Here is a 134,152-nt window from a genome sequence, read left to right as displayed (position 1 = left end):
AAGAACTAGGTTAACACATATAAATCATATCATTGACAAGTGCGGAAAATAAAGAACATAACGATATGATAACTTAGGAAAACCAAACAGGTAAAAAACCTAAGGAGAATTTAACCTAGCTATCCTCAAGGTAAACAAATCCACTATAGAGAATTGAAGTTTACACAATAGCGACTTAGACCACTAACATCTTATTACTACCTCAAGTAGGAAACCTACTACCACGACCACGTGACAACTCCGAGTTCACGGACTACTTCTCTCTTGGATTCACAGCAAGTACAAGCACTCCCGCTTGTATATCTTTAAGCTCTTGAATAAGTAACTGAATTGATCACCAAGCTCTCGACATCAATTTTGAGATTGGAAACCCTAAGTGTGTATGAAGGCAAACACCTTTAAATCTCACAAGAGATTCACACACATAGCATAAAGAGTAACCTTAAAACGTGGCTAGGGTTTTCCCTTTTATATTTAAGGCAAAACATAAAACCCTACACGACAAACGGGCTGGGATTAAGTTGGAAAATTTTGCAGAAAAAACAATCTACATGAGCTTCGATCAATTGAGTCTAATTCTCGATTGATCGAGCTAGGCAGATTTACATAGTAAATCCTATAGTACACTCGATTCCAACTTTACAATAAACATATTCTTTGAGCAAGTCTAAAACAAGACTAAACATTTTGATCATGGTTTGCCAACATTACAAATTGAAGTTCTAATACATTTAAACTTAAAGTCTTAGAAACCAACACAATTCAATTTGGTTGATGCAATGGGCTATTGCGGGATCCGGTAAGCTAGAAAAGATAGGGTATGGCGTAACCCTGTTGGAGCAAGAAACTTGGAGGGCTTAGATGCACTGGAAAGATTAGGCTTGGAGGGTCTTTTGCTATTCATGTATCCCAACTTCATTCTCTAGTGGATTATTGACCGTTTGGAGGGTGGCAGAGAGGTTTTTTCGTCGAGTACTTCGATTTCCTCTTCGATAACATATCGCTGTGTTATCTTTGTGTTTGCATCTTTCTTCCCTTTCTCTTTACCTTTTAATTACTGCTGTGACTGTGATTGTGTTACCAATTTGGTTATAGCTTATATTTCATATTCCGCATATATATTGTTTGTTTATAAGCTAGTGTTGGTAATTTTTAATTTGGGGGTCTAAACGTTCATAGGTGTTTTACACACTATTTGAACTTTCAAACTTATTAGGTTTAATCACTTGTATTTGAATCATATGTATCTGAAAACTAATCTAAATTCTTAGTTTAGAGTTGTTGTCATATGTGGCGTAACTGAAACCTCTTATTCCAGGTTGGAGATGATTGTTGACAGGATGTTCTTACTCTTCAAGTGATAGCACTACTTAGAGACATATTTGAAGCAGTTGGAATTAACCTGTATCTGTTCCCTTATGGTGTTCTCCCAACTGGCCCGGAGAGAGGCATAATTGAGGTGACCTCCTTTTTTACAATCTCTTACTATCTATTTTGAAGGGTTGTGCCTTGAGTGCATGCATATTGTGCATGTGGTACACTGTACACATTTGGCGCTTGTAGTTTTTGTGCTGGAATGTTACATGCACAATTGCCAAATTAAAACTTTGGATACTGAATTTTGCAATTTCATGCACTCTTTAAGTGTTTCCTTAATAATTTACACATGAATTAAAAAGTGGCAGATTACCTCATTCTTTATTATAATTTTTTTGAATTGTTAGGCTCAGATGTATGAAAATGAAGAGAATAGGGAAGAAGATTTGGATATCATGGTGCTTTTTATTTATTTATAATTTTTAAAGGTCTTTTTTAGGATTTACTAGTTGAATGAACATGGCTGAAATTGAATGTAAGAATTGCCAGATCTTCATTTGAGTTTTTAATTTCTTGTACAAAGTTAAAGCAAAACAGGCAAAAATCCTCTTTACCTGATTTTTATTTATTTATTTTTTTTTTATGACCAATATATATATATATATATATATATATAGAAACAACAAAATAGAAGCTTAAAATTATAAATAAAATTGACTTTTAGTTGAGGCTGCCAGTTAGATTAGCCACTGTGTTTGTATCGTGGGCTTCCCGTGGGGGATTCAGGTTTACTATGTGGTCCTACTACTCATTCTGCATTTTGTATGGAGCAATTGGCCTTTCTAGTGGCACAAAATTTCACTTAGGTTGCATTTGGATTTGAGGACTTAAAATCAAGGGATTTGAAGACAATTTCTAGCATTGAAGATTTTGCTCTAATGAAAAAACTTGTTATTTCAAATTTACACATTAATAAAGCTTAAATATTGGAATATTTCAAATTTACATATTAATAAAGCTTAAATATTTCAAATTTACAATGTCTGTCATATTTTATCAAAAATATTGGAATATTGTGGGCTGTATTATTACTAATATGGTTTTTAAATGTTCTCAATAACAATATGTCCATGGCAGAGCTGAATAAAACAAACATAGCCCTCATCCCAAAAACAAATAATCCCAAGAGAATGTCTGAGTTCCGCCCCATCAGTCTCTGTGATGTAGTGTTTAAACTCATTTCTAAAACCCTTGCTAACAGACTTAAAACCCTCCTCCCTCACATTATAACGGAAAACCAAAGCGCCTTCACCTCGGACTGACTCATTATTGACAATGTGCTTGTGGCCTTTGAATTAATGCATTTCTTAAATCACAAAAATGCAGGTAATGACGGTTTCATCGCAGCCAAGCTCGACATGAGCAAGGCCTTTGATAGAGTTGAATGGTGCTTCATCCAAAGGGTTATGGAAAGAATGGGTTTCAACACTAGATTGATAAATTGGGTAATGCAATGCATCACCAGTCTTCTACTTAGTTCTTATAAATGGGGTAGCTTGGGGAAATATCACCCCAACTAGAGGACTTTGCCAAGGAGACCCCCTCTCCCCAAGCCTCTTCCTTCTTTGTGCCAATGGCCTCTCTGCTCTCATACATGAAGCTACATGAAACCAGTAATGGATGGGCATTTCAATTTGTAGAGGCTGTCCAAGAATCACCCACCTCTTCTTTGCGGAAGACTCTTTAGCAAGGCAAACACCAAAGAGAGTCAAGAATTAAAAAAAATCCTTCAAAAATATGAAGAAGCATTTGGCCAAAAAATTAACACAGACAAATCCTCGGTGTTCTTTAGCCCAAACACACCTCAAGCAGTCAAAGAAGAGATTTTTGCCATCCTTGGCCCCATGCAAGACTCAAGACATTCCAAATACTTAGGTCTCCCATCGTTTATTGGAAGATCCAAGAAACAGGTATTTGCTACCTTGAAGGAGAGGGTGGGGCAGAAACTTGCTAGTTGGAAGGGTAAACTACTCTTTATGGGAGTCAAGGAAATCCTCATTAAGGCAGTTGCTCAAGCAATCCCAACCTACACCATGAGTTGCTTCCAACTACCTCAAAGTTTATGTGAAGATTTGGAAAGTATGATGAGAAATTTCTGGTGGATCGCTGGAAAAGGATGTGCAATTTGAAAGCTAGAGGAGAATGGGGTTCAGAAACTTGCAAGCTTTCAACCTAGCCATGTTAGCCAAGCAAGCATGGTGTATCCTCTCAAATCCAAGTTCCCTTGTTGCCCGTGTTCTTAGGGCCAAGTACTTCCCCACAGGCGATGTTCTCAATGCCAAGCTTGGCAATTTCCCATCATTCTCTTCGAGAAGCATTTACAACAGCCTTAAAGTCTTAAGGGAAGGAACTCAATGGAGGGTAGGCAATGGAAAAAGGATCCATATATGGGATGACAGATGGATGCCAAATCCATCCACTTATAAAGTCATTGGCCCTCCACACAGCAATCCAGAATTCCCAATGGTTTCCTCGCTCATAGACCCTATCATAAAATGGTGGAAAGCTGATTTGGTTCCAGTGACATTCCTCCCTTTCGAAGCTGAAACAATTTTCAGAATCCCTTTGAGCCACAATCTGCCTGAAGATAAAATAATATGGTTGGGGAATAGCCGTGGTAAGTTTACAATCAAAAGCGCATACCATATTGCCCACAAGTTAATGGACGTAAGGGAAAAGGAGGAAAGCTCCTCAAGGGATCCCTATAGGCTGCTATGGAAGAAGCTTTGGCACCTAAACCTCCCAGTAAAGATGAACATTTTTGCTTGGAGAGCTTGTATTAATGGGCTACCCACAATGGAAAATATGAATATCAGAGGCATTACTAATAGCAGAACATGCCCAATTTGTGGTTTTGAACACGAAAATATCACCCATGCCATCCTAAGATGTGATTTCACCACTCAGGTTTGGAATTTATGGGCTGAAAATCCATTAAGAGTCGGTCAAAATAGCTTGAATTTCCAGGACTCAGCCATGCTTATCCTCACTCAAAAGTCTACCCAAGACCTAGAAACCTTTTTTGCTGTAGCTTGGGCCATTTGGTATAACAGAAATAAGGTTGTCCACAATGAAAGCAACCTTTCCCCACAACAGACTTGGCATATGGCAAAAAGCTCAATGGAAGACTATTTAAGTGCTGCTGATTCGGACCTTTCCTATATCAGATTCTCCCCCACCAGATGGGAACCCCCTCTACCAAGAGTTTACAAAATAAATGTTGATGGAGCTTTAGACCAAAATAGGTACTCTAGCGTTGGGGTCATTGTAAGAGACAGCAAGGGTCAACCAATTGCTAGTCTCTGCAAGTTTCTACAATCCAGTTATTCTGCAGAACTCGTGGAGATAATGGCTTTGGAGCAAGGAATCCTGCTAACTAAGGAATTGCAACTGCCCAGAGTTATTTTTGAATCAGACGCACTCAATGTCATCCAAGCCATTAATGACAGAGCTATAGGGAGCAGTTTCGGCCACTTCATTCAGGATTTTATCCAAGCTCGGGATATGTTTGAACCATGCTCTTTCAAGCATCTAAACTGTGACTTTAACAAGGTTGCCCATGAGTTGGCCCAATATGCTTGGAGGAGTGCAAGTTCGCATATCTGGACAGGAGTTGCCCCCCTCAATGGTTGCTTATTTAATTCAATCTGAGATGTGTTCTGTTTAGCTATGTTGTCTGGCTTGTATCTGAACTCTCTTTGATGTACTCTTTGTTTAGTTATTAATGCCATCTTATTTCCCTATAAAAAAAAAAAATATATATATATATATATATATCCATCCATAACTAAATTTTGTCCATAGGAAATATTTTTTTTTGTCCTTCCATACTTTGTTTAAATCTTTTAAACTAAAAATTCAAATTCAAGTCCTCTTCAAATACTCCCATCCATATGAATCAATTGTCATTTGATATTGCATTCACTGATTTTGTGGGGCTACTTAGGGGCTATTTGGTAGGGTATTTTAAATAACAGTTTTTAGTGTTTAAACAACATTACACGTATTTCCACATACTTTTTCACTCACATGTATTTTCAAAAAATACAAACAACGTTACTAGAACAATATTATCAAACGACTTCTTCGGATTTAAAAACATAGTTTAATTGTGTCTGCTTGCTGCCAGGTTTCATACTTCATTTGGGTTTCAATATCCGGGTTTGCGTGTCATTATTAATCACAAATCTAGACTTGAAGCCTGAAATATGATTCAATCTGTCTGTTGTGCCAGTTGTCAATTCTCGTGTCTCTAGGTAGCATATGTTCCAGGAAGTAAATTAATATTTGAATTAAATTGGAAAGAAATAATATTGATGTAAATACCTTGCAGTTTGCATTTTGCATTGCATTTTATATTTGGGAAATGTTCTAACCTTGGCAATTTGCATTTTATAAACATGAAACGTTTCACCAATTCCAAAAGACTTTTACAATACTGCACTTTGCTCTTATGTGTTTTTTTTTTGAATCTTCTCTTTCAGCTTAAAGAGACTGACTATAATGGTAGTTGTAGACTTCATTCTTTAAATATTATCTTCTTATCTTGCAGGTTGTGCCTAATACACGGAGCAGAAGTCAGATGGGTGAAACCACCGATGGTGGTTTGTATGAGATTTTTCAACAAGACTATGGGCCTGTTGGCTCTTCTAGTTTTGAAGCTGCCCGTGAGAACTTTATCATTAGCAGCGCTGGTTATGCAGTTACGGGCCTTTTACTTCAACCAAAGGATAGGCACAATGGGAATCTTCTTTTTGACAAGTATGCCTAATCTTTTGACCTGATTTTTTTAGTGTAAATTGTGATTTGTGATAATAACGTAATTTAGTTTGATTTATCTCTCTGTGCAACATGACAAACCTAAACTCGGTATTTTCTTTCTTGATCTCGTTACGTATATAGTTTTCTTGAAAACCGTATGAAGGTCTTTCCAAAATAATGAGGTATATAGTGTAGAAATACAACCAATGCTGATGTACATGTCAATGCAGGTTGGGGAGGCTTGTTCATATCGATTTTGGTTTCATATTGGAAACTTCGCCGGGTGGAAATATGCGTTTTGAAAGTGCACACTTTAAGCTGAGCCATGAGATGACGCAATTACTAGAACCATCCGGGACTATGAAGAGTGAAACTTGGAACCTATTTGTAAGGTAGTGAAGACGTGTTTGTTTACTCTCTCTCTGTCTCTCTCATATCACTGTTCATGAATGAACTTATTTTCTAGATCGAACATAAGCAATTTGTTGTTGTTTTGATCCAAACTATGCATTGTGCTTTCCATCATATGCCCACAGTTTATGCGTGAAGGGGTACCTGTAGGGAATTTAACCAAAAATTCCTAACCTGTGAGAAACAAAACAAATAGAGAAAACACACGTCAAAGAAAATAATCACACGCACAAGACAATATTTACGTGGTTCGGCAATTTGCCTACGTCCACGGAGTTGCAGGGATTTCACTATTATCAGGGAAAATACAATAGTGCACAAGAACACTCTCAAGAAACCCAAATCCCAATTACACCTTAGTACTCTCCCACAGAAAAAAATAAAAATAGAAACTGACTGCCTCTCTTTTCTCTATTTTCTCTCATGCGGCTTGCACACTAGGTTAATTGGAATTTTTTCTATATGCTCACACAGCTTCACTTTTACTCTCAAACCTAATATATATATATTTATGTATATATATCAAAGTCGGTTACACTAGGAACTAAACTCCTAGTTGAATTCGGTCAACTTGGGCTTGTAGAAATTCAAGCCACATGAGCCCACTTCAACAAATCTCCACCTTGGCTTGAATTGACCAAGCTACACAAGCAAACTCCTCCATCAGCTCCACCTTAGCCCTTAAGGGCTCACAAGCTACAAACATCAGCCACAATCCTCCATAACACAGTTCCTCATCCCTGCAACTCATCCTCCTGTCCTCAAGCTAGAAGACCAATTGAAGCTGCGCACAGCTTCAACTTCTCAATAGTGACACCCTTAGTCAACATGTCTGCTGGGTTCTTAGATCCACAAATCTTCTCAAGCATTACCAGCTTATCTTCAACAAGGTAACGGATAAAGTGGTATTTTGTCTGTATGTGCTTCGATTTTGAATGAAAAGCCGAATTCTTGGCAAGAAAGATTGCACTCTGACTGTCACTGTGTAGAATACCCATCTCCTGCTTCTTACCCAATTCATCTAAGAAACCATGTAGCCAAATCATCTCCTTTCCAGCTTCAGTTGCTGCAACATACTCAGCTTCTGTACTAGACAAAGTAACAATCTTCTGTAGATTTGAAGCCCATGATATAGCTGTACCACCCAGAGTAAAAACAAACCCAGTAGTACTCTTTCTACTATCAATATCACCAGCAAAATCAGCATCTACATAACCCTGCAGTTTCAAACTTGCACCTGTGAAGCAAAGATATGTATCTGATGAACCCTTCAGATACCTCAGAATTCACTTGACTGCCTCCCAATGCTGCTTTCCAGGCCTACTCATGAATCTGCTCACAACTCCCACTGCATGTGCAATGTCTGGCCTTGTACACATCATAGCATACATCAAGCTGCCAATAGCTGAGGCATAGGGCACCTTGCTCATGTGGTCCCTTTCTTCTTCTGTCTTCGGTGATTGTTCTTTACTTAGTTTGAAATGACTACCCAAGGGTGTGCTCACTGGTTTTGCTTCATTTATGTTGAACCTGCTGAGAACTTTCTTCACATACTCTGACTGTGAAAGTTTCAATGTACCATTAGCCTTGTCTCTAATGATTCTCATACCAAGGATTTGCTTTGCAGCTCCCAAATCCTTCATTGCAAACTGTTTGGACAATTGCTTCTTCAGATTATTAATCTCCTCAATGCTAGACCCTGCAATAAGCATATCATCCACATACAACAGTAATATGATGTAAGAATTGTCAAAAGACTTAACATAGCAACAGTGATCAGCTTCACATCTCTTGAACCCAATTCTATGCATAAAACTATCAAATTTCTTGTACCACTGTCTTGGAGCTTGTTTTAGGCCATACAAGCTCTTTTTCAGTTTGCATACTAAATTCTCTTGTCCTTGAGCAATGAACCCTTCTGGCTGAATCATGTAAAGATCTTCCTCCAAGTCACCATGAAGGAATGCTGTCTTCACATCTAACTGCTCAAGGTGTAAGTTTTCTGCAGCCACCATTCCTAGTCTGATTGTTGACATCTTCACAACTGGAGAAAATATCTCTGTGTAGTCAATGCCTTCCTTCTGCTGGAACCCTTTAACAACTAATCTGGCCTTATAACATTTACTACCATCATGCTCATTCTTTATTCTGTATACCCACTTGTTGTGCAAAGCTTTCTTTCCTACTGGCAATTCAGTCAGTTCCCATGTCTGATTCCCCAACAAGGAATCCATCTCATCCTTCATGGCTAACTCCCACTTGCTTGAATTCTCATCTTGCAAGGCTTCTTCATAACACTCTGGCTCACCACCATCAGTCAACAGGAGATAATTTAGAGTGGGTGAATAATGCTGTGGAGGTCTAATGTTCCTGGAAGATCTACGGACTTCAGCTACAGGTGTACTCAGATCTACCTGTGAATTTACATTCTCCTTATCTTCTTCACCCCTTTTTTGGACAGTACCTTCAGTCAATTCATCTAAGTTGACAAACTCAGATTTCTTTTGATCTATCCCTGTAATATTTGACACTACAGTTGACCTGTCCTTATACATAACCTGTTCATTAAATAACACATTTCTACTTCTGATGATTTTCCTGTTTTGTTCATCCCAAAACCTATAGCCAAATTTCTCATCACCATAGCCAATGAAAAAACATATTTTAGACTTTGCATCAAGTTTACTACGAGCATCAGAATCAATATGAACATAAGAAACACAACCAAAAACTTTTAAGTGTGAAAACTTTACCTCTTTACCGCTCCAAACCTCCTCAGGAAGTCTGAACTCCATGGGAACTGAAGGTCCTCGGTTTATCAGGTAAGCTGCAGTGCTAACAGCATCAGTCCAAAAAGTTTTTGGTAGTCCTGCATGCAACCTCATACTCCTAGCACGCTCATTGAGAGTTCTATTCATGCGCTCAGCCACACCATTCTGCTGTGGTGTCCCAGGAATGGTCTTCTCCATCCTAATTCCCTGTGCAGCACAATACTCACTGAACCCTCCATCTATGTACTCTCCTCCATTATCTGACCTCAAACATTTTACTTTCAAACCTGTTTCTGTCTCAACCATGGCCTTCCACTTCTTAAAGGTTTCAAATACATCTGATTTATTTTTCAGAAAATAAACCCATACCTTTCTACTTGAGTCATCAATGAAAGTGATGTAGTACCTTGAACCTCCAAGGGATGCAACCGGAGAAGGCCCCCACAAATCAGTGTGTACTAACTCCAATTTTTCAGCCTTCGGTGTCCTGCCAGTTTTCAAGAAGCTCACATTTTTCTGCTTTCCTAAGATGTAACTTTCACACATGTCAAAATCAATGGACTTCAATTCTAGTAGTTTTCCTTTTGACAGTAGCATCTTCATCCCTTTCTCACTCATGTGACCAAGTCTTCGGTGCCATAGGCTTGTATCAGTACTTGCATCAGCAACTGCAATTGTGTCTCTTGGACTTGAGGTCATGTACAGAGTACCAGTTTTCTTTCCACGAGCCAATACCCTAACTCCCTTTGTAACCTTCCAAATACCACCAACAAATAGTATTGCATGCCCTTCATCATCAAGTTGTCCAACAGAAATCAGATTCCTCCTTAGGTCAGGAATATGTCGAACCTTCTCCAGTAACCAAACAGACCCATTGGGCAACAATATCCGAACATCTCCCATACCCACAACATCCAAGGCTGAACCATCAGCCAAATACACCTTACCAAAATCACCTGCAACATAATTTTGTATGATTTCTCGGTGTGGAGTGGTATGAAACGAAGCTCCTGAATCCAAAACCCAATCATCAAGTGGATTGTCTACTGCAAGAAGTAATGCATCCTGTACCTCTTCCGTTACAGCATTAGCAGAATCATCTTCATTCTTCTTCTTAGGACTTTTGCATTGATTCCTAAAGTGACCTGTTTTCCCACAATTCCAGCATTGTACTTGTTGGCCTGATCTAGATTTACTTCTATTTCGATTAGAATTTCTGGATTTTGATTTGCCCCGATATGAATTTCTATTATTACCTCTGCCTCTTGTCTCAAGGTTTAGGGCAGAACTAGATCCTGAGGATTCGCCTGCATCTCTTCTGCGAATCTCCTCAGCCAGAATTAAATCTCGTATATCATTGTACTTGAGTTTTTCCTTTCCTGTAGAATTGCTTACTGCCATCCTCATTGCCTCCCAACTGTTTGGCAAAGAAGCCAAGACGATCAGAGCACGAATCTCATCATCAAAATCAATTTTTACAGACGACAATTGATTTGTGATAGTATTAAATTCATTCAAATGTTGTGCTACTGATGCATTCTCTGCCATCTTCAGATTGAACAGTTTCTTCATCAAGTGCACTTTATTGTTTGCTGACGGCTTTTCATACATACCAGACAAAGCCTTCATCAGATCTGCTATGGTCTTCTCCTTTACAACATTGTGTGCAACAGACCTAGACAGAGTTAACCTGATAACTCCTAGTACCTGTCTGTCAAGAAGAGCCCATTCCTCAGCCTTCATAGCCTCAGGTTTTGTCCCCAAAAGAGGCAGATGCAATTTCCTCCCATAGAGATAATCTTCAATCTGCATCCTCCAATACGCGAAGTCTGTGCCATCAAACTTTTCTATTCCAGACGCCTTTCCTGCTTCCTCTGCCATTGCTCCCACTCAAACCTAACCCTAGGCTCTGATACCAGTTGTAGGGAATTTAACCAAAAATTCCTAACCTGTGAGAAACAAAACAAATAGAGAAAACACACGTCAAAGAAAATAATCACACGCACAAGACAATATTTACGTGGTTCGACAATTTGCCTACGTCCACGGAGTTGCAGGGATTTCACTATTATCAGGGAAAATACAATAGTGCACAAGAACACTCTCAAGAAATCCAAATCCCAATTACACCCTAGTACTCTCCCACAGAAAAAAATAAAAATCGAAACTGACTGCCTCTCTTTTCTCTATTTTCTCTCATGCGGCTTGCACACTAGGTTAATTGGAATTTTTTCTATATGCTCACACAGCTTCACTTTTACTCTCAAACCTAATATATATATATTTATGTATATATATCAAAGTCGGCTACACTAGGAACTAAACTCCTAGTTGAATTCGGTCAACTTGGGCTTGTAGAAATTCAAGCCACATGAGCCCACTTCAACAGTACCTTGCTGCCTGCCGATATATGGATGGGATTATAAACATAGTGATGTTAATACTAGATAGCGGATTATCTTGTTTTAGAGTATCTGCAGCAGTGGAGCTAAATAGCTATTTTAGCTCCACCAAAACACAAAAAACTACCATCTAGCAGTGGAGCTATAGCTGTTTTTTTTTAGCTTCATTGCTACAGTGCACATCTATAGATAGATGTGCACTATAGCTGAAAGCTAAAAATATATATATATATATATATTATTAAATTTCTCTCTTCTTTCATTTAAAAAATATTTTCTCTTTCTTTCTTTTTCTCTCTCCGGCTTCTCTTCTTTCTTCCTTTTTCCTTCTCATTTTTTTTCTCTCCCTCATCTACTCTCTGCTTCGCTGATCTGTTCTGGATCTTCATCTTCATCGTCGATTTGTTCTGGGTTCATCTTCATTGCCGATCTTCATCGTCATCGTTGTCCTACGCCGTCGACCCATCTCGCTCAGTCCTCCATCTCACCGTCAATCCAAGCTCCATTGCCAACCTAAGCTTCATCGTCAATCCAAGCTCCACCAGCACTGCCTTCATTGAACTCAAGAGCACCGTGGATTTCATGGTTGGATTTCGTGGCTGTGGCTGGATTTCGTGAGTTTCTTTGGGTTTCGTGATGGCAGTTTGGTTGGGTTTCATGGTGGCTGAGTTTCATAGGTAAATGGTGGTGTGACTGTGTTGGTGGTGATTTGTGTGGTGGTTTTTGGCTAATTTGGATTTTTGGCAGTGGTTGTGGGTGGTTGTTCTTGGCTTGCTAGTTGTTGTTGGGTGGTTGTTCTTGGTTGGCCGTGGTGGTGGATCGGTTTGTGGTGTTTTTATTGTAGTGAGATGAATTATTTTATTGTAGTAGATATATTATTTTATTGTGATGTTTATATTATTTTATTGTGTTGAAAGCTAAAATAGATCCACTGCTGCAGCATGTGTGTAGGTAAAATAGATAAAGTAACTTTTGATAGAGTTAAATAACTAAATTTTTTGCTTTATTGTTATGAATGCTCTAAGAGGGGTGATCCCATTGGAAACCTTTGTAAGAGATTTCATCCTGAGATGAGTGAGCGCGAGGCAGCCAACTTCATGATTCGCGTGTGTACAGATGCTTACAACCTGTGAAGCACGGACGCGGCACCAGAGGTGTCGCACCCGCGTCTAACGCGACGACTTGCGAGGGACGCCGTTGCCCGTGCATCTAGCTGTATTGGGCTGCGTCATGCCACGTGGCTTTTTTTTAGCCGACTCGCGCCGACGCAGCTCCAACTCGGGCCGTATCGGCCGAAACCGCCTAAACGGCCGATTCAAGCCGAAATGGCCGATATAGGCCGAAATTCAAAAAAAAAATTAAAATAAAGGTGCAAAACGCACCGTTTGAGCCAAATATTAAACCCTACTGAAGGCTCACTTCACACAAACACACCAAACTTCAGCTTTCTGCCTCTCTCTCACTCCGTCACTCGTCTCTCACTCTCCCTGTGCTCTCTGCCTCTGTCTCTGCTCGCTGTGAGACACTCAGCCAGTGCTGAGTCAGTCACTTGACTCACTTCAGCTCATTCTTTCTTCAGCTCTCTCTCACGCATTCTTAACTCAGGTACCTTTCAATCTTAGTTTGATCTTTGATTTCAATGATTTGTGATTTGTGAATTTGTGATACTGATTTGTGAATCTTAGTTTTATTTAGTTAATAGTTATTACTTATTACTCATTGTGAATCTGTTTTGTGAATCTGTGAACTTGGGTTTGATTTATTATTAATTTATTTAGTTAATACTTAATAGTTATTATTTGTTGGTTAAATTGAATCTATTGAATTTGTAATGGATGAAGTTACTAGCATATAAACTTCATCTCAAGAAGTGTCAAATGTTGAATGTCCTCTTTGGCAGTATGTGACTAAAGTAGAAAAACCACCTGGTGCTACTGTTAAAAAAGGTGGAAACACATACTTTAAGTGCAACTATTGTGGTGTAGTTTATTTGGGATCCTATTCTAGGGTTAAGGCTCATTTGTTAAAAATTCTTAATAAAGGTATTAAAGCATGCCCTAATGTGACACCGAGCCATAGGCTGGAAATGCAGTGAATGCATGATCAAGTTGAGAATGATAAGTTAGAGAGAGAATAGAGAAGTCGAATTCCCTTACCCTTACCTCTCCCAGGCCATAGGCCTATACCTATTTCCCCATTTCGGAGACAGGAAGGGAGTGATAGTACAAATCCGGTTGATGGTAAGAGGAGGAAGGTGACTGGGATTTCTCCTATTGAGAAAGCATTCCAGAATACTGCTAGACATGAATTGGATAGTAGAATTGCTAGGATGTTTTACACTGGTGGGCTTCCATTTAACTTTGCAAGGAACCCATATTATCGTAATTCCTATGCATATGCTGCTACCCATAGCATCCCAAGTTATGTTCCTCCTAGATACAATGCCTTAAGAACAACACTTTTGCAAAAAGAAAGAGCTCATGTTGAAAGACTCTTGAAACCAATTAAAGACTTTTGGCTTGAAAATGGTGTAAGCATAGTTTCTGATGGATGGTCAGATCCACAAAGGAGGCCTTTTATTAATATTATGGCTGTATCAGATGGGGGTCCAGTGTTTATAAAGGCAATTGATGGGTCAGGTGAGTTCAAAGACAAACATTATATTGCTGGGCTGTTGAAGGATGCTATAAAAGAGATTGGACATGAAAAAGTTGTCCAAGTCATCACTGATAATGCCAATGTGATGAAGTCTGCTGGAGCTCTTATTGAAGGTGAGTATCCTAAAATATTTTGGACACCTTGTGTTGTCCACACTCTTAATCTAGTTTTGAAGAATATTTGTGCAACAAAAAACACTGAAAAGAATGAAGTTACATATGAAGAATGTAGTTAGATTACATGTATTGCTGATGATGCATCCTTCATACGTGTTTTTATTATGAACCATTCAATGAGGTTGGCAATGTTTGATGAATTTAGTCCATTAAAATTGCTCCAAGTTGTTGATACTAGATTTGCTTTGATTGTTGTAATGCTGAAAATGTTGAAGCTGATAAAAAGATGCCTTCAAGCCATGGCTATTAGTGAGCAATGGGTTTCTTATAGGGAGGATGATGTTGGAAAAGCTCTAAAGGTGAAAGATATGATTCTAAGTGATCTTTGGTGGGATAACGTTGATTATATCCTTGAATTCACAACACCTATTTATGATATGCTATGAGTAGTCGACACAGATAAGCCTTGTCTTCATCTTGTGTATGAGATGTGGGATTCAATGATAGAGAAGGTGAGGGCAGCAATTATCGGCACGAAGGCTTGGAAGATGATGAGTATAGCTCATTTTGGAGTGTGGTGTATGATATACTCATTGATCGATGAACTAAAAATTGTACACCACTACATTGCTTGGCTCATTCCTTAAATCCTAAGTAAGTACATTTATTTTCTATTTCCCTTAGTTCCCTCTTCTAGTAAAACATACGTTTCATTTATATTTGTTTTTTAATATTTAACTAGGTATTACTCCATTGAATGGCTTTTGGAGAATCCAAAACGCATCTCTCTACATCGGGATCATGAAATTTCTATGGAAAGGAGCAAGTATTTGGATCGATGCTTTGAAGATGAGAGTGAATTAAAGGTGGTGAAGTTTGAGTTTGCTGCATTTTCAGGAGGGAGGTTTCCTTCACCAGATGCCTTGACAGATAGGTGGGACTTACTCCCTTTGGTTTGGTGGCAATACCATGGCTCCGCATTTCCAACTCTTCAATCCCTTGCCTTTAAACTTCTTGGACAACCTTGTTCATCCTCATGTGTTGAGAGGAATTGGAACACATACAAATTCATTTATTCCTTAAAAAGAAACAAAATGGCTCCTGCACGTGCTGAAGATTTGGTATATGTGCATTCTAATCTTCGACTCTTGTCAAGGCACAATGAGGAGTACGTAAATGTAGCAACAAAGATGTGGGATATTGCAGGAGACTCTTGCTTCATAGGTTTCAACAAGTGGACAACTGCAGGCTATGACTTGATACAATATCTGCAACAGGGTATCGAGAAGTAGATTTCTAGAGTTTGACTCACTTGTACATGTTTGCTTGTAATTCTATCATATTTATTGTCATATAGTAGTGATTTTTCCTGGGGGATGCCCACTTTCGTAGTGTTGAGGTGAGTAAAAAAAAAAAAAAAAAAAAAAAAAAAAAAAAAAAAAAAAAAAAGGCAGACGCTGAATTGAGTTCTTTGTAACCTAGAGGTGGAATTCCTCCCAAGGTTTGTAAAAATATAGTTTGTAGTTGATATTTATTAATGAAATTAGCAAAATTTATTCTGTTGATTGGCAAACAAACATGTTTGAAGCAGATGGACAACAGGATGGGCTTTGTTCAAACATCTGTGCTGCTTGTTTTCTTGTAATGTAATTTTTATTTTTTGGTTTGTACTTTGTAGAGACATTGAGCAGGAACTTTTTATTTTCTTCGTGTTTTTAGTCTATACTGTTAATTAGAAAAAATGATTCTTTGGTGCCTACTTTTCACTGTCTCCATAGCCTCTTTTAAGATTTAAGTGAAATATATTGGTTTTTGTTTTGTTTTGTTTTTCTTTCAAATTACATTCAGTCTATGTATATGTAACTTTTTGGGTTCTGTTAACATAAAATGAAATCGACTACCCTGTCCAGCTGTCCTTGTCCATTTTTACATAAAATAAAAGTTTTTTTTTTTTTTTGAGAGAGTTTCAACCTATGGCGTCCGCTCCTGATAATAGCTCTTTGTCATCAGACCAAGACACCAATCAGTTTTTGGTGTAGGCGGGGATTGAACCCTAGATCTCTTATTCAACCATCAGAGACTTTACATAAAATAAAAGTTATAGCGTCATTTTGTGAGGGGGAAAAATGTGCATAAAGGATCAACTGTACAAGTTTGATAAAGTTGCAGGTATTTAGGAATTTGAAACTATATATATTTTTTTTTATTTAAAGAAAATTATGTAAATATAGTAAGGGAAAAATTTAGGTACATGGTACATTATATTTATACCTAAGTTCTGTTTTTTTTTTTTAAAAAAAAGAAGAAGTTCTGTTCTTAAATTTAATATGTTTATAACGTGCCACATGGTGAGAGCATACAGTGCGTTGTGTAATAGATGACATAGTTATGATAGAAATGTTCTAATTAAATACAGAGAACTATAATTAAGTAATTAAGTAATCATTAATAGATAAATTCATTAAAATATCAATGATTAACAATCAATCATGATAAGTTTATTAATTCTAGTTACAAGCAGACAAGTATCATGGAAAAAATTGGCTTTTGCCCCTTTCAAAAAAACAATCTAGTATTTTGCCCTTTTTCCCAAATTAATTAGGGAAATGCTCCTCTTTTGAAACTCAATTTTCTCAAAATCAAGTTAAGCCCTATAGTGGCGTTTTAAGGAGCCTATAGTGACGTTTTAAGGACCTATAGTAGCGTTTTGTAATCTGATTTCCATGAAGTCGAGTTATAGGTAAAAAAAGAAAAAAAATTGCATGTAACTCGACTTCATAGAGATCGGATTACAAAACGCCACTATAGGTCCTTAAAACGTCACTATAAGCTCCTTACAACGTCACTATAGGGCTTCGGATTTTTTTTTTTTTTTTAATTTTTATAACTTGATTTTGAGAAAATTGAGTTTCAAAAGAGGGACATTTTCCTAATTAGTTTGGAAAATGGGGCAAAATGCTAGATTTTTTTTTTGAAAGGGCATTTGCCCATTTTCTCCCAAGTATCATAAACAAATAATTTGACAATGAGAGCTATTTATAATGAATTAGTTAACAACTATATAAATAATGTGTTTTTTTTAATAATCATAATGTGCTAATTGAACATTGATAAAAAGTGGAAATAGTATATAAAATCAATGATGTACAAGGATGTTTTACACAATCTAAAACAATAATTCACGATAAGTTTATTAATATTGATAATAATAAATAATGTTGATTAAACTATTTGCAAGAATCATTAACAAATACTTCAAAAACGAGAGCCATTTAAAATGTATATAAAAAACATATATAATGTGGTGATTAGAAATTTGTTAAAGGAGGAATTATTCTATATATAATCTTCTCGAAACTTTTAACATGCAGTGAAAATTAATAATCTAATACTTACCCAACTCGAGTTTAGTCTATAGAATTAGTACATTTTCTTTCAATCACTTTTTAAGTTGGATCCACCACACCAGTGTGAGGTATAAGTCTTATTTTTATGGCTTTAAACTTAGATCGGATGTGCCAAAAAGGATCTAATATCCTTGGCTCTCTTTGGTTCTGAACTCGTACGTTTGCAGATAGAGACATGTCAACTTTTGATCTCCAAACATGCAAGACATCCTTTCTGATCTCTGATCTGCACTCAAATGGTGGTTGCTTTCATGCATTGAAATGTGGGATCCTTGAGTGACCCCATCATCATGTGATGTGAGTTGAGTGGAGCCTGGACTTTTTCTTTAGTGTGTGTGTTTCACAATGGGGTTACATGGTCAACTCTCTCCCTCACATTTTCTTCTCAATCTTTTATTTTTTTGAATTCGAATACAAACCTTTAGACATCTTCTTAAACTAGATAAGAGGGAGGATGCCATTGAATTAACTCAAAATTGAGGTGATCAATTCAAAAAACTTGTAATTAAGTGATTCTATTTTTTCTCGTATGAACATAATATATGTTTCAAAATAATGTTAGGGACACAACAGTTTTTACAATTATTAATATAATTTATTGTGATTAGAGTAACATCACTTTAAGATCAACTCACTGTTAACATCACTTTTATCATGCACAAATCAAAGGCTCACGACAACCTATCTCAACAGTTGTGTAAAATATTGTATGATTGTATCTCTAAACTTACTGTATTGCATGTTTCAATCCTCTTATTTGAAAGCAACTAAAAAAAAAAAAAAAACCTTCATGATTGGGATGAGGATGCTTTCAACTTATGTCAATGCCAGCTTTTTTCTTAGTGTTAATGTAAGCTCAATTTTTAAAATTCAGGAATTAATAATTACCTAATTGGGGTTATGTTAAATGTTTGATCAAAGGCTGAGACTGGATCAGTGCCAACTTGATCAAAGGTTGAATTGTTTTCCCAATTTGTATCAATGTGCAGGGTTTGGCAACTCTAAGTCTACTTCTTTCTCTCCAGTTCGTCCCTTCAATTGCACCACGTAGTTTTGAAAGCAACTAAAAAATAAGTCACATATTTGTTTATAATATGATTTTTTTAGTCTATACGAGTGAAAAGTTTCCATGCACTCATGTCACATATACTATACTTCCACATGCTTCTGTAAAATTGAGCATCAATATTGGTGGAGCTAAAATTTTTAGCAACTTAAAAAACTACTTTATTTATTTCAATACCTCACTATACAATTCACCTAACACTGGTTCTATTTTTTTACCGCTTCATTTAAATATTCTTTCTTTATATATTTTTTTACTCTCTCTCTCTCTATTAATGTGGCCTATCTTTTTTTCTTTCTTGTTCGTGCAGTATCTTGGTCACACTTGTCTGAGTTGAAAAAGAAATAAAATATTGTTTGTTTGTTTTATTTTATTTTTTATAACTTGCAGTTACAGTGAGCTGCCAAAGATGGAAGCTCAGTATAGCTCATTGGCAAATTTTTTTACTTATAACAACATCAATGTGACCTACCTTTTAGTGTTTTCGGAGGTATAATAGCAATTTAGTTATTATACCACCGTCAATGCTAATGCAGGGCCGGCTCAAGGCCTAGGCAAGTTAGGCCTAGGCCTAAGGCCCCACTAAAAAATAAAATTTTTCTTGAAAAAAAATGCCCTATTTTTTATAGTTAAAGACCCAAATTTTTATAAAATTATATATATTTTCTAAAGGTTGTACATTTTTTTTATTAGTGATATACAAATTTTACTATTAGCTTACAAATTACCATGTTATTAATCACAAAAAATGTGATATAAACATTCATTAGTTAAATTGATGAAATTCATCAATGAGAAACAATATCACATTATATTTTGAACATTTTATAGTACTTTTAATTAGCACATTTTTCTTTTTCATTTTTATTAAGACTCTCAAAGTACGAGACAACTTTAACTCAATTGAAACCCTAAAATATTTCAAAAAGATGTTGCAAATGTGTTAAATCATCAATTATAGATTAATCTCCCCTAATAGGTTGAGACTTTGATTTTTGTAAACTAATATCCTACAAAACCATACACCAAATAATATCTCTCTCTCTCTCTCTCTCTCTCTTAAAATCAAAATATAAAATTAAAAATTAGATTACAACTTTATTTAACTATGCATCGTCTTATATCCAAAATAAAGTATCTTTTCCAATCGCAATATATTTGTATTTCTTTTTATTAATATTTATAATTCAACTATGATATTCAATTCCCTATATGAAATTAAGATTAGTCTAGTTGGTATTATTTATGTATTTAATGTATCAAATTAACCTTAATTTGATTAATATTAAATAATTTTGTTTAATTAATATTTATCTATTAAAGGCCCCGCATAAATTTTTCGCCTTAGGCCCCAAATTATGTTGGGCCGCCCCTGTGCTAATGCTCAAATGTATTTCATCTATTGGCTTCATGAACGTGAGAGTTCCAAAATCAAAAGTCGTGTAGAATTGGGAACTTCCATTATAATCTAAGAATAGAAAACAGCCTAGCAATTCAGAATGTTATATTGTTAGAACCATATTAGGTTGGTAATTGGACTAGTAGTCAGTGTCACTTTGGTATCTTACTAAAACAAAAATGGTCATATTGTTCAATAGTTGATGGTTGTTATTAAACAAACATGGATATTGTTCCTTGGTTGATTAAGAATTTCAATTTTTGAGAAGTGTCATGGTTATTTAATAAGAATGGTTTCATTTTTTTTCAAATGAACGACATGAAGAACTATTAACTCTAACAACTTACTGCAGAGTTGATTATTTGGACCTTTTAGTTCATAAAAGTGGATCTTTGAACCTTGAAAGAAATATAGGAGTTTTCCACTAGCTATTAGACCAAATAGGATTGTCCAGTTCCTATAGAGCCTACCACTAAAAAAATCATATTATAACTTGTATATATCCTAAAAAACTTTCTATATGAGTGGAAAGTTTTTATAGGAACTAGATTTAGGTAGCAAGCTCTTCTTGTTTTTACTGATGGAGATGATTAGACTATAATTATTCTCTTATATAAAGAATATAACAATTTATTGTAACGTCTATCACGTAAAAAAAGGGACAGAGGAGGTGGAATTTGAACCCTAGGAACTAGCACTATAGGAAAAATTATTATGTGCATTCATTGTACTATATTTTCTTCTCATATAAATGTGAGCTTCATATGCAGAATCCACATGTGAGGAATACTTTTTGTGAGAAAAAATGTGTAATAAATCTGATATTATCAAATAATTTCATGCACTATAGAGGGTGTTGGTACTTGGTACCACTAGACTGTCACTCAAACCCACCTATTTCCTATTTTGTTTTTAGTAATTAGGCAAGAAAAAAGAGTGAAAGACTGCAAACTTACAAATAAAAATGGGACCCATAAACTGTGATAATGCAGAACTTATAGGAACTTTCAGATTCCCAGACAAAATTTTATTAAGCGTGAACTTCCTGCCACTGCATCTAAAAACAAATATCACACGCTTGGCGACTGTCCAACCCTGCTTGTCTATGTGTTTAATAGAGTACTAAAACTAAGAAACTTTGGTCAACAAGGTGATTATGATATTGTAATTGTAATAGTATATACCAAATTGTTTGTCTGATATTTGAATGATGAGGCAGGTATTTGATAATGTTGCCTACCAATTTGCATTTAAGAAATCCTATTGTGTGTGATAACAGAGTACTACATTAGAAACACTTTGGTCCAACATAGTGATTATGATATTGGAGGTCATAATACTAAACCCAACAATTTGTATGGTACAAGAATGATGAGGTAGGTATGACTAATATTGCCTACTGATTTGCATCCAAGAATCCCCATCGAAATAAGAAACCATAGAGCATTTTAAAACCCCAAGAATCCCATCAATGTTTTTGTTTTTGCCTTTTGTTAATAATAATAATAATAATAATAATAATAATAATTATTATTATTATTATTACTGCATTAGAAACACTTTGGTCCAACATAGAGATTATGATATTGGAGGTCATAAATATAATACTAAACCCAACAATTTGTATGCTACAAGAATGATGAGGTAGGTATGACTAATATTGCCTACTGATTTGCATCCAAGAATCCCCATCGAAATAAGAAACCATAGAGCATTTTAAAACCCCAAGAATCCCATCAATGTTTTTGTTTTTGCCTTTTGTAATAATAATAATAATAATAATAAATTATTATTATTATTATTGTTGTTGTTGTTGTTGTTGTTGATGTTATTATTGTCATCATCATTTGAAATAAGAAACCTTAAAGTGATTTAGAACCCCAAGAATTCAATAATTTTTTTTCTTTCCATTTTTCTTTATTTATTTATTTTCTTGGATTTTAGCAAATTATGTATATTCTTTATGTATATCCCTTATGCTCTCGTATGCGAGCATCTCCAATAGAATAAGCAAACCCAAAACTCTCTTTAGTTTAGAGAGTAAAATTTTAAAATGCAAGTTCAACTATCGTTCTAAAAATAGAAAAAGTTTTTTCCTCATGAACATTGACTCTTTTTGTCAGAAGAGTCATTATTTATTACCAAAAGATTTATTTATTTATTTATTTTTTACTTTAAGAAATGAAAAAAGTAAAGAAAGAACAAAAAAATGTATTTGAAAGAATGAGTTAAATTTTTTTAAAGAAACAATGAAGAAATAATATTTAAATAGGATGGAAAAAGATTTAAGAGTCTGTTAAAAATTGTATTTGAAAAAAATTGGTCGGTTGATAAAAAGAAAAATAAATTTTACTCAATAATTTAGTTGAGAAAATACCTACACTACTAGAGATGCTTAAGATCAAACTCTAGTTTTGAGATATTTATTTATTTATTAATTTTTATGTATTTCGTGGTGAAAAAGCAATAGAATCCTACTTTATGATATGTTAGTAAAGTTTATGATTATCAGTAAAAACCAATTACCTATAGCTTTTTTTTTTGGTGGAAAGGGAAAGAGTATTGTTGATGAAAATTGTTAACAATAATTGTTAGATTATGTTTAACAAACGTTGCCAAATTATGTTTAACAAACGTTGTCAAATTATGTTTAACAAATACTGTCAAATTACATAATTTTTGGGACGCCTGGTGGGACCCATTCTCTTTTTCATCTCCAACTGTGTTACTAATACATTTGATTTAATACGTTTTACTTTTGCATTGCAAATAGGTCTACTGATGGCTCCCCAAGTGACTATTTACTTCCATAAGCTTCTTGCAACCGCACGAGGGGCAAGTGGTTGTCACATGACATGTGCCCTTGGTCGCCCTTCCGTCAAGCTTGAGGTATCAAATGATGATCACATCACCAACATCTAAGTTTCATCAACTTCAAAGACTTCAAAGAAGAGGAAGGCAAGGAAAATTGCTAAAGCTAAGAAATCCCAAACCAAGGGTTCAAATGTGAATGACTCTAACACTATTGGTAAGGTCCCAAGGCTTCTCCCTACCCAAATCATGATTGGCTGCATCCTAATTACATTGGGAACAATCGAGTCAGTAATGGTGACTTCAACTGAAGAAAGGGAAGCTAGTCCTCTTGAAACCCCAATGCTTAAGGTCACTAAGAAATCTACCAAGGCTTTGAAGAAGGCATCACTAAAGCAAAAGGTGACTCCTCAACCAAAAACAATGCAACCTTGCATTCTTGAATCAGCTTCGCCTAAGAGCGATTCTGTTGTCAAAGGGAAAGAAGTAGCCACGAACATTGATGCCTCCTTTGGAACATCACCACCAACCAAGCCAGGCCCTAGAAAAAACGCAAGGAGAGAACAAAACCAAGTTGCTGAATTATTTGATCACTATCCATTGACGGCTCTTTGTGCTGAACAATCAAAAAGGGCAGAACCTCAATCAAAATGTCATTAAAATTCCTACAAAGAAGCAAATGAATTGCTTGGACATTTAACTTCTCAAAGATAGAATCTTTGGTTCAATTTCCATAAAAACATGGTCCATGACTTATCCTTGAGATTAAAATTAATTCTCACCCAAAGTAAAATTAAGTTGATACAAAGTATGGAACACGGTTTGATGAAAGTAGGCCTGAAAAGTTGAAAAGTGGGGATGTCACAAGCTAAAAAGAGGGAGTTTAAAAAGCAACAGAACAAATAAAAAGAGCAAAACACTAAATAGTGGGTCACGGTTGAACATGAAATTAGGAGTTGTGGAGAAAAAACTGACGCAAACTGCTCCATGAGTTGATCAGTTGAGAGGAAAATAAGGGAATAGTTTCTTTGGAATTTCTCTATAAATGGAGAGAATCATGCAAAAGAAAAAGATGAGGAAAGGCACAAACACAAAAAATACAGCAAGCACACACACAGCAAAAACACAGAGAGAAGAAAAAGAGAAAGGCACCGACAGAGAGAGCAAGTTCAAGCAGAGGAGGAATACGCAGCATAGGTTTGTATATGATATTTCATCAGTCCCTTTCTTCTCTAAATCTCTTTCTGCCTCATTCTCAAATCTGAATTTTTGTTTGGTAAAGCAAATAGGGTCGAGTTTCATGGGGAGTTCCTAACTCCATACATGAAGCTTTAGATACAAGTCCCTGACTCGTAGATCCTATTTAAGAATTACCAAATACAAATTCTCTCACTACCAAAATCTCTCTCTCACCCTTCAAATAATTTTTGTTTGGTAAAACAAATAGGGTTAGGTTTCGTGAGGAGTTCCTAACTCCACACATGAAGCTTTAGATACGAGTCCTTGACTCGTAAATCCTATTTGAAAATTACCAAATAAAAATTCTCTCAAGTTGTGGTGCAATGTCATTTTAATGGAGTCCTTGACTCTACCACATCAATGGAGTCCTTGACTCTACCAAATTTATGGAGTCCTTGACTCTACCATATTAATGGAGTCCTTGACTCTACCAAATTAATGGAGTCCTTGAATCCCTTGAATGAAATGAGAATTATAATTCCTTCAAATTTCAACATGACTAATTCTTTGGGATTTTTAATCCCTTAATCAAGATTGGAATTAATAATTCTCAAAATAAAATGACCATAAAAATTGATTTAAGGAAATTTTCTAATTCCCAATTTTCATAAAAAATAAAATTGCTTCAAAGGAGTCTTCCTTCCCTTAATTAAATTTGGGAACCTCAATTAAAATGTCATTAAAATTCTTACAAAGAAGCTAATGAAAGAAAGGGAAAATCGCTTGGACATTTAACTTCTCAAAGATAGAATCCTTGGTTCAATTTCCATAAAAACATGGTCCATGACATATCCTTGAGATTAAAATTAATTATCTCACCCAAAGTAAAATTAAGTTGATACAAAGTATTTGACTTAAATATCCATCATTTAAATTGGGCAAGCTAAAAAGAGGGAGTTTAAAAAGCAACGGAACAAATAAAAAGAGCAAAACACTGAATAGTGGGTCACGGTTGAACATGAAATAGTTAATGTATCTTTTAATTACAACCCCTTGTTTCAAGGGAAAACCCTTTGATTCCAACCACGTTGTCTTTGTACATGAGTTTATTTATTTTCATGTTTAAGGGGATATGTGTTTTTATTTATTTGTGGCTGCACCTAATAATTTATTTAGGTTGCCTACGTACCCTTGGTAGGGATCAAGCCAATTTGTAGTTCGTTCCCCTCAAGAACACTTGGCACATTTCTATTTGGCGTGTGGAGAATTTGCTTTGTCAGATGCCTTGTTAATAAGACAATTCGTCCAATCTCTTAAGGGTTCTGCATTTACTTGGTACACCTAATTACAACTAGGGTCAATCCATATGTGGGATGATTTACAAAGGGCTTTTCTTGCCTAATTTGTGAGTTGAAAGAAGAAAGTTTCAATCATTGATTTAGCCGATGCTTGGAAAAAATCAAATGAAAGTGTCAATGACTTCATTACGGAAGATATTCAACTAGAGTTATTGGCATTCTCTCAGATTGAATATATTCTTCTTCCTCTAAACTCAAGCTTTTCTTCTGAGTGCTCTTCTTTTTCTTCTTGTTTTTCTTGGAATCCTTCCTTCCATGGATTTTGACTCTTGGCTTCTCAAATGGCAACAATGATTGGTAATGGTCTTTTAGCCATTTTCTTAGATCTCTTACCAATATATATTTGCCACTCTTCTTCATTTCTATCGGAATTGTCTAGCTGATTGTAGAAATGAGTTCTCCCAACTCCGTGTCATGTGAGTTAAAATGATCTGACTCATTCTTGCTCGTTGCAATCATTTGTTGACAAAGTTCCTTGTCCAAATCGGCTTGAACTGATAATAATGATTGGACTTTTTCAAATTCACCTCCCAGCTCTTTCTGCTTGATCTCCAACTCAGCCCTTTTTGCCCGAATCTTGGCTTCGGCTTCTAGAAGCTCTGATTCTCTACTTTTTAGTTCCCTAGATTTTTCATTAAGTTGACTCTTCTCCCTTTTTTTCTTCCTTTGATGTTGAGGCACCAGTGTCTTCTTTCATTGCCTCTGCCTCCTTTGGAACACCACCACCAACCAAGGCAGGCCCTAGAAAAAACGCAAGGAGAGAAGAAAACCAAGTTGCTGAATTATTTGATCACTATCTGATGATGTTGAAAATTTGTCACCAATGGGTCACACCGTGCTCACGACTCAAAATCGAACCTGCACGACAAAAGCGATCGAGAGAAAACCTTTAGAGAGCACCGGTATGGGGCCGGCCTAACACTCTCCGAAGGTCAAGTCAGAATTCGTCCTTCCACTTTCTAAAGCGTTAGGGAGGGGTCAATTCATCTTACCTCGATTTGTGAGAATGTCGGCCCTTTTATAGTGGTGGAGAGGTGGCTCTTTACCTCCAGATCTTTCCAATGTGGGACTATAGTGGTGGAGAGTAGGCTTTTCTTCTAGAACTCCATATCTTTCCAATGTGGGACTCTGATACCAATCTTTTCAGGGCTTTACTTGGTCATTTCGGATTATGGGCCCTCAGCGATGGGCCTCCAAGGCGCGCAGGTTCACCTCTACATAGGCCCAACAGTTTATATCCGTCAGGCCCATTAAGGTAGGCCCGTCAGGACTCATATTTCATCATCTTCAGTTGCCCCCTTCACCCCAATGATCCGTCCGCTTCTAGGTCAGAGGATCAATGGGGTGACGATCACAAAGTACGTGCATGACGGGTATTTTAATGACGGAATGAGATCCGTGAGGCTAAGAAAGTTTACACTAATTGTCGGATTCATGAAAGATAAGATGACGGTTCCAGACGGATCAACCCGTCAGGAGAAGACTCATCAAGTTGATGGTTACATGAAGGGTTCAATTTGTTGAAGTGTACTGACAGGTTGTCAGCATTTATTGAGCATGACACGTGTCAATCTCCAAGTGGCCGTTGTATAGGATCGAAGCGTCGCTTCGTCTTCCGTGCATCTCCTATATATACATAAGGCGCCTTACTCCCATTTTCACAATTTTTACCCTGAAAACGACTGTCAGAGCGAAACTGTCAACCTTGTCAGAGCACCCCGTCGTGGTCGAGAATCTACCGATTACAACAACCGTCACCCCTAATCCGCCAAGTGTGGTAAGTACTTCAATACATTATCAAGTACATTTCCGTCCATGCATTGTTGTTAGGCTTACTATACCCGTCAGTGATTTCAAACCCGTCAGTCTTAGGTTTTATCGTCAATTGTAGGAAATGTCTAGTGCGTCAAGTAACCAGTCGGTGGTTCGTGACGGGACGGAATACGAGAGTGTATACCCGTCTGGTCATAAGGACCAAGAGAGCCCCGGCGAAGATAGGAGTCCGTCCGCCTCCTCTTCGTCCTCTACAGATGAGGATGTGGAGATAGTTGAAATGGATGGTTCTGATGACGACGGGAATCAGGCACTGGAGTCCGTTGTAGGTGCTGATGGACTGAGGAAGTTCATCATGTTGCCAGAGTGGACAGTGCATAAGTTCACATCCGTCATCAGGGAGAAACATTTCAGCACTTTTAGAATTAACTTCCAAATACCGGACTACGTTTCCATCCGTCTGCCCCATGTGTCGGAGAAGTGTTACTATGAAGGGGTAGAGGGTGTCGGGATATACGAGCAGGCGTTGAAGGCAGGACTCCGGTTCCCGCTCTCTACACTTCATAGGGAACTTTTGCATTACCTAGGGCTGTCCGTCACACAGATATCCCCTAACGCCTGGAGAGTCTTCATAGCCATGGAGATTCTCTATGGTGCATGGTCGAACGGAGAGAGGAGACTGACGGTACGTGAATTTCTTCACAGCTACCGTCCAGATGAGATCTCTGTGTCAAGGGGGATGTATAGCTTTGCTAGTCGGAGCCCCTTGTTGAAGGTGATCTTTGAGACCCCAGACTCAAATAGAGACTGGAAGAGTCGTTACTTCTTCCTGGAGGGTAGCAGATGGATGAACCATCCAGGGGAGACGGAGTACCTGCCCGTTGACACAACCTGGGCAGTGATAAACCAATTGCGTATGCACCCGTCTTAGTTTTGTTCTGCTTTTTATATCCGTCCATTTTTATGTGTATATTCTGATCGTCTTTCTCTGTAGGTAGACGGCGCCCGCAAGTTAGCCTTGAGGAGTTCAGTTTCCTTGAAGAGATTTGCAGAAAAACTAAGCCGGAAGAAAGGACCTGGGCCAAGTTAGTGAATCCAAAAACAATACATTGGTATTGTGACGGTCCAGAACCTACTCGCGAGGCCATTGCATACGACGAAAGAATACACAAACGTGAGTCCGTCAACTTTCACTCTTGAACTTAGCTTTTAATGAGTAAAAATCTTAATCCGTCCTGTATTTGCAGAAATGGATGACGCCAAGAGAAGGGCGATGATAAAATCACTAGCCGTCGAGCAAAAGAAGACGGGTGAAGTTGTTGTTCCTAAGATGCCGGGGTCGTCGGCTAAGAGGAAGCAGCCGCCAAAGTCTGACCGTCCATACAAGCAGCCAAAGGTTTCCTTGGAACCTGTTGTGGGCTTGATGGCTGAAGGTGTTAAGACCGTCACCCAAGCCAAACATGGAACCGGTAAGGGCTTAATGCATGCCCCACCCGTCAACGAGGAGAAGCCCCCTTCCCTTCTCCGTGACGACTCGAAATATGCCTTGGAGAAACTTTCGTCGATAATTTCCGCAGAGGATTATGAGGATCTGGGGAATCATTCGACGGAGGCAATGGGGGAGACGGGTTTATTCGCTGTTGGACAGGTAACTGTTTTTTCTTACCAGTTTACATCCGTCATTGTATGCCCGTCCACTCTTTGCTCTCAATCTAACACTTTGACTTTGCCTATTTCAGTCCTTAGTTATGATGAAGGGTTTGATGGATCGCTGCCTCAACCGTGAAGCGGCTCTGGAGCGTGTACGGACAAAGGCTGGGCAGACGGAGGAGGAGCTTAGCCAACTGTACAAGTGGAAGTCCAAAATGGAGCAGAAGTTTGAACTGTCTGAGAAGACCAGGCAAGAGTTCGAACAGAGGACGGAAGAAGCTGAGAAGGCCTTGAGGGGAAAGGAAGATGAAGTGAAGGACCTGAAGAAGAAGCTCTGTCAGGCCAAGGAAGATGCCGTCAACGAGTATCGCGACTCAGAGGCATTGTTGAAGGAGCTCGGAGGATCATTCCTTCAAGGCTTCGACGATGCACTCCGTCAGATAAAGAAGGCCTACCCAGAGCTGGACGTCTCCATGATATCCGTCAGCGACCAAGATCAGACATCTGCTTTGCCCGTCGCTTCAGACAACACGGAGGATCTCTTTGGAGACGAAGCAGCTCAGGGTGACGGAGAGTCCGCTATGCCGAAGGAGGTTCCTGTTGCCGACGCCAAGAAAGTTGATTAAACCCTTGTAACTGTTGAGGAGGATCCGTCCCCTTTTTAAATATTTTTAGTACTTTGTAAACGGTTTGTTTTAAGTTTGCTATTGTATTGAACAATGTTTTTCTTTCATAATATGCTTCTTCATTATTTGTATCCGTTTAGGGATTTTCTCTCCGTCTCCTTGCATATTAAGGGTTAATTTGGACAAACTGTTCTGTTTATCCGTCCACTCAAAAAGTTTTCCTCAACTTTAATCGGACCCGTCTATGACGTATACGATATACTATCCGTCCATTTTTATGGATAGTTTTTTATCAAGTCGATGGTCCGTTCACCTTGTGGTGGTTATACCGTCCACTTTATGGACTTATTAAATTATTCACCGTTTAGGTGATCCGTCCACTTTGTGGAGGCTATACCGTCCACCTTATGGACTTGTATAATTCTCTCCGTTTTGGTGATCCGTCCACTTTGTGGAGGCAATACCGTCCACATTATGAACTTGTAGAATTACTCACCGTTTTGGTGATCCGTCCACTTTGTGGAGGCTATACCGTCCACTTTATGAACTTGTAGAATTACTCACCGTTTTGGTGATCCGTACACTTTGTGGAGGCTATACCTTCCACTTTATGGACTTGTATAATTCTCACCGTTTTGGTGATCCGTCCACTTTGTGGAGGCTATACCGTCCACTTTATGAACTTGTAGAATTACTCACCGTTTTGGTGATCCGTCCACTTTGTGGAGGCTATACCGTCCACTTTATGAACTTGTAGAATTACTCACCGTTTTGGTGATCCGTTCACTTTGTGGAGGCTATACCGTCCACTTTATGGACTTGTATAATTCTCACCGTTTTGGTGATCCGTCCACTTTGTGGAGGCTATACCGTCCACTTTATGAACTTGTAGAATTACTCACCGTTTTGGTGATCCGTCCACTTTGTGGAGGCAATACCGTCCACTTTATGGACTTGTATAATTCTCACCGTTTTGGTGATCCGTCCACTTTGTGGAGGCTATACCGTCCACTTTATGGACTTTTAACTAGCATTCGTTAACTTTGAGGACAATTGTAATGACATCCAAATAGAAGAAGATCATAATTATATCTAATTATAGGGATGCGTAAAGGAAAAGTGCCTGCCCCCTTGGGCTTAAAAAAGGCACGACAAGATTGTAGCAAGAGAAGCACAGTTTAAAGAAAAAAAAACTTATAAATAGTTAATAAAGGCCAAATGGAAAATTGGTTGTCGTTCGCCGTGTTACTGTCACTGGTAGTATCTCCTCAAATGCTCAGCATTCCATGGATGCGGTAGCTTCTCCCCCTCTGTAGTCTCCAGGTGGTATGTTCCTTTCCTTTTCTATGCCGTGACTCTGTAAGGTCCTTCCCAGTTGGGGCCGAGTTTTCCCTGTACAGGGTCTCTAGCTGCACCCATGACCCTCCTGAGTACCAGGTCTCCTACTTGGAAGTCTCTGTGTCGGACCCGGGAGTTGTAATGTCTGGCCATGCGATCCTGGTATCTTGCGATCCTTTGCTCCGCCGCCGACCTTACCTCATCTATCAGGTCCAGCTGTAGCCTCATAGATTTGTCGTTCCTGCCTTCGTCATGGTTGTGAACCCTGTAACTTGTGAGGCCAACCTCTGCGGGGATGACCGCCTCACTCCCGTATGTCAGTCTGAATGGCGTCTCTCCTGTCGGAGTCCTCGCCGTTGTCCTGTATGCCCATAGTATGCTCGGTAATTCTTCGGGCCATATTCCTTTTGCCCCCTCGAGCCGAGTCTTGATAATCTTTAGTAAGGATCGGTTCGTGACTTCAACCTGGCCATTGGCCTGAGGATGGGCGGGCGATGAGTAGTGGTTTTTTATTCCTAGTTGTGTGCAGAAATCCTGGAAGTGGCCGTTGTCAAACTGCCTCCCGTTATCCGAGACAAGGACTCTAGGAATACCAAACCTGCATACGATGCACCGCCAAACAAAACTTCTAATGTTCTTTTCTGTAATGGTGGCCAAGGCTTCCGCTTCTACCCATTTTGTGAAGTAGTCAATACCCACTACCAAAAACTTTAGCTGCCTTACCGCCGTTGGGAAAGGTCCCATGATATCCAGTCCCCACTGAGCGAACGGCCATGGAGCCGTCATAGGGGTCAGCTCCTCGGCTGGCTGTCCGATAAAATTGCTGAACCTCTGGTTCTCGCATATTCCCGCATAGGGGTCAGAGTGGTTCCCGCATATTCCTTCGTGTACTTCCCTCATTACGTAGTCTGCCTCCTCAACCCCGAGGCACCTTAGGTAAGGGCGGGAGAAACCTCTCTTGTAAAGAATGTCTTTTATCAGGACGAATCTTGCCGCTTGGACTTTCAGCTTCCTCGCTGCCTCCTTCTCTTGTGGCAGTAACCCGTCCCTCAAGTATGAAGTTATCTGGGTGGCCCAGTTTCTTTCAAAGCGAATCTCCTGCACATCGTCGGGGTCTATTAGTGGAGAGAGTTGAGCAAAAGAAAGTACATTACCCGGTGTCGTCACATGTTCTGCTGAGGCGGCTTTGGCTAGCCGGTCGGCGAGCTCATTTTCTCCCCTGGGGATTTGGACGACCGTCGCTTTTAGCCCGTTGACTCTTGTCCTCACTTGATCAAGATATCTCTTCAACCTTTCCCCCTTGCATTCGTAGTCTCCGTTTACTTGATTGGTCACGACCTGAGAGTCGCAATGGACGGCCACACTTTCCGCTCCGGCAGCCTTGGCTAGGTCTAGTCCTGCCGCCACTGCTTCGTATTCTGCTTCATTGTTGGTGATGGGGAAGTCTAGACGGACCATACATTCGATCTTGTCTCCTTCGGGTGACTGCAACACTATGCCGGCCCCTCCAATTCGCCGATTGGATGACCCGTCGGTGTAGATGCTCCACTTGGGGGGTTCCTCTACCCCATTGTTCTCGTCACGCGTAAACTCTGCTATGAAGTCGGCTACAGCTTGTCCTTTAATGGCCACACGCGGACGGTACTTGATATCAAACTCACTCAATTCTATTGCCCACAGCGTCAGTCGACCTGCGGCTTCAGGATTACTCAGTGCCCTTCGCAAGGGCTTGTCGGTCATTACGTTCACGGTATGGGCTTGAAAGTAAGGTTTGAGCTTGCGAGCCGCCGTGACCAATGCGAAAGCGAGTTTCTCCATAGGTTGGTATCTTTCTTCGGCACCGCGGAGTGCCCGGCTGGTATAGTATACAGGCTTCTGTGCATTACCCTATTCTCTAATCAAGGCCGCGCTGACGGCGACAGGGGAGACAGCCAAGTAGAGGAAAAGTTCTTCACCGGGTTGCGAGGGGCTCAATAGTGGTTGTGAAGATAGGTATGTCTTTAATTCCTCGAACGCTCGCTGACACTCCTCCGTCCACTCGAAGGATTTCTTTAATGTGCGAAAGAATGGCAAGCACTTGTCCGTGGCTCTCGACACGAATCTATTTAACGCCGCTATCTTGCCGTTAAGGCTTTGTATCTCCTTCACATTTCTCGGGGGGGCCATCTCTACTATGGCTCGGATTTTGTCCGGATTAGCCTCAATCCCCCTTTGGGATACCATGTACCCTAGGAATTTACCTGCCGTTACGCCGAATGCGCACTTTCCCGGATTGAGTTTCATGTTGTAGGATCGAAGCGTACCGAATGTTTCCTTTAGATCTTCCAGGTGGTCTTCCTCCTTTCGGCTCTTTACCAGCATATCGTCGACATAGACTTGAACATTCCTCCCGATTTGCTGCGCGAACATCTTGTTCATTAGCCTTTGGTATGTTGCCCCTGCATTCTTCAGGCCGAATGGCATTACTTTGTAACAGAATAGTCCTTGGCTGGTCACAAACGAAGTCTTTTCCTGATCGGCCTCGTGCATGCGGATCTGGTTATAACCCGAGTAAGCGTCCATGAAGCTTAATAATTGGTGTTGAGCCGTCGAGTCTACCAGGACGTTGACTCTTGGAAGGGGATAGCTGTCTTTAGGGCACGCTTTGTTGAGATCGGTGAAATCCACGCACATCCGCCACTTGCCGCTCGCTTTCTTCACCATTACCACATTTGCCAGCCAATCGGGATAGTAGACTTCCCTGATGAAGCTTGCCTCTTGGAGTTTGCGGACCTCTTCCGCTATTGCTTGGTCCCGTTCCGGTGCGAACACTCTCTTCTTTTGTCGGACGGGTGGAAATGTGGGCAATACATTCAATTTGTGTACCATGACCGAGGGATCGATTCCTGGCATATCGTCATGGCTCCAGGCGAACACATCCTTATTGCTCCTCAAGAAAGCTACGAGTTCTTGATGGATTGCGGGTTTGGCATGCGTTCCGATCTTGGTTGTTCTGTCCGGATTGGAACTGTCAAGAGTTATCTCCTCCAGCTTCTCTGTGGGTTCCGCCACCGTTCGGTGCTCTTCTATGTTCAAAGCCTGGATTTGGTCTTGCATCTCCATCATAGCTACGTAGCATTCTCGTGCGGCAACTTGACTTCCGCGTAGCTCTCCTACCCCATATTCCGTTGGGAACCTGATCATTAGGTGGTAAGTTGACGTTGCCGCCTTCCACGAGTTGAGCGTAGGCCGTCCAAGAATAGCATTGTAAGCGAACGAGCAATCGACCACCAAGAATGTCACGTTCCTAGTTATCTGTTGGGGGTAATCTCCTACTGTCACCGGTAATGTTACCGAGCCCAAAGGGAATACCCTACTCCCTCCAAAACCAACGAGCGGGGCGTCTGTCGGTATTAGCAGCTCCCTGTCAATCTTCATTTGCTGGAATGCTGGATAGTACAAGATGTCGGCCGAGCTTCCGTTGTCGATCAGCACTCGGTGCACGTTGTAGTCTCCTGTCCGCATGCTGACGACGAGGGCATCGTCGTGTGGATGATGTAGGCGCTGTGCATCATCTTCCGTGAACCCGACAATAGGGACTTCTCTGTCTACTATCCTTGGCACTCTGCCCGTCAACTGGACATTCTGTACCATCCGAAGGTATGTTTTGCGAGCCTTCTTTGACGATCCGGTCGCAGTAGTCCCTCCGATTATCATTCTTATGTCTCCTATTGGGGGTCTTGGTCGCTCGTTTTCTCGGCGGAGTTGTTGCTCCTGCGGGGGTTGATCCGTTCTCCCCTTGTTGACGAACTTCTGTAGCTTTCCTTGTCGGATAAGGGCCTCGATTTGCTGCTTCAAGTCGTAGCAATCGGCCGTGTCGTGGCCGTGGTCACGATGAAAGCGGCAATATTTGTCTCTGGACCTTTTGCTGGGGTCACTCTTCAGCTTTCCTGGGAACGTCAGGGACCCTTCATCCTTAATCTGCATTAGGACTTGGTCAATCGGCGCGTTTAGCGGGGTGAAACTTGCGAACCTTCCGCCCATGGGTTTTGGACGTCTGTCCTCCCTTCGGTCTCCCATCCTTCCTTTCTTCCGCCCCTGGTCCTGTTGAGAATCCTCCTGTCTGTCTCTTTTCTTGGGTCTATCTTCTCGCGATAATAGTGCGTCCTCAGCGTTCATATATTTGGTGGCCCGGTAAAGCACCTCCGACATGGTCTTGGGGTCGTTTTTGTATAGGGAGAACAAAAACTTACCCCCCTTCAGCCCATTCGTGAATGCTGCTACCAATATCTTGTCGTCGGCTTCGTCGATCGAGAGCGCTTCCTTATTGAAGCGTGATATGTAGGCCCGCAGCGTCTCCTCCTCTCGCTGCTTGATGTTCATTAAACAAGCCGTGGATTTTCTATACCGATGTCCTCCGATGAAGTGCGTAGTAAATTGAGCACTTAGTTCCTTGAAGGTGTTGATGGTGTTGGGTGCTAGTCGGCTGAACCAAATCCTTGCTGCGCCCTTTAGGGTTGTAGGGAAGGCCCTGCACATAATCGCGTCTGCCACTCCCTGAAGGTGCATCAGGGTCTTGAAGGTCTCTAGGTGATCTAGGGGGTCCTTGACTCCGTCATAACTGTCCATACTCGGCATGCGGAACTTATTCGGCAGGGGGAAGGAGTTGACGGCTATTGTGAAGGGCGAGTCAGTCCTGTTGACAAGGTCGTCAAGATCACTTGACACTCGACCCTTGAGAGCGTTCATCATTACATCCATCTGTTCCTTAATCGCCTGCATCTCCACGATGATGGATTGGGGAGTCGTATCCGTCGGGGTAGGGATGTTAACGTCCCGTCGCACTGGTCTGCTCGGGGCGTTACTCTCCTATTGTCCATCCTGATCTCTCCTTTCAGCGCTGGTCCCCTCCTGATCCGCTCCTTGGTTATTGACCGTCGCAGTCTTTTGGTTCAGTTGCTCTTCTAGGTCGTGGTTTTGTTTGGTTAGGCGCTCCACTGCTGCGGCGAGCGTCCTGACTTGTTTCTCAAGGGCAGTCGTAGGGGTTTCTTCTTGGACGTCATGCGTGGTTGCCATTGAGCGCGTGAGTACCATGTAACTCTTTTGTCTAGGAAGCGATGAAGTGCCACACCGATTTCCCACAGACGGCGCCAACTGATGATGTTGAAAATTTGTCACCAATGGGTCACACCGTGCTCGCGACTCAAAATCGAACCTGCACGACAAAAGCGATCGAGAGAAAACCTTTAGAGAGCACCGGTATGGGGCCGGCCTAACACTCTCCGAAGGTCAAGTCAGAATTCGTCCTTCCACTTTCTAAAGCGTTAGGGAGGGGTCAATTCATCTTACCTCGATTTGTGAGAATGTCGGCCCTTTTATAGTGGTGGAGAGGTGGCTCTTTACCTCCAGATCTTTCCAATGTGGGACTATAGTGGTGGAGAGTAGGCTTTTCTTCTAGAACTCCATATCTTTCCAATGTGGGACTCTGATACCAATCTTTTCAGGGCTTTACTTGGTCATTTCGGATTATGGGCCCTCAGCGATGGGCCTCCAAGGCGCGCAGGATCACCTCTACATAGGCCCAACAGTTTATATCCGTCAGGCCCATTAAGGTAGGCCCGTCAGGACTCATATTTCATCATCTTCACTATCCATTGACGGCTCTTTGTGCTGAACAATAAAAAAGGGCTAAATCAAACTTGGAGATTAAAAAATGGGCATTCTTCTCAGGCTATTTGTTGGCAAAAGAAGAAAATTTTGGATTAGGGACGAGTTCAAAACACAAAAATGTAACATAGATTTGTGAGGAGGGTAACAAGCCACCAAGGCCTTACTCAAGTCCTATCACACACTCTAGGGCTTGCCTCATGTCCCAATCCATCATCGATGATTCATCAATCTCTAGCACTTCTTCTGATACTTTGAAAATAAAGAGTAATTTGTCTTTCAACATTGCTCGCTTTAGAGACCAATGCATCAAAACTCTGAGGTTCTGAGGTCCTTATGAAAGTGGCAATCTCTGGCAAGAGATTGTTTGAACACATTTGTATTGCAAATTGTTTAGTCAACTTTTCAGAACATTGGAGATTTAGGCTTCTCCATCTTGTAATGAAGGGCTATTCGTGATGGGCTGCCGTGGTGACATCAATTGTCAGTGGATGTTTGATGCTGACAAAAACGAACTTAGAGAAGGGCCGTATTACAGGAGATCGTTTCCTCTTAGCCAGGTTAATGCTACATATACTGCCGAGGACCCCATTTTTTGGTAAAAAGGAATAATGTACCAAAAGGGTGGCTTACATTTGATTTTAAGGAGGAAGGGGTGATTTCTCCATGTACTAATCATGGTTAACAGCTTGATGTCATCACTCTTGAAGTAGTAAAAAAAAAAAAAACTAAACTAAAAGCATACTACAAAACAAAGAAAAAAGAAAACGAAAAAGAAAACTAAGCTTTATAGAAAGAGTTGATTGTAGAAATGAGTTCTCCCAACTCCGTGCCATGTGAGTTAAAGTGATCTAACTCATTCTTGCCTGTTGCAATCATTTGTTGACAAAGTTCCTTGTCCAAATCGGCTTGAGCTGATAATAATGATTGGACTTTTTCAACTTCACCTCCACTCAGGTCCTATCACACGCTCTAGGGCTTGCCTCATGTCCCAATCCATCATCGATGATTCATCAATCTCTAGCACTTCTTTTGATACTGAGAAAATACAAAGTAGTATTCACAATCAAGGTTTTCAAACCCGGACTGGACCGTACGGTCCGACTAGAAAAACCATGAACCTCTCTGTTTTACGGTTTTTTTAGCTTCAAGAACTGTTCTATGGAAAAAAAACAGGGACCCGTGGGAACCGTGGTCGGATCGTACGGTTCTGAGAACCGCAGTCTGACCGGTTTTTGAGGTTCCGATGGTTTTTTTTGTTTAAGCTTTTCCGGTGAATTTTGGCCAACACATCGGAATGAAGTTATGATTAGATCTAGAAGAAATGAAAAAGAAATGAAAGAACATGAAGAAGAACAAAGATCGGAAGGATTTCAGGTAATTAGATACCAGACCAGAACAAAAACCAAGCTTTCTTTATCAAATATAAGAAAAATGAGAATTGTTTTGCAATTTTTCTCACCCTAAACTTAGATCTAACGCTTGTAGTAACCCATCAGCCTCAGATCTGTTCATCTTGGCCTTACTTTGGCGGCAATGACGATGGTGACTAGCAGTGAACATCAGTACCAATGTTCATTGAGTCAGCAAAATGAAGCTGAATGCCTCACCTGAGAGATCACCTGAGAGATATTTGAAAATAAGTGGTTACTAATGGAAAGAGAGATAGATAGTACTGATGGGAAGAGAGTTGAAATTTTATAAAATTTTGAAGTGAAAAGTTAACTCAGGTTACTGTGTGTGGTGCAAAAAAACTGACAAAAACTACTTGGAACATGTGAAAATTTTAGAAAGACACACTACTATTTAATTCTGATTCCTTTGGTTTTATCAACCATTACTTTTTATACTTTTTAAATATTTTTCTACCAAACACTGAACAGTGAACGCATACGCCAATGTATTATCATTTAGGACTTCTATGTATTATATATATACTTTTTTTTTTTTTTTTCATTTTCTCTTCAATTTATGAGCTTAGCAATTAAATTAGTTTTCAGTTTTTTTTTTACCAAATATAATTATTTATATTTTAAATAATTATTAAATTAATTATGAAGTCATCACGGTTGGACCCCGGTTCAACCTCGATTCGACCTTAAAAATTTTGAACCTCTCCTTTTTACGGTTCAATGAACGGTTCGGGTTTCAAAACCTTGTTCACAATCCCCTATATGAAGATTTGAAGTCTATATTTCAAGAAGAAGATTTTCCCGAAACTGTGATGGATCAATTCGACAAAGTGCTAAAGATCACAGATGAAAGTGACTCTGAAGATATGCCTGTTTAACACTTGGCACATTTCTATTTGGCATGTGGAGAATCTGCTTTGTCAGATACCTTGTTAATAAGACAATTTGTCCAATCTCTTAAGGGTTTCGCATTTACTTGGTACACCGAATTACAACTAGACTCCTAAGGCCGAGCCAAGTAATCTCCTAAGTCTTTATGAACTTATGACTGAAGCAAAATTAGATTGTTTGGAAAATTCCAATAGAAATGAAGAAGAGTGGCAAATATATATTGGTAAGAGATCTAAGAAAATGGCTAAAAGGCCGTTACCAATCATTATGCCATTTGAGAAGCCAGGAGTCAAAATCCGTTGAAGGAATGATTCCAAGAAAAACAAGAAGAAAAAGAAGAACACTCAGAAGAAAAGCTTGAGTTTAGAGGAAGAAGAATATATTCAATCTAAGAGAATGCCAATAACTCTAGTTGAATATCTTCCTAAGAAATTCCTTCAAAATCATTCCGAGAATGAGATGAAAGAGGAAGTTGTGCAATGCTACATGGTTTCAGTTGATGACAATGAACAAGAGGTAAATGAAGTAACATTGCGTTCAGGCCGACATTTTACCACAAAAGGAAAAACTAAATCAAAATGCAAAACATGATTCTTCTGAAGAGAAAATAGACAATTCCTCACAACCTCTTGGAGAAACAAAAGAGGCAATGAAAGAAGACACTAGTGCCTCAATATCAAAGGAAGAAAAAAGGGAAGAAGAGTCTTCAATTGAAATACCCGTTCAGTGTAAGTCATATCTCAAGAGTCTTAAAAATTCTACGAACCCTCCTAGGGTAAAGTATGACATTTTGGCACATTTGAGACACATCCCGGCTTTGTTGAGTGTTTACAATGCCCTCCAATTATCCGAGGAGCTTAGGAGAGCCCTCATACTTGCTTTATTAAGCCCAGATGTTTTCAAGACTGAGATTGACTGGAGGTCCTCATCACTATGGTCAATCTCAGTCTGGAAAACATCTGGGCTTAATAAAGCAAGTATGAGGGCTCTCCTAAGCTCCTCAGATAATTGGAAGGCATCGTAAACACTCAACAAAGCTGGGATGCATCTCAAATGTGCCAAAATGGAACCCTTAAGAGATTGGACGAACTGTCTTATTAACAAGGCATCTGACAAAGTAGATTCTCTACATGCCGAATAGAAATATGCCAAGTGTTCTTGAGGGGAACCGGTCAAACAGTCAAATTTCTCAAAATCTGGTTTGCTCGAACTCACGTGCCTATAATTGAAGAGGGGCACACATCATTTAGTTCTGTAACACAAGAGGAATTAAAGACCCTTATTGCCGAGGGAATTAGAGAATTTCAGGCATCTATAAATCCACCTGTTCTTGGATATCGAAAGCCTTATCCAGCTCATTATGATACTATCTATTAAAAATTAAACGATTGAATGAGCTAATCGTTCACGGTCAAAGGCTCGTGAAGTATATATTAGTGCTGGAGTCCTATACTTATCGAAGCTCAAAAAGAGGTCTAGTCCTAGTGGGTAAAGACTACTGTTCCTAACAAACGTGTGTCACGCAAAGAATTCTAATTCTTGCATGACACACGGGGGCAACTGTTGAAACTAAAAAATAACTTTATAAAAAATGTTGCATCTACACGGCAGCTAGGATTAAACAATAGCATAGGTTCAAAAAGTGTGGTCATGTATGGTCGGCATCTAGCCAATACTACACAAAAAGAAAAAAAGAAGTATAATAATAATATGAGCCACGTTAATAGCCTGCTGCCTAATACAAAAGCAAAAGATAGACACAAATCAAGTAAAAAAGAAAAAAGAAAAAAAGAGCTGAAAAGTGAACAGGAAAGTGGCACCACCAGAAAGTAAGGAACACAGTTAGTCATATCTCAAGTCTTAAAAATTCTACGAACACACTTTGGCATATTTGCTCTTTTTATTTGTTCCGTTGCTTTTTAAACTCCCTCTTTTTAGCTTGTGACATCCCCCTCTTCAATTTTTCAGGCCCACTTCCATCAAACCGTGTTACTTACTTTCTTGTGGTGCCACTTCCCTATTTACTTTTCGGCTTTTTTTATTTATTTTTTATTTTTTTAACTTGATTTGTGTCTCTCTTTTGCTTTTGTACTAGGCAGCAGGCTATTAACGTGGCTCATATTACTATTGTACTTTTTTTCTTTTCTTTTTTTGTGTGTAGTATTGGCTAGATGCCGACCATACATGACCACACTTTTTGAACCTATGCTATTGTTTAATCCTAGCTGCCGTGTAGATGCAACATTTTTTATAAAGTTATTTTTTAGTATCAAGTATCAACAAGTATATTAGCACATAGCAAACGTCAATTACTGATAAGAATTTTTAGGCCGAGCACTTATGATAGCACATTTTTTATAAGAATTTTAGTTTCAACAAGTATAATAATTTGCAATTTATGATTGAGACCATTCCTGATAAGAATTTTTAGGCCCAGCACTTTTTTGATTTGCACCTTTTATTTTTTATTTTTTGATTTGCACTTTTTTGATGTGCACCTTTTATTGATCATTCATATCACGCTAACAATTTAATGGCTAAGGTCAAAATCAAAATCCAAACTTGTACATGTGTAACAAAAGAACCACACAAAAAGTTTAAGAATTATATACAATGCGCACCAGAAATGAGACTGATGGTCTAGGCCTCACTTGGACTCACAATCTATTTGTGCCGTGGGCTTTGGATTTCCTAACTTGGGTAGTTCCACACAAAGACCCAACGTAGCAACTTCTCCTGAGGTCTTCCCCTACCCCAATCATTGTTATTCCCCTGTTGCTCCCTTGCTTCTATCCTCAATTTTCTTTCCAAACTTTCAACAACCACCTCTTCTCCCTTGTCTTCTCATATTTATAGCCTAATGATTAGTGGGGAGTTATAATTACTCTTGTGGTTAGTGGTATATGAGGTCCAATGTCGTAACTGCTAAGTGGATGTTTAGTTAGGAGTGGGGTGTGATGAGAGTGGCGTTGAAACTAGCTCCCCACTTCAGAAGGGATGTTCAACAGAGGATTTTTCCCAGGGTGATACCAGTGAAACTGAGGCACAATGTCCCCGGTCAATCATGCTCCGGTTCGAGGTGTACCTTGCTGGGCAATTCCTAGGTTATCAGCTACTATGAACATGTATTATAGTGGTTGGCTCAACGGGTTTTGGGTCGGGCGTAATGTCATAAGGCTCGGGCCCGTGGCCTTAGCAGGCCCAGGGTTTGGTTTTGGGTAAATGGGTTGGGCCCATGGGCCGTAATGTAAAGTTGGTGTCCAAGGTCCAAGGCCCAAACGGGTCCAGGGGTCTCGTGCCATACATTAGCCCCCCTTGATTCGTGCTTGGTCTTCAGGGATGAATCAAAGAGTTCAAGAGGCAATAACTATTTGGAAAGCTCAACGGGTAGATATTGGATGGTTGAGAAACCCATTAATGCGCCCTAAAAAGGCGTGTTATGTCTGACTGTTGTTTTAGCCGTCATCATTGTCTGATGGTTCGTGAACCGAGGCAGCGCACATGTGGCAGTTAAGATAAGGATTCGTAGGGTTTCCTGCTCCCTAATTATTATATGTCATTTATTTCACCCTTCGGCCTCTATAAATAGCCATTTCTGAGTCTCTCATTCACTTTTGCATTCTTCAGTCTCCAAACTTTCACTCTGCCGAGCATACACCCTGTGCGTTCGTCTTCTAACCCAGAACACTCTTCCTCCTTAGAGCCCTCAGTAAGTTCCTTTTTCCTTTCCTTCTACTTGTTCTATTTCTTTCTGTTCTATCGTAATCATAGTTCTAGGAATCTTACCTTAGAGAATGGGCTATTCTCATCTCCTTTCCTCAGAAGCCTCCTTGGCCACCTTTAGGGCTGCCTACAACGTCCCTAAGGATGTTGATATCACCTACTGTCACGAGGATGATATTGACATCCAAAGGCACTGTGGGGCAAATACAGTTTTCTTTCCCTTAATGGCAATTCTTGAGGGTGGGATTAGGTTCCCCGTTGACCCCCTCGTCATAGGTACACTTAGATTTTACGGTCTGAGTCCCGACCAACTCCCCCCTAACTTTTACCAAGTGGTGAGTTGTGTCAATAGGTTGAACCGGTTGTTCGGCTTGCAATTGAACTATCATGATATTAATTATATGTATAGTTTGTGCGGCAATATCGATTCAAACTATTACTTAAAAACCAGAGACATGAGGGTACGGCTTATTTCATGCCTGCCTGACTCAAATAGGAACTCAACTGGAGAGTTTGTATGGGTGAGTAGCAACTAGCTTGTCGAGGAGCTCCCCTGCGCGTTCTCACCGCGTGATGTTGGTCAGTTCCATATATACTTTCTTAATTTGATTTTATTAATTTATTAATTTTGATTCGATCAAGTAATTACGAATCAATTGTTGTGCTGCTTTCGTGTAGAGAGCAAAAGCTTTAAGAAGGATCTTAGAGTAGTGCATGTTCGGGACCTAAATTTTGTGCTTAGGTCAAAAATTTTCGTACATTGGGACGGACAGCTTTGAGTGTCTCATTTAATCCTTGACGTTGATCCCGTGTATTTTACTAGGCAAGCATTCAGCCAAGCTTTGTTAGTTAACAATCCCCTCCTTTCATACATCGACGTACGACATGCAAATTTCCTTCCTCTGAGGCTCACAGTAGGCGAAGCTCGTGACCTTGGTCTGTGATACACTTGTTCAAACGAACTTGCACCCATACTGGATGAGTCGGCTGAACGCATGTCTCAACGCCCCCGAGATCAAGCACATGTGCCCGTGTAGCCTGAAACCCTTGTCTAACTTGAGGCCCTTATTGAACCCGAAGTGATCGTTCAGGAAACCGAGGAAACAGCTGTCGAATCTATTGACTTTGATACCGAATCTGATTGAAGTGAAAACATGGTGACGTGAAGGACGATGACAGTTAGTCGTTTTGTTCCCGGTGCCCGGCTAGCCGCGCAGCAGCAACCACCTCAGAGACAACGCACATCCGAATAGACTCTGGTCGGCTCAAGAGACACACCAGCCAGAACTCCCCTTCGGCCATCATGGAATATCGTCATCCGAGAGCCAACAGCCCAGATGGGGACGAACGTGGTGTCCACCTCCTGACCTGTGTAGGGATGGCAACATACGTTTCAACTAGATGGCAAACCACTTCCTGCCACTACAAGCGTACGAGTGTGGGAAAAGGGTGAAGGGGGTCGTGTTGCCCAAAGTTTGGTGCACAGTCTCTTGTTGCCTGAGGACGTGCACGCTTTTAAGGACGGGACAGACGAGTCACTGGGCAGGTAGTTGTAATGGCACACCATTGCGGTAATCTCATGTCTCCTAATTTTCTATCGACTTTTACACATTGTTTTTGTTGTAATTATTATAGTTTCCTTTTGCTGTACTTATTATTGTTTCCTTTTGCTGTATTTATTGTTTGTTTTATCAGGTTGCTCAACTGACTCACATCTTTGATGGGCGGCTGAAGGAGCTGGCCAAGGATGCTGAGCGGGAGAAGGCCCTCAAGGATGTGGCCAAGGCGAGTGCTAAAGAGAAAACCAAAGCTGCCGCGACCATGGAGAAGAAGGCTGTTGCGTCTGAGAAGGCCCGGGTGTTAACAGAGAAGAAGTCCTAGGAGCTGGAGGCCAAATTGGGTGAAATTGAGCTAAAATTGGCAGAGGCTGCAAGTCTAAACACAGCACAGGCAAATGAGTTGGCTGACTTGAAGGTAGCTCTGGAGACTTGTGAAAATAAATGGTATAACGAGGGGTTGGCTGACGCTGAAAACTCGGCAAAGCCCGTCATATATGAAGCTCAGAAGCTGGCCTTTGAGAAGGGTTAGTTGGCTGCCTTGCAAGCCATGCAAGTCCCCAGGGACTCTCCTTTAAGAAACCCCAACCAAATCCCTTTTCCGATCCCTTCTACTATTGCCTAGAACCCTCCTGGTGCTATTGACGAGGAAGAGACGACGAGCATGAGGGAGTTGGTGGAGGCAGTTGACTCCCACGTGGAGCCGATTGACTTGGAGGCCACCAGCAATCCGCATGTTGGTGATCACCCCGACGGGGACGTTCAGCCACCTTTTGTAGCCCAGCAGCCTCCTAAGGACGTCGCCCAGTTCCAGTTCGCAGATCCTTTAGCTTGATTCCTGAACTCAGTTTCTACTTTTTATTCCTTTTTAGTTTAACTTCTTTATTCAGCTCACCTACATCACTGGGTTGTGGTGATGGAACAATCATTTTTCAAGGTTTAATTTTCCCAAAGTCACCAAGCTGTGGTGACAAAACACTATTTTAACCTTTACTTATTTTCTTAATCATATTTACCAATGTTTTCTGCTATTTTTCCTGTTATGTTCTTCGATTATCTTTCTGTTTTATAAATATGCACGTGTTTCAAATGACTGGGTGGTTTAACCTCGTGATTGATGCTACTTTCTCAAGTCATTAAGGTCAGGCAATTGCCGGCCATTCGTGACGGCCTGGACCAGCATGGACGGGGTCACTTGTACCTGGAAAGACTTGGCTCCTCGGTGGTAATAATCAAATTCGATATTCATTGATAGTTTTTGAAAAAAGGTTCCTGCCTACTCGGTGATGGAAATCAAACCGAAAACAGGTCGCTGTCTTTAGAATTGTTTCAGTTCAAGGCTTTCATCAGCTCGGTGATGAAAATCAAATCGAGGATGGGTTTCTGTCCTTAGAATAGTTTAGTTTGAGGTTTTCACCTGCTCAGTGATGAAAATCAAACTGAGTACAGGTTTCTATCTTTAGAATAGTTTAGTTTAAGGTTTCCACTTGCTCGGTGATGAAAATCGAACCGAGGACAGGTTTTTGTCCTTAGAATTGTTTAGTTTAAGGTTTTCACCTGCTCGGTGATGAAAATTGAACCAAGAACAGGTTTCTGTCCTTAGGATTGTTTAGTTTAAGGTTTTCATCTACTCGGTGATGAAAATTGAACCAAGGATGGGTTTCTGTCTTTAGAATTTTTTAGTTTAAGGTTTCCACCTGCTCGGTGATGAAAATCGAACCTGGAACAAGTTTCTGTCCTTAGGATTTTTTAGTATAAGGTTTTCACCTGCTCGGTGATGAAAATCAAACCAAGTACAGGTTTCTGCCTTTAGAATTGTTTAGTTTGAGGTTTCCACCTGCTCGATGTTGAAAATCGAACTGAGAATAGGTTTCTGTCCTTAGGATTGTTTAGTTTAAGGTTTCCACCTACTTGGTGATGAAAATCGAATCAAGAACAAATTTCTGTCCTTAGGATTGTTTAGTTTAAGGTTTTCACCTGCTCGGTGATGGAAATAGAACCGAAAATAGGTTTCTGTCCTTAAAAGAGTGTAACACAAAGTTTCCCGCGTGCATCCACTTGAACTTAATAAGTTAATAACGATAAAATCATAAGTAGTGATGCATCAGAATAGATAAATATCATCATCATATTAGCTAACAGAATGTACATTTAAGATATTATTGAATTCATAACCCCCGTGTATAGATGATCAGTGATAGAACTTTTTCAAATTATGAACATTCCATGGTCAGGGAAGCGGTCTCTTGTTCAAGTCCTCAAAATAGTATGCTCCTTCGCCCACAATAGCAGTAACCCTGTAGGGCCCTTCCCAGGCCAGGGCTAGCTTATCGGCATTCCTATCCCGCATATTTCCAACCGCTTTCCATAGCACCAAGTCCCCAACATTGAATTCCCTTGTCTTTACGCCATGGTTATATTATCGGGCAAGTTTTTGTTGATACTCTGCTAGCCATATAGTCGCGGCTTCTCGAAATTCTTCCAGCGAATCCAAACTTTCTACCAGTAATTTATCATTATGGGAAGGGACAAGTCCACCAACCCGTGCACTGCATAAATTTACCTTATCTGGTATCATAGCTTCTGCTCCATATGTGAGAAAGAACGGAGTTTCCCCAGTAGACCTTTTAGGAATTGTACGGTATGCCCACAAAATGTTGGGCAATTCCTCGGCCAACCTACCTTTCACACCATCTAACCTTTTCTTCAATCCGTTCACGATTGCCTTGTTGGTGGCTTCTGCTTGGCCATTGCTTTAAGGATATGCTGGGGTGGAGTACTTATTCTTGATGCCGAGACCGCTGCAAAACTCACGAAAGGCTTTGCTATCGAATTGCAATCTGTTGTCAGACATAAGAGAGTCTGGCACCCTATACCTCGTGACTATATTCTTCCACATGAACTTCTTAACGTCTACATCCCGAATATTGGCTAACGCCTCAACCTCCACCCACTTGGTGAAGTAATCAACAACTACCAATACAAACCTCCTATTGCCCGTGGCTTGGGGAAAAGGGCCAATAATATCCAACCCCCACTGTGCAAAAGGCCAAGCGTTGCTTATCGGGTTCAGATGGCCTGTCGGTTGGTGGCTAGGGAGTCAGCATGTCTGTTCTGTCCTTGAGTAACTTGTGCCAAATTTTCCGTACAGAACTCACCCATGATTTGCTTTACTGCCTGTAAGTACTCTTTCATTCGAAAATCCCAGGCTTCAAAATTGCCTTGCACTTGGCAGACAACTAGCCGAGAATCTGAATAAATCTCCATATCCCGGGCACCCATACCCAAAACGGTTCTTAATCTGGCAAGCAAGGCCTCGTACTTAGCCTCGTTGTTAGAGACCCTAAACCCCAACCTGAAAGAATGCTTCAACCGTATTCCTTTTTGGGTGATAATGACAATCCCACCAGCCCCTATAGCACTTGATGCACCGTCCACGAATACCTTCCACGGGCGTCATTCCACCAGACAAACCACCTCCCCTTTGTTCTTGGGGGAAAACTCTGCAACAAAATCAACAAGAACTTGGCCCTTAACTAAATTTCTCAACCTGTACCTTATATCGAAGGATCCCGGCCGAGTTCCCCATTTAGCTATGTGGCCCATAAAGTCGAACCTTTTCAATAACGATTACAGAGGATACTCGGTTAGGACGTGGATGGTATGAGCTTGAAAATAGTAAGGCAACTTCCTCGTAGCGTGTGCTAGTGATAACACCAATTTTTACAAGGGTAAATACCTTGTCTCGGCATCAATCAAGGTCTTACTAATGTAATATATGGGTTGCTACACTCCTTGATCCTTTAATAGCATGGCACTCATAGCGTGATTAGACATCGAGAGGTACATGAATAAGTCTTCCCCGGGTTCCGAGGCTGTTAACATGGATGCCTGCATTTAATACTCCTTTAGATCTTGAAAAGTTTTTTCACATTCTTCATTCCACTGAAACCCTTTCCACCTTCTCAAAAGTTGGTAGAATGGACGACAGCAATTGGCAAATCTAGAGATGAACCGATTAAGGGCGGCTAACATTCTGGTCAACACCTGCACTTCCTTTGGATTGCATGGTGGTTTGAGACATTGCACGGCTTCAATTTGATTGGGTTTAACTTCTATCCCATGGTTAGTGACTAAATATCCTAGGAACTTGCCAATCCCTACCCCGAAAGCATACTTGTTCGTGTTCAGGCGCAACTTATGTTACCAAAGAACTTTAAACACCCCATGGAGATCTTCTATATGCTGCATTTCTTATTTACTTTTTACCACCATGTTGTCGATGTACACCTCAACCATATGCCCAATCTTGTCCCAAAACATTCTAATCAACATACGTTGATATGTTGCCTCGGCATTCTTTAACTTGAAGGGCATCATGGTGTAATGGTAGTTTGCATTAGGGGAGATGAATGTTGTCTTCTCCTGGTCCTCGACAGCTAGGGCGATCTGGTGATAACCCTGAAAGGCGTCCAAAAAACTCATCCTTAGGTGCCCACAGGTGGCATCGACCAATTGATCTATCTTTGGCATAGGGAATGGGTCCTTTGGGCATGCTCGGTTTAGATTCGTGAAGTCCATACAAACTCTCCATTTGCCATTCTTCTTCCTGACTACCATGGTATTCGCCAGCCACTTCGGGAAGAAGATCTCCTTGATCACTCGGCCTCTTTTAACTGCCCGACCTCCTGTCTCACTACCTCGGCGTGTTCCTTTGCCGATCTTCTCGGCCTCTGCTTCTTTGAAGGAAATGAAAGGTCTACGTTAAGCTTGTGAACGATGAACTCAGGATCAACCTTGGGCACCTCATACGGGTTCCAGGCAAACACATCTACATTCTGTATATGAAAAAACAATGTTTCTATCTTCTCCTCGTCCTTCAAATTCGCCCCTATCTGAAAATACCAGTCAACATCTGGTAATATCTTTACTCTGATCAATTCCTTGGTACAACTGGCCCCCATTTCATCTCAGGGCTCTTGTAATTGCTATAAAGAAATCTCCTCGGCGGTTTCATTTTGTTTAGTCTGCTTGCGCTTCCAATCGATTGCGGCCACTTAACACTGCTTGGCCGCTTGCTGACTTCCCTTTACTATAGCAATGCCCTACTCGGTATGGAACTTAACCTTCACATGCAGAGTGGAAGGAACTGCCCCTATCGCATGAATCCATGGCCTTCCCAGAATAGCCATATAAGGAGAAAACGAAGCGATAACTACCAAAACCACTGTCACTTCCCTTCCTTCCATATTCACGGGAAGTGATATTTGCCCCTCGAGAATCACCACTTGACCGTCAAATCTGACCAGGGGTGTATCGTATTTCAAGAGGTCCTCCTTCTTCAGTACGAGCCCTCTGAATAGATTCAGATACATCACATCAGCCTCACTTCCCTGGTCCACCATTACCCATTTCACTAGGAATCCTCTTATCCGTGCTGTCACCACTAACGCATCATCATGCGGCTGAATTGTTCCTTCTAAATCGTCATCGTTAAAAGAGATGGGCTCTCGAGCAACTTTTAACTTCTTTTCGAGTGGCTGCTTGCCCGAGCCATTTTCCACGGGCACTACGATCAATACTCATTTCCTCCTGGCCATTGCAATACCCCTCGGGGGAGAATGGATAACTTTGATCACTCTTAATGGGGGCAGGAGAGGGTTCCCTCTTTGCTGAACAACTTGTCCAGCATCCCTATTCCCTGTATCTGCCACAAACTCCTTCAGATATCCTGCCTTCACCAATTGCCTAAGATGATCCTTTAACACCTGACACTACTCGGTGGTATGCCTTTTATCCCTGTGATAAGTACAGTATAAATTCTGATTCTTGCGGGACGGGTCACCTCCCATCTTGTACGGCTACCTGAAGTACAACTCGTTCTTGATTCGGTCTACGATTTTACGTATAGGCTCCTTAAACGTCACGTTCACTTCTCCTAGCCACAGCTCCGGCTCTTAGATCCTTAAATCCTTCCGAGGCCTTAGCTGAAACCCTCTTTGCCGAGGACTATTCGCTAATGGGACCTTGCCTTTACTCTACAACTGATTGTCCTCCAGGTGTTTGTACTCCTCTATACGCCTTATAAGCTGCCTCATATCCTCGGGAGGTCTCTTTTTCAACGACTCCCTTAGTTCGGAACCCTTGAGTAGCCCCATCCTAAAGGTGCTTGCCGCAATCTTCTCATTGCTCCCACCAATCTCATTATAAAGTTCCCAATACCAACTAGCATAACTGCGAAGGGTTTCCCCGACTCTCATCTTTATAGAAAGTAATGCATCCACTGGTTGCGGTACCCGGCTACAAGTAATGAACCAGACATCGAATTCTTGTATCAACTTAGCAAAATTATGAATGGAGCCCTTCCATAACCCATTAAACCACCTCAAAGCAGTGAGCCTGAGGCTCGAGGGAAATAACTTAAACATCAAGGCGTTATTATGAGTATGCAGAGACATCATCTAGATATAATGACTGATGTGTTCTACTGGGTCCGTTTTCCCATCGTAGAAATTGAATAGTGGGGGTGCAAATCTGCTAGGCATTGGGGCCCGTTCAATGCCTTCTGAGAATGGCGACCGAGCATCTCTGTGTAAGGCGCGGCTCATAGCATCCATGGTCGCATTACGGGGCCGACGTTCCTTCGGGGAATCTGATCCTCGATTTGTGTATTCCTGTGAACGTGATTGGTCCCGATGTTAACGGGACTCCTGCGAGTGTGATCAGCCTCTTTGTCGACGGGACTCTAGTGAATGTGAATGCACTTGTTGTCGACGGGAACCGGACTGGTTGGACCTTGCCCCATAATGATTTCTCCCGCTATCAGACCTCCCTTTTCAATTATCTCGATCCCTTTTCCATTTCCCCGCCCTTCGCTTCTAACTCCAAATCCCTCACCAGTTTGCGTAATCACTCAAGTTCTTCATCCCTCTCATCAAGTTGCCCGTGCCCTGAAGCTCTCGATATCGTCCGATTGGTTTGGTACGATCCCTCCCAAAGGCCAGAATGTTCTTCTTCTTGTTCACGGTCTCTATCTTCACGCCTCTTGTGTCTCTATTCTCGCCATGTGGATCCCCGAGAAGATCCCACCGAACCGCTTTCAATGTGACTGCTCAAACTCCTTTCATACATTTCTCTTGAGTGTGGGTCTCCTTTAAACCACAGCTTTGTAGGAGATTCCCACAGACAACGCCAATTGTGGGCGCCAGAAATGAGACTGATGGTCTGGGCCTCACTTGGGCTCACAATCTATTTGTGACGTGGGTTTTGGATTTCCTAGCTTGGGTAGTTCCCAACATAGAAACCTAACATAGCAACTTCTCCTGAGGTCATCCCCTACCCCAATCACTATTATTCTCTTGTTTCTCCCTTGCTCCTATCCTCAATTTTCTCTCCAACCTTTCAACAACCACCTCTTCTTCCTTGTCTTCTCATATTTATAGCCTAATGATTAGTGGGGAGTTATGATTACTCTTGTGGTTAGTGGTACAGGAGGCCCAATGTCATTATTACTAAGTGGATGTTTAGTTGGGAGTGAGGTGTGGTGAGAGTGGCATTGAAACTAGCTCCCCACTTCAGAAGGGATGTTCGGCACAAGATTTTTCCCAGGGTGATACCGGTGAAACTGAGGCACAGTGTCCCCTGTCAATCATGCTCTGGTTCGAGGTGTACCTTGCCTAGAAATTCCTAGGTTACCGGCTACTATGAACATGCATTATAGCGGTTCACTCAACGGGTTTTGGGCTGGGCATAATGTCATGAGGCCCGGGCTTGTGGCCTTAGCAGGCCCAGGGTTTGGTTTTGGGCAAGTGGGTTGGGCCCGTGGGCCGTAATGTAAAGTTGGTGTCCAAGGTCCAAGGCCCAAATGGGTCCAGGGGTCCCGTGCCATACATGTACTATTTCAATATTATGATTTTATGAGTAGAGAAGAAACCATCTTAGCATTGGGTGTTTGAAGATTTAAAAAAGAAGAAGAAAGAAAGAAAGAAAGAAAGCAATGTAAGGTCCCTTTTTCTCTACTTTTTTGGCAATAAAATTCAATCAATCCACTTGTTCTAAGAGGTACCACATCACAATACCAAGTTTCCTTGTTCACAAAATAATAAATAATAATAAAAGAGAGAAAGAATTTAAAAAAAAAAAAAAGAAAAGGGTAGGACCAAAGAAACAATAACAATAGCCATTGCTCTTGCTCATCATGTGAAAGGAACCAACCAATCAAATGGAAAAAAAAAGTCATCCAATATAAGTAAGTAATGAGCACATTTCTAATAACCACTTTCCCTTCTCTTCCCCAATAATTGGAGCCCCTTCTTTTTGTTTTTTGTTTTTTTCTCCAAATTCTTAGCTAAAATTATACCTTATAGGACCCCAATTCAATTTACACATATTCCCATTTGTTTAGTGCGGCTAATTCTTAAGGGCTTTAAAAAAAGTCATCATTATTTGTTATTGGTATATTCTATTTTCATTAAGAGAAATGCTATGTCTATAACGTTTTTACAATACTTTCACAACAAATTATATGTGGTAAATTGTTACTGGTTGTTATGAATGGATAAAAAAAAAAATTAATTTGTAAATTCAAATTAAAACAAAGAACGACTTACCACATATAAATTGTTGTAAAATTGTCGTGAAAATGTTACGTATGTATCACTTTATCTTTTATAAAATATTGGTACCTGTGCTTTTAATGCACATTTTACCTTTTCTTTTGATGCAAATTTTGAATCTCCCCCCACATGGCAAACCAATCCAAACTTTTGACTCATTGCTTAGAAAACATGAAAGATGATAAAACAGAAAGACACATTGTAGTAAAATATCTTTGTCATTCATATTTCATAACATCAGTTTTATTTATTTATTTATATTTCATGCATCTCACATCATTGTTATGAAAGAAAGCTAAAAACATATCTACCAATAATACCCTTTTTTACCCAAACCCCTAAACTTACTTATTCCCCAATTGAACTTGACCATTAAGTCCATTACCATTACTAACTTCCTTATTATTATTCCTATTCTTAGGAAAATTCCACTTGAAATTACCAAAAAGCCCCTCCATATCTTCAAGGGTTCTACCCCGTGTTTCAGGTAGCACGTAATAAAAGAACACCCATGACACCAAGGCAACTCCAGCATATAAAAAGAAGGCCCCACCAATTGTAATCCCTTTATACAGTGAGATAAAAGTCATAGATATGACCCCACTTGTCAGCCTATTCGCTGCCATTCCTATACTCGTTCCCTGAGCGCGTAGCCTCAACGGGAAAATCTCAGAGCTATAAACCACTGGACTGGGTCCCATCCCAATTGAAAAAAATGCCACAAAAGCCAATAACATAGCTACGCTCAACCCCACAGCCCATGTGATTTTACGATCAGAATGATCAATCACCGTGAGCCCAAATCCCAAGGAGGCGAGTGAGAATATCATCCCAGCTACACTGCTCAAAATCAACGGCCGCCGTCCGATCTTATCAAACAAAAAAGTGGCTACCAAGATGAACATGGTTTTAGTAAATCCAACGGCTACGGTAGCGAGTAGCTTGTCGTTTGAGGAAGTGATTCCAGCTTTTTCGAAGATCCTAGGACTGTACAGAACCACTGAATCAATCCCCGAACACTGTTGGAAGAAGTGGATTCCAACGCATGCGATTAAAATGTGACGAACGGACGGTGTAGGATGGACGATCAGTTCTTTCCACACACCTTCACCGTGACTGTGTTTTGGGACTTGAACGATGTCGTCTGTGAGATTCTCGGGAATCCCAGCTGCTTCCTTAATATCCGCTAATCTGATTTGGGCTTCTTCTACTGAGTCCGAGGTTTTGTCCAAAACTCGCTTCGCGTCACCGAGTCGACCCTGCATGACTAGCCAGCGAGGTGACTCGGGCATCCATATAACGACGGAGGCGAGTATCACAGCCGGGACTGCACCCACTCCGAGCATGACACGCCATCCCAAGTGTGTTGGTAGCTTTGAGCATACGTAGTTTGACACGTACCCCAACAATATGCCAACATTGACAAAGACCTGTGTATTACAATCATAATCAAACCAAGTCGAATAAAAAAAAAAAAAAAAAATTTAAACCAAGTCAATTAGTATTATTTATGAGTACGACCATAAAATATGTAAGATAAGATGATTGTACTGTACTTTTTGCTGCTAACTTTATTTCATGATTGGTTAAAGACTTAAAGTTATTTTAATAATAATAATAATAATAATAATAATAATAATAATAATAATGTAGGGATGAGGGGCCCAAAATATATGTTAGGTTTTGGGCCTTGTTCGAGGAGGTTCAGTGGTCCTAAGATAAATCAATAGTAAAGAAGACGTAAGATTTTAAACTTCACGAGGAAGTTATGACTGTGAAGGTTGGGGGAGGTAGGCCGAAAAAGAGTATTTCCTCAGCTAAATGAAGCAGATGTCAGAAAGTGTGTTCTGTTATTCAGAGTGACATTCCAGTAAGTTCTATTGATAATGATATGCACGGTGAACGTATAGGACAAATGGGAGTTGAGAAATATCTAAGGGAAAGTTGCTATCACCACATTAAATACTCTGCAGCTAACTCTTTGGCCACATTAATGAGGAATTGATACTTGAATAGTAGTTTTCAGCCTTACAGTTACTCCTCAAAGACTTCAGGAGAGGGCTGGTGTGACAAGGATGAGGATCAACAATTTACAGATGGAGGGTAGAGATCAAAGAAAGAAAGAGAGTATAAAATAGAAGGAGGCCCTGAGAGAAAGGGATCAAGAAATTAAGGGAAGAACACTATAGCCATCAAGAGTTGAACTTGTAATCAAACTTGAGAGAAATATATAAGAACTGATCTTCTCGGATTGTGTCGATGACGATTTTTTTTTAGATTAAACCAATCTGTCTTCATTTGCTTGTCATCTAAATCTACTTTACTTGTTATCTAATTCATTAAAGCCCAGTTTTTCAATCCACTCTCTACAAATTCATTGTATTAGGCTTTTTGGGCCTAAGTTCCTCCATCATTTGGGCTAAGGACACAAGTTGTGCCCTTACAAATGTCATTTTGGAAAGGAATCAAGTGTTTTGCTTCTTCAAGTCAATTCAATTGATGAAAGTAGTTTTACCAATCTTATAACAAATGATTGCTTTTTTTTTTTTTTTTAAGCAAAAGACAAAAAAAAAAAAAAATGGTGAAAGTAATTTCAGATCTTAAATTATTACTGTTACTAGCTTTAATCTAAATATCATCCTTTTCTATTATTTATAAATTATATAAAATAAAATAAATAGTAATTACATTTACTTTGTTAATTTTTATTCATAATAAAGTATTTTGAAATTTTTTTAATGATTTTCAATTATCCAAAAAAAACAATTATAAATTGAGGTGACAAAACATGTGATGAATGACACATTAATAATATAATTAAAAGATATATCAATTTATGTAGGTTTATTTAATAATATTTTTAGGAATCCTATTGTGGAGATTTCAATTCACTTTAAAATGTATCATTTCAGTGAGAGGAAGAGCCCATTTAAGTCACAAGCTCTCAACATTAAAAATAATTGTTGTATGAAATTTTTTTCTAATATTATATTTTTTTATATAAAATAGAATTTATACTTGGAAGATCAGACTTCATCCAAACTACGAGAGGAAGAAAAAAGCCTTACTCTTTGGGTCAAGACATGTGTAGTTGTAATGCCTTGCCTACCCACATGAAAGAAGGAAAAGCTCTATAAAGAGTTAGTATAAGACAAGGTGTCTTTTAAAAGGTGACCAGCAAAGGATTGGACTATATCTCCATGTTTTAGGGAATTCATAACAATCTCTAAGTCTCCTTCAAAGGAAGAGTGGTAGAAGCCCAATTCCTGGGTAATGGTAACTGCTCTTATTGCAACTAGCATCTCCAAAGCCACAATGGAGGGTGGTTATTGAGTTTTTCTGAAAGTGCAGCCATGATTCCACACTTGGAGTTTCGAATAACCATACCAATACCAGCCTCGCTTGATTCGTCGAACATTGAAGTATCAAAATTTTCCCAAACCCTATCTTTTATATAATTTAAGCTTGCTCTTTTGTTCCTACCTACTACAATTGGTAAACCCATATATTTTTATACTCCTTTAGAGCATCCACACTAGATGTGATAAATGTGCCAAATGCCAAATATTTGGCACATTTGACACATCAAACACCAAAAAACCCCATTTATCAGATGTTCCAAATCTCATAAATTATGCAACATGCTACAGTATCCTCACAAATTTGCCACGGTACGGACAGGTGTGGCATATGCTTTTATTATTATTTTATTCCTCTTTCTCTTTCATCTCTTCGTTAGTCTCACCCTCAAACCCTAATCCTCTCCTCTCAAACCCTAACTCTCACTGCTCTTCCACGCCGACGCTGATGATCGAGTTTGGGATCGAACCTGACAATGAGTTGGATGCTAAAGACACGTTCTTCAGTGGGTATCTTTCCTTTGAGCTTATTAGCTGGGTTCGGTTCCGACGGAGGTGGGTGGGTTCGAATGGGCTAGGCTATGTGTTCCGATGGATGGGTCGGCGGTGGGTGGGTATGGGTCTGTTGTGTTGGTCGTTGAAGCTTTTGTGGGTTGTGGGTCAAGGTTTTGGGTCGGCGGCATTGTGGGTCGAGGTTGGTTGCGGCAGCGTTGTGGGTTTTGGTCCGGTGGTTACTTGAGTTTGTTTGTTGATGGGTTGGGGTTTTGGGTTGGTGATTGGTTGAGGCAGTTGATGGGTCGTGGAGGATTTGGCTGGGGTTTGGCTGGATTTGTTTGGGTTGGGGTTTGGTTGGGATTTGTTTGGGTCGTGAAGGATTTGACTGGGATTTGATGGGTTGTTTAGGTTGGGGTTATGGTTGTTTGTTGTGGAATTTGGTTGGATTTGTTTGGGTTTGCTTTGAGTTGTGTTTTTGGTTGTGGAGGATGTGGTGGTTGTGTGGTGGTGGCTGTTGGTTGTTAGCAGCAGTGTGGTGACTGTTGATTTTGTTTGATGAGTTGTAAATATTATTTTAATGTGTAGTAAATATTATTTTAATGTATAGAATTGAATGATAAAACATCTGATAAATGGGATGTTGTAAAATGATGTGGTAAAATAATAAAGTAGGCCTTTGGTGTGGTAAAATGGTATAAATTATGCCATAGCTGCTGTGGATGCTCTTAGAATAATTGTTTCCTGAATCCAAAAGAAAAGAATCCACAAGCCCAACTGATAAAAACTACTTATCTAAGGGGACAATCTGCCTTCACTAGGACGGAAACAAACATTCTACTGTGTAGGAGAAGTTGGTAGCACCCGAACTTTCACTAGCGACAAAGAAACAAAGCTTGGATACTTTTTATAATTGATTTGTAACAATAGTCATTAGTAGTTGCAGTGCCTGCTCTATAATAGAAGCAACTAATGCAGTCGTTTAAGATCACAAGTAGAAAAAAAAAGACCTCAAATTTTAACCAATATGGTTTTTTATTATTTATTATAATAGTATTAATTAAGTTCAAATGAAAATCAAGAAGAAAAAAAAAATGAAATATGTGACATTCACAACATTTTTAACAATACTTTCATAATAAATTCTAAATGGCAGGTTGTTATAGGGTATTATTGATGATAAAAAATTAATTTATATGTTGGATTCAAATTAGAACTAATAACAACTTAACATTTCTTAAAAAAAAAAGAAAAAAAAAAGAGCAATACACAAAAAAATTTATAACATTTTTCACAAACTGATTTGGCAAACTTTTACTAGCTCCTAGCTAAGTCCACCACTAACACACTTTTTTACTTACCACTATTAATTTGTCACATTAACCGATGTGAAAAATTGTCAAATTTTTTGTCTATAAACTTTCTAAAAAAAAAAAAAAAAACTAAGTTATTCATATTAATTAATAGTAATTTTGCATCTAAAACAAGATAATAGAATTTAAGTAATATTTAATTTAAAAAAATCATATTTAAATATATAAAAGACCATAATTTTCTTTTTCACTTTAGGTCTCTATCCGCATTAAGTCGCCCTTGAGTAGTTGTATACTTGTACGTTAGTTGGAAAAAAAAAAAAAAAAAAAGGATTTTTAAAGACATTCTAAAAAACAAAAGTTGTGTAATTCCATTTTTGTCAAAGTAACTGATCCAAACACTACTACTTTTCTTCGAAAGCACAGTAGAAATAAGCTGTGGTTTTAACTTAATGAAGACAATGATTGCACTACAAACCTCAAAGAAGGAGGTGAGGAAGCCACGAGTGGAAGCCGGAGAGATCTCAGCTGTGTAGACAGGGGCAATCATGCATGCATAGCCCACGCCGATGCCTGCGACAAAGCGACCAACCATGAGAAATGCATAGTTGGTGGAAAATCCCATGAGAATAGCCCCAGCAAAGAAAATGGCTTGGGCCACTAGTATGGTGTATCTCCGGCCTATCCAGTCGGAGGTTCTGCCGGCGGCCCATGACCCTATTAGTGAGTAAAGGTTGATAATTCCGGCGAGGATTTCAACCTGTATGTCTGAGATTTTGAGGTCGTCTTTGATGTAAATTAAAGCTCCACTCATTACACCAATATCTGAAAGCAACAAACAATCACATACATGAGGAAAAAAATGTAAAGATCTAGTGCATTTGTATTGGTATGATTGCAATATCACAATTATATATTCAAAATAACATTTTCCGGAGAAAATAAGGTATGTTTCGACATGAAACATGATAGACATAAGTTATTGAAGAAGGGTAAGACTTCAGTGCTTGAGATTGAGATCTGCACTTGACTATTTTAAGACATTTATTTAGTGGCAAACCAAACCCGTGAAGAGTTACCCATTTTCGGGATAAAGTATGGCGTCCATTGAAAAAAATGGAAACTCATTAGCTAACGGAAGTTGAATGAATAAACAGGACATAATAAAAACTCTTGAGACAGCCAACAAAACAAAACTGTATTATGTAATCAACGACAAGTGAATTGGAAAAAGCGTATAAAAAAATGTTACATGTATATTAACAGGCCATAGTTGAAGATTACTGACCATAACCAAGTAAGACAGAAGTCATGGTGGCCAAGAGAGCACAAGTAAAAGCATATTTGTTAATTTTGGGTTTCTTTGGAGGATCAAAATCCATGGTAATTTTCTGGGGTTGGCCGGAAATGGCATTAGTTTTGGCTTCCCGGTCAGCCATATTGATTAGCTATGGAGAGACTTGAAGATAAAGAGAGGCTTCTATCACAAGGGATTTTGCTTAATTTGTGGTGTTATTTTGGAGAGAAATTCAAGTGGCCATGAACCAGCACAGGTTGGGTAGTGATTGAGGTTCAGATAGTGTGGTTATATAAAAAAAAATCTAAGACCGCATAAAATGCCACTACCACAACTATCCACGTGGCAAGTTGTAAGCGGTGAAAAAAAAAATAATGGGTTTATATGAAAGTGACATTCATCTAATTACAGTCTGACACATAAAATAATTGTGGCAAAAATTATAGCATTTTATATGTTGCTAGAACTACTCGTACTTAATTATATAGACCAATGCTTACATCACCATGGGTTGTAAAGTCCTATAAATGACACTCTTAGTACAACATTGTGGACTTGCAGTACCATAACTTCTTGTGGATGATACACCATATCGCAGCTGTAATTGCCGAACCTATATAATATAATATATATTACTCATTTCATCTCAAATTATTTGGCCTGTATTTCATTTTGAGATGTCTTAAAATTATGTTCTGTTTGAAAAATCAAACACTATTAATTTATTAATATTTCCTTTATACTCTTAATTTATTTGTGAAACAATTTTTTAATTTAAAAAAATTAAAAACCTAAATTTTGAAATCCACTATACACGCCATCTTTATTCAAATTAAAAAAAAAAAAGAAACATTTCTAGTATTGGCAGTTGGCGCCAATACCAGAAAATTTCTTAAATAATTTTTTGATAAATTTATTTAAGGGTAATTTAAGAAATTCTTAACTTTTTTTTAAAGAGATAAGACAATTAATGATGTTTCCCTAAATAATTGGGCTCTTCTAATTAGGCCAAACAATTTGAGACAGAGGAAGTAATTAATAACCTGTATGTTATTATAAATAAAATATCAAATGCATCTAGTGATCTCGATACGGTCCATTTTTTTCCCTAAAATAAAAAGAAGAAGATATGGTCCATTTTTAATTAATTAATTAATTATATATATATATATATATATAGAGGGTTCAAATTACATCAACAATTAATGTACTAATTTTTTTATTAGATACAAAATTTGACAAATCCACCATTGAATTAAATATTTTTCATACCCTAGCCTCCATGCATGTAAAATTTCAAAATAACAAAAAATAAAAAATTATGTAATCTATTAAAAATATTTAAAATTAAAAAAAAATGAAATTAATAACATATTGAAATTCATATTAACAAAAAAAAAAAAAAAGTAATCCAACAATATAATTTTCAAAATATTAATCCAAAAAATTTATATAACTTTTATAACCTTTTATATACTACCCCCCCCCCCCTCTTTTTGTTCTATTCAATAATTGAATTTAATTTATTGATTAAGGCAAAATTCCATAAAAACTCCTACCTTCTTCCAAATATCATGAACAGTTCCAGTAGGTTGAATGCCCCTTTCAAGGAAATATAGAATAGCAGGAACATTTAAATAGGTTTGATTCTTTATCGGATCATAAAAGCCCACTTTCCGAAGAGCCCTTCCTTCTCTTCGGCATTGAGCATCAATTGCAACGATTCAATAAACCACCCATTGGGATATTTATCACCAAGTCGAGATGAATACTCTATTGTAGAGTTAGGAAATTCTTTGGGGCTGAATTGAGGTATTCAAGAAGAGTAGGTTGCTTTGGTTAGATACCATCAAGAATTCCTGACCGTTGAATGGGAACAGCTACATCTTAAAAGTATTTTTACCTTCCAATATTTTTCTATTGGAGCTTCCCTCATTCCTTTTATTGAACATAATGATGCAAATCAAGCTTTAATGAGTTCTAATATGCAATGTTAGGCAGTTCCACTTTCCTGATCCGAAAAGTGTATTGTTGGAACTGGGTTGGAACGCCAAGTGGCTATATTTAAAGAAGTAAATAAATAAAAACTTCTAAAAACATATATAAAATAAAAATTACTACATAAGTCAAATAGGATACTCAAATACTTTTTCGTATCTTGAGTTTAAAAAAAAAAAAAAAAAGCTTATATTATATTCTATTAAGAAAAAAATAAGTAAAAAGTAAAAAGAAAAGATGACTAAATAGTAATTACAATTATATAATTATTAAAGGGCTAATAAATAAGAAATGAGCAATAATCAACTTAGCATCTCACTCCTTCATGCATGCTCCACTTGGCTTGGGGGGATATAGCTCAGTTGATAGAGCTCCACTCTTGCAATTGGGTTGTTGCGATTATGGGTTGGATTAGGGCTGTCCAGTGATCCAAAATATCTGACCTGCCCAACCATACCCGCTCGACCCGAAGGTCCTCGGGTGAATCCGAATGCATGTTTGGGTTGGTCACGGGCCCTATTTTAAGAAGACCTTATTATTCAGTTCTGGTTTCGGATTACATAATAAAAAATCCGAATAACCTGAACCGACCGAATACTTGGTAAAATAAACTCATAAACCAGTCATCCACTCACATCATATAAGTCTCATCATGTGCTTTGGTTATTGGTTAACGTATAGTGGAGAGGAAACCAATCTGATCAATTATTTTTGGGCACAAGTTCCTAATTTCAAATCTAGCCGTTTAAACCAATTCAAGATTCAAATTCAATGGTTATGATTAAACTCTACAATACTCTAGACAGCCCTAGCACAAAGACATCATATCACTTATTCAAAGCAATTACAAATCAACGATTAAAATTAAAACTAATATCACAATCCAACGGTCACAATTAGAGGTAAAGTATATGATTAGATATCTCAATGACTCACACGCTCAATCTCTGAATCTCATATCCCAATCCAATACAATCCAACGGCTTCAAAGTCTTACATGCTCTCTCTCTCTCTCTCTAATCTCTTCTGTCTTTAGACTCTTCACTGAATCAAGTTAATCAGTGGCCTTAATCTCTCTTCAGTCTTCACCTAATCACCAAATCCACGGCCTCAGACCTCAGTCTCTCTATCTCAATCTTATATCTCTCACTCTCAGACTCAGACGTTCTCTCTCTCTCTCTCTCTCTCTCTCTCCAGAAATGCACTAGCTGAAATGATTATAATTAATGAGTTGCCTTTTAGGTGTGTTGAGGGGTATGGGTTTAAGAAATATGTAACTACCTTACAACCTAAGCTTCGTCTAAAGGATATTCAATCTCGTCAAACTGTGGCTAGAGAAGTGATTGGAATTTATAATAATGAGAGAGAGAAGCTAAGGAAATCCTTGAAGGGTTGTAAGGTGTGTCTTACTACGGATACATGGACTTCTATTCAAAATTTGAATTATATGTGTCTCACATGTCACTTTATTGATGACGCTTGGAAGTTGCATAAGAGAATTTTAAATTTTTGTCAAGTTGAAGATCATAAGGGGGAGACTATAGGTAGAATGATTGAGATGTCTTTGCGTGAGTGGACTATTGATGGCATATTCACTTTGATAGTGGATATTGCTAGCTCCAACTTAATCACAATTATATTTTTGTAAAGGGTAACAAAAGATTGGAATTGGACAATTTTAGAAAATGAGTTCATGCACATGAGGTGTTGTGCCTATATCCTAAATCTCATTGTTGGGGAGGGTTTGAAAGAAATTGATGCATCCGTTGCTAGGGTGCATGAAGCTGTGAGGTATGTGAAGTCCTCACCCAATAGAAACCAAACTTTTAGGAGTTTTATGGAGAGGTTAGGTATGGAGTCCAAGAGTTTTCTTTGTCTAGATGTACCTACTAGGTGGAACTCAACTGACCTTATGTTAGAAGCTGCTGAAAAATTCGAGAAAGTATTCCTTAGGATGGACTTTGAAGATGATGGTTATTTATCATACTTTAGGACCAAGGAAGATAGTGGTGGTTTGAGATCTCCTTGTATGAGTGATTTCCAAAATTGTAGGACATTTGTGACTTTCTTGAGGCTTTTTACAATGCAACAAAGAAGTTCTCTGGCTCTTTATATGTTACATCAAATGCCTTTTTTGATGAGATCTTTGTTATTCAGGAGAGTATTTCACATTTAGTTAAATCCCAAAACACCCTCTTGAAATACATAGCCACAAACATGCAAACTAAATTTGAGAAGTATTAGGGGGAAGGTGATAAAATTAATCCTCTTTTGTATGTGGCTGTGGTTCTTGATCCACGAAAAAAATTGAGGTTTTTGAAGTTTTCTTTTTCCGAAATTTATGGGAATGAAGTGGGGAAAGTGGTGGTTGATAAGGTGAAAGAACTTTTGATGAAGTTGTATAATTTTTACTGTTCTGTTAATTCCCCAAATGTGCAAGAACCAAGTGGGAGTGAGAGGCTACAAATGGTAGGTGATGCTAACGATCCATATGTGATGGTTCACTCTTGATATGAGCTTTGCTTGGAAGCTAAGCAATTTGTAGGTTGAAGTAATAAGGTTGAAAAGTATTTGACTAAAAATTGTGATGGTAGAAGGGATGTGAATTTTGAGGTATTGGGGTGGTGGAAGGACAATTCTAGTATGTACCCATTGTTGTCCAAAGTGGCTAAGGATGTGCTGGCTGTACCAATTTTGACTATTGCATCTGAGTCAGCATTTAGCACCGAAGGCCGCATTGTTGATCCATTTCAAAGTTCTCTCTCTCCTCTCATGGTTCAAAACCTTGTATGTGCACAAAATTGGCTTCAAGCCATAGTACCAATTTCGCATCGCCAATCAAGGGATGAGGTTGAGGCATTGGAGGAGGAATTTCATGATTTAGGTAATATGTTTAAATTTTGGAACTTATTGTCTATTAATTATTGTTGCATGTCTCATGTATTCAAACAAAATTTAATATATTGTATTTATTTCCTTTTCTTTTCTAGTTTTAAATCAACAATCATCATCAAGTGCATCAACAAGCACCAGCTCCAAATTGGGTTCTAGCTCAAGCAAACAACCCTTAATTAGCATTGGAGGTTGATAATTGATTCGGTATGTTACTACCTTTGGCCTCTTACTGTTATAAACTTGCTACCCTTTCTATTTGGTCTTGTATTTGGTAGTAATGTATTATTTGTTAAATATTCTTTTGTCTTTTGTAGGAGGAATCATTTATTTTGTAAAGGAGGTAGCCTTTTGGGAACATTTTGGAAGCTCTTTTGTAAATTTCTTTTCTAACAATACTAGTCTTAATGCTTATAGAAAAGAAATCCTAGGAATCATATAGGTTTTCTTTTCTATTAGTTATAGACTTATTAACTTGAGTATTTGTCATTTAATGCTTGGGAAAAGCTATTTTTTTGGAAATACCAGTGGCATTTCATAATTGTAATTAATTATATTACTGGGAACATTGTATAGCCAGCAAGGTTACTGCCTTCTTATGATTTACTACCTTATAAACTTGCATTAATCTAATTTCCTTCTCAACCTATATGGCTTACCTATTATATATCTATTTATATTTATATATATAGATGGAAGTATTGCAATATAAATCTGTAGCTTATGCTTGCTGTGGTTGGCTTATTTGTTGTTGGAAATATTACTTCTTGTGTGGTTGGCAGGTGAAGGTTTAACACAGGTTAAGCTACTGGCTTTTATGCCTATGGGTTTTTCTTGAATATATATGACTTGTGTTAAGCTACTGGCTTACTGCTAGGTGGTAAAAATAGGCATGTTTTGTGTATTGTTTTGCTATTTAGTCCAAGTTATTTTGTTGTTTTAATTTTTGGGTAGTCAATGTGGTTGTTTAACAAGTCACAGGTGCTGAAAATAGGATTTTGTGTGTTGTTAGTTGTGTTGTGCTCTTTGTCCAAGTTTTACAATATATATTGATGTGTTTATTTTTTTGTGGTCATTGTGTGGATGCTTAACATATGTGGTAAAAATAGGCTTATTTTGTGTGTTGTGGTGGGGTATTTTGTCCAGGATATTTAATGCTTAACAAGTGGTAAAATTTGGCTTATTTTGTGACTTGTGGTGAGGTATTTTGTCTAGGAAGTTTATGTTTTGAAGGCCTAATGGATTTATAAGTGAAGTAGTTGCTTAATTTAAGTTTATCTTGAAGGCCCATTTATTTATTAAAAAAAAAAAAAAAGGGAAATGGGAGGCCCAATCTGTTTTATATGGAAAATTCAAAAAATATGACACCAAGTAATTTTTAAAACTGCCAAACTCCTTAATTTGGGCTAAAAGGGTTGAAAAAATTGAACAAAAATAAATTTCATAGAAGTCTGAAAATGGGGCCCATTAATGGCCCAAACCCGCCTAACCGAAAACCCAGACCCGCCCATCTGGTGGCCCGAAGCACTCGATCCGACCCGACTATTCGGTCGAATACAGGCCTAAGTTCTAACCACTCGACCCAAACGGGTCGAGTTTGGTTCAGGCTCAAACCCGAACTGGCCTAACCCGTGGACAGGCCTAGGTTGCATGTCTAATTGTCCAGGCGATAATGATAGTATCTTGTACTTGAACCGGTGGCTCACTTTTTCTAAGTAATGGGAAAGAGGACTGAAACATGCCACTGAAAGACTCTACTGAGAAAAAGATGGGCTGTCAATTTATGGCAATGTCATTTTGATGTGTAGTCTCACATGGCAAGTATCCGTATAAACCAATTATTCAAGCATCCCCTCGATTTTTTGAGTTACTTTTCAAGTGTTCGATGAAATACTAAAGTGGTGTGGAATTAAATGCTAGAAAATTCATTTCTACTAAATAATGCTCCCAATAAACTCGATACAGTAATTCCAATTGGCCATTGATACACGATTCAAACCATTAATATTAATTTCTTTCTAGGGATAATTACACATAACCCACCTGTGGTTTGGGCGAAAATCACTTTGCCCACCCGTGGTTTGAAAAGTATCACTTAACCCACCTGATGTGTGTTTCCGTCACTCTCCGTAACCCACCTCGGTCTCTACCGTTACAATAACACCTTTTAACCCCAAAACAGAACATAACGCGAATCAAAACCCCCAAAACTCAAACACTTTTCGAGAGAGAGACCCAAGGTGCAATCAGGCTTGTTCTTCGTGGTTTGGAGCGTGTGGAGAGGGAGAAAACACTTGTTTTGCATCATCGAACCTAGGCAAGGTATGTGTGATTGTTTTTCATCTGCATTTGGGTTCTTGATGTCATTTTTTTATGGTGACCCACCCACGTAGTTAGTTTTTGCTGTTCATCTGCACAATAAATTTTTTTTTGTATGTTAAATGTGCATTTTGCTATTTATGTGTAGAATCGCTTAGGATATGCATTTTACTATGGTTGTTTCTATAATGCATATACCTGAAAGAATCAAGTTTATTTATCAATGATTGCACTTGTTTGTGAATTGTGGGTAGTATGGTCCCTATGAATTTGTTGGGAATCTGGTTTTGTATGTGCTTTATGTGGTCCTTTGTCCGTGTGTTGTTGTCAATTTGTTGGCTTGTTGTCTCTTTTGGCTTCTTGTCACTTTCTGCATGTCAGTGTGTAAACAAAATACTTATTTTAATTGCAGATGGTTGACTTCACATTTGACCTTGAAATTCATGTTGGGGGATGTTTTATGGAGGAGCCAACCATACAATATGTGGGTGGATCTGTACGTTTACTGACAGAGATTGACCCTGACAAGTTGAGTTACTTTGAAATTCGGGATTTATGCCATCTAGTTGGTGCTCCTAAGGAACACAGTAGATATAAGTATTTAATTCCTGATGGTAATCTACAGCATGATTTAAGAGACATAGAAACAGATACAGATGTCGTAAACATGACTAACCTTCATAAGGCATGGTATGCTGAAAAAATCATAATCTATACTGACATAGATGTGGAGCCATTGGCAGTTGAGTATCCTGATGTAGGGGGAGTGGCAGATGGTGGCGTAGGTGGTGATGCAAGGGGAGTGGCAGGGGGAGTGGCAGGTGGTGTAGGTGGTGATGCAGGGGGAGTGGCAGATGGTGTAGGTGATTATGCAGGTGGTGATGTAAGTGGTGATGCAGCAAGGGTTGAAATAGAATTGGATAGTGATGATGATGAAGATGATGAGAATGATGATGAGAGTGATGATGAAGAAGATATTGAGGATGTTGACATTGATGCAAGAGATGAAGAACAGAATGTTGAAGGAGATGATGATGATGATGATGATGATTAGCTAAATGAAGGCCTAGAGGGGGATGGCTTTGGTGATGATGTATTTGCTGCTCAAAACTCAGCTCCACAAGGTTCTGCTCCCAATACAAACCCAGAATCAAGCAATGCACCCCACACAGCCCCAGAATCAAGCAATGCACCCCACACAGACCCTGAGTGGGCTGAGCCAGCCCTTGAGGATGACCTGGTAAGCATGGATGGGTCTGATGATGAGCAGGTACCTGAGCAAGTAGAGTTTAATGCTAAGAGTGACATGAGAAATGTTGTACTGAAGAAGGAGATGAAGTTCCCTAATGCAAAGGTGTTCAGAGCTGCTTTGAGGGAGTATGCAATCAAAAAACCTATTGACATCAAATTCAAGCTTAATGAGAAGACCAAGATATCAGTTCACTGCAAGAATGGGTGTGGGTGGAGATGTTATGCATCTCAAATAAGTGGAGAGCTAACATTTCAAATTAAGACCTTGACTGATGACTGTACTTGTCCCAAGTCTTTCAAAAACAGCCAAGCAACATCAGCTTATGTTGCTAAGAGGTTCATTGAGGATTTTAGCAAAAATCCAAATTGGGAGGTGAGTGGTGTACACAACCATGTGATGCAAAATTTATCTGTTGACCTAAGTGTAAACCAAGTGTATAGGTCAAAGAGAAAGGCAAAGGATTTGATAAATGGAGATGAGCAACTGCAATATGGTGTCCTTAGGGACTATGCACAAATGATAACCACTGTAGACAAGGGGAGTAGGGTTATATTGCAGACAGAAATGGCTGAGGAGACTTCCCAGCCAAAATTTAAGAGGATGTATGTTAGGTTCAATGCTCAGAAGGTAGGATTTTTAGGTGGATGCAGGTCATTTATAGGTTTAGATGGTTGTCACATAAAGCACAGATTTGGTGGGCAAATCTTATCTGCCACTGCCAAGGATGCAAATGACAACATTTTTCCAGTAGCCATGGCTGTTGTGGAACAAGAAACCAGGGAGTCTTGGATATGGTTTTTGGAAATTTTTGCTGATGATATAGGGAGGCCAGAGGAGCTTCAGTTGGTCTTCATTTCTGATAGGCAAAAGGTATGCAAGTTTTGTTTTGTTCAGTTACACTTGAATAGTTGACTTTGTTTGCTGAACTAACTTGTTTTGTTTGTTTGTTTGCTTATTTACAGGGGCTTATACCTGCAATAGAGACACTATTCCCTACCGTGGAGCATAGATACTGTGTGAAACACATCTACAACAATTTCAAAGTTGATCACAAGGGATTGGAGCTGAAGGATGCATTGTGGAGGTGTGCTGCTGCCACAACAGTAAGGGAGTTTGAGAGATGCATGCAGTACATAAGGGATTTGGATGAAAAGGCATATGAGTATCTTGCAAACATTGCACCTGCACAGTGGACAAGGTCACACTTCACTCCTAGGGCCTTAACAGATTGTTTGGTAAATAATTTGAGTGAGTCTTTTAATGCAATGATATTGAAGTCTAGGGACAAGCCTATCTTGGCAATGTTGGAGTGGATTAGGGTTAGACTTATGACTAGACTTTACACAAAAAGGGAAGGGATACAGAAGTATGCTGGAAAGTTGTGTCCAAGCATACAAGATAGGTTGGAGAAATTGAAGGTTGAAAGTAAGGCATTTAGTGCTACCCCAGCTGGTAGTTTCCTTTATGAGGTAGGCAGTCAGTATGAGAGGCATGTAGTTGATTTGGTGAAGAAGACATGTAGCTGTAGGTCTTGGGATTTAAATGGCATTCCCTGCAAACATGCCATAACAGCCATTTATACAAACATTGAGACACCAGAAGACTATACCCACCCATGCTACTTCAAAGAAACTTACATGGAGATATACAAGGAGGTACTTCCTCCCATGCCTGGCCAGTCAGAATGGGCTGAGACTGGACAGCCTGCTCCCCTGGCACCTCACATATACAAACCACCAGGCAGACCACCCAAGCAAAGAAAGAGGGCTTCTGATGAGCCTAGGAACCCTTACAAAGCAAGTAGACAGAACAGACCTGTAAGATGTGGGAAATGCAAAAAGGAAGGGCATAACTCAAGAGGGTGCAAGGCTGGCATCACTGGGGAGACACCATGGCAGAGGAGACAGAGACTTCAAAGAGAAAAAGCTGTAAGTAAATGGCAAAAAACACTGTATTGAATAGACACTGTATTGAACTTACAGACCTACAAAAAAATAAAAAAACTGGGTTTTTAAACTTACAATACACACTGTATTGAAACTGGGTTTTGTTGCAGGCAAGGGAAGGGGTGCCTGCACCTAGATCTGCACCTCAGCCACCATCCCAGCAGCCTACCCAGACCTACAACATGATGTCTGCCACTCAGCCTTCATCCTCACAGCAAGGAAATCAACCTAGGCCATCTCACAAGAGAGCAGGATGGTTCTCTTCCTCACAAACAGAGTTTCACACACCTAGGGAGACCTGGGATACCTTACCAAGTTCTTCACAGGTAACTTAGTCCTGGATGGTTGTGTAGCTTGGGATATTTTTTAACAAGTGGATCTATTTTTTATTTTGTAGCCTTCACATGCAAGTGGGAGCACTGGTGGTGTGAGGACTAGAGGACAGCTTGCTGCACAAAGGCCACCAAAAATGAATCCAGTGGGTGGAAAGAGGAAAGAGTAAAGGCAAGAAATGAATGAAGTTAGTGGGTACGCATGCCAGCATTGGGAGTAAAGCTAGTGGGAACATGTGGGCCTTTTTGGTTTTTTTTTTTTTGTGAAGACCACTGTTGGCCTTTTGTAATTATCAATTAGTGTAAAAAACAATCACTGCTGGCCTTGGAATGTGCTTTTTTGTAATTAAGGTACAATACACTCCAGGTTGTTATATGGAAGTTGTGATATTACAGTTTGTATGGAACAATATTTGTCCAAACTAGATTATATGGAAGTTTATTTATTGCTACTACAAATTGTGTCCAAGTATATTTTTCTAATAGAGTGTATGGAAGTTTTTATTGTGGAATGGTTGTTATGGTATGCACAACCAAATTATATGGAAGTTTATTTATTACTACTACAAATTGTGTCCAAGTATATTTTTCTAATAGAGTGTATGGAAGTTTTTATTGTGGAATGGTTATTATGGTATGCACAGCCAAATTATATGGAAGTTTATTTATTGCTACTACAAATTGTGTCCAAGTATATTTTTCTAATATAGTGTATGGAAGTTTTTATTGTGGAATGGTTGTTATGGTATGCACAGCCAAATTGATAATTGACCATTACTTCTTCCATTGAATGGTTGTTATGATATGCACAAAATACTCAATAATTGACCAATTTTTCATTCATTGACACATCAAAACATTATATCAGTAGGCTAGTGCTATTACAATGCAAATTCATTAACACCATTGCCATAACTATCTCTACTAACCAATTAACTACTTCAGGGGCAACAATCTAGGTCTTTTCACTCCAGAGAACTCAATTGAGCCAAAACACAACAACATAACAATAACAAAAAAGATCCATGACAAAATGCATGCAGACTTCCACATTCTTTGCTTCTCTTCAGCAAGAATGGCTTTTTCCTTAGCTTTTGCACAGACAGCTCGAGCCTTTCTCTCCCTCTCCTTGGCTTTGGCTTCCTCTTTAAGAGCATTTTCTGCCATTTGCCTAGCTTCTTCTGCCGTTTCCAGAGCTGTCCTTTCCCTCTCATTTGCAAGTTAGAGAGTAGTCTGAAGCCTAGACATCTTCTCTAGAGCCAAAGGTGTAGTTTCATTCCCACGAGGACAGGTTGGGTTATCAATCCAAACAAAGAAAGGACACTTAGGACCAACCTTATAACGGCTACAACCCAAGAACCTCCTCCCAAAATTGTACAAACTCAAACTTGTTCTCAAAACACAAGTCTGCTCATTGCACATATGTCCACATGAACCTGAGAAATTACCACTTAATGAAGACATCTTAACATAACACGATTCCTGGGAAGTACAAATTTAGACTTTCACACAGTAAGTTCACACTTGAACAAAATCTGAAACCCTAAATCAAGAACAGACCCAAATGCAGATGAACAGCAGTCACACATACCTTGCCTAGGTTCGATGATGCAAAACAAGTGTTTTCTCCCTCTCCACATGCTCCAAACCACGAAGAACAAGCTGATCGCACCCCGGGTCTCTCTCTCGAAAAGTGTTTGAGTTTTGGGGGTTTTGATTCACGTTATGTTCTGTTTTGGGGTTAAAAGGTGTTTTTGTAATGGCAGAAACCGAGGTGGGTTACGGAGAGTGACGGAAACACACCTCAGGTGGGTTAAGTGATACTTTTCAAACCACAGGTGAGTTATGTGTAATTATCCCTTCTTTCTATTCTATTTGTTACTTTATTATCTTTATTACTATTGCCAAATAAAAAAAAAAAATTGACTACAAATACAAATTGCTAAAAAGAAAGGGGATGAATCCGTTCTTAGGAATCATTCAACCCTCAAAATGATTGTCTTAGTGTATTGTGTAAATTCCTTAAAATGAAAAAAATGAAATAATTCTCTATGGTGGAACAAAATATCTTGCAATTTTGCCTCAAATAGTTTATTGTTTTGGTTTCCAAAGGAATGTTGGGGTGATTTTGTAGCTCCTATGGGGTGGAGACATTGGGGTTGGCCCATGGATTTTCCTTCTTTTTGCCGCAATTCGCTCAAAGGGTTGAAGGGAGATAGTGCATCAAGCTGTTTGCAAGGGCCAACTTAATCCTCTTCCCCATTGATCCCTCATAGGATCTCTATAGGAGAGTCGGCGACTCTAACTACTATCCATGTACGATCCATACTAGATCTGACCAATTGCCCATCCTATCTCCTCTATGTTCTTGACAGGCCATCTCAGTCCTCTTTCCCATATATATATATATATATATATATATATATCTAAAAACTAAGGCGTAGCATTTATTGTTGCTGCGCTCCAGTTGAGCAACATCAACGTTCACCTCATTATCATTTTTTTTTCCAATTTTCCTACAATTGTTTTTAACATTTACTTTTTATTTTAATTTAATATTTACACTTTTTCCAATTTTTCTCATTCCCTTACCATTTCATCTTCCCATAATCCTTTACATTAATATCATTCTTTCTCTTTCTCTTTATCTTCATTTATTTTGTCTCTTCTTATTCACACCTTTTTACTATAAATTTGTAACTATTTCTTTCATTCTATGCATAGTTTTCTCTCACAAAAAATGTTTTCTCTCTCGCTTGCTCTCTCTCTCTCTCTCTAAATTTTTTGGTGGATTTTTTATTTTTCTTGCATCTCTGCCTTAGGTTGATAAATTTTTATGTTCTTTAAAACTCTTCTTTGGTTAATGCGATTTAGTTTTGTTTTTTAAATTATTTTTTCTCTCTTTAATTGTTAAATGTTATCCTATTGTTGTTCTTTCTTATAACTCTAATTAATGTTGATGGTTTTTTTTTTGGTTAATTAAGGTTGATGGTTCTTTCTTACAACGAAAAGAAAAGATTGAAAGCAATTGAATTTTGTATAGACTTGTACCTAAAGGGGACAGGAGCCTTTGTTATTGGATTAGAGACGAGAAATTAAAGGGGCATATTCTTTGGCCATTGCATTGCATTTCTTAGAGGATAAAAGATAAAGCATGTCATTATAGGAAAACATTTTGGGTGGGGATAAGGGCAGCATTTTGTTTGCTCTAAGAGTCACAAAAGATCCTATTATAAAGGAAGCCCACAATCATATCACATGCTTATTACACTAACCATGAGCACAGCCCATTATTCTCTTTCACCATGTTTCTGCTACATTTGCATTTAGCAACCTAAGACTAGAATTTATTCCCCAACAGAAGACTTGTAGAATCATTTAGTTTTTACAAGAAACTAGCTACAGACCCACGCGATGTGTGGGAATATAAATATTATGCAATGAAGTGCAATATATAAAAAGTAACAATTACTTTAAGTATTGTCTTTTTTTTCAAAATATTCTCATTCGTATTTTTTTATTATCTTTTTATCTCTACAAATATATCATTTTATTATTTTTTATTTATTTGATTAATATTTTTTTAAGGTGAACAATTTTCTTCTAACTCTGTTGTAGTAGTGCGTTAGATTTGCCTAATATACAACTCATTTCTTAAGGAATAAGGAAATTATCATAATAATAATAAAAATCATCATAGAATTACAATGTTATCTTAACCAAAATTAAAATAAAACTAAAGAAACAAAAAATAGATTTTATAATAATTTATTAGTCAAAAAATTGGTAGGCATATTCAAATTCCTGTTTCCAAAAACAACTAAGTATTAATCCAAACCAAAATTCAATCACACCTATAAAAGGGAAAAAGAAGACTTTTTAATGGGAAATTAAAAAAATACAATACTAAAACACATATTGAAGAAAAAAAAAAAAAAAAAAACTTTAATTAGAGTTATAAGAAAGAAAAAAAAAAATCTTTTTTTGAAAGAAAGGTAAGTGAAGTTTTATTAAATAATTAAGGCAAATCCGTCTGGAATACATCATCCAAATCACTAGGTAAATCCTCTACCCAAACATCAGTGTCTACTGCTAAAACTGCTCTTCTAGCTAGGCCGTGAGCTAACCTATTCCCTTCCTGCTGTACATGCTGAAAATGACAATGCCTCAACAGACCCCCTAGCCTCTTAGTCTCATTTGTGATATGACCAAATAAAGTATTGCATCGTCCCGAACCCTGCAAGGCCTGTATAAGACAAAGATAATCCCCTTCGATTATGACTTCAAACAAGCTCAGTTCCCTCGCAAACACCACAGCTCTTCTGGCTGTTAGAGATTTAGCCACCTCCACCAACTTGATCGAATCCACTCTCTGACTCAAGGCAGCCATAACATTTCTTGCATGATCCCTAAACACCACTCCTATCCCAACTTGGTTTGTGCCTTCAAATAGTGCTGCATCAAAGTTAGCTTTGTAACTTATAACAGGTGGAAGAGACCAGCGAACATGTGGCTGTTGATCAAGAACTTGCGGCTCCTTGTGATGGACATCCCAAAATTCCTGAACCAACTCCTTAGCTTTATTGCCAATCTCATGCAATTGCCATGTATGTTGATGCTCTCTCAGTCTATTCCTTCTCTGCCACAAACACCAAGCCACCATTGCGAACAAAGCACACCGGAAACCCAAACCAGCATTGAATAGAACCTCCAAAATCTCCACAAATGACTTGTAATTTTTATGAACCAAGAAATTGAAACCCGGATTGGACAGCCATACTGACCATGCTTAATCACAAAGCCATAAGCAGTGCAAGAGAGTCTCTGCCTGGACCTTACAACCATCACAGGTATCGTTGATAGGAATATGCCAAGACTTCCAATTTTGTTTGGTAGGGAGAGAATCCTTTACAACACACCATAGGAAATGTCTAATTTTAGTCGGATCTCTAAGCTTCCAAATCTTTTTCCAAACACTCTGTGTGGTAATCGGGGAAGAGGAGCTCGATAGTGAGAGGTTTTCAGCTTCCACCAGCAAACGATAGGCGCTCCGGACGCTGTAGTCCCTACTATGAGTTAACTGCCAAATCAGAGTGTCCTTGACCCCTTCTTCACTCACATATATCCCCCTCACTTTCGCAGATTCCCAAAATAGGAAACAACTAGCCAATTTACTAGGATCCCAAGTCCTAGTATTTGGAGAAAACAGATCATAAACCCGATAGGAATATGCCAAGACTTCCAATTTTGTTTGGTAGGGAGAGAATCCTTTACAACACGCCATAGGAAATGTCTAATTTTAGTCGGATCTCTAAGCTTCCAAATCTTCTTCCAAACACTCTGTGTGGTAATCGGGGAAGAGGAGCTCGATAGTGAGAGGTTTTCAGCTTCCACCAGCAAACGATAGGCGCTCCGGATGCTGTAGTCCCTACTATGAGTTAACTGCCAAATCAGAGTGTCCTTGACCCCCTCTTCACTCACATATATCCCCCTCACTTTCGCAGCTTCCCAAGGTAGGAAACAACTAGCCAATTTACTAGGATCCCAAGTCCTAGTATTTGGAGAAAACAGATCATAAACCCGAACCACAGAAGAACCTGCTCTAGGGGACACGATCTTGCTGCATGCTGGGTTAGACAACCATTGGTGATCCTAGACTTTGATTACTTCTCCATTCCCAACCCTCCATATTGCTCCCAGAACAAAAATCTTTTATGTGCAATTGTTCTCTTTATTGGTATTTGTAAGGTTGAATTTATTCAACAATGTGTTGGCTTTATTCCATACCAAATTTACTTGTAATTCAGCATTTAGAAATCCTGTATTTAAGTGGGAATACTGTAAGGGTTGTGTGTGAGAGAGTATAAAGAATTGATCAAGTGTGTGCAATCAAGAGGCAACTCGCGAGTGGTGACTCACCAAAATGTGTCACATGTGTGGAACATGCAGGAAGTTGAAGGGCCAGGACAACTGGATCACTATAGAACAAAAAGTAAAGTTTGACCTTTCTATTATCTGGTAACTGGAACTTGCAACTCATCCTAGTCGCAAGTGACTTGTCAGTGCACCCTGTTTTGTTGAAAAACGACTTTTCACATTCCTTCTCATACCCTACTATAAATAACTTTATACTCACGAAATGTAGAGAGCTTCTAGAAAGAATTTTGAGCGAGAAACTCTAGAGAACAACAAGATTGATTCATCCACAATCATATACATTTGATTCTCCAAATTCCTCTACGTTCATCCTCTCCATTGTTATACCCATGAGATGATTTTAAACCAAATCCTTACCTCACCACATTCAGAACAGTGAGCAGGTTCTTGGTGTTTAGGAAGCAGTTCAAGGGAGAACCAATTCATTTTAGTTGATGCAATGGGCTAATTGTGGGATTCGGTAAGCTAGAGAAGACAAAGTTAGGCCTAACCCTCTTAGAGCAAGAGGCTTAGAGCGCTTAGGTGCATCAGGTAGATTAGGCTTGGAGAGTCTATTACTATTCATATATCCCGACTGATTTTCTAGTGGATCATTTTACCGCTTCGAGGGCGGCAGAGAGGTTTTTCGCCAAGTTCTTTGGTTTCCTCTTCGATAACACATGCTGATGTTATCTTGCGTTTGCTTCTCTCTATCCCTTACTCTTTGCTTATAATTACTGTTGTGTTGTGATTAAATTATGGCTTAGAGTAGTTTGCATATTTGGATATAGCTTATATATATCATTCTGCACATACATTGTTTGAATATAAGCTTGTTTTGCAATATTTGTATTTGGGGGTCTAAACATTCACAAGTATTCTATACACTAAGTGAGCTTTCAGTATTTATTGTTATATATTTTATTTTTACTTTTTTTTTTCTTCTCATCTTATACTATTCAACATTTAAAATTCAATCACATCTTCCATATCATCAAATTATTTATATTTTCTCTCTTTTATTTGTCTAACCTTTCTCCTTCCCTTTATCTTTTCATCTCCCCACTACCTTCTACCTTAATATCACTCTTCATCTCCCCACATCTTCTATATCATTAAATTATTTATATTTTCTCTCATTTTTATTTTTAAAAATTAAAAATTTACTATTTTACTTAAATTCAATAAATAAAAGTGTCCTCATAAAGTGGAGTAATGCTTGGGACACAGTCATTCTCAAACCCAATACAACAAAGGAAAAATATAATACAAAACAAATGACAATTGGAAACACTAAATTAAAAAGATAATAATAATGAGGCTATCAAACCAAATATAACATAATGAAACTACCCAATACATCAAAGGAAAATATAATACAAAACAAATGACAATTGGAAACACTAAATTAAAAAGATAATAATAATGAGGATATCAAACCAAATATAACATAATGAAATTAATAGTTATGGATATACTAACTTAAGGGTAGCAAAATTAAATGAAAAAAAAAATACAATGCTTATTTAATTCAATATAATTATCATCAAATTTTGGAAAACAATAGGTTGCCAATGGAGAGAGAGAGAGAGAGAGAGAGAGAGAGAGAGAGAGAGATGGTAAAGAAAAAAAAAAGTAATAAAGAGTAGATAATGAAAAAAACCAAATGTCAATTAGTAACTGTTAATTGGAAAACAAAGAGATTTTAAGGAGAAGTAAAAAAATAAAATAAATATGACTATACGGAGAACATTAAAAAATTTACAGTGCAATAAAATCAACGAGGATGGAATAGCTGTTGGGTGGTTAGGACACCCTATCTTTAGAGATAAGGAAGGGCGTGAACTTTTTGTATGTCGTATGCCCACTTTTTTTTTGAAACATTTCTGGTTGTTTTGGTAGACAGAGACGATATTGTTAGAGTCGATGGTATGATTGGGTCGAATTGGCCATTTTGGAATAAATATTCAGCCGTTTGTGAGCCCTCAGGTACTATCGTATTCAATGTTTGTTCAATTACTCTTTTACCTGCAAATGCAATGTAGGCAGTGGGTTCAGTCAGAGACGGAGCTATTCTTGGACCTGGGGGGGCAGTGCCCCCCACCCCCCCTAGATTTTCAAAAAAAAAATTTAGTATATATATAATATATTATTTTTAGCAATTTGTTTCAATAAAATTGCACTTTGCCCCCTTAACAATATTATTGATATTTTTAAATGCTATAAAAAAAATTAGCCCAATAACAAAAATTAAGCCCAAACAACACCCAAAACAAACACAAGCAAAAAATAAAAAATAAAAATCAAAGCTGGTTCTAATTAGACATCTACCTAGCCTAGGAGTAGGAAACACCCAACTTACCTCACACATATAATAAAAGGGAAAAAAGAAGGGGATTTCTAAGCTATTCAAAAAAAAAAAAAAAAAAAAAAAAAAAAAAAAAAAAGGAGGAAAACCTAACTTACGGCTGAAATAGAGGAGAGGAATTCGGCAGCCATAGCCATAGAGCAACTAAGCAACTAGCTAAGCGCAGGGAGTCAGCCACAACCAGTCATGGACGCTGTCATGCTGTCACGTTGGGGCTTGGGAGCCTGGGGCTGGGAGTGGGATGGAGAGACCTGAGAGGTTGAGACTCAAAGACTAGAGAAAGAATTAAAAAAGAGGTAAAAATATGATCCAAGACCCATCTTTTTCTTTACTCTTTAGCCCATACTTTATATTCTTTTATAAATGAAAAAGTTGCATCTGATAAAGACAAACACAAAACCACTGAACCACACGCAACAACCAACACTTGCCATTGATGTTTTGTAATTTTCTTTTTTTGTAGTTTTGTCTTTAGCAATAGTGAATAGCTTGTGATGTTTTACAATTTTTTTTTTTTTTTGTAGTTTTGTCTTTAGTGTTTTTGTCTATTAGTTAGTGTCTTTTAAAACATTAAAGTTGGATAAATAATTAAAGAGATTATTTGTAACTTTAAAATTTATTAGTTGTTGAATGTTTGTGTGCATAGTGTTTGTCTATTGTGTGTAATGATTGTAGATTATTGACCATATAATAACATAATAATTTTAAATTATATTTTACTTGTAGATTATGAAAAAGTCAACTATCATATTTGATTTTTTCGAAAGAAAAGTTTCAAATGATTTAAAAGCTAATACTAGTGGTGCAACATTGCCAACCACTAATGTTGAGGAAAATCCTGATGTCCCAATTGAGGAAAATCTCGACGTCCTAATTGAGGAAAATCCTGATGAACCTGTTGAGGAAAATCTTGATGTCCCTATTGAGGAAAATTCTCAAACAAAGTTTCAAAAGGTTGATATGAGTTCGTTGCAATTAGGACTTGATCCTAGATTGCATAGACAAATATATACTTATCATGTTGATCAATGAGATGAGATCCGGCGACGTTACATTAAGTTGGGTCCATACCAGCCTCGTTTTAAAAAATTTTAAAAATCTGAGAAGGGTCGAAGCTTTCAAGGTTCTTGGTATGAAGATGATCGCTTTAAGTCATGGCTTGAATGTTCTCCTAAAAAAGATGCCGCTTTTTGTCTACCATGCTTTCTCTTTCAAAAGTCAACTGGGCATGAAGGACAAAATGCATTCACAGTTAACGGATTTAAGAGTTGGAAGAAAGTTAGAAATGGTGAAAGTTGTTCTTTTAGTCTTCATATGGGGAAAGATCTTAACTCCACTCATAGAATAACGCATAAAGCGTGTCTAGATTTGATGAACCAATCTCAACACATAGACAGGGTAGTGAGCAATTTCACTTCAAAACAAATTGCAAATAATCGAGTACGATTGAAGGCTTCATTTGGTGTTGTTCAACATCTTGCCTTGCAAGCTATTGCTTTTAGAGGTCGAGATGAAAGCTCTACTTCAACCAATCGGGGAAACTTTCTTACAACATTGGATTTGATGGTGGACTATAATAATAATATTGTTGAAATAATGGCAAAAGCTCCAAAAAATTCCACCTACACATCACCTCAAATTCAAAAAGAACTTCTACATGTTATTTCAACCAAAGTGAAGAAGGCAATTAGGGAAGAAATTGGTGATGCAAAGTTTTGCATATTGGTTGATGAAGCTCGTGATGAGTCCATGAAAGAACAAATGGCTGTGGTTTTAAGATATATTGATACAAATGGCTTTGTGTGAGAACGATTTTATGAGATTGTTCATGTTGTTGACACTGCAGTAGTAACCCTTAAAAAGGAGATATATTATTTGTTCTCTAATTATTGCTTAGATATCCAAAACATTCAGGGGCAAGAATATGATGGTGCAAGCAACATGCGGGGTGAGTGGAATGGATTACAAGTTTTGATTTTGAATGATTGTCCATATGCTTACTACATTCATTTTTTTGCACATCGCTTACAATTGGCATTAGTAGGAGCATCAAAGGCACTTGTCCCTCTTAATATATTTTTCAATAAATTGATTTTGGTTATCAATAATATTCATGCTTCATGCAAACGTATTGAGCAATTAAAAATTGCTAGAGCTTCTGACATTGCATATTTGATTGATATTGAAGAGCTTGAGACTGGGAAATAACTTAATCAGATGGTCACTTTACAGTGACCTGGAGATACTCGTTGGGGTTTGCATTATAAATCTGTTTCTAACTTGATAAAGTTATTTAGTCCAACATGTGAAGTTCTACTAAAAATTATGGATGAAGGAAATTCTTCACAAAAAGTAGAAGCAGAGTCCGCTTATGGGGTATTAATTTCATTTGAATTTGTCTTCATCTTGCATTTTGTTAATGAAACGATGGGGATCACAGATAAACTTTGTCAAAATTTGCAAAACCAATCGTAAGACATTTTAAATGTTATGCATTTAGTTTCATCCACTAAAAAACTTATTCAACAATTTAGAGATGAGAAATGGGATGACTTACTAGTTAATGTGATATCATTTTGTAAGGAACGTGGTTTAGATGTCCTTGATATGAATGCTCGTTATGTTGCAAGATTTGGTCGATCTCGTCATCAACAAGAAGACTTTAGAAATGAGAATTATTATAAAGTAGATATTTTTAATGCAGGAATAGATTCTCAATTACAAAAACTAAATCATCGGTTTAGTAAGCATGCCATGGAGTTACTTACGCTTAGCTCAGCTCTAGACCCTCGAGAGGCATATGAATCTTTTCAAGTCAGTGATATTTGTTCATTGGTAGATAATTTTTATCCAATAGACTTCACAGATGATGAAAAGAATGATTTGAAAAAGGAACATGATCTTTATAAGTATGATGTAATTCAACATTCAGGGTTCAAGAATTTGAAAAATATTTCTAAATTGTGCCAATGGATGGTGAGAACTAGAAAATCATAATACTATCCACTTATTTATAGAGTGGTCAAGTTTGTGCTTACTCTTATCGTTTCTACTGCAACTACAGAGCGAGCATTTTCAGCTTGAATGTCATCAAAACTGACCTTCACAACAAAATGGAAGATGAGTTTTTGTCAGATGCTATGATGTTATTCATTGAAAGGGACATTGTTGCAACAATTAGTATGGATTCAATCATAGATGATTTCGAAGATTTAAAAAGACGGCGAGTTCCATTTTCATAAATAACTGCATTGTAATATCTTAAAAAACAATAATTTTGTGTATTTTTCTTTGTTGATGGTTTATTAAATGAATGAATGTTTATTTGGGGTTTCATTTTTTTTTTTTTTGGTTTATACTTCTACCCCCCCTAACTCCAAGTCCTCGCTCCGTCCCTGGGTTCAGTAATAATGATATCGTCCAACATACCAAAACTGACTGTCACCCCACCTGTAGTAGGAGTTGTAAGGATTGATACACAGAATAACTTTTTATTTGATTGATAATCATATAAAGCGGAAGCTATTTTAGCCATTTGCATCAAGTTCAAACTTCCCTCTTGCATGCATGCTCCTCCGGAAGCACACACTGGAATAAGAGGCAAAACCCGTTTGGTAGTATATTTGATCAAACAAGTGATCTTCTCGCCAACTATGGAGCCCATACTACCACCCATAAACTATGGGAATACCGTTTAGTTGACTTGTGCCTATTTGAACAGCCTCAATTAATCTTGTTTTTCTTTGATAAGAATTAATACGATCTTTGTTAGATTCCTCTTCCAACAAAAATTCAATGGTATCCACAGAGGCCATATCTTCATCCATAGGAACCCAAGTACCTGGATCAATCAAAAGTTCTATTCTTTTTACCATTGATGAGTCCATAAAAATTATTAAGATCGTCCATCTTAATGGACGGTCATTGCGTCATTAGTAGGCCATCAAAGATAGATGTGTAATCGCTTAACACATTCAATAACGACCATCAAAGGTCTTAAAATCTCTCATCAAGACAAAGAATGTTACAATTAGGGTAATAATCACCCTCATTTATGTCCAATAGCTACCTAAGTCACCTATAAAAGGGACAATATGTCCATTTGCTAAGGTACGTCAAAAAACTACTACAAAACACTCTATATACGAAATATATGGGTTGGTACTAACTTAAGCATCGAAGGCTCCCCCACGAGGCACAACCCGGTGGTCTCTTCGATCTATCTCTCCTTTATCTTGAAGGTTCTATAAGATTGTCTAATGCTTCAGATTGAGCAAAGGACCCAACTGACGATTTTGGCATCATCAGTTTGGCATCGTCTGTGGGGAGGTGATTAGCCATCTATCTCTTCCTACAACAAAGGGTTCACTTAGTTCAATGGAGAATCATCGACACTAAAATATTAGATCTAGAGTACCCCATGGATGATACTCAATAATCATCTCTTTACTCTACACATATCCATTTCTTCAATGAAGTTATCTAAATTTAAATTGGGGCCGCAATGAGAAAGATAGTGGTATTACCAAGACACCGTCGTCATCAAAGTGTGACTTGTCAACTATTTAAATGGACGATGATGAGAGAACCTAGATCCAAGGTCTCAAATATGTTGTCCTCTAATTTGAGGATTTGGTTGAAAGACGCCTCCTATTACCTAGATAATAAATAAATAGAAAGATCACTAAGATGCCGTCTACAATGAAAGTACGACTCCCAGCGGCAACACATGATTGGATTTGTCATCAACGACGTAAGAACTTCACAACCCGTGACCTTCAACTTAGGCAGACCTCAAAGGAATGGTCCAGCTCCTAGGTCTTAAGGTAAGAGGAGTTTCTTCCCATCCTGTTAAATGGTTTTACCGCATCTTGTTAGAAGATCTAGAAGACTAGAAGTTTAAAACATAATAACCTCGTCTAAAACTTTAGAAACATAACAGAGGAATTTACTCTATTAAGTATCCTTTTGTTAAAAGAAAAAAAGAAGTGATTGAAGGTGGTCATATAATTTTCAGCCACCCAAGTCAAATATGATGAAATTACCATAGGATAACTTTCCTTTCTTAGTTTCACCGGTTCCCCATTGTTTTTAGTTTGCATGAAAGGTGGAACAAGACTTCAATAGAACATAATTACCTTACCAAAATTGTGATCTTAAATATAGGCATTAAAAAAAAAAAAAAAAAAAAGGTAATGAATACCTTGATTGTTATAAACTGCATCAGTCAAACCAGTCTCTTTTAGATCCTTGCCATTAAAGCCAAATATAATTATATATTATGGCCTAATTGATATCCTAATTATAGCCAAAAAAGGGTTTTACACATTTACTACATTTCCTATTATAACACGAGGAGATCATTTTGTCTATTTATAGCACTAAATAATTGGTATACTACTAGCATCTTGGTTGATATTCATATATTATACCATTAATTATGGCTTTTTATTTCACTACTTTTTCCTAATGCATCTTGCTAAGATAAAAAAAAGAAAAAAAAAAGTGAAATATTATTGCACTGCAAAACCACATATGGTGACGATGTGCGGTCTAGAGATGATGAACAGTTGTTAAAGAGAACTTGTCAAGAAGAACCTACCAAAGAGGAGATCAAAGATGGAAACATTCTCTTCAAATCAGTATATTGCCCGAAACCCGTCAATTATATGGTCAGCTAAGGTTATGAATTTATGGTGCTTAAGTATTGCAATTAAGGACTATTTAAGGTAAAGGCTCTCAACCTCCGTTATTTTTATCAAATTTAAATATTTTAATTTTCATTATTAAGGAAAGTAAAGTCAACTTTAATTGCTTTGCCAAATATCAAAATCTCAATTTGGACATTTAAAAGCATGGAACCATATTTTATTGGGCTTGAATTCCATTTAACAAGAGATGTCTAATTATTTCTCTGAATTTAAGGAGAAATCTTATAAGCATAAATTTAAACATAATGTACATGACCCACTATTTTAAATTTTCCCAATCATACATGCTACTTTAACTTTGAGAAAGAACACGTTTTTGAATTGTTACATATTATCATACAATCTACTCTCATAATAGTATGAAGGTATGTGCATATGAGTTCATTAAACAACAAAGACATAGCATGTTATACCAAAATGGTTTGGCAATGTTATGCGTTGGGGTTTTGATTTCTCCTCCCGTATACTAGTCCAACATACTTTTAAAATTGATGCATAAAACCCACCACATGTTTTCATGAAATCTTTAGTGGTCTTTGTATGTTAAAGCATCATGCTTTCATCGAGCCACTACACTCCAGTGCTCGATCTGAACTAAATTACAATTCATTTATATAAAAATCAATATTAAGCCCCAACGAATGTTATGCATTTGTGATTAATATTATTTGTGAATTTCTTACTTGAAAAATGCTACTCCAAGTCTAACACTTTGCATAGTAAAAGTACGAAACTATTCACTAGTGTAACTAGAATAGCTTGATATGCACTTATTTCTTTCATTCTACTCACTTATTTTAAAGAGTATTAGTGTCTTTTTGGGACCACTCTATAATTTCATACATAATTTTCTATCATGAACAATTTACCTCATCGCTATCCATACATTGGTCTATAAGTTTCTAAATTTTGTTCTAATAAATTAGACATGAAATTTTATGAAGATTTCCATTTGGGACTAAGATTAAGCCCAAAGGAAGAAAAATACAGGTACAAACCATGATAGGCCATTCTTTTGGTTATCATCCAACAAAAAATGTACCTTTCATGTTTGAATGGGGGCAAACCCTTTGGATATATCTACGTCTTCAAATAGCAGGAGCAAAATATAGCAACGATGTAGCCCAGTTCTTAGTCCTTAAGGTTAGATTTAAACATTTCTTTTCCCTTTTAATTCTCCAAATATTTGCAGCAACGATTGAAGTCAAGTGTTAGGCACAATGACAAATATCATTATTGCCAAATAAAAAACCTAGCTGTTTACGAAATTTAAAATTGTTTACCATGATAAATATAATGATTATTTATCATAATGGGAAATATGATTAAACACACCGAATTCCAACACTCTTGAAACACTTTACCAAGTGTCATTCAGTTGCACGAGAATAGGGTAATAGTTAAGAAAATGATTTTTGGAAAGGCAAATTTCTAAATTGCAAGATTAGTACAAACATGCACAATTGACCCAAAAGGCTAGATAATTTCTTGCAAAAGTTAAAAGGCTTGACTCGTAATATCTGCTCTAGCTAGTGTGTCCTATTTTAGACTTTTGATCTCTAGTCAATCAAATGATCTTAAGTTTGTCCATTTCTTTTGCTATTCTACTATTACTAAAACAAAGAAAAAAGTGGAAATGGTTGAATTACCTATAGAGCATGCACTTCATACATAAAAAGAAATTCCAAATTTTCTAAAGGGATGTCATAATTTGACAAAGAAAAACTCTCAAGAAGAAAATATAGATATAGCTAAAAATTGTGAAAATTCCATCTACATCACAAATGCCGAGTTTAACTCTTGTAAATTATGGGTTGTACAAATCCAACAAAGAAGAGCTCTATAAGTAAGAGTTCAATGAAGAGTTCGTCAAGAAGACTACAATAATGAAAAGACCGTGGTATGTACAAAATAGTATTGAGATTTAAGGTTTTCTATTGAGATAACTTATTCTTTCTTTCTTTTTTATCCATGAGATCATTTTATTGAAACTAAATAAATATCAAGCTTGCATGATTATTACAAATGTGTATGTAGAACATGTTGAAAATATTACTACAAAATTGTTACAATTATCACAATCAATATGACTATATTATCAGTAGCATATGTTTCATCACCATGAATCTGAGAAGTTCTATTAAGTTTACTACACTTAAAATGCTAGATGATCGTGTTCACAATATGCTTATGAATTTAAGTCTCAATAAATTTCCGCTCACCAAAATCTTTTTAAAATGCTTTAAAATCATATACGGTGCAAGCACCTAACAAAGACTAGTTTAAAGAAGCATATAGTCAAATAGCTTCAATTTTTATTCTTCTCTATGATAATGTAGAATGCACTTCATCTTGTATAGCATGCAATTGCACATTTGTACATTGTCATGCAGCTAGCACTATTGAAGTGACTTAAATGTATAATTCAAGAAGAAGGAAGAGGAAATTGCTATTACAAACGGCAATGACCATAGTCATCAAAGCACGCCAAAAAAAAAAAAAAAAGGTTCCAATCGTGATAGACCATTCCTCTAGTCATCAACAAATGAGAATTGTACTTTTCATGTTTGAACGGGGCCAAAAACGTGGCCTAGTTTCTACGCCTTCAAAAATTGAAGCAAAAGAGATCTAGGCCTTAGACATGAAGTATCATGTTGAGCTTAAAATATATATATATCTTGAAAAGAGAAAAGCTCATCATCTTAAAAAGGGAAGAGCTTTTCAAGAAGATCCTAGCAACAAAAAAATCGAGATATGTGACAAAATAGTATCGTCATTTAAGGTAACACATTTATCTCTGTCTCTTTTATATTCATCTATAAAAATTTACACCTAGTAAGGTGCCATGTAAAAATGTATGCATTACTAGACAGATCACAAAAGAGGTAAAACTCTAGGATTACAAGTAAATTAGAAAAAGGTCCACCTAGGCTATTGGTAACTTATTATTTATATATGAATTTTTCTAAAATTCTTGTTTTACCAAGTCTTGGCAAGTGCATGTGCTACTTAATGCAGATATCAACATGGTTTCAAGAAGGTCTAAAACAACATAGCGTCAAGGAATCTTTCCAGTAACAAGTGACAAAATTCCTTAAATGGATGTAAGTCACCAAAAATGGCTAAGTGATAAGATTCCGCCAAGACGGATATAAATCACTGACAAAGCCTAAGTGACAAGATTCCTTAAATGGATGTAAGTCACCAAAAAAAAAAGGGATAAGATTCCGCTAGACTAATGTAAATTGTTGACGAAGTCTAAATAACGAAACTTTGTAACTAGATGTAAGTCACCCCAAAATGGTGAAGTGACTAAATATCCTTAGACGAGTGTAAGCAGACAAGGATTCTCACACAAACGCAAGTCACACACAAATCAAGAATATCAAATGTGACAAACAAAAAATGAATAAAAGAAGAAGCATCGAAGTGATAAAAAATGGTCGTCCAAAGAAATTACCTCGCTCTTCAACAGTGATAAAAAATGGTCGTCCAAAGAAATTAGCTTGCACTTCAGCAGTGATAAAAAATGATCATCCAAAGAAATTAGCTCACTTTCAAGATCAAGCTATGATCCCTCGAACTTCCAAAAAGACCTTCAAAATGCAAATACTAAGAAGTCGTCACAAAAATACTACCATTCTTGAAGAAGAAAGTAGTTGAAGATAAAGAAGTTTGAATCTAAACAAGTCAAGAATATTCCCAAAGCCTGACTATCACAAAGCAAAATCAGACTTGGGAATGGGGGCAACTAATAAGTCCATAAAAATTATTAAGGTCGTCTATCTTAATGGACGATCATTGCGTCATTAGTAGGCCATCAAAGATAGATGAGTAATCGCCCAACACATTCAATAACGATCATCAAAGGCCTTAAACTTTCTCATTAAGACAAAGAACATTACAATTAGGGTAATAATCACCCTCATTTATGTCCAACAGATACCTAAGTCACCTATAAAAAAGACAATCTATCCATTTGCTAAGGTACGTCAAAAAACTACTACAAAACACTATCTATATACGAAATATATGGGTTGGTACTAACTTAAGCATTGGAGGCTCCCCCATCGGGCACAACCTGGTAGTCTCTTCGATCTATCTCTCCTTTATCTTGTAGGTTCTATAAGATCGTCTAATGCTCCAGATTGAACGAGGGACCCAACTGACGATTTTGGCATCATCAACCATCATTTAGGAAAAATTATTGAGTGCTTTTAGAGTACTGCGTCATGGTACTCTTTCCTACTTCATTAACACTTACACAACTTCAGTTTAGTCTATGGAATTATATATATTTTCTTTCAATCACTCTTTAAGTTGGATCCACCATACTAGTGTGAGTTATAAGTCTTATTTTTATGGCTTCAAACTCAGATCGAATGTGCCAAAAAGGATCTAATATCCCTGGATCTCTTTGGTTCTGAACTTGTACGTTCATCAATAGAGATATGTCAACTTTTGATCTCCCAACATAAGGACATCCGTTCTGATCTCTGCACTCAAATGGTGGTTGGTCTCATGCATGGAAGTGTGGGATCCATGAATGACCCCATCTTCATGTGAAAGGAGGCTGGAATTTTTTCTTAGGGTTTGTGTTACACAATGGGGTTACATGGTCAACTCTCACCCTTACATTCCCTTCTCAATCTTTTTTTTTTTTTGAATTCAAATACAAACCTTTAGACATCTTCTTAAACTAGATAAGAGGGAGGATGTCATTGAATTAACTCAAAATTGGGGTGATCAATTCAAGAAACTTGTAATTAAGTGATTCTATCTTTTCTCGCATGAACGGAATATATGTTTCAAAATAATGTTAGGGACGATACAACAGTTTTGATAATCATTAACAAGGTTTATTGTGATTGGAGTAACATCACTTTAAGATGAATCCACCATTAACATCACTTTTATCATGCACAAATCAAAATTAAGCTCATGGCAACCTATCTCAGCAGTTGTGAAAAATATATTATGATTGTATCCCTATATTTATTGTATTGCATGCTTCAATCCTCTTATTTGAAAGCAAAAAAAAAAAAAAAAAAAAAAAAAAAAAAAAAAAAAAAAAAAACCTTCATGATTGGGGTGGGGATGCTTTCAGCTAATGTCAATGCCAGCTTCTTTTTTTTTTCTTAGTGTTAATGAAAGCCCAATTTTTGAAATTTAGGAATGAAAAATTGCCTAATTGGGGTTATATTAAATGTTTGGTCAAAGGCTGAGACTGGATCTGTGCCAACTCACTTGAATTGTTGTTCCAAATTGTATCCATGTGTAGGGTTTGGCAGCTCTTTAAGTCTACTTCTTTCTCTCCAGTTCAGCACTTCCAAGACATCACGTTTTTTTTTTTAAAGCAACTCAAAAATAAATCACAGATTTCGTTATATTATGATTTTCTAGTCTATACGAGTGGAAAGTTTCCATGTACTCATGTCACATATAGCTGTACTTCCACATGTTTTTGTAAAATTGTAATGGAAATGAATGAATATCTCTTTTGTTTTCATGAACGTGAGAGTTTAAAAATCAAAAGTCGTGTAGAATCGGGAGCTTCCATTATAATCCAAGAATAGAAAGCAGGCCTAGCAGTTTATAATGTTATACTGTTAGAACCATATTAGGTTGGTAATTGGACTATTAGTCAGTGTCACTTTGGTATCTTAAAAAAACAAAAATGGTTATATTGCTCAATAGTTTGATGGTTTTTTATTAAACAAACATGGTGATATTGCTCCTTGGTTGATTAAGAATTTCAATTTTTGAGAAGTATCATGATTCTCTAATAAGAATGGTTTCAATTTTTTCAAATGAACGGCATGAAGACCTATTAATTCTAACAACTTATTGCAAAGTTGATCATTTGGACCTTTACTTTTAGTTCATAAAATTGGATCTTTGGACCTTGAAAGAACATAAGAGTTTTCCATCAACTAAGAGCATCCGCATCAGTGGATGCTAATTTTTGTAAATTTGTATATCTAAAATCTACTTTTTCTATTTTACACTCTCATTTTTACAAAACACTCACATCAGTTTGTCTATTATACACATTTATTCAAATAAAATATTCAATCCGTACAAGTTCTATGCCCAAAGCTCCTCCTCCCACACAAAAACGAACCAGGTCTCCAGTGGCTTATCGGATCCTCATTCTTCCCTCCACTCACCACAATCTCCACCGTCCGATGCATCCATGCCCACTCTCCCTCCAATGCTCCGGATCTCCTTAAAGAATCAGAGGATCTTTGAGCTCTGCTCTTGAAGGGATTCGACGTGATTGGAGCTTTTGTGATTGGAAAACCCGAGTTAAAACCAAAGGATCGCGAAGCTATTATGCTGCTCATTGGTTGACGAAGCTGCTCTCTAATGGAGGTGGAGATTTGGAGAATAAGTTGCTCTCTAAGTCTGTTAAGGAGACTGGTTGTTTGCTTCATTACGAGGTTCTGATTCGGTTTCCAGTTTATTTTCTTGTGAATGATCGGTGGACTAAGGTGAGATTGGTGGACTGATTAGTGGACTGAGGTGAGATCGGTGAGATTGATCGGTGATATCGGTGGACTAAGGGAGAGATAAAACGAGAGAGAGATGAGAGTGAGAAGCTGAGAGAGTGAGGTGAAGGGGAGAGAAAAAAATCTAAAATATTAGATACAAGATCTACAGTTGCCGTGCATATATGCACGGTTACTGTAGCAAATGTGCAAATATGCATATTTTTAGAAGCATTGATGTGGAGCATTTTTGAGGCAAAATGTGTAAAATTGGTGTCTTCTAATATTATGCAAGACATCAGTGGATGCTCTAACCCTAGCAATTGGACCAAATAGGATTGTCCAGTTCCTATAAAGCCTATTACTAAAAAATCATATTATAACTTGTATATATCTTAAGGAACTTTCTATATGAGTGGAAAGTTTCTATAGGAGCTTGATTTAGGTCAACTGGCACTTCTTTTTACCAATGGAGATGTTAGGGGCTCAAATTCACACCACCCCCCCTCCCCCCTTGCGAAACTTGTATATATCCTATTGTAATGCCTATTAAGTAAAAATGGACAGAGAAAGTGGATTTCAAATCCTAGAAACTATTACTATAGGAAAAATTATTATATATATGTTGTACTATATACATGTGCAGAATCCGCATGTGAGGTATACTTTTTTGTGAGAAATTGTTTAATAAATTTGATATTACCAAATAATTTATATATTATAGAGGGTGTTGGTACCACTAGACTATCACTTGAACCTCACCTATTTCCTAATTTTGTTTTAGTAATTAGGCAAGACAAAATGTGAAAGACTGCTAAGTGCAAACTTACAAATAAATCAATATAATTATTTGTAAGACTCTAAGTTTCCGTGGGTGTTAATTATTATAATAATAAAAATGGGACCCATAAACTGTGATAATGCAGAACTTAGGGACTTTGAGATTTCCGGACAAAATTCTATTAAGCGTGAACTTCCTGTCACTGCATCTAAAAAGTAAAAACAAATATCACATACTTGGTTACTGCCCATCCCCGCTTGGCCATGTGTTAAATAGAGTGCTAAACTAAGAATACTTTGGTAAACAAGGTGACTATGATATTGTAATTGTAATAGTATATACCAAGTTGTTTGTCTGATATTTGAATGATGAGGCAGGTATTTGATAATGTTGCCTACTAATTTGCACTAATAAATCCTATCATGTGTTAACAGAGTACCAACAATTTGTCTGATATAAGAATGATGAGGCAGGTATGACTAATATTGTGTACTGATTTTGCATCTAAGAATCCCCATCGAAATAAGAAACCATAGAGTGGTTCAGAACCCCAAGAATCTTATCAAGATTTTTTATTTTTTATTTTCCTTAACTAGGTCCATACACAGGTAGGTGTTTCCCTTATGCTCTCGTTCGCTAACAAGGGAAAATTATGTTACAAGTATAAAAAGTGTGTATTTACGAGTGTGTAATAAATATTGCTAAAAAAAGATTGTGTTTTGTGATGAAAAATCAACAATCCTATGTTACAATGTGTTAAGAGTCCTCATTTTTGTGTGTAGTATTCATCGGTGGCATTCCTTTTTTTGTTTGAAATTTAAATTCTGTATTTCAGCAATGCCATGAAAATGTTATTGAAAATAATCAATGGAGTTTATCAGTAAAAACCAATTATCCAGTACTTTTTTGCTATCATTTTTTGGTGGATTGGGAAAGAGTATAGTCGCACGTCACAAACTCTGTCAATTACTTTCAATAAATTAATAATTTGCAATTTATGATAGAGACTATTCCTGAGAAGAATATTCAGGGCCAGCCAGCACTTTTTTGATGTACACCCCTCGTCTTGGTCTGCAGCGAGCACTTTTTTGATGCACCTTTTACTGGTCATTAAAATTGCGCTAACTATTTATTTGCTGAGGTCAAAATCAAACTCGAAACTTGAACATGTGTAACAAAGGAACCGAGCACAAAAAGTTTTGCGCTAACTATTTATTTGCTGAGGTCAAAATCAAACTCGAAACTTGTACATGTGTAACAAAAGAACCGAGCACAAAAAGTTGAGGAATTATACACTATTAAACGATCCACAATGTCAATGTTAAGATTCTATGAGTAGAGAAAACCATCTCATTATTAGTTTTATTAGCCGGCCTAAAAGAAAGTGGGAAACTTTTATTTCAAAGATTAAAAAAAAAAAAAAAAAAAAAAAAAAAGAAGAAGAGGAAGAAGAAAGAAAGAAAGAAAGCAATGTAAGGCCCCTTTTTCTCTATTTTGTCAGCAATAACATTCAATCAATCCACTTGTTTTAGTTTTTAAGAGGCACCACATCACACTGATCACATTACCAAATTTCCTTGTTCACAAAAAAAAATAATAATAAAATAAAGAAAGAGAGAGAGAGAGAGAGAGAGAGAGATATAGAAATAAAGAAAGGTAGGAGTAGGACCAAATAGACAATAACACAACAGCCATTGGTCTTGCTCATCATGTGAAAGAAACCAACCAATCAAATGGAAAATGTCATCCAATGTTAGTTAGGTAGAGAGCACATTTCTAATTGCCACTTTCCCTTCCTTTCCCCAATTATTGGAGCTCCTTCCCCCTTTGTTTTTGTTCCCAAATTCTCAACTAAAACTATAGCTTATAGGACCCCAATTCATGTTACACTTACTGCCATTTGTTTAGTAGGGGCTAATTCCATTAAGGGCATTAAAAAATTCATCATTATTTGTTGTTGGTGTACGGCACCGAGACCTTAGGCCCATACAGACCCCGGGCCCTGCCCCAATTGTACAGTGCGGTGATCCCAGGCCCATACAGGCCCTGGGCCTTGTCCCGTACTGGCTTTGGCCACAGGCCCAGCCGAAAGGTCCAGTCGTCCTACGCCATTCCCGGGGATTCATAAATAACAAACAGGTGTAGGGTATTAAGTTCCAAGGTGGGCTCGGTCAAACGTTCCCGGTCATGTACATGAGTTATTCCCGGGAAAATGTGGTATGCACGGGAGACGGTGCTGCCGAGCATTATCGGTCCAGATGGAATCAAGTTCCAAGATCATAAATGCAGCACCGCCCTCTCACCTAAACATCCACTTAAATCAAATGATATTGGACCTTCAATGGCACAAACGGTGGCTATAATCATGATCTTCCCACTAACCTTGGCTATAAATAGAAGAAAGATGGGAGAAGAAAGGGGATTTTTTGGAGAGAAAAGAGTGAAAGAGTGGACATCAAACTGGACGTTGCTTTGAGTCTCTGCCGAGAACGACCCATAGTAGGAAATCTTCAAGCCCACTACAAATAGATTATGAGCCCATAATAATCCAAGGCCCATAGGCCTCGTACTTGGTTCTTACAGTTGGTATACCCCATTTTGCTTTTAATGCACATTTTAAATCTTCTCCAACGTGGCAAACCAATCCAAACTTGTACACAATAAAACACAAAGAAACATACTTGGAAATTACCTTTGTTATTCATAACATCAGCGATTTTTTTTTTTTTTTTTTTCATATCTCACATCATTTTTTTTTTTTTTGTTAAACATACACACGTATATACAAGGGAAGGGGATCATCTCACATCATTGTGATGAAAGAAAAGCTAAAAACATATCTTCCATTAATACCCTTTTTACCCATACCCAACCCTTAACTTACTTACTTAGTCCCCAACTGAACTTGACCGTTAGGTCCGTTACTGTTACCATCAACATCACTAACTTCCTTAATATTATTATTAGGATTTTATTAATGTGTACCTTTAAAGGGCAAACATTAATTCCCATTTTTGGAAAAAAATTTCTTGAAAATTGAAAAAGTAAAGACAATTTTTTCAATTCTCGAAAAAATATTTCTAAAAATAGAAAATTTAATGTGTGTCTTTACACATTAACCGGACCCTTATTATTATTATTCTTTTTCTTTGGAAAATTCCACTTGAAATTACCAAAAAGCCGCTCCATATCTTCAAGGGTCCTACCCTGTGTCTCAGGTAGCATGAAATAAAAGAACACCCATGACACCAAGGCAAATCCAGCATATAAAAAGAAGGTCCCACCAATAGTAATCCCCTTATATAGCGAGATAAAACTCATAGATATGACCCCACTTGTCAGCCTATTCACTGCCACTCCCAAACTCGTCCCTTGAGCGCGTAGCTTCAACGGGAAAATCTCAGAGCTATAGACCCACGTAATGGGTCCCATCCCAATTGAAAAAGATGCCACAAAAGCCATCACCATGGTTATGCACAACACCACAGCCCACTTGACTGTATGATCAGAATGATCAATCACCTTAAGCCCAAATGCCAAGGTGGTAAGTGAGAGTATCATCCCAGCCACACTGCTCAAAAGCAACGGCCGCCGTCCGATCTTATCAAGCAAAAAAGTTGCAACCAAAATAAACACCGTTTTAACAAATCCAACGGCTACAGTAGTGAGTAGCTTTTTGCTTGAGGAAGTGATTCCAGCTTTTTCAAAGATCCTAGGACTGTACAAAACCACTGAGTCAATCCCCGAACATTGTTGGAAGAAGTGGATTCCAACGGCTGCGATTAAAACGTGGCGAACGGCCGGCGTAGGACGGAGGAGCAGTTCTTTCCAGACATCTTCACCGTGGCTGCGTTTTGAGACCTCAACGATGTCGTCTGTGCAATTCTCGGGAATTCCGGCAGCTTCCTTAATATCAGCTAATCTGATTTGGGCTTCTTCTTTTGAGTCCGAGGTTTTGTCCAAAACTGTCTTCGCGTCACCGAGTCGACCCTGCATGACTAGCCAGCGAGGTGACTCGGGCATCCATAAAACGGCGATGCCGAGTATCACAGACGGGACTGCACCCACTCCGAGCATGATACGCCATCCCAAGTGTGTTGGGAGCTTTGAGAATACGTAGTTTGACACGTACCCCAACAATATGCCAGCATTGATAAAGACCTGTGTATTAAACCAAGTCAATTATTATCATACAAGTTGATTGTACTACACAAAAAGTAAGAACCTTTTTTTCTTGATTGGTGAAAGTATTTCCCATGATCTTTAATAAATAGTAATGTCATTTTGGAAAAGCAATCAACTGTTTTGCTCGTCAGTATGTCCCCTTTATTCTATCAAAAATACTGGAATGTTGTAGGTCCTTTTGTGACAAAGAGTGTCTTACAAATTCTAAATTATGGTAGATTACCCTATGAGTTAAATGAGACATATATATGCCTAATCCCGAAAGTGCAATGCCCTCAGAAAGTTACGGAGTTCAGGCCAATCAGCCTGTGCAACGTCATATATAAGATAGTGTCCAAAGTGTTAGCAAACAGGTTGAAAAGAATCCTACCAAAGGTTATGGGAGAAGCTCAAAGTGCCTTTGTTCCAGGGAGACAGATCTCTGACAATGTTTTTGTCGCCTTCGAGACTATGCACGTAATAAAGATGAAAAGGAAAGGAAAGAAAGGATTAATGGCTGTCAAGCTGGATATGAGCAAGGCGTACGATAGAGTCGAGTAGAAATATCTGGAAGGTGTGATGAGGAGAATGGGCTTTCAAGAAAAATGGATCCAACTCTCCATGATGTGTGTGAGAATAGTGTCTTACTCCGTCCTCATTAATGGTGAACCGAAAGGACGAATCATTCCTACAAGGGGGCTGTGTCAAAGTGACCCCATTTCACCTTACCTCTTTTTTTTTTGTGTGGAAGGGCTTTCGGCTATGTTACAAAAGGAGGTTAGGATAGGGAGGATTAAGGGGGTTCCAGTGTGTAGAGGAGCACCCCAAATCTCCCATCTATTTTTCGCCGATGATAGTATAATTTTTTGCAGAAGAACATTGGAAGAGGCCAATCGGGTGAGTCAAGTTTTAAAGGATTATGAGAGGGAGTCTAGGCAAAAACTGAATAAAGAGAAAACATCTCTCTTTTTCAGCAAAAATACTAGTAGTGAAGTGATGGAATGGGTGAAGGACCTATTTGGGGCACAAATCATTAAACAATATGAGAAATACCTAGGGCTGTCGTCTCTAGTGGGGAGGGGAAAAAAGAAGGCTTTCAATTGAATAAAGGACCAAGTGGGCAAGAAAATTGCGGGGTGGAAGGGCAGGTTGCTTTCAAAGGTAGGCAAGGAAATACTCATTAAGGCGGTGGCTCAAGCCACACCAACATACACGATGAGTTGTTTTAAGATTCTGGATACTTTGTGTCAGGAGCTAAACTCCATGGTCAGAAACTTTTGGTGGGGGCAGAAGGAAAACGAAAGGAAGATGGCTTGGGTTTCGTGGGAAAATATGTGCCAAAGAAAAGCGGAGGGAAGGCTAGGATTTAGAGACCTCAACGCTTTCAACTTAGCACTTTTAGCCAAACAAGGGTGGCGGATCATCCAAAATCTAGATTCTTTGTTTCATAGAATATTGAAGGCAAAATACTTCAAAAACACGAGTTTTTTGGAAGCTCAATTGGGAAACAGCCCCTCGACATGGAGAAGTTTGATGGAGGCCAAAGGTATTGTGGAGAGAGGGAGGAGGTGGAACATTGGTAATGGAAGAAACGTAAATGTTTGGAAGGATAGATGGCCGCCTACCCCTGATTCTTTTAAGGTAATCAACCCGAAAAGTCAGGAGTCCATGGTGGAGAGGGTAGAGCACGTGCTAGATAGTGACAGGAGGGCTTAGGACATAAATAAGGTGAGAAATACCTTTTTGCCTTTTGAAGCAGAGGTTGTGTTGGGGATTCCGATTAGCCCAAGTCTTCCCAATGATTCTAAGATTTGGGCTTGGACAAGCAATGAGATATTCACCGTCAGAAGTGCGTATGGAGTAGCTCTGAAAGTGTTAAAGGACAACAAAGAGAAAGTAGACAAGAGAATGCTCAGACACCTCAAGAATGAGTGATGTTTGGAAGTCCATATTGAAGCTCGAATGTCCAGGTAAAATTAAGCATTTCTTTTGGAGGGCATGTAGAAATATTCTGCCCACCAATTACTGCTTAGCTAAAAGGAAGGTGTCAAAATGGGATGGATGTGCTTGGTGTGGTGAGAAGGAATCTTCAAGTCATGTGCTATGGGATTGCAAGGCTGCTGTTGAGGTTTGGAAGGAATTAGGATTCAAATTTCCTAGGTGGAAGAATAATCATAGGGATTTCATTGATGTGTTTTGGAAACTAAAAGTGGAAGCAAAGGATATAGATTGGGCTATGTTTGCAACAATGGCATGGAGCATTTGGAGTAACCGAAATAGATATAAGCACGAGGGGAAGCTCAAGCCTGCGAAAGTTGTAGTTAGCGATGTGGCCAGGTTTGTTGAGGAATTTAGACAAGGCTTCTCTCTAACTCCAACCATTCCCAAGCAACCCCCTTGGTTTAGATCTCAATGGCGTCCCCCAGATGCCGGCTGGTATAAAGTAAATGTTGATGCAGTAGTTTTTAAAGAGGCAGGCAGTTGTGGCATGGGGGTAGTAGTCAGAAATGAAGAAGGCTGCTTGATGGGGGCAATGAGCAAAAAGCTCCCTTTTCCTTTGGGGCCTTTAGAAGCCAAGGCGAGGGCAGCAGAGGAGGGAATTGTTCTTGCTAGGGACCTAGGACTTAATGAGGTTATCATTGAAGGAGATGCGAAGACCATAATGAGTGCCCTCATGAACTCTGACCCCCAACTTACCCCATCCTCTATTCAGAAAGTAATAGAAGGGGCGAAATTCAAGCTGCAAGCCTTCAAATCATGGCAAATCAGACATGTTCATAGGAGCTATAATATGGCAGCTCATATGCTTGCACGACATGCGTGTCATGTTCCTAATAGTTTAGTTTGGGTGGAGGATACTCCCCCAATGATTTCAAATCAGATATGTATGGATGTATCAAATTTGGGTTTATCCCTCATTTAATGAAAGTTCACTAGTATTGACTATCAAAAAAAAAAAAAAAACTGTTTTGTTTGTTGAAGTCAAGTCAATTGGTGAAAGTAGTTTAATCAATATTATAATAATATCATTTGGCAAGCAATTGCCTTTCTTTCTAAGCAAAAGACAAAAAACGGTGAAAGAAGTTTCAGATCTTAAAATTATTACTCTTATTACTAGCTTTATACATTAATTATATAAAATAAAATAAAATAATAATTATATTTACATGGTTCCCCTCAAAAAAAAATATATATATATATATATATATTTACATGGTTAATTTTTATTCACAATAAATTATTTTGGAAATTTTTTAATGATTGTCAATTATCCACAAAAATTTTTAAATTAAGTTGACAAAATATGTGATTAATGACATATTAATAATATAATTAAAAAATATATCAATTTACAAGATTTATTTAATAATATTTTTAGTAATCCTATATCACTTATGATATTTCAATCCACTTAAAAAAGAGGTATCATCGAAGAGGATTGGAAGAGCCCATTTAAGTCACAAGCTCTCAACATCAAAAAGAGTTGTTCTATGGAAATTTTTTTCTAATATACTTTTTGTTAAAAATATAAAAAGATATAAGATCTTGACTTTTTAATACTAATTTTTTTTTTTTTTTTTTAGAGTTTCAACTCATGACAACTGTTTTTTATAATAGTTCTTTATCATCAAATTACCAATTAAGTTAACTGGAACCCACTTTTATATATATACATGTGAGTATAAATAAAAAAAATTTGTGTAATTCCATTTTTGTCAAAGTAACTTATCCAAACACTATTATTTTTCTTTGAAAGCAAAGTAGAGATAAGCTGTATAGTTTTAATTTAATTAAGAGAATTATATAATATTGCACCACAAACCTCAGGGAAGGAGGTGAGGAAGCCACGAGAGGAAGCCGGAGAGACCTCAGCGGTGTAGACAGGGGCAATCATGAGTGCATAGCCGACGCCGACGCCAGCAACAAAGCGACCAACCATGAGGAAAGCATAGTTGGTGGCAAATCCCATGAGAGCAGCCCCAGCAAAGAAGATGGCTTGGGACACCACTATTGTGTATCTCCGGCCTATCCAGTCGGAGGTTCTACCGGCGGCACATGAACCTATGAGTGAGTAAAGGTTGAGGATTCCGGCGAGGATTTCAACCTGTACGTCTGAGATTTTGAGGTCGTCTTTGATGTAAATCATAGCTCCACTCATTACACCAATATCTGTTGCAACAAAAAGACACATACATGAGGACAAAAGGCAAAAGATCCGGTGCATTTGTATTGATATGATCGCAATAATAGAATTATATATTCAAAAACAACATTTTCCAGAGAAAATAAGGTATGTTCCGTCACGAAACATGATAGACAGATTATTGAAAATAGGGTTTAAGACTTCCGTCCAATATTTAAGATCTGAACATGACTATTTTAAGACATGTATTGAGTATAGTTTTCAGAACCGGACCAGACCGGGAGGTCGGACCTTGAAAACTGGGAACCGAGATGAAAACCGATATATTAAGCCTAAAGAACCGGATTTTTTGTTAATTCCGTGAATCCCTAAAACCGGGATTGGACCACACGAACCGGTGAGAACCGTGCGGTCCAACCCCTTAGCAATTTTTTTTTAAAAAAAAAAAACAAGTTAACGCAATTTTATTTTACTTAATTAAATTATCCATCTCTTACAAGGAATAAAAAAAAATTATAATTAAAATCCTTCAAAGATATTCAACTTTACTTCAAAAATTAATCATAAATTTTAATGTTTTCATGGTTATTATTTTATTTTATTAAATTTCTTATTTAATTATTAAATATATGCTTGAAAATCATTAAATTTCCCTCACATATATAGATATATTGTCAATTTTTCTAGTTTTATAAATTTAATATTTATATTTAGGTTTTAATTAATTATTAAATTAATTATGACATCATCACGATTCTACCCCGGTTCGACCTCAAAAACCTTGAACCTCTCCCTTTTACGATTCCATGAACGGTCCGGATCTGAAAACCTTGGTATTGAGTTTAGTGGCAAACCAAATCCATGAGGAGTTACCAATGTTTTGGGATAAAGTACAGTGTCCATTGATAAAAATGGAAACTCACTAGCTAAAGGAAGTTGAATGAAAACATTTGAGACAAGTGAATTGGAAAAAACGTATTAAAAAAAATGTAACAGTATATTATTAGCAAGCCATTGATGAAGATTACTGACCATAGCCAAGTAAGACAGAAGTCATGGAGGCCAAAAGAGCACAAGCCAAAGCATATATGTTTCTTTTGGGTTTCTTTGGAGGATCAAAATCCATAATAGCCTTCTGGGGTTGGCCGGAAATGGCATTAGTTTCGGCTTTCCGGTCAGCCATATTAGTTAGCTATAGAGAGAGATTTGCAGATAAAAGAGAGGCTTTTGTGATCACAAGGGATTTTTGCCTCAAATTTGGGGTGTTATTTTTGGAGAGAACTTAGTGGCCATGAACTTGCACAGGTTGGGCAGGGATTTGAGGTTCAGATAGTGTGTTTATATAGACAAAATGCTTGCATCACCATGGCCTGTGATGTCCAATAAATGACTCTCTTAGCCATGCTATTACGTAATTGTCTGTTTCATTTTCACTGACTAAGTAAAACATTGTGGACCCGCAGTACCACAACTTGTTTAATTTGCATGAATATGATATACTATATTGCAGCTGTAATTGCCGAGCGTATAATATATTTTTTAATAACCTGTATGTTATTATAAATAAAATATCAAATACATCCAGATATGGTCCCTTTTTAATTACATAAACATTCAGAGAGAGAGAGAGAGAGAGAGGTGAGCTTAATAAATAACATAAAAAGGGGAGCTTAATTAGTAATTACTCCACCTAGATACAAAATTTAATTAACAAATCCATTATTGGATTAGATTTTTTATACCATTTGTGTGCATGTAAAATTTCAAGAAAATAAAAAAATCATCTATTAAATATTTAAATGTCAAGTTGTTGTATTTCAAATTATATAAAAAGTGTGAGTTTAATAAATAACATCTAACTAATATGAAATTTGGCATATATGTATAAAAAACATGTAATCCAACACTGGGCTCAAAGAATTAATCCAATAAAAAAAATTAGGCGATGTAATATTAATTATTTACAGTATAATAAATTTATAACATATATTTTATGATGATTTTTTTTTTACCATTATCTAGAGAAAATTATTAATTACTCCTATAGTACTGCGGCAAGGTACATTTTTTTCTTACATAAATAGTAAACCCCATCATGAATTTAGAAGTGTTCTACTCTCTTACTATTAAATAGTAAATAGTTACTCCATACCAAGATATTACTAAATTTCATTTTGCTGTTATCTCTATCTGAGTGATGAGCCTTATCATTATCATGAGGCTTTGCTGCATTATCCTTGTCATCCATGAAGTTCGTTAATTAAATAATTTTAGCCAGCTCGAAGCCAAAAAATTAGAAGGTAATCAGTGCAAGTTGACATTGTCAAGACCCTAATACAATATACAGTGACAAAAATACATTTTTATCACGTTGCAAATTGCTATTCATTGAACTAGATGTCAATGCAGTAGGGATAGGACAATAATAGCCAGCCCAGACGTATGGTTTTTCAATCCCTCAGATATAATAATAATAATAATAATAATGATAATAATAATGATGATGATGATGATTTCCATTTTAAACATTGCTGTTCCAACTAAAGACAATTTAAAAATTAAAATTAAAATTAAAGTGAAAAAGATTCTTTTGAACTTATAAAAAATTATTCGGATTAACTTTTGCTAAAACATTTTGAACTCGTGATTCTGTTTCCAGATCCCAGTACTCTAATAATCTTTAATTTAATTGGAAACCAACAGATTCAACATTATACACACCAAAAAAAAAAAATTATAACACCCATAATTTTCAATTATCTTTTAATCAAAATATGTATATTTAATATAATCTAATATATAGTATATATAATTATTATGAAAAATATATGGTATAATTAAAAAAAGCAGAAGCCTCTACTATGTATCACGTTTGTTTCTTCAATTGCTTGATATATGGCGGAATATTTTGTACGAATATCAATTTTTTTATATATGACTTGTGTTAAGCTACTGGCTTACTGCTAGGTGGTAAAAATAGGCATGCTTTTGCTATTTTGTCCAGATTATTTTGTTGTTTTAATTTTTGGGTAGTCAATGTGGCTGTTTAAAAAGTCATAATTGGTGAAAATAGGATTTGGTGAAAATAGGATTTTGTGTGTTATTAGTTGTGTTGTGCTCTTTGTCCAGGTTTTGCAATATATATTGATGTGTTTATTTTTCGTGGTCATTGTGTGGATGCTTAACAGATGTGGTAAAAATAGGCTTATTTTGTGTGTTGTGGTGGGGTATTTTGTCCAGGATATTTAATGCCTAACAGGTGGTAAAAATTGGCTTATTTTGTGATCTGTGGTGAGGTATTTTGTCCAGAAAGTTTATGTTCTGAAGGCCCAATGGATTTATAAGTGAAGTAGTTGCTTAATTTAAGTTTATCTTGAAGGCCCATTTATTAAAATTTAAAATAAAATAAAATAAAATAAAAGGGAAATGAGAGGCCCAATCTGTTTTATATGGAAAATTAAAAAAATATGATACCCAAGTAATTTTTAAAACTGCCAAACTCCTTAATTTGGGCTAAAAGGGTTGAAAAAATTGAACAAAAAATAAATTTCATAGAAGTCCAAAAATTGGGCCCATTAATGGCCCAAACCCGCCTAATCAACAACCCAGACCCGCCTATCCGGTGGCCTGAAGTACCCGATCCGACCCGACTATTCGGTCGAATACAGGTCTAAGTTCCAACCACTCGACCCAAACGGGTCGAGTTCGGTTCAGGCTCAAACCCAAACTGGCTCGACTTATGGACAAGCCTAGGTTGGATGTCTAATTATCTAGGCGATAATGATAGTATCTTGTACTTGAACCAGTGGCTCACTTTTTCTAAGTAATGGGAAACAAGACCGAAACATGCCACTGAAAGACTCTACTGAGAAAAAGATGAGCTGTCAATTTATGGCAATGTCATTTTGATGTGTAGTCTCACATGGCAAGTATCCATATAAACCAATTATTCAAGCATCCCCTCATTTTTTGAGTTACTTTTCAAGTGTTAGACGAAATACTAAAGTGGTGCAGAATCAAATGCTAGAAAATTCATTTCTACTAAATAATGTTCCCAATAAACTCGATATAGTAGTTCCAATTGGCCATTGATACACGATTCAAACTATTAATATTAATTTCTTTCTATTTTATTTGTTATTTTATTATCTTTATTACTATTGCCAAATAAAAAAATTGACTGCAAATACAAATAGCTAAAAAGAAAGGGGATGAATCCGCTCTTAGGAATTATTCAACCCTCAAAATGATTGTCTTAGTGTATTGTGTAAATTCCTCAAAATGAAAAAAAATCAAATAATCCTCTGTGGTGGAACAAAATATCTTGCAATTTTGCCTCGAATAGTTTATTGTTTTTGGTTTCCAAAGGAATGTTGGGGCGATCTTGTAGCTCTTACAGGGTGGAGACAATGGGGTTGGCCCATGGATTTTCCTTCTTTTTGCCGCAATTCGCTCAAAGGGTTGAATGGAGATAATGCATCAAGCTATTTGCAAGGGCCAACTTAATCCTCTTCCCCATGGATCCCTCATGAGATCCCTATAGGAGAGTCGTTGACTCTAACTACTCTTCAAGTACGATCCATACTAGATTTGACCAATTGCCCATCCTACCTCCTCTACATTCTTGACAGGCCATCTTTGTCCTAGTAGAATTTTTCAGTGGCATGTTTCGGGCCTCTTTCCCATACATATTCTATATATATCTAAAAACTGAAGCGTAGCATTTATTATTGCTACGCTCTAGTTGAGCCATATTAGCGTTCACCTCATTATCATATTTTTTTCCAATTTTCCTACAATTGTTTTTAACATTTACTTTTTATTTTAATTTAATATTTACATTTTTTCCAATCTTTCTCATTCCCTTACCTTTTCATCTCCCCACAATCCTCTACAATAATATCATTCTTGCTCTTTCTCTTTATCTTCATTTATTTTGTCTCTTTTTATTCACACATTTTTACTATAAATTTGTAACTATTTCTTTCATTCTATGCATAGTTTTCTCTCACCAAAAAAAAATCCTCTCTCTCTCTCTCTCTCTCTCTCTCTCTCTCTAAATTTTTTGGTGGATTTTTTATTTTTCTTGCATCTCTGCTTTAGGTTGATAAATTTTTGTGTTCTTTAAAACTCTTCTTTCGTTAATGTGATTTAGTTTTGTTTTTTAAATTATTTTTCTCTCTCTTTAATTGTTAAATGTTATCCTATTGTTGTTCTTTCTTATAACTCTAATTAATGTTGATGGTTTTTTTTTTTTTGTTTTTGGTTAATTAAGGTTGATGGTAGAGGATAAAAGATAAAGCATGTCATTATAGGAAAACATTTTGGGTGGGGATAAGGGCAGCATTTTGTTTGCTCTAAGAGTCACAAAAGATCCTATTATAAAGGAAGCCCACAATCATATCACATGCTTATTACACTAACCATGAGCATAGCCCATTATTCTCCCTCACCATGTTTCTGCTACATTTGCATTCAGCAATCTAAGACTAGAATTTATTCCCCATCAGAAGACTTGTAGAATCATTCATTTTTACAAGAAACTAGCTACATACCCACGTGATGTGTGGGAATATAAATATTATGTAATGAAGTGTAATATATAAAAAGTAACAATTACTTCAACTATTGTCTTTTTTTTCAAAATATTTTTACACGTATTTTTTTATTATCTTTTTATCTCTACAAATATATCATTTTATTATTTTTTATTTATTTGATTAATATTTTTTTAAGGTGAACCATTTTCTTCTAACTCTGTTGTAGTGTGTTACATTTGCCTAATATACAACTCATTTCTTAAGGAATAAGGAAATTATCATAATAATAAAAAAATCATCACAGAATTACAATGTTATCTTAATCAAAATTAAAATAAAACTAAAGAAATAAATAAATAAAAAAGATTTTATAATAATTTATTAGTCAAATAATTGGTAGGCAAATTCAATTTCCTATTTCCAAAAACAACTGAGAGTACGTTTGGTATACTGAATGTGGATTACAACAGGAATGATAATCTTTATTCCCAAGAATAAAAGGTGTTGTAATGGAATAACTAAATCTATTCATTAGTTTGGTTGTCAATTGTAATATTAGAATAAAACTTATGATCTATTTTAGGAAAAATCTCATTCATACAAATATAATTCCTAGAAAATAATATATTTTAAATTTTAGAGAGATGAGTTATTTTTTGATGATTTTTTATTTCCACAATTGTTAGGTGGATATGGAAAGTATATTTATTTGGAAATATATTAATGTTAGAAATTATTACATCTACTAAGGAATAGCTATTACAACCCCTTTAGAAAGGAATAGTTATTACTCATTTTAAAGAATAGCTATTCATAAGGAATGACTATTCCCTGTGATAAAAACATAACTAAACTATTAAATAGCTAAACCATAGGAATAATTATTACATTATAGTGCCTATTACAGTCTACCAAACATGCCCTAAGTATTAATCCAAACCAAAATTCAATCAATAACCTATAAAAGGGAAAAAGAAGACTTTCTAATGGGAAATTAAAAAAATACACATATTGAAAAAAATCTATCAACCTTAATTAGAGTTATAAGAAAGAACAAATATCTTTTTTTGAAAGAAAGGTAAGTGAAGTTTTATTAAATAATTAAGGCAAATCCGACTGGAATACATCATCCAAATCATTAAGTAAATCCTCTACCCAAACATCAGTGTCTGCAGCTAAAACTACTCTTCTAGCTAGGCTGTGAGCAAACCTATTCCCTTCCTGCTGTACATGCTGAAAATGATAATGCCTCAACAGACCCCCCAGCCTCTTAGTCTCATCTGTGATATGACCAAATAAATATTGCATCGTCCCAAACCCTGCAAGGCTTGTATAACACGAAGATAATCCCCTTCAATTATGACTTCAAACAAGCTCAATTCCCTCACAAACACCACATCTCTTCTGGCTGCTAGAGCCTCAGCCACCTCCACCGACTTGATCGAATCCACTCTTTGACTCAAGGCAGCCATAACATTTCTTGCATGATCCCTAAACACCACTCCTATCCCAACCTGGTTTGTGCCTTCAAACAATGCTGCATCAAAGTTAGCTTTGTAACTCATAGCAGGCGGAGGAGATCAGCGAACATGTGGCTGTCAATCAAGAACTTGCGGCTGCCTGTGATGGACATCCTAGAATTCTTGAACCAACTCCTTAGCTTTATCTCCAATCTCATGTAGTTGCCATGTATGTTGACGCTCTCTCAGTTTATTCTTTCTCTGCCACAAACACCGAGCCACCATTGCGAACAAAGCACATCGAAAACCCGAACCAGCATTGAATAAAACCTCCAAAATCTCCATGAACGACTTGCAATTTTTCTGTACCAAGAAATTGAAACCCAGATCGGACAGCCATACAGACCGTGCTTGATCACAAAGCCATAAGCAGTGCAAAAGAGTCTCCACCTAGTCCTTACAACCATCACAGGTATCGTTCATAAGAATATGCCAAGACTTCCAATTTTGTTTAGTAGGGAAAGAATCCTTTGCAGCACACCACAGGAAATGTCTAATTTTATTCGGAACTCTAAGCTTCCAAATCTTCTTCCAAACACTCTGTGTGGTAATCGGGGAAGAGAAGCTCGGCAGTGAGAGATTTTCAGCTTCCACCAGCAAACAATAGGCGCTCCGGACACTGTAGTCCCCATTATGAGTTAGCGGCCAAATTAGAGTATCCTTGACCCCTTCTTCACTCACATATATCCCCCTCACTTTCTCGGCTTCCCAAGGTAGGAAACAACTAGCCACTTTACCGGGATCCCAAGTCCTAGTATTTGGAGAAAACAAATCACAAACTCGAACCACAGAAGAACCTGTTATAAGGGACACGATCTTGCTGCACGCTGTGTTAGACAGCCATTGGAGATCCTAGAATTTGATTACTTCTCCATTCCCAACCGTCCATGTTGCTCCCAGAACAAAAATCTGTTATGTGCAATTGTTCTCTTTATTAGTATTTGTAAAGTTGAATTTATTCAACTATGTGTTAGTTTTATTTCATACCAAATTTGCCTATAATTCAACATTTATAAACCCTGTATTTAAGTGGGAATAATGTAAGGATTGTGTGTGAAAGAGTGTGAAGAATTGATCAAGTGTGTGCAATCAAGAGGCAACTCACGACTACATTTCGCAACTGACTCGCTAGTGTTGACTCGCTAGAATATGTCTCTCGTGTGGAGCATGTAGGAAGTTGAAGGGCCAAGATAGCTGGATCACTATAGGACAAAAATTAAATTCTGGCCTTTCTATTATCTGGCAATTGGAACTTGCAACTCATCCCAATTGCAAGTGACTTGCCAGTGCACTCTGTTTTGCTGAAAAATGACTTTTCACATTCATTCGCATACCCTACTATAAATACTCTTATTCCCATGAAATGTAGAGAGCTTCTAGAGAGAATTTTGAGTGAGAAACCCTAGAGAACAACAAGATTGATTTATCCACAATCTTATACATTTGATTCTCCAAATTCCTCTACGCTCATCCTCTCCATCGTCATACCCATAAGATGATCTTAAACCAAATCCTTACCTTACCATATTCAGAATAGTGAGCAGGTTCTTAGTGTTTGGGAAGCAGTTCAAGAGAGAACCAATTCATTTTGGTTGATGCAATGGGCTAATTGCGAGATTCAGTAAGCTAGAAAAGACAAAGTTAGGCGTAACCCTTTTAGAGCAAGAAGCTTGGAGGATCTATTATTATTCACGTATCCCAACTGATTTTCTAGTGGATCATTTTACTACTTGGAGGGCGGCAGAGAGATTTTTCGACGAGTTCTTCAATTTTCTCTTTGATAACACGTGCCAGTGTTATCTTGTGTTTGCTTCTCTCAATCCCTTACTCTTTGCTTATAATTACTGCTGTGTTGTGATTAAATTAGGGCTTAGGGTAGTTTGCATATTTGGGTATAGCTTATATTTATCATTCCGCACATACATTGTTTGAATATAAACTTGTTTTGGAATATTTGTATTTGGGGGTCTAAACATTGACAAGTGTTTTATACACTAAGTGAGCTTTTAGTATTTATTGTTATATATTTTATTTTTACTTTTTTTTCTTCTCATCTTATATTATTCAACATTTAAAATTCAATCACATCTTCCATATCATTAAATTATTTATATTTTCTCTCTTTTTTTATTTAAAAAAAATTAAACATGGAATATTTTATTTAAATTCAAATAAATAAAACTATTCTAAAAAAATTGTACTTATTTGTTTATTTATTTACATTTACACTTTGTCCAACCTTTCTCCTTCCCTTCATCTTTTCATCTCCCCACTACCTTCTACCTTAATATCACTCTTCATCTCCCCACATCTTCTATATCATTAAATTATATATATTTTCTCTCATTTTTATTTAAAACAATTAATATTTTACTTAAATTCAATAAATAAAAGTGTCCTCATAAAGTGGAGTAATGCTTGGGACACACTCATTCTCAAACCCAATACATCAAAGGAAAAATATAATACAAAACAAATGACAATTTGGAAACACTAAATTAAAAAGATAATAATAATGAGGATATCAAACCAAATATAACATAATGAAACTAATAGTTATGGATATACTAACTTAAGGGTAGCAAAATTAAATGAAAAAAAAATACAATGCATATTTAATTCAATATAATCATCATCAAATTTTGGAAAACATAGGTTGCCAATGGGGAGAGAGAGAGAGAGAGAGAGAGAGAGATGGTAAAGAAATAAAAAGTAATAAAGAGTACATAATGAAAAAAAAAAAAAAAAACAAATGTCAATTAGTAACTTTTAGTTGGAAAACAAAGAGGTTGTAAGGAGAAATAAAAAAATAAAATAAATATGACTATACGGAGAACATTAAAAAATTTACAATGCAATAAAATCAATGAGGATGGAATAGCTGTTGGGTGGTTAGGACACCCTATCTTTATAGATAAGGAAGGGCGTGAACTTTTTGTATGTCGTATGCCCACTTTTTTTTGAAACATTTTTGGTTGTTTTGGTAAACAAAGACAGTATTGTTAGAGCCGATTGTATGATTAGGTTGAATTGGCCTTTTGGAATAAATATTTAGCTATTTGTGAGCCCTTAGGTACTGTCGTATTCAATGTTTGTTCAATTACTCTTTTACCCGCAAATGCAATGTAAGCAGTGGGTTCAATAATAATGATATCGTCCAACATACCAAAACTGGCTGTCACCCCACCTGTAGTAGGAGATGTAAGGATTGATACATAGAATAACTTTTTCTTTGATTGATAATCATATAGAGTGGAAGCTATTTTAGCCATTTGCATCAAGCTCAAACTTCCTTCTTGCATTTGTGCTCCTCTGGAAGTACACACTAGAATAAGAGGCAAAACTCGATTGGTAGCATATTTGATCAAACAAGTGATCTTCTTGCCAACTATGGAGCCCATACTACCACCCATAAGCTAAAAATCCATAACTCCAATTGCTATGGGAATACCATTTAGTTGACTTGTGCCTGTTTGAACAGCCTCAGTTAATTCTGTTTTTCTTTGATAAGAATTAATACGATCTTTGTAAGATTCCTCTTTCAACAAAAATTCAATGGTATCCACAAAGGCCATATCTTCATCCATAGGAACTGAAGTACTTGGATCAATCAAAAGTTCTATTCTTTTTACCATCACTTAGGAAAAATTATTGAATGCTTTCAGAGTACTACGGCATGGTACTCTTTCCTACTTCATTAACACTTACACAACTCCAGTTTAGTCTATGGAATTATATATATTTTCTTTCCATCACTCTTTAAGTTGGATCCACCATACTAGTGTGAGTTATAAATCTTACTTTTATGGCTTCAAACTTAGATCGGATGTGCCAAAAAGGATTTAATATCCTTAGATCTCTTTGGTTCTGAACTCGTACGTTCATCGATAGAGACATGTCAACTTTTGATCTCCCAACACAAGGACATCCATTCTGATCTCTACACTCAAATGGTAGTTGGTCTCATGCATGGAAATGTGGGATCCATGAATGACCCCATCGCCATGTGAATGGAGGATGGAATTTTTTCTTAGGGTTTGTGTTACACAATGGGGTTACATGGTCAACTCTCTCCCTCACATTCCCTTCTCAATCTCTTCTTTCTCTTCTTCTTCTTCTTCTTCTTCTACTTTTTTAAATTTGAATACAAACATTTAGACATCTTTTTAAACTAGATAAGAGGGAGGATGTCATTGAATAAACTCAAAATTAAGGTGATCAATTCAAGAAACTTGTAATTAAGAGCTTGTTTGGATAGCATGAAAATTGAGTGATATCACTCAGTTTTCATGATCCATCATCCATAACAAGTGAGTCCCACAGATGGATGATTGTTTGGCTTGGCTTTGAATGATTGTTTCCATCACTCAAAAACTCAAAATTTTGGGTTTGGATGATGGAAACTGAAAACACAATTTTGGTGTTTTCAGATGTTTGAGTTATGAGTTTAATGGTAGTTTGGTAATAAAATACAATTAGTGAGACCCATGGCCAGAACACACGTTGCTCCACCACATTTTGTTTGATGCTTTCTTGTTCACTTTTTATCTTTCAACGTGATGAGACCTAAAGCATTCTTCCTCTTTTTGTCTTTTACTTCTTTTTTCTTTCCTTTTTTTCTCTTTTGTTTCTTTTCTTCTTCAAGGTGGGTTTTTGCTCTTAGTTTCTTCTCTCACTACAAGAAAACTGAGCTATTGTGGCGGGTGCAAACACCGCCGCTATATGTCACCTATTGCGGCGCATTTTTGGCCCGCCGTTGTACATGAGATCTATTGCGGCGTTCTATATGCCCGCCGCAATAGCTCTAGTATTTTGCAACGTACTACAGCGGCGGGCCAATGACCTGCCGCAATAGACCTATTTCAGTGACATTGAGCTTAGATATAGCGGCTGGTCAATGACCTGCCGCAATAGCTTAAGTATTTTTGCGGTGTACTACAGCGACGGGCCAATGACCCACAGCAATAAACCTGTTTTAGTAGCATTAAGCTTAGATATAGCGGCGGGTCATTGACCCGCCGCAATATGTACTCCTTTTTGCGGTGGGTTGGACCGCCGCAATAGACATTTAAATTTCCCTCTATTTTTTTTGTCATCCCATTTCAAGATCAAATAGTAAATTACACCTGATTGGCATGAAAATTGGCATACATGTTAAGAACATATAGAAAATCTGATCCAATGGGTGGATTTTCAAAATTTGAATTCAACAATAAGTTATTGGTTGGTGCAACATTTTTTAGAGTTAGATCAAGTGTAACTAGAACACAACGATATATTTCTTAATTCGATGTAAATTTTGACAAATTTATCGTTAGATTACATTATCTTCATATATTTTTCATGCATACAAAATTTCAAGGTGATCAAAGATTAATAGTCATGTCATCAATCAACTATTTAAATTTAAGTTTTTGTAATTTAAAATAACGCATAAAAGATGAGTTTAAAGATCAAATAGTAAATTACACCCGATTGGCATGAAAATTGGCATGCATGTTAAAAACAAATAGAAAATGTGATCCAACGGTTGGATTTTCAAAATATGAATTCAACAATCAGTTATTGGTTGGTGTAACTTTTTTAGAGTTACATTAAGTGTAACTAGAACCCAACGCTATATTTCTTAATTCGATGTGAATTTTGTCAAATCTACTGTTAGATTACATTATCTTCATATATTTTTCACGCATAAAAAATTTCAAGGTGATAAAAAATTAATAGTTATGTCATCAATCAATTGTTTAAATTCAAGTTATTGTAATTTAAAATAACGTATAAAAGATGAGTTTAAAGATCAAATGGTAAATTACACCCGATTGACATAAAAATTGGCAAGCATGTTAAGAATGAATAGAAAATGTGATCCAACGGTTGGATTTTCAAAATATGAATTCAACAATAAGTTATTGGTTGGTGTAACATTTTTTAGAGTTATATCAAGTGTAACTTGAACCAAACGCTATATTTCTTAATTCGATGTGAATTTTGACAAATCTACCGTTAGATTACATTATCTTCATATATTTTTCAAGCATATAAAATTTCAAGATGATCAAAAATTAATAGTCATGTAATCAATTAATTGTTTAAATTCAAGTTTTTGTAATTTAAAATAACGCATAAAAGATGAGTTTAAAGATCACATGGTAAATTACACCCGATTGGCATGAAAATTGGCATGCATGTTAAGAACATATAGAAAATGTGATCCAACGGTTGGATTTTCAAAATATAAATTCAACATTAAGTTATTGGTTGGTGTAACATTTTTTAGAGTTACATCAAGTGTAACTTGAACCCAACGTTATATTTCTTAATTCGATGTGAATTTTGACAAATCTACCGTTAGATTATATTATCTTCATATATTTTTTACGCATACAAAATTTGAAGGTGATCAAAAATTAATAGTTATGTCATCAATCAATTGTTTGAATTCAAGTTTTTGTAATTTAAAATAACGCATAAAAGATGAGTTTAAAGAGCAAATGGTAAATTACACTCGATTGACATGAAAATTGGCATGCATGTTAAGAACAAATATAAAATGTGATCAACGGTTGGATTTTCAAAATATGAATTCAATAATAAGTTATTGGTTGGTGTAATATTTTTTAGAGTTACATCAAGTGTAACTTGAACCCAACCCTATATTTCTTAATTCAATGTGAATTTTGACAAATCTACCGTTTGATTACGTTATCTTCATATATTTTTCAAGCATACAAAATTTCAAAGTGATCAAAGATTAATAGTCATGTTATCAATCAATTATTTAAATTCAAGTTTTTGTAATTTAAAATAACGCATAAAAGATGAGTTTAAAGATCGAATGGTAGATTACACCCGATTTGCATGAAAACTGGCATGCATGTTAAGAAAAAATAGAAAATCTGATACAACCGTTAGATTTTCAAAATGTGAATTCAACAATAAGTTATTGGTTGGTGTAACATTTTTTAGAGTTACATCAAGTGTAACTTGAACCCAACCTTATATTTCTTAATTTGATGTGAATTTTGACAAATCTACCGTTAGATTACATTATCTTCATATAATTTTTCATGCTTAAAAAATTTCACGGTGATCAAAGATTAATAGCCATGTCATCAATCAGTTGTTTAAATTCAAGTTTTTGTAGTTTAAAATAACGCATAAAAGATGAGTTTAAAGATCAAATAATAAATTACACCCGATTGACATGAAAATTGGCATGCATGTTAAAAACATATAGAAAATGTGATCCAACAGTTGGATTTTCAAAATATGAATTCAACAATAAGTTATTGGTTCGTGTGACATTTTTTAGAGTTACATCAAGTGTAACTTGAACCCAACGCTATATTTCTTTAATTCGATGTGAATTTTGACAAATCTACCATTAGATTACATTTTATTCATATATTTTTTATACATACAAAATTTTAAGGTGATCAAAGATTAATAGTTATTTCATCAATCAATTGTTTAAATTCAAGTTTTTTGTAATTTAAAATAACGCATAAAAGATGAGTTTAAAGATCAAATGGTAAATTACACTCGATTGGCATGAAAATTGGCATGCATGTTAAGAAAAAATAGAAAATGTGATCTAACGGTCAGATTTTCAAAATGTGAATTCAACAATAAGTTATTGGTTGGTGTAACATTTTTTAGAGTTACATCAAGTGTAACTTGAACCCAACCTTATATTTCTTAATTTGATGTGAATTTTGACAAATCTACCGTTAGATTACATTATCTTCATATATTTTTCATGCTTAAAAAGTTTCACGGTGATCAAAGATTAATAGTCATGTTATCAATCAATTGTTTAAATTCAAGTTTTCGTAGTTTAAAATAACGCATAAAAGATGAATTTAAATATTAAAAAGTAAATTACACCCGATTGGCATGAAAATTGGCATGCAAGTTAAAAACATATAGAAAATGTGATCCAACAGTTGGATTTTCAAAATATGAATTTAACAATAAGTTATTGGTTCGTGTGACATTTTTTAGAGTTACATCAAGTGTAACTTGAACCCAACGCTATATTTCTTAATTCGATGTGAATTTTGACAAATCTACCGTTAGATTACATTATCTTCATATATTTTTTACACATACAAAATTTTAAGTTGATCAAAGATTAATAGTTATGTCATCAATCAATTGTTTAAATTCAAGTTTTTGTAATTTAAAATAACGCATAAAAGATGAGTTTAAAGATCAAATGGTAAATTACATCCGATTGGCAAGAAAATTGGCATGCATGTTAAGAGCAAATAGAAAATGTGATCCAACGGTTGGATTTTCAAAATATGAATTCAACAAAAAGTTATTGGTTGGTGTAATATTTTTTAGAGTTACATCAAGTGTAACTTGAACCCAACCCTACATTTCTTAATTCAATGTGAATTTTGACAAATCTACTGTTTGATTACATTATCTTCGTATATTTTTCAAGCATAAAAAATTTCAAGGTGATCAAAGATTAATAGTCATGTCATCAATCAATTATTTAAATTCAAATTTTTGTAATTTAAAATAACGCATAAAAGATGAGTTTAAAGATCAAATGGTAAATTACACCCGATTGGCTTGAAAATTGGCATGCATGTTAAAAAAAAAATAGAAAATGTGATCCAACGGTTAGATTTTCAAAATGTGAATTCAACAATAAGTTATTGGTTGGTGTAACATTTTTTAGAGTTACGTCAAGGGTAACTTGAACCCAGCCTTATATTTCTTAATTTGATGTGAATTTTGACAAATTTACCGTTAAATTACATTATCTTCATATATTTTTCATGCTTAAAAAATTTCACGGTGATTAAAGATTAATAGCCATGTCATCAGTCAATTGTTTAAATTCAAGTTTTCGTAGTTTAAAATAACGCATAAAAGATGAGTTTAAAGATCAAAGGGTAAATTACATTCGATTGGCAAGAAAATTGGCATGCATGTTAAGAGCAAATAGAAAATGTGATACAACGGTTGGATTTTCAAAATATGAATTCAAGAATAAGTTATTTGTTCGTGTGACATTTTTTAGAGTTACATCAAGTGTAACTTTAACCCAACCTATATTTCTTAATTCGATGTGAATTTTGACAAATATACCGTTAGATTACATTATCTTTATATATTTTTCATGCTTAAAAAATTTAAAGGTGAACAAAGATTAATAGCCATGTCATCAATCAATTATTTAAATTCAAGTTTTTGTTGTTTAAAATAACGCATAAAAAGAGTTTAAAGATCAAATGGTAAATTACACCCGATTTACATGAAAATTGGCATGCATGTTAAGAGCAAATAGAAAATGTGATCCAACGGTTGGATTTTCAAAATATGATTTCAACAATAAGTTATTTGTTCGTGTGTCATTTTTTAGAGTTACATCAAGTGTAACTTGAACTCAACCTTATATTTTTTAATTTGATGTGAATTTTGACAAATCTACCGTTGGATTACATTATCTTCATATATTTTTCATGCTTAAAAAATGTCAAGGTGATCAAAGATTGATAGCCATGTCATCAATCAATTGTTTAAATTCAAGTTTTTGTAGTTTAAAATAACGCATAAATTGAGTTTAAAGATCAAATGGTAAATTACATCTGATTGGCATGAAAATTGGCATACACACTAAGAACATATAGAAAATGTGATCCAGCGGTTGGATTTTCAAAATATGAATTCAACAATAAGTTATTGGTTGGTGTAACATTTTTTAGAGTTACAACAAGTGTAACTTGAACCCAACCCTATATTTCTTAAGTCATTGTGAAGTTTGAAAAATCTACCGTTGGATTACAATATCTTCATTTATTTTTCTTACTTACAAAATTTCAAGGTGATCAAAGATTAATAGCTATGTCATCAATCAATTGTTTAAATTCAAGTTTTTGTAGTTTAAAATAACGCATAAAAAGAGTTTAAAGATCAAATAGTAAATTTCATCCTATTGGTATGAAAATTGGCATGCACGTTAAGAACATATAGCAAATGTGATCCAGCGGTTGGATTTTCAAAATATGAATTCAAAAATAAGTTATTGGTTGATGTAACATTTTTTAGAGTTATAACAAGTGTAACTTGAACCCAACCCTATATTTCTTAATTCAATGTGAATTTTGACAAATCTACCGTTGGATTACATTATCTGCACATATTTTTCTTTCTTAAAAAATTTCAAGGTGATCAAAAATTAATAACCATGTCATCAATCAATTGTTTAAATTCAAGTTTTTGTAGTTTAAAATAACACATAAAAGTTGGGTTTAAAGATCACATGGTAAATTACATCCGATTGGCATGAAAATTGGCATGAATTTTAAGAACATATGGACAATGTGATCCAACGGTTAGATTTTCAAAATATGAATTCAACAATAAGTTATTAGTTGGTGTAAAATTTTTTAGAGTTACATCAAGTGGAACTTGAACCCACCCTATATTTCTTAATTCAATGTGAATTTTGACAAATTTTCCGTTAGATTACATTATCTTCAATGTGAATTTCTAAAGTTTTTTTTTTTTTACATGAGTCTTTCTTTTTATTTTTCTTTGTATTGAAACTTAAAGTGAGTCCTTTTTTTATATATTAAAAAAATCTAATGTGAGGTCTAAAAAAAAGAAAAATTTATAATTATTTTTTGAATACAATACCCAGCCAGCAGCCACCTCAAAAAATTTCAACCCAAGCATTTCAGTAAAAAAAGAAAAAAAAAAAAAAACCATCTGGACCAGAAAAACCCAAGCAAAAAAACCTTCATCGATGAACTCCTTTGAGCCAACCGTCGCCGATGAAGCTCAACGGTGACGCTTCAGCGAGCTAAATCGTCGCCGTTGAGCTTCATTGGCGAGCTGAAGCTCAACGGCACTGCTTCAGCGTCGCGATCGTGACGCTCAGCTCGCCGTTGAGCTTCATCGGCGAGTTGAAGCTCAACGGTGACACTTCAGCGTCGCGAACGCGACGCTCAGCTCGCCGATCGCGACGCCGTTGAGTTTCATCGGCGAGATGAAGCTCAATGGCGCCGCTTTAGCGTCGTAATCGTTGAGCTGAAGCGTTGCCGTTGGTTTGTCGAATTGATTTCTTAGCTTGTTCGTGCTTGTTCAGATTTCCTGGTTTCGTTTGGTTTTGATATATATATATATATATATATTTTTTTTTTTTTTTGCGATTTGAATTTTAGGGTATTGGAAAAAGATTACCGGAGGAGTATCTAGAATTATGCCACGCTTTTTTGAATTTGTTGTAAGTATTCTATTCTATTCTATTCCTGACTTTCTTTCTTAAGTCTTTTTTGTTTTAGGCATTTTTATTTGTAAATATGTTTAGGTAAATGTAATATATCTGGTTGAGTTTTTATTTTTACGATTTCTGTTCAATGTGTTTCTTTTTTTCTTTTCTTTTTTTTTGATAAACAGTTAAATGTATTGTTGATATGTATAATTTTCATAATTGGAGTACAACCACTTTTGGATGGTGTACTTAGTTATTTGCCTTGTCCAACTGAAGTCAGTAGCTATGGTCTTGACCAAAGTAAGAATGAAGAGAATGTATTGGGTTGATGAAAATAAATTTTTGTTCTGAATCTTCTGTACTTTCATTTCTTATCTAAAAAATATTTTGTACAATCATCTGTTTTATAACCTGACTGGAGAATTGATATATTTTATTCTCGTAAAGGTCACATTGTTTGGAACTCCAGATGGGCCTCTTGTGGTGTTAGCTTTTAAATTGGAGGAAGGGTGCTTTGGTCAGTTGACATATCTGAGGTATGCCTGTCTGAGAGGTATATTTTCATTTTCTTGATAGTCCAACTATCTTATTATTTCATTCATGTAATGGCAATGTTTGTACTCAGACATGTAGATAAGCCATCATACTAACATGTTTTTTTATTGTATTTTAAATGAAGAATCTATGAATGTGTCATTCGGAAGGGTGATTTTATACATAACATAAATACAAGAAAGAAGGTTAAGGTTAGTTCAAGACGTGTAATTTATTAGCTTGTTTATTTCCGGTTGAAGTTTCGCTTATGGGCTTGAGATCTTTTGGTTTGAGTTATTCTGTTAATTAATCCATTTAGCATCTTTTAGTGTCATTTGAAAGAATATAATATGCAAATGTCAGCAAATTTTTGTTTCTCAAAACTTATCCTTCTATAATGTGTTCCTGCTTGAAAATATTGCAATTTGTAACCTTCTATGGTACAACATATAAAAATAATTTTAAAAAAAACTTGAATCACATTGAGTGGTGAATATGATGCTCCTCCTCCCCTTGTAAGAGGAAGGTGGAAGGTTAGGTCATGGTTCAAAACCCATCAGTTGCATGTGTAACTTACCAATCAAAAATGAATTTTCAAATTGGACATCAATTTTGGGACATCCCTGTTGGAACATCTTAAAATTGGAAAAGGGACTAACATTTTGACAAAGGAAGTGTATGGGATAGACTGGTGTTTGCATATGTTATGATCGTTTCAGTATGTACTGCAAGGTGACCAAGCTTCTATTTTTATCTGATTGCAATGCTCGTTATTATGGTTCAATATGGTAAGACATGTTGTATGTGTGTTATGCACTTGTGCTTTTATGAATGATATAATCTGGACAATTACATCCATTAAATTTTGAAAAATAGTTATATTTTGTTAATGAATTTTCCGACATGCCCATTTTATCATGCTATCAGCGCTCTGATATTGATTGAATTTCTAAATTAAATTTAATAGTTAAGGATATATTATCTTCCTAGTACAGATTCCTCGCTTGGTTTGGATGCATTATGATGAGGTGGAGTTTAGTTTTGCTTTGACATTCATCTTAGTAATTAATTCTAATGATATGATTGGGATTTTTTTATACATGAAATCAAATTTTGCGAACCAACTATCTCTACAATGTCTTCTACTTGTCCCCATGCTGTGGCTTAGGTGGTAAAGGGGTAGGGGTGAAGTTGGGGTAGGTTGCACTCTAATCTTTCATGACAAAATAATATTTGTGTTAAATTAATAGATTGGGGTTTCAAGTCATATGTTTTCTATCCAAACTAATTTACTCTTTTTCTTCTTCCTTCTTGGGTTTTTGTTGTTGATTTTATTTTTTATATCTACAGGATATTCAAGAGGCACATGCTGGGCAAATAGTTGCTGTATTTGGTGTGGATTGTGCATCAAGTTCCACTTATCCCTTTGCACTTGTGTACACAATAATTTATGTTTTTGTGTTGTTTTCCATAATTGTCTGAATAGAATGGGGGTCGAAGTGAGAAGTGAGGAGCTAGTGCAAGTTGAAATTTCTAAAAGTGAGAGGAAAATATCAAAATGGACATTCAAGCCCATGACCTCTAAGTAAAATGGCATTCCCTATAGTTTGCAATAGAGATGTCTAGGGTTCGAGTCTCCCTTCCCTGAATTGAAATGTATGAAAATAATAATGGTTTTCAGAATGGGTATAATTACTTAGACTGCTAATATTTGAGATGAGGGCATGAGGCTTTGAAACCTGATGATTATGACTTTTTTTTTTTTTTTTTCTAGTTGCTTTTTTCTTTTTCTTTTCTGATTTTTCTCAACTTATGCATTTTTTGTGTGATTAGGAGATACATTTACTGATGGGTCAATTAAATACAAAATGACTTCTATGAATGTCCCTAAGCCAATGATGTCTTTAGCCGTTCAACCAGTTTCAAAAGATTCAGGAGGACAAGTGAGTGGTTTGTTTAAGTGTGCCTATATGTGTGCATGTTGTATTTGTTAGTGTCCAATGTTACATGACAATCTTCTTGTTTTCTTTTTTGATAGTTTTCAAAGGCTTTGAATCATTTTCAGAGAGAGGATCCTACTTTGTGTAAGTATAAGTTTTCATGTAGATTGTTAGATTTGGTCCTCCATTGGGAAAAACTAGACTTTGGTTAAGTTACTTATAACCATGACTTGGTGCAGAAACCTTAGCTATTACTTAGTCCTAAAATTTTTTCTTTGCTTGATTAGTAATGTGGGACTATACGTCTTTCAAGATGAATATCTTAGGACTTTATATATTTACACTATACTAGTTGGAAAATAGAATTGGCAAGTTTGTCTGCTTTGCAATTTGTTTTCTTTTGCATAAAAGAAATTAATAGTTTTTATGTATCAAAATTTTTAAATCACAGTTGTGTGTTGCCCAAGTGCTCAAGGACATTTCAAAAGTTTTAGATTATTACTGTCTTTTGTGATATTTTGCATTTAATTTCATAATTAGATATCAAGGTAAGATTATGTAGACCTGTCTTGGCTTCTGTCTTCCATCATAATTGTTGGTCTTTCTCCTTGAGTACACCACCGCCGTACTTAGTTTTGTTTTTTTTAATAAAATTTTCATTACTTATCAAAAAAAAAAAAAAAAAAAAAAAAAAAAATTGTTGGCCAACTTATGATTGAATTATATGGAACTCAAAGCACCTTGTTATTTAAGGATGCTTTCTACGTGACTAAAGGTTGAGGGTAAACTTACAAGTTTGACATGGATATGCTACAGATTACACAAGGGATTTCCCTTTTGTTAAAATGAATTTTATTTCATAATCTTTAAAAACAATATAAGATATTTTTAAATGATTTCTGGAAATAGCATGCAGGGGTATAGTTCTCTATTATTAGTGGGCCTACCTAGTGCTTGATGCTTCAAAAAATGTCTGATCCATTAAAAAGAGGAACAGATTGTTATTGTGCTGGAGATTTTCTAGATACTTCCCTTATTAGTTCCTTTTTCATGTTGATCTAGTTGAGTGCATATGTTAGACATGGTGTTATTATATCAACTTCTATTGATCCTAAGGTATAAAATAGGACAAAGGGGCTTATTTGATAATATATTTCTATGTTAATATTACTTTAGTTTCAAGACATTTGTGGTGGTGTTAATTAGTTACATTTGTGGTATTGTGTTAGTAGAGCTAAAACTATTATAGGTTCTTTCTAACAGGTTTGAACTATTTATTTATTAGCAAATAGTGGTTTTAAAACCCACTAGGGAGGGGGAAAAAAAAAGGACCTATAGCGGCAGTCAAAAAGCGCTGCTAAAGGTGCACATTTTATGTTTTGATGAATCCCTATAGCGGCGCTTATCACCCGCCGCTAAATGTCAATGCCACAAATTTTGAACACGTATAGCGGCGGTTTTATGCCCGTTGCAATAAACCTTCACCCGTCACTAAAAGGTACATCTATAGCGGCGCTTTTTGCGACCGCCGTAATCGACCTATAGTGGCACTGCAACACCGACGGGACGGCCTGCCGCAATAGCACCCACTGCTATAGGTCGAATGTACCTTTAACGGCACTTTTTTGGGCTTTAGCGGCGGTTTTGGCCCGCCGCAATAGCCCGTTTTTCTTGTAGTGTCTCTTTTCTTTCTTTCTTTCTTCTTCACTTTGGTTTCTTCTCTTAGGTGCTTATTCTTTTTTTTTTTTTCCTTCACACAATGATGGCAGAGATGGCTAAGTTTGGGTCTCCAATCTAAGGATTTGGGTTTGGGTTTTTTGTTGTGGTTGTGGTGGTTTGAGGCTTGGGCTGTGGTGGAGGTTGTTCGCTTGGATTTTTTGGTGGAGGTTGTGGTTTTGGTTGACAGCTATTGGTGGGTTTGGATTTTTGATTCATTCGGACTTTTTGGTGGAGGTTGTGATTGTGTTGAGGGCTGTTGGTGGTGGTGGTTGTGGTTGTGGTTGTGGATTTCTGGGTTTGCCGTTGGTGGTGGTGGAGTTGGGTTTCGATGTAGCTAGTTTTGAAGAGTAGAAAAGAAAAGGGACACGGGTAGTAACCATAATCTTCTGTGTAGTGTTAGTGGGTGGGTCCATCATTTTGGCAAAAAGTGGAGTTAAAAACTAAGATACATGACTGAGTTTTGTGACCAAACAAAAGTGTTGGATTTTTGATTGATAGTGGGGTTTAGGTTATGAGTTATAAGTTTTGAGTTTGAGTTATGAAAACTGAGTACTAAGTTATGAAAACTGAGTGAGCCCTCAACCAAACAAGTCTTAAGCCCCTAAGTGATTCTATCTTTTCTCACATGAACAGAATATATGTTTCAAAATAATGTTAGGGACGATACAACAGTTTTGATAATCATTAACAAGGTTTATTGTGACTGGAGTAACATCACTTTTATCATGCACAAATCAAAAGCTCATGGCAACCTATCTTAGCAGTTGTGAAAAATATATTATGATTGTATCCCTATATTTATTGTATTGCATGTTTCAATCCTTTTATTTGAAAGCAACCAAAAAAAAACCCTTCATGATGGGGGTGGGGATGCTTTCAGGTTATGTCAATGCCAGCTACTTTTTTTTTTTTTTTTTTTTTTTTTCTTAGTGTTAATGTATGCCCAATTTTTGAAATTTAGGAATGAAAAATTGCCTAATTGGGGTTATGTTAAATGTTTGGTCAAAGGCTGAGACTGGATCTGTGCCAACTCACTTGAATTGTTGTTCCAAATTGAATCCATGTGTAGGGTTTGTCAGCTCTTTAAGTCTACTTCTTTCTCTCCAGTTCAACACTTCCAAGACATCACGTTTTTTTTTAAAGCAACTCAAAAATAAGTCACATATTTCATTATAATATGATTTTCTAGTCTATACGAGTGGAAAGTTTCTATATACTCATGTCACATATAGCTATACTTGCACATGTTTTTGTAAAATTGTAATGGAAATGAATGTACATCTCTTTTGTTTTCATTAACGTGAGAGTTTAAAAATCAAAAGTCGTGTAGAACCGGGAACTTCCATTATAATCCAAGAATAGAAAGCAGGCCTAGCAATTTATAATGTTATAATGTTAGAACCATATTAGGTTGGTAATTAATTGGACTAGTAGTTAGAGTTACTTTGGTATCTTAAAAAAACAAAAATGGTTATATTGCTCAATAGTTTGATGGTTTGTTATTAAACAAACATGGTGATATTGCTCCTTGGTTGATTAAGAATTTCAATTTTTGAGAAGTATCATGATTCTCTAATAAGAATGGTTTCAATTTTTTCAAATGAACGGCATGAAGACCTATTAATTCTAACAACTTATTGCAAAGTTGATCATTTGGACCTTTACTTTTAGTTCATAAAATTGGATCTTTGGACCATGAAAGAAACATAGGAGTTTTCCATTAACTAAGAGCATCCGCATCAGTGGATGCAAATTTTTTGTAAATTTGTACATCTAAAATCTCATTTTTCTATTTTACACTCTCATTTTTACAAAACACTTACATCAGTTTGTCTATTGTACACATTTATTAAAATAAAATATTCAATCCGTACTAGTTCTATGCCCAAAGCTCCTCCTCCCACACAAAAATGAACTGGGTCTCCAGTGGCTTATCAGATCCCCATTCTTCCCTCCACTTGCCATAATCTCCACCATCTGATGCATCCACGCCCTCTCTCCCTCCAACGCTCCGGATCTCCTTAAAGAATCAGAGGATCTTTGAGCTCTGCTCTTGAAGGGATTCAACGTGATTAGAGCTTTTGTGATTGAAAAACCCGAGTCGGAACCGAAGATTTGCGAAGCTATTATGCTGCTCATAGGTTGAGGAAGCTGCTCTCTAATGGAGGTGGAGATTTGGAGAATAAGCTACTCTCTAAGTCTGTTTGGGAGACTGGCTGTTTGCTTCATTGCGAGGTTCTGATGTTTCCGGTTTATTTTCCTGTGAATGATCAGTGGACTAAGGTGAGATCAGGATTGAGTTGAGATCAGTGAGATCGGACTGAGGGAGATAAAAGGAGAGAGAGGTGAGAGTGAGAAGCTAAGAGAGTGAGGTGAAGGAGAGAGAAAAAAATTGGTGTGGAGCATTTTTGAGGCAAAATGTTTAAAATTGGTGTCTTTTTCTATTATGCAAGATTTTGCACCCATTGATGTGGATGCTCTAACCCTAGCTATTGGACCAAATAGGATTGTCCAGTTCCTATAAAGCCTATTACTAAAAAATCATATTATAACTTGTATATATCCTAAGGAACTTTCTATATGAGTGGAAAGTTTCTATAGGAGCTTGATTTAGGTCAGCTGGCACTTCTTGTTTTTACCAATGGAGATGTTAGGGGCTCAAATCCACACCACCCCCCTCCCCCTTGCGAAACTTGTATATATCCTAAGTTTAGTCTTTGGTTAGACTATAATTATTCTCTTATTTAAAGAATATAAGAATTTATTATAATACCTGTTAGGTAAAATGGACAGAGAAAGTGGTTTTCGAATCCTAGAAACTAGTACTATAAGAAAAATTATTATATATATCCGCTGTAGTATATTCATGTGCAAAATCCATGTGTGAGATATACTTTTTTATGAGAAATTGTGTAATAAATTTGATATTACCAAATAATTTCATATACTATAGAGGGTGTTGGTACCACTAGACTATCACTCCAACCTCACCTATTTCCTAATTTTGTTTTAGTAATTAGGCAAGAAAAGATGTGAAAGACTGCAAAGTGAAAACTTACAAATAAATCAATACAATTATTTGTAAGACTCTAAGTTTCCGTGGGTGTTAATTATTATAATAATAAAAATGGGACCCATAAACTATGTCAAGCTTTGAATCAAGATGGTCACAGGCCCAATCTGGATTGTATCTCTTTGGTTTGCAAGAAATAAAGTATTTATTCAGCAAAAAAATAAATAAATAAATAAATAAAGATAATGTAGAACTTAGGGAGTTTGAGATTCCCGGACAAAATTCTATTAAGCGTGAACTTCCTGTCACTGCATCTAAAAAGTAAAAACAAATATCCATTGTTTGTCTGATTATGATATCCAAAGTAAAAACAAAATTCTATTAAGCTTGGTTACTGTCCATTCCCGCTTGGCCATGTGTTAAATAGAGTACTAAATTAAGAATACTTTGGTCAACAAGGTGATTATGATATTGTAATTGTAATAGTATATACCAAATTGTTTGTCTGATATTTGAATGGTGAGGCAGGTATTTGATAATGTTGCCTACTAATTTGCACTAAATAAATCCTATCATGCGTTAACAGAGTACCAACAATTTGTCTGATATAAGAATGATGAGGCAGGTATGACTAATATTGTCTACTGATTTTGCATCTAAGAATCCCCATCGAAATAAGAAACCATAGAGTGGTTCAGAACCCCAAGAATCCTATCAAGATTTTTTATTTTTTATTTTCCTTAACTAGGTCCATACACAGGTAGGTGTTTCCCCTTATGCTCTCGTTCGCTAACAAGGGAAAATTATGTTACAAGTACACTAAAAGTGTGTGTATTAGCAAGTGTGTAATAAATATTGTTAAAAAAGATTATGTATTTTGTGATGAAAAATCAACAATTTTAGTGTGTATTAGCGAGTGTGTAATAAATATTGTTAAAAAAGATTGTGTATTTCGTGATGAAAAATCAACAATCCTATGTTACAATGTGTTTAATTCCTCATTTGTGTGTGTAGTATTCATCGGTGGCATTCCTTTTTTGTTTGACATTTAAATTCTGTATTTCAGCAATGCCATGAAAATGTTATTGAAAATAATCAATGGAGTTTATCAGTAAAAACCAATTATCCAGTACTTTTTTGCTATCATTTTTTGGTGGATTGGGAAAGAGTATAGTCGCACGTCACAAACTCTGTCAATTACTTTCAATAAATTAATAATTTGCAATTGATGATAGAGACTATTCCTGAGAAGAATATTTAGGCCCAGCCAGCACTTTTTTGATGTCCACCCCTCATCTTGGTTTGCACCTTTTACTGGTCTTTTTTTTTTTTTTGAAAGGCACCTTTTACTGGTCATTAAAATTGCGCTAACTATTTATTTGCTGAGGTCAAAATCAAACTCGATACTTGTACATGTGTAACAAAAGAACCGAGCACAAAAAGTTTTGCGCTAACTATTTATTTGCTGAGGTCAAAATCAAACTCGATACTTGTACATGTGTAACAAAAGAACCGAGCACAAAAAGTTGAGGAATTATACACTATTAATTAAATGATCCACAATGTCAATGTTAAGATTCTATGAGTAGAGAAAAACCATCTCATTATTGGTTTTATTAGCCGGCCTAAAAGAAAGTGGGAAACTTTTATTTCAAAGATTAAATAATAAAAAAAGAAGAAGAAGAAGAAAGAAAGAAAGCAATTTAAGGCCCCCTTTTTCTCTATTTTGTCGGCAATAAAATTCAATCAATCCACTTGTTTTAGTTTTAAGAGGCACCACATCACACTGATCACATTACCAAATTTCCTTGTTCACAAAAAAATAATAATCATAAAAATAAAGAAAGAGAGAGAGAGAGAGAGAAATAAAGAAAGGTAGGAGTAGGACCAAATAGACAATAACACAATAGCCATTGCTCTTGCTCATCATGTGAAAGAAACCAACCAATCAAATGGAAAATGTCATCCAATGTTAGTTAGGTAGAGAGCACATTTCTAATTGCCACTTTCCCTTCCTTTCCCCAATTATTGGAGCTCCTTCCCCCTTTGTTTTTGTTCCCAAATTCTCAGCTAAAACTATAGCTTATAGGACCCCAATTCATGTTACACTTACTGCCATTATTTGTTTAGTAGGGCCTAATTCCATTAAGGGCATTAAAAAATTCATCATTATTTGTTATTGGTATACCCCATTTTGCTTTTAATGCACATTTTAAGTCTTCTCCAACATGGCAAACCAATCCAAACTTGTACACAATAAAACACAAAGAAACATAATAGGAAATTTATCTTTGTTATTCATAACATCGGCGTTACTGCATCTCACATCATTGTTATGATAGAAAAGCTAAAACATATCTATCATTAATACCCTTTTTTTACCCAAACCCAACCCTTAACTTACTTAGTCCCTAACTGAACTTGACCGTTAGGTCCATTACTGTTACTAACTTCCTTAATATTATTATTATTCTTGTTCTTCGGAAAATTCCACTTGAAATTACCAAAAAGCCCCTCCATATCTTCAAGGGTCCTACCCTGTGTCTCAGGTAGCAGGAAATAAAAGAAAAACCATGACACCAAGGCAAATCCAGCATATAAAAAGAAGGTCCCACCAATAGTAATCCCCTTATATAGCGAGATAAAACTCATAGATATGACCCCACTTGTCAGCCTATTCACTGCCACTCCCATACTCGTCCCTTGAGCGCGTAGCTTCAACGGGAAAATCTCAGAGCTATAGACCCACGTAATGGGTCCCATCCCAATTGAAAAAAATGCCACAAAAGACATTACCATGGTTATGCACAACACCACAGCCCACGTGACTGTATGATCAGAATGATCAATCACCTTGAGCCCAAATCCCAAGGTGGCGAGTGAGAATATCATCCCAGCCACACTGCTCAAAAGCAACGGCCGCCGTCCGATCTTATCAAGCAAGAAAGTTGCAACCAAAATAAACACCGTTTTAACAAATCCAACGGCTACAGTAGCGAGTAGCTTTTTGTTTGAGGAAGTGATTCCAGCTTTTTCAAAGATCCTAGGACTGTACAAAACCACTGAGTCAATCCCCGAACATTGTTGGAAGAAGTGGATTCCAACGGCTGCGATTAAAACGTGGCGAACGGCCGGCGTAGGACGGAGCAGCAGTTCTTTCCAGACATCTTCACCGTGGCTGCGTTTCGAGACCTGAACGATGTCGTCTGTGCAATTCTCGGGAATTCCGGCAGCTTCCTTAATATCAGCTAATCTGATTTGGGCTTCTTCTTTTGAGTCCGAGGTTTTGTCCAAAACTGTCTTCGCGTCACCGAGTCGACCCTGCATGACCAGCCAGCGAGGTGACTCGGGCATCCATAAAACGACGATGCCGAGTATCACAGACGGGACCGCACCCACTCCCAGCATGACACGCCATCCCAAGTGTGTTGGGAGCTTTGAGAATACGTAGTTTGATACGTACCCCAACAATATGCCAGCATTGATAAAGACCTGTGCATTATTAAACCAAGTCAATTATTACTATACAAGTTGATTGTACCATACTATAAGTAAGAACCATTTTTCCTTGATTGGTGAAAGTAGTTTCCATGACCTTTAATAATAATGTCATTTTGGAAAAGCAATCAACTGTTTTGCTTGCTGAAGTCAAGTCAATTGGTGAAAGTAGTTTAATTAATCAATATTATAATAATATCATTTGGCAAGCAATTGCCTTTCTTTCCTTCTAAGCAAAAGACTAAAAACGGTGAAAGAAGTTTCAGATCTTAAAATTATTACTCTTATTAGTAGCTTTATACATTAATTATATAAAATAAAATAATAATTATATTTACATGGTTAATTTTTATTCACAATAAATTATTTTGGAAATTTTTTAATGATTGTCAATTATCCACAAAAATTTATAAATTAAGGTGACAAAATATGTGATTAATGACATATTAATAATATAATTAAAAGATATATCAATTTACAAGATTTATTTAATAATATTTTTAATAATCCTATATCACTTATGATATTTCAATCCATGTAAAAAAGAGGTATCATCGAATAGGAAGAGCCCATTTAAGTCACAAGCTCTCAACATCAAAAAGAGTTGTTCTATGAAATTTTTTTTCTAATATACTTTTTGTTAAAAATATAAAAAGATATAAGATCTTGACTTTTTAATACTAGTAGTTATATATATGAATTTTTTTTTTTTTTTTTTTAGAGTTTCAATCTATGACGTTAGCTTCTAATGATAATTCTTTATCGTCAGATCACCAATTAAATTAACTGAAATTCACTTGTATACTTGTGAGTATAAATAAATAAATAAAATGGTGTAATTTCATTTTTGTCAAAACAACTTATCCAAACACTATTATTTTTGTTTGAAAGCAAAGTAGAGATAAGTTGTATAGTTTTAATTTAATTAAGAGAATTATATAATATTGCACCACAAACCTCAGGGAAGGAGGTGAGGAAGCCACGAGTGGAAGCCGGAGAGACCTCAGCGGTGTAGACAGGGGCAATCATGAGTGCATAGCCGACGCCGACGCCAGCGACAAAGCGACCAACCATGAGGAAAGCATAGTTGGTGGCAAATCCCATGAGAGCAGCCCCAGCAAAGAAGATGGCTTGGGACACCACTATGGTGTATCTCCGGCCTATCCAGTCGGAGGTTCTGCCGGCGGCGCATGAGCCTATGAGTGAGTAAAGGTTGAGGATTCCGGCGAGGATTTCAACCTGTACGTCTGAGATTTTGAGGTCGTCTTTGATGTAAATTATAGCTCCACTCATTACACCAATATCTGTTGCAACAAAAAGACACATACATGAGGACAAAAGGTAAAAGATTCGGTGCATTTGTATTGATATGATGGCAATAATACAATTATATATTCAAAAACAACATTTTCCAGGGAAAATAAGGTATGTTCCGTCATAAACATGATAGACAAAGATTATTGAAAATAGGGTAAAACTTCCGTCTAGTATTTAAGATCTGATCGTGACTATTTTAAGACACGTGTTAAGTTTAGTGGAGAACCAAATCTATGAAGAGTTACCAATGTTTTAGGATAAAGTACAGTGTCCATTGACAAAAATGGAAACTCACTAGCTAAAGGAAGTTGAATGAAAATAACAGGACATGATGAAAACATTTGAGACAAGTGAATTGGAAAAAACGTATTAAAAAAAATGTAACATGTATATTATTAACAAGCCAAAGATGAAGATTACTGACCATAGCCAAGTAAGACAGAAGTCATGGAGGCCAAAAGAGCACAAGCCAAAGCATATATGTTTCTTTTGGGTTTTTTTGGAGGATCAAAATCCATAATAGCCTTCTGGGGTTGGCCGGAAATGGCATTAGTTTCGGCTTTCCGGTCAGCCATATTAGTTAGCTATAGAGAGAGATTTGAAGACAAAAGAGAGGCTTTTGTGATCACAAGGGATTTTTGCTTCAAATTTGTGGTGTTGTTTTTGGAGAGAAATTCAAGTGGCCATGAACTTGCACAGGTTGAGTAGTGATTTGAGGTTCAGATAGTGTGTTTATATAGACAAAATGCTTGCATCACCATGGACTGTAAAGTCCAATAAATGACTCTTTTTTTTATTTTTTATTGAGAAACTCAATAAATGACGCTCTTAGCTATGCTATTACGCAATTGTCTGTTTTCATTTTCACTGACTGAGTAAACCATTGTGGACCCGCAGGACCACAACTTGTTTAACTTGCATGAATATGATACACTATGTTGCAGCTGTAATTGCCGAGCGGATAATATATTTTTTTAGTAACCTGTATGTTATTATAAATTAAATATCAAATACATCCAGATATGGTCCCTTTTTAATTACATAAATATTCATAGAGAGAGAGAGAGAGAGAGAGCGGTGAGCTTAATAAATAGCATAAAAAGGGGAGCTTAATTAGTAATTACTCCACCTAGATACAAAATTTAATTAACAAATCCCCTATTGGATTAGTTTTTTTTATACCAATTGTGCATGTAAAATTTCAAGATAATAAAAAAATCAGTAACTATCTAATCTATTAAATATTTAAATGTCAAGTTGTTTATTTAAAATTATATATAAAATGTGAGTTTAATAAATAACATCTAACTAATATGAAATTTGGCATGCATGTATAAAAAACATGTAATCCAACATTGGGTTCAAAGAATTAATCCAATAAAAAAAATTAGGCAATGTAATATTAATTATTTACAGTATAATGAATTTATAACATATATTTTATGATGATTTTTTTTTACCATTATCTAGGGAAAATTATTAATTATTCCCATAGTACTGCGGCAAGGTACTCTTTTTTCTTATATAAATAGTTGTGGGGCGCAAATGATTTATGGGCCAGGCCCCTCTACCCAGGGAGAGTCCAAAGGCCCAGGCCGAGGAGGATTATGGCCCAAGTTCAACGAAATAGCCTTTGGGTACCGCCGAGGGTAGTTCAGTCCTCGGCAGACCCACAGTACCTCCAAAGGGAAGGGTAAAAACGGTATAGGACTGGAACATGGAAGAAAGATCTAAAATATCCAGGGAAAGCTGCTGTTATTGCCATTTAATGTTCTGAACCCGACAGAGCCGCATTCTTTGGCTTTTACAACCATCCCCAACGATTTTGGGTATGGGCTGATGGGACAAGTATCAGTCTTGGAAAAGTTGACCCTATACGTGGACGAAGGACAATGAACGCAAGGAGATATAAAAGGAAAGATAAGTAAACTAGAGAAGGGGCTGGGAAAAATGGCCAGAAACCAGAGCCTCCCAGCCCACCTCCAGGAGAAAGACTCCAGGGGTGTAGGAAAGCTTAAGTTCATACGAACACCGCGAAAAACCCACCACCTATCGAACAAGGCCTAGCCTTCCAAACCCACGCTCTACAAATGATATTGTTAGGGGCCTTTTCACGTGCGAACCCGACACTGTTACGGTCCGTCACGAATCGCGTCCTTACAATAGTAAACCCCATCATGAATTTAGTAGTGTTCTACTCTCTTACTATTAAATAATAAATAATTACTCCATGTCAAGATATTACTAAATTTCATTTTGGAGTAAATGTAATTTAAGTAATAAAAGATCAACTTTATCTATGGTGTAAAAAAAAAATTATTAATTGAGCTTTATGGAACTCATAATTATATACCTGAAAAAAGTTTGATTTTGTATTTTCGTATTTGTCTAGATTTCAAGGGATCGATAATGGGTTTTATATATATATATGTTCATCATGTAGTGGCGAAGCCAGAAATTTATCTTCGGGGAGGCCATATATAATTTTTTTTTTTTTTTTGGTATGAAATGTAAAATAGTAATATACAATACTTCATAACTCAATTTTTTCACTTTTATTTATTGAGATAATTGTTAAAATACCTATATGTTCATTTTAAAGATAATGAATGTTAATTATTGTAATTTGTTGATATATATATTTATAGATTGTATTTTATTTAAATGAAAATTATGTTTATTTTTAGACTTTCTTAAATATGTATGCATATTTTCAGGTATGGGGACAAAATGATAAAATTATTTAAAAATTATCAAATTATTTAAGATATTTTAAAAAAAAAATCATTTTTTTCAAAAAAAATGAGGTGGGGGGCCAGGCCCCCCTTGGTCATCAAGTGGCTCCGCCACTGATCATGCAAATGGTATCCATGAAGTTCGTTAATTAAATAATTTTAGCCAGCTCGAAGCCAAAAAATTAAAAGGTAATCAGTGCAAGTTGACATTGTCATGGCCCTAATACAATATTCAGTGACAAAAATACGTTTTTATCGTTTAATGACAGATTTGATTTTTGGGTCTTTCCGATCACGTCGCAAATTGCAATTCATTGAACTAGATGTCAATGCAGTAGGGACAGGACAATAATAGCCAGCCCAGACGTATGGTTTTTCAATCCCTCAGATATAATAATAATAATAATGATGATGATTTCCATTTTAAACATTGCTGTTCCAACCAAAGACAATTTAAAAATTAAAATTAAAGTTAAAAAGATTCTCTTGAACTTAGGAAAATATTATTCGGATTTACTTTTGCTAAAACATTTTGAACTCGTGATTCTGTTTCCAGATCCCAGTACTCTAATAATCTTTAATTTAATTGGAAACCAACAGATTCAACATTATATAATAAAAAAAAAAAAATTATAACACCCATAATTTTCAATTATTTTTTAATCAAAATATGTATATTTAATCTAATCTAATATATAGTATATATAATTATTATGAAAAATATATGGTATAATTAAAAAAAGCAGAAGCCTCTACTATGTATCACGTTTGTTTCTTCAATTGCTTGATATGTGGCGGAATATTTTGTAAGAATATCAAATTTATTTGTTATCTACTTGCCAAGGGTCAATTTTTTTATAAAATTCATTTCACTGATTATTGGGTCTTTTTCTCCTCAAATCACCTTCATAATTTCATGTGTCAATACATTTAATTGGATGTTTTTAATTTTTTTCTAAATAAATGGGCTTTTATATTATTGCTTAAATTAAATGATATTTCTTATCCCAAAAAAAAAAACATTCAATGCTATTATGAAATTAAACTCATCCTACAAATTAATTCAAGATATTTTTCTCATTTTACGCAATATCATTACTAAATAAAATGTTCTCCGGTTGAAAATCTAATCTAATCTACTACTATATAATTAAAGCAGAAGCCTCTACCAAGGCTCTACCATGCACCACATTTGTTTCTTCAATTTCTTGATATGGGTAGAACATTTTGTTCACATGTTAATTAGCTTTTATAAAACTTATTCATTAATTATGAAATAAGTGGATTAGATTTCACTATTTTGTCAACATTTAAACTTGGATAAGATTTTAGTATCTATTTAAGGAATAGAGTAATTATATAATACTTTGGGAGTATTA

General features: G+C 36.8%; 6 protein-coding genes across 6 annotated transcripts; 2 read left to right on the top strand and 4 right to left on the bottom strand.

The window, feature by feature from the left end:
- Nucleotides 1-53,173: 53,173 nt before the first annotated feature.
- Nucleotides 53,174-59,679, bottom strand: LOC115969053 (putative polyol transporter 1). Its single transcript, XM_031088612.1, has 3 exons — nucleotides 59,399-59,679; nucleotides 58,589-58,935; nucleotides 53,174-54,376 (listed from the first exon to the last, which is right to left on the bottom strand). The coding sequence occupies exons 1-3, from the start codon at nucleotides 59,547-59,549 to the stop codon at nucleotides 53,291-53,293; spliced, it is 1,584 nt and encodes a 527-aa protein (XP_030944472.1). The 5' UTR covers nucleotides 59,550-59,679; the 3' UTR covers nucleotides 53,174-53,290.
- Nucleotides 59,680-68,504: 8,825 nt separating this feature from the next.
- Nucleotides 68,505-70,311, top strand: LOC115969441. The gene is made up of 3 exons (XM_031089099.1): nucleotides 68,505-68,738; nucleotides 68,831-69,796; nucleotides 69,925-70,311. Exons 1-3 carry the CDS (start codon nucleotides 68,622-68,624, stop codon nucleotides 70,147-70,149), a joined length of 1,308 nt encoding a protein of 435 aa, XP_030944959.1. The 5' UTR covers nucleotides 68,505-68,621; the 3' UTR covers nucleotides 70,150-70,311.
- A 3,853-nt stretch (nucleotides 70,312-74,164) lies between these two features.
- On the bottom strand, nucleotides 74,165-74,809 carry LOC115966927. The gene has a single exon (XM_031086055.1). The coding sequence runs from the start codon at nucleotides 74,807-74,809 to the stop codon at nucleotides 74,165-74,167; it is 645 nt and encodes a 214-aa protein (XP_030941915.1).
- A 19,704-nt stretch (nucleotides 74,810-94,513) lies between these two features.
- On the bottom strand, nucleotides 94,514-100,989 carry LOC115967518 (polyol transporter 5-like). Its single transcript, XM_031086629.1, has 3 exons — nucleotides 100,754-100,989; nucleotides 99,401-99,747; nucleotides 94,514-95,574 (listed from the first exon to the last, which is right to left on the bottom strand). The coding sequence occupies exons 1-3, from the start codon at nucleotides 100,902-100,904 to the stop codon at nucleotides 94,522-94,524; spliced, it is 1,551 nt and encodes a 516-aa protein (XP_030942489.1). The 5' UTR covers nucleotides 100,905-100,989; the 3' UTR covers nucleotides 94,514-94,521.
- Nucleotides 100,990-118,005: 17,016 nt separating this feature from the next.
- LOC115966926 (elongation factor G, mitochondrial-like) lies at nucleotides 118,006-120,782 on the top strand. The gene is made up of 9 exons (XM_031086054.1): nucleotides 118,006-118,029; nucleotides 118,114-118,119; nucleotides 118,203-118,334; nucleotides 118,465-118,553; nucleotides 118,697-118,763; nucleotides 119,547-119,579; nucleotides 119,902-119,962; nucleotides 120,385-120,494; nucleotides 120,590-120,782. The coding sequence occupies exons 1-9, from the start codon at nucleotides 118,006-118,008 to the stop codon at nucleotides 120,701-120,703; spliced, it is 636 nt and encodes a 211-aa protein (XP_030941914.1). The 3' UTR covers nucleotides 120,704-120,782.
- A 6,715-nt stretch (nucleotides 120,783-127,497) lies between these two features.
- LOC115968482 (polyol transporter 5-like) lies at nucleotides 127,498-130,753 on the bottom strand. Its single transcript, XM_031087891.1, has 3 exons — nucleotides 130,463-130,753; nucleotides 129,679-130,025; nucleotides 127,498-128,715 (listed from the first exon to the last, which is right to left on the bottom strand). The coding sequence occupies exons 1-3, from the start codon at nucleotides 130,611-130,613 to the stop codon at nucleotides 127,624-127,626; spliced, it is 1,590 nt and encodes a 529-aa protein (XP_030943751.1). The 5' UTR covers nucleotides 130,614-130,753; the 3' UTR covers nucleotides 127,498-127,623.
- Nucleotides 130,754-134,152: the final 3,399 nt, after the last annotated feature.

The sequence above is a fragment of the Quercus lobata genome, chromosome 11 (genome assembly GCF_001633185.2).
Source record: "Quercus lobata isolate SW786 chromosome 11, ValleyOak3.0 Primary Assembly, whole genome shotgun sequence".
NCBI classification, from domain to species: domain Eukaryota; kingdom Viridiplantae; phylum Streptophyta; class Magnoliopsida; order Fagales; family Fagaceae; genus Quercus; species Quercus lobata.
Note: the sequence above shows the minus strand (reverse complement) of the source record. Positions and strands in the feature narration are given on the sequence as shown.

What these genes read in the sequence shown, in the direction of transcription:
- LOC115969441 (XM_031089099.1), top strand. Translation starts at nt 68,622, where the DNA reads ATGGCTGTTGTGGAACAAGAAACCAGGGAGTCTTGGATATGGTTTTTG. An exon ending in TCATTTCTGATAGGCAAAAG is followed by an intron (nt 68,739 to 68,830) that starts GTATGCAAGTTT and finishes GCTTATTTACAG; the next exon opens with GGGCTTATACCTGCAATAGA. An exon ending in GACTTCAAAGAGAAAAAGCT is followed by an intron (nt 69,797 to 69,924) that starts GTAAGTAAATGG and finishes GTTTTGTTGCAG; the next exon opens with GCAAGGGAAGGGGTGCCTGC.
- LOC115967518 (XM_031086629.1), bottom strand. Translation starts at nt 100,904, where the DNA reads ATGGCTGACCGGAAAGCCGAAACTAATGCCATTTCCGGCCAACCCCAG. An exon ending in TTCTGTCTTACTTGGCTATG is followed by an intron (nt 99,748 to 100,753) that starts GTCAGTAATCTT and finishes TTGTTGCAACAG; the next exon opens with ATATTGGTGTAATGAGTGGA. An exon ending in TCCTCACCTCCTTCCCTGAG is followed by an intron (nt 95,575 to 99,400) that starts GTTTGTGGTGCA and finishes TTTAATACACAG; the next exon opens with GTCTTTATCAATGCTGGCAT.
- LOC115969053 (XM_031088612.1), bottom strand. Translation starts at nt 59,549, where the DNA reads ATGGCTGACCGGGAAGCCAAAACTAATGCCATTTCCGGCCAACCCCAG. An exon ending in TTCTGTCTTACTTGGTTATG is followed by an intron (nt 58,936 to 59,398) that starts GTCAGTAATCTT and finishes TGTTGCTTTCAG; the next exon opens with ATATTGGTGTAATGAGTGGA. An exon ending in TCCTCACCTCCTTCTTTGAG is followed by an intron (nt 54,377 to 58,588) that starts GTTTGTAGTGCA and finishes TGTAATACACAG; the next exon opens with GTCTTTGTCAATGTTGGCAT.
- LOC115966926 (XM_031086054.1), top strand. Translation starts at nt 118,006, where the DNA reads ATGCCACGCTTTTTTGAATTTGTT. An exon ending in TTTGGATGCATTATGATGAG is followed by an intron (nt 119,580 to 119,901) that starts GTGGAGTTTAGT and finishes TTATATCTACAG; the next exon opens with GATATTCAAGAGGCACATGC. An exon ending in CAAAAGATTCAGGAGGACAA is followed by an intron (nt 120,495 to 120,589) that starts GTGAGTGGTTTG and finishes CTTTTTTGATAG; the next exon opens with TTTTCAAAGGCTTTGAATCA.
- LOC115966927 (XM_031086055.1), bottom strand. Translation starts at nt 74,809, where the DNA reads ATGGTGGCTTGGTGTTTGTGGCAGAGAAGGAATAGACTGAGAGAGCAT.
- LOC115968482 (XM_031087891.1), bottom strand. Translation starts at nt 130,613, where the DNA reads ATGGCTGACCGGAAAGCCGAAACTAATGCCATTTCCGGCCAACCCCAG. An exon ending in TTCTGTCTTACTTGGCTATG is followed by an intron (nt 130,026 to 130,462) that starts GTCAGTAATCTT and finishes TTGTTGCAACAG; the next exon opens with ATATTGGTGTAATGAGTGGA. An exon ending in TCCTCACCTCCTTCCCTGAG is followed by an intron (nt 128,716 to 129,678) that starts GTTTGTGGTGCA and finishes AATAATGCACAG; the next exon opens with GTCTTTATCAATGCTGGCAT.